The sequence below is a fragment of the Aethalodelphis obliquidens genome, unplaced genomic scaffold (assembly GCF_003676395.1).
Source record: "Aethalodelphis obliquidens isolate GAN/ISIS:26980383/991018 unplaced genomic scaffold, ASM367639v1 scaffold9, whole genome shotgun sequence".
Classification (NCBI taxonomy): Eukaryota; Metazoa; Chordata; class Mammalia; order Artiodactyla; family Delphinidae; genus Aethalodelphis; species Aethalodelphis obliquidens.
Window position 1 is genome coordinate 26704229 of NW_020837953.1, and position 117475 is coordinate 26821703.

The 117475-nt window shown below is 47.8% G+C and overlaps 2 protein-coding genes and 1 pseudogene across 13 annotated transcripts in view; 2 read left to right on the top strand and 1 right to left on the bottom strand.

The window, feature by feature from the left end:
• Nucleotides 1-28213: 28213 nt before the first annotated feature.
• Nucleotides 28214-32784, top strand: LOC113621442 (protein FAM136A pseudogene; annotated as a pseudogene).
• Nucleotides 32785-50019: 17235 nt separating this feature from the next.
• Nucleotides 50020-81658, top strand: TRIM62 (tripartite motif containing 62). Of its 2 annotated transcripts, none has more exons than XM_027109213.1 (6): nt 50020-50080; nt 50518-51042; nt 64919-65014; nt 69638-69894; nt 70727-70842; nt 79776-81658. In XM_027109213.1, the coding sequence occupies exons 2-6, from the start codon at nt 50635-50637 to the stop codon at nt 80324-80326; spliced, it is 1428 nt and encodes a 475-aa protein (XP_026965014.1). In that variant the 5' UTR covers nt 50020-50080; nt 50518-50634; the 3' UTR covers nt 80327-81658. The 2 variants fall into 2 exon arrangements, with proteins under 2 accessions (XP_026965014.1, XP_026965013.1); XM_027109212.1 differs by having other exon boundaries at nt 50045-50171.
• Nucleotides 81659-101808: 20150 nt separating this feature from the next.
• The window catches only part of AZIN2 (antizyme inhibitor 2), a 34693-nt gene continuing 19026 nt past the window's right edge, over nt 101809-117475 (bottom strand). For 9 of the 11 annotated variants that reach the window (XM_027109221.1, XM_027109224.1, XM_027109219.1 and 6 more), the window contains 2 exons: nt 105417-105631; nt 101809-102296 (listed from right to left, as the gene is read on the bottom strand). In XM_027109221.1, the coding sequence (XP_026965022.1) occupies nt 102158-102296; nt 105417-105631 (354 nt within the window). In that variant the 3' untranslated portion in view covers nt 101809-102157. Of the gene's footprint in view, nt 102297-104091; nt 104338-105416; nt 105632-117475 lie in introns of those variants that run through there. The other 2 variants (XM_027109216.1, XM_027109222.1) reach the window with 2 other exon arrangements.

Consider the following 117475-nt stretch of genomic DNA (forward strand, 5'->3'; position numbering starts at 1 on the left):
AGTCGGCATCTATAGCATCCCAGGGGAGCGTTAGAGAGCCAGTAAGAGAAGGGGCAAGTTGCCCTGGGGAGAAGTAGGGGGCACTAAGCGGGCAAAATCATGGTCATTCAATAAAAACAAAAATCCCTGCACATGGCCTGTAGAAGACTGAAAGGGGAGGAATGTCATTAAACCAAAGCAGTGGTATAAATCCCCAGGAATGCAGAAATACTAGAGGCGGGGCGGGGTGGGGAGACCTTACAGGCTTGATTTCAGACCCCAGCCTGCTGAGCTGGGTACCCAGTCCTATCTGGACACTTGACCCACCAGGGGAGAAGCAGCTTCCAGGCTTCTCAATGGCCTGGATGAAATACCTGTGCGTGGACATCACTTCATGCTTCCTGCTAGGCCTTTACCTTCTACAGGCGACAACAGCTTCCTTCTTTGGGGGAATTGCTGTGCCTCTTATTCCAACCAGGTGGTTCCAGTGGGGACGGGAGGGTCACACAACCCGAACCAGGCCAATCAGAAGCCTTCTCCCGGGCTATCCTTGGGCACCTAAAGCCGTGGCCCCAGAAGAAGCCATCTGAGAGAATAGAAATCCCATGCTGAGAGGGGCAGAGTGCAGAGAAGAAGGTGCTGGCAGCGCCCTCCTGCCTCCACCAAGCCATCCCAAAGTGTGGCCTAACTGCAAGCCCCTCCCTTGGTTTGGCTACAATGAGCCAAATTCCCCTTGGGCAGGTGTATTCGTTTTGCAGAGCTGTTGTAAAAAATGATCACCAACTTGGTGGCTTAAACAGGAATTCATCCTCTCACTGTTCTGGAGGTCAGAAGTCTCAAATCAAGATGTGGGCAGGGCCACACCCCCTCCTCAGGTTCTAGGGAAGAACTCTTCCTGGCCTCTTCCACCTTCCGATGGCTCCAGGCATCCCTTGGCTTGTGGCTACAGGTGTCCAGTCTTTGTCTTTGTCTTCACATGACCTTCTTTCCCTTTTGTCTCTCATAGGGACACTCGTCATTGGATTTAGGGCCCTTCCAGGTACTCCAGAATGATCTTATCTCAAATTCTTAAATTTATTACATCTGCAATGACCCTTTTTCCAAATGATGGCATTCACAGGTCCTGGGGATTCAGACAGGGACCTTTCTTTTGGGCATGCTACCATTTCACCCATTACAGCAGGCCTATGTCCTTGTAACCAAAAGAACCCTCACTCATACGTGCCTCAGGTGAGCCATGGATCAGTCCGCCTCCCTTTGCTCTGGTCCTGGACTCTGAACAACACTTTAAAAACTGATTCCAAGACCTTTGAGGAGTGTGATCCCTCTCAGAGCCTCAGTGTTTGTTTTCTGCTTGTAAACCTGGGGCCATCTGTCTGTCCACAGGGAGGCTGAGCGGATTGAAGTGACACAGGCAAGACCCGGCCCCACAGTTAACACTCCACATGAGCTTGTCTCCTCAGGCCTGTTGGTGGACAGGGTATGCAGGTCACCACAAAGGAGGAGGCACTTGACACCTGGTTATTTTATTTATTTATATATTTATTTGGGGCTGTGTTGGGTCTTCGTTGCTGCGTGCGGGCTTTCTCTAGTTGCGGTGAGCAGGGGCTACTCTTCGTTGCAGTGCACGGGCTTCTCATTGCAGTGGCTTCTCTTGTTGCAGAGCACGGGCTCTAGGTGTGCGGGCTCAGTAGTTGTGGCACGTGGGCTCAGTAGTTGTGGCGCAGGGGTTTAGCTGCTCTGCGGCATGTGGGATCTTCCCGGACGAGGGCTCAAACCTGTATCCCCTGCACTGGCAGGTGGATTCTTAACCGCTGCGCCACCAGGGAAGCCCAACACCTGGTTTATCCATCGGGGTCCCAAGAGTATGACCCCCAGGACCTGACAAAATCCAATCTCTGCTCCTGCAGAGCTGAGGGCTAGAGCCTCTTGCCAAGCCCGTCGGCCTTGTAGAAGGACAGGAATCCGAAGGCCGATTAAATGAGGTTTGCAGCCACAGGGGGAAATCCCAGAGATAAGGAAAACACAACATTGGTAGCTGTTCCCTACTGAGTGCCTCCTCCGAGCCAGGCTCCACACTCAGGCCATTGACCCACCCCCCACCCCTTTTAATCCTCACCATAATCCCATGAGGCAGCTTTGGTGATCCCCATTTTACGAACAAAGTTGCTGAGGCTCGGAGAGATGAAGTCAGTGGCCAAGGCCACACAGCAAGTGAATGGTGGGGCCTGGTCTGACTCCATTAGCTCTGCCTATCTCTTCCCACCACACACAGTGGCATGGGGTGCTTAGAAGCAGGGTGGGATAGCATTCTTTTTCTTTTTTTTTTAATTTATTTATTTTTATTTTTGGCTGCCTTAGGTCTTTGTTGCTGCACGTGGGCTTTCTCTAGTTGTGGCGAGCGGGGGCTACTCTTCGTTGCAGTTCGCAGGCTTCTCATTGGGTGGCTTCTCTTGTTGCAGAGCACGGGCTTTAGGCACGTGGGCTTCAGTAGTTGTGGCACACGGGCTCAGTAGTTGTGGCTCGCAGGCTCTAGAGCTCAGGCTCCGTAGCAGTGGCTCACGGGCTTAGTTGCTCCGCGGCGTGTGGGATCTTCCCGGACCAGGGCTCGAACCCGTGTCCCCTGCACTGGCAGGCAGATTCTTAACCACTGCACCACCACGGAGGTTCTGGGATAGCATTATGAAGCATTAACTGAAGGTTTTTCCCCCACCAAAATGCCCTTGTGCCCTCTGTCCTTCCTCCATCAGATTTTGATCCACAGTTGTATGCCTGGTGCCTAAAACAGTGCCTGACACATAGCTGGCACTAGATAAATATTTGTCGCGCTTAATAATTCAGTTAGCTAGGGCACTCCTGTGGTTAGTGCCTCCGGGAGGGGATGACATGATAACAGGGATAACAAGGACTTAAGTTCTGGACTTTTGTGTCAAAACCCTAGGTCCAGACCTAAGACCAAAGATTTAAGAGAACGTGTGATAATCCCTGCTGCACCCACCACCCCGGGAAGGAGGGGAGGGAGAGGAGACAGAGAGGGGCAGCAAAAACAAAGCTTAGAAAGCTAAGGGCCCCGGAGAAGGGAACCCCAGAGAGCTCTTGGGATCTGAGAACTGAGGCACGTGTGCAACCCCAGTGTTCCTGGTGCCCTGCGTGGTGCAGGTGGGGACGAAATAGAGCCTCAGGGCTACCACTGCACAACCCGGGAATAGAGCAGGGCTGGGAGGGTCTGGGAGGATGGGGAGGTTGGGAAGGTGCTGGGATGCAGGCCTTACTGAGGCTTAGAGCATCCACGGAGTGCAGAGGAGCTATGGAGCCACACTCTCTGAGCCCAAATCCTTGTTCTGTGTGACATTGGGCGAGTTCCCTAACCTCTCTGTGCCACGTTTTCCTCATCCATAATGTGAAGATGACTTAATAATATGTCCCACTTCATAGGACTTGTGTGAGGATGAGCTGAGTACCAGGCACTTCTGCCACTTTAGTGGTTATCGTTATCAATACATGAGCTGGGCCAGACCCACTGCAGCACCCACTGCAGACCCCAAGGGAGGTCTCCCATGTGCGGCAGTGATGGAGTTGACCCGGGGCACAGCCAGCCAGCACAGCCTACAAAATGAGATAATGTTTGTAAAAACACTTTGCAAAACAGAAAGTGCTCTAGAAATGTCAGCGATTATTCATAGGAACTACACTTCTGCTTCCCCCATCCTATCCCTTGACTAACAATTCTTTCACCAATCTCCAAATTCATAGACACTTTTAAACTTCCTTCTCCTTTTAAAAATTTATGCTTATTTCATTCCATTATAAAAGCAATGCATGCTTATGATAGAAACATTTGAATCTACATAAAAGTCGAAGGAAGAGGGGAAAAATCTCCTTTGATAACTAATATTTTGATGTATATTCCTCCAATCTTTTTTTGCCCAGGCATTTTCACAAAGGCGTTTTACCAAACTTACGTATAAGTATTTTTAATATCTCTCTTTTCTTATTATAATACATGACTAAAATTAGCACATAAAGAAAAAGAGAAAGAAAAAAAGTATTAACCAGAATCCCCCAATTCAAGATACAATGCACTCCCAGGTCCCTCCCTCCACTTCCTACTTGGTCATTTTCTAGGACTTGCAGTTTTTGTATGAATTTGTTTTAAAGGACTGATTTGGAGGAGGGGAGAAGCACTCCGGCTCCCCCAAAAGCAGCATTCATGCCTTAGAAACACAGCTGCCCCTTTTTTCTTGTTGTGACATACCTTAAGTGTCTGACCCAGGGACAGAGAGGGAAGGATTTTTTTTTTTTTTTTTGCAGTACGAGGGCCTCTCACTGTGTGGTCTCTCCCGTTGCAGAGCACAGACTCTGGACGCTCAGGCTCAGCGGCCATGGCTCACGGGCCCAGCCGCTCCGGGGCATGTGGGATCTTCCCGGACCAGGGCACGAACCGGTGTCCCCTGCATCGGCAGGTGGACTCTCAACCACTGCGCCACCAGGGAAGCCCAAGGGAAGGATATTTACAGTTTACCTTTTCCTATCAAATATCACTTGTGGCTTGCAAATCCCACTTCTTAATCCATCTCCGTCACTTTCTTTTCTTTTTTTTTATTATTTTTATTTATTTATTTTTTGAACTTATTTATTTTATGTATGTATTTTTTTGGCTGCACTGGGTCTTCATTGCTGTGCACGGGCTTTCTCTAGTTGCGGCTAGCGGGGGCCACTCTTGGTCGCAGTGCGCGGGCCTCTCACTGCGGCGGCCCCTCCTGCTGCGGAGCATGGGCTGTAGGCACGTGGGCTTCAGTAGTTGTGGCTCACGCGCTCCAGAATGCAGGCTCCGTAGTTGTGGCACATGGGCTCAGTTGCTCCACGGCATGTGGGATCCTCCCAGACCAGGGCTCGAATCCGCATCCCCTGCATCGGCAGGCGGACTCCCAACCACTGCGCCACCAGGGAAGCCCACTTTCTTTTTTTTTTAAATAAATTTATTTATTTTATTTACTTATTGTTGGCTGCGTTGGGTCTTTGTTGCTGCGTGTGGACTTTCTCTAGTTGCAGCAAGCCGTGGCTACTCTTCGTTGCAGTGTGCGGGCTTCTCATTGCGGTGGCTTTTCTTATTGCGGAGCATGGGCTCTAGGCGTGCAGGCTTCAGTAGTTGTGGCTCGCGGGCTCTAGAGCACAGACTCAGTAGTTGTGGCCCACAGGCTTAGTTGCTGTGCAGCACGTGGGATCTTCCCAGACCAGGGATTGAAACCCTGTCCGCTGCATTGGCAGGCAGATTCTTAACCACTGCTCCACCAGGGAAGTCCACCTCCATCACTTTCTAATAAGTAGGAAATCTTGATTCCAATCATGGCTTGATTTCCAATCCTGGTTTTTGATGTCTTAATGAATTTTTGTCCTTTCCTGAGTTTTCATAGGTATGCTCGTGAGTGTATCGGTAACTGCTTGTTGGAATCCGCTGTAAAAGTCTGTCCTTATCCTGTTTGACTTTTCATGACATTTGTCCCCAGTGACCACTTTCTCCTGCTTGACATTCTCACCTCCCTTGACTTCTGTGACACCTCTGCCATTTAACTCTCCCTTTACCTCTCTGATTACTCCTTTCCTATTTATTTTGCTGACCTCTCTTCCTCTGCCAGCTCTTAAATCTTGGTCTCCTTAGGGTTCGTCCCCAGTTCTCTCTTCTCCGTGTAATTTTTTCCATCTTCCCAGGACTTGCACAAGGTTACTTCTTCCACCCTGATAGGTCCCTCCAGCACCAGGACCACATATCCAGCAGCTTGCTCTATCCTTCCCTGATTATCCTTCAGGAGTCTGAGCTTCCACCGGTCCACAGCCTCCTTATCACCTTCCCCCAATTCTTCTTGCTGAATTGATATATTCCACCCCCTGTCTTTCTCTCTCTCTCTCTTTTTCTATTCACCCGTAATAGGTGGCTCAGTGTCATTGGCTTTTCTTTACGCCACGTACCACTGAGTCCAGCTCAACCTGTTTAGGTTTTATTGGTTTGGTGTGGGGGGTAAATTTTAATTTTGAAATAATTTCAAATTTATAAAAAAATTACAACAATAGTACAAGAAACTCCCAAATATCCTTTAGCCACGTTCGCCAGTTGTTTACACTTTGCCTCATTCACTCTGTTTTTCTATCTCTTTCTATATCGATCTCTCTGTACATATATCTACACACACACACACACACATCACTCATAAAGTGACATCCTGCCCCCTTTCCACTAAATATTTCAGAGTATATTTCCGAAGAACAAAAACAGTCTCTTAAAGAACAATAATACAATCATCAAAACCAGGAAATTGAGTACTGATACAACGCTGTTGTCTAGCCCACGGTCCAGGAAATTGAGTACTGATACAACGCTGTTGTCTACCCCACGGTCCAGGAAATTGAGTACTGATACAACGCTGTTGTCTACCCCACGGTCCAGGAAATTGAGTACTGATACAACGCTGTTGTCTAGTCCACGGGCCAGGAAATTGAGTACTGATACAACGCTGTTGTCTAGTCCACGGTCCAGGAAATTGAGTACTGATACAACGCTGTTGTCTAGTCCACGATCCAGGAAATTGAGTACTGATACAACGCTGTTGTCTAGCCCACGGTCTAGGAAATTGAGTACTGACACAACGCTGTTGTCTAGTCCACAGTCCAGGAAATTGAGTACTGACACAACGCTGTTGTCTAGCCCACGGTCCAGGAAATTGAGTACTGATACAATGCTGTTGTCTAGTCCACGGTCCATGTTCAAATTTTGTCAACTATTCCATTAATGTCCTTTATAACTCTTCTTTCCTAGTCCAAGATCCAGTCCACAGTGGCACATTGCATTTAACTGTCATATCTCTTAAGTCTCTTTCACTCTGAAATAATTCCTGAGCCTTTCTTTGTTTTTCTTGAGCCTGACATTTTTATAGATTCCATGGACCAGTTATTTTGTAAAATGGCTTCAGTTTCTGTTTGTCTGATGTTTCCTCATGATGAGAATCAGATTATACATTTTGGGCAGGAATACTACTGAAGGTTGTATCCTTCTCAGTGTCCTACTTAGGGCATCCAAGACACAGAACAGACTCTCCTCCTGTATATGATACCATTCTTTTCAGAAATACTCATGAAATGGTATGAATGATAATAATGGCCCAGAAAAGAAACATAGAAATGCCAGTGAAAATACGAGGAAATAAAAATATTCTAGGACAAAAGAAAAAATTAATGGATTAATGATTTTTAATTACACTGGTATAGTTTTTAGAAGAAAGGAGTAAAACATATACCTACATATTGGTCTGTCACTGAAATGCATAATAACTTTATGTTTTTGTGTCTCAACTGCTGTAAATTTCTCATGTCTTCATCAGAATTGATCTTATTCATATTTTCATGCTTAATGGAAAGCATAACTAGATTTATAAATCTGTCCTTATAGTTGATCCAAGAATCGTTTTTATTAACTTTAATTTAGAAAAGTTTCTTTCATAGGAATCAACAAATAAACAGAAAAACGGGGGTGCGAGGCGGGGGGTGGGGGTGGGACTTCCCTGGCGGTCCAGTGGTAGAGGATCCGCCTTCCAGTGCAAGGGACTCAGGCTTGATCCCTGGTGGGGGAACTAAGATCCCACATGCCGCGGGGCAACTAAGCCCGCACACCACAACTATTGAGCTCGCGTGCCTCAACAAGAGAGCCCGCGTGCCGCAAACTACAGAGCCCAGCACCCAGGAGCCCGCGCGCCACAACTAGATAGAAGCCGGAGCGCTACAACAAAGAGACCGTACGCCTCAAGGAAGGTCCTATGTGCTGCAACTAAGACCCGACGCAGCCAAAAAATAAGGTAAATAAACAAACAAATAAATAAATAGAAAAACGGCGAAGTTTTGAAGACACTCATAAAAATTCCCTTTCACAATAAATCCAAGAAATGTCACTGCTGCTCATGGCTTTGTTTCTTTCAGATTGATACTGATTCTAAAAGTTCCACAGTCAAAAAAATTTCCACTAAAATACATTCACCAGAAAATTCATCAAATATTTCTATTATACTTGATTAAAAAAAAAAAACTTCCAAAGTTTTTCTTCTTTCGCAAAAACAAAGCGGCTGAAAATTGACATTATATGATCCATTGTTTTTCAAAACTATGCAATTCTTGGTGAAAACAATTGCGGCATTCAAACATTTCCCTTTTATAACTTCTGGTAGGGTAAGAAGATCTTCTGTTGTTCCTCCCGCTCTCTTTTTAGAAATCTGATGATAATTTCTATGTAAATGTTCACTTCCTTACATTTGTTGTTACGTAGTTAATGAGTTTCTCCACAATTTCTGTCCACCAACCTTCAAGACGCAATTTTAAAGCTTGATGTTTTACTATACAGGGATGAAAGCTGATTCCAGCTGATTAAAGTATTTTTGTTTCTGATGGACCTCATCGAAAACTTCACATTGATCAAAGATAACTCAGGGGAAAATTGTCACACATAGCAGAGAGCAAAATCTGAACTGGTTCTCCTTTGGATCGCGCAGTTCTTCAAAGGTTGAGGTTAACTTTTCCATCGTTGTTTCTACTGCATGCATAGCTTCATGTGGAGCAATCGTTTTTGTTTGGGAAAACCTTTCCACTGTTCCTCATTCTGCAGCGTTTTCCATCAGTGAAGTGAGCTTGAAAAGGATGACTACATTTTTTTCTAAAGTTCAAAAAAAAGTCACACATTTTTCTTTGCCATCACTCTGTTATTGCTTATTCTGAGTCTACTATTTAAAAACAGGGAAATATAGAGGTTGGAGGCACAAACTGCTCCAAAGTTAGCTTGAATGGTTAAGAACTGATATTGACTTACGCTAAAAAAAGAAAAGTGGAAAAAACCCCACATTTTTCAGAGGCCACATATGCCGGGGTCAACTGTATAACCGGAAATTCTCCAAATACGCTTCTGCTTTGAACCCAACATTTATTAAAAGATTAGTAATTAAAATATGCTCACATGAAACCCGTGTGTGTGTGTGTGTGTGTGTGTGTGTGTGTGTGTGTGCTAAATATATAATTAAAACTCAAAAGTAATGGCAGCAATAGCTTAGGTATTTTCAGGTGTTTCGGCACCAAATTGCTGGCATGTGGTCATCACAAAGAGCGAATCAATTTTAATCAGTTTTCCTATTTTTAAATTCTTTAGAAATACAGTTCATTCCTTTATTGCCTGCACCCAGGGCAGTTGACTCTCCACCACACAGCCCCACCCTTGGTACACCACTGATCCAGGGCATCATATCAGAAAACATACTATGTCATCTTATCCCAATATTGGTGAAGTTTACCTCAATCACTAGGTGAAGACAGAGGCCACTGTAAAGTTACCATGTTTCCTTTTGTAACTAATAAATAACATGGGGAAAATACTCCGAGACCCCATTCGTTTAGTTTCCTGTTCCTCATCAGGCTTTCACCCGCTAGTTCTACCATCCCTTGATGATTTTCTAACTCTCATTCTTTCTATATTTAGTAGTTGACATTCTGGACAAGAAAAAATTTTTCCTTCCCATTCATTCATTCATCCATTCATTCATTTATATCAATAGAGACTCATAGATTGCTATTTTATTCAATGATGTATAATCCATTACTATCATTTATTATTTTGATTTTCAGATTGTCCCTGATTTGGCCAGTGGGAACCTCTTCAAGTTAGCTCCTGTGTCCTTTTTGATATGTCTCCTCATTCTTTGTAGCACTTTCTTACTTTCTGTGTAACAATATGTATAATGCATGTCAATATGTGTATGTATACCATTAGGTGTCTATGTACCAATATGTGTATGAGTGTTAGGAAAATGACCTAAGGGGCTCCAGAGAGAATGTTGGGGACCCCCACTTGGGTCCTGCCAAGGATATTGGAGCAGGAGAGAACAAATCTGAGATCTCCTTTCGATTTTTTGCAAGTCCCCACCAGCGTGAGTTTGCTGCCATTGTTCTGTCCAGTGGTATAATTATCCACCATTTATAATACTCTATTGTTAATAGTATTTGATAATAATGCAACAGATACAGACTGGGGGATGGCGTGGGTGTTACTTGGCTCACAATGGTTCTCCCAGTGCTAATTCACCATGTTTGTGTTCCCAAGCCCCCAACCAACACACACCATTTGGAAAACCACTCCTTCTGTATTTGTCTACTCAGACTACCACAGCAAAACAACAAAAAAGACTGGGTGGCTTACACAGCAGAAATTTATTTTCTCCTGCTTCAGGAGGCTAGATAGAAGTCCAAGATCAAGGTGCCAGAAGGGTTGCCTTCTGGTGAGACCTCTCTCCTCAGTTTGCAGATAGCACCTTCTCACTGTGACTTCATATGCAAAGAGAGAGTGAGTTCTATTATCTCTTCCTCTTGTAAGGATCAGTTCTATGGAATTAGGGCCCCACCCATATGTCCTTACTTAACCTTAGTTACCTCTTTAAAGGCCCTATCTCCAAAAGCAGTCACACAGGGGGTTAGAATTTCAACATGTGAATTTTAGGGGGACACATTTCAGTCCATAACACCTCCTTGTGCTCTGGCTATATAACTTTTGATACAACCCTGCCTTCCTGGCTGCATCAATTGGCTGAGGGGCAAGCACCTGATCCAAGCTCGGCCAATCACAGTGCCTTGTTCTCCTCAGCTATGATGATTGGTCCATCCATAGGCACATGACTCAAACTGGCTCTCCACGGGAATTTATTTTACGATTTGAATCTGGGATCCGGATTTTTAAATAAAAGACTAGATAGTAAATATTTTCAGCTTTGGGGGAAAGGGAGATATGGTCGCTTTCAGAACTATTAAATCTGTGCTAAACCCTGTCCTTGCAGCTGAAAGCAGCCAAAGACAATACGTAGAGGAACAGTCCTGGCTGGATTTGGCCCATGGTCCTCTGGAGTTTGCTGACTTCTGACCTACGGCATAGAATGATGGATAAAATGTGGGCTCGTGATGTGGTTTCTCCGTTCAAATCCTGACTTCCTCATCTGCTATCTTTGCAAAAATATGTATATTATTTATGATCTTGGTGTATCAGTTTCCTCATCTGTAAAATATGGAACAAAAAACCACAATTTTGCATTAATCAGACTGGGCAATGCCAGCTGCTGTAATAAACAACCCCAGTATCTCAGTGGTTTAGCACAACAAAGGAGTTATTTCTTAAGCTGTTCGTAGTCCACTGCTGATGGTCAGAGACGGGTGGCACAGTGAGTATCAGCTCTGCTCTGTGAAGTCATTCGGAGACCCACACTCATTCTACCATGTGGTCCCACCGTCTTTAACGTGGCGTCCACGCTGCCCTGTCTTCAGTCAGCTGGCCGATTAAAGGAAGAGAGAGCACAGAAGAGTGTTCACTCTTAACTGCCTTGGACCACAGGTCACTTCTACTAATATTCCATTGGCAAGAACTAGTCATGTGGCCCCACCTAGATGCAGGGGTTCTGGGAAATGTAGTTCACTTGTGGGTCAAGGAAGAGAAACTGGATCTGATGAGCATCCAGCCAATCTCTGCTCTGGACTCCAGGTTATGATAAGGATTGAGTTAGAGAAAACCTTAAAGACTTAGAACAGTGTCTGACTCTCAAAAGCACTCAATAAATGTCAGCTATGATTACTTGTAGTAAAGCCACACTGATGTCATCTTACAGCAGCTGCAGCCACGGCTCCTACCGAATGGGAAAGCCAGAGTGAGGAAGAGATGCCGACACACGGGAAGAGGAGCCGAGGTGAGAGACAGAGGCCAGAGAGAGAACCCTGATTGTACTAACGTGCGGCTGCAGTCAAACCTGTCCTTCTCCAGTCTTGCTCGTCTGCAATGAATAACAACAATAATAGGAAGCTAACATTTATTGAGGCCTTATTATGTGCCAGATGTTTTGCTAAGTTCTTAATAGATGTTAATAATTTTCAAACTCAAACCACAACCCATGGCAAGGGGAGGAGTCATGAAATCATTTTAAGGAGTTGGTACCAATGTTTTTTCAATAAACAAAATAGACTAGACTAAACTAGAGCTGGAACTAGACTAAACTACAACAGAAAATATTGTTTTACAGACTTGTTTCATAGTATGTGTGTACCGGGTCATGATATAAAGCATCTTTCTTACTGTGGGTTGCAGTCTAACTACTCCTCTAACTCATTGACCGTTCACAACAGCCCATTGAAGGAGGTATTATTATAAGCTCCATCCTATAGATGGGGAAACTGGAGCGCCAAGAAGTGACCTCACTTGCTGTAGGCTGCATTGTTAGGAAGTGGCAGAGTCAATATTTGTACCCACTTAGTTTGGCTCCGGGTCTCACTCTAAAATGTACCTTCATATCCTTCTTTCTTTTTAAATTTTTATTTTATTATTTGGCCGCACCACACGGCATGCGGGATCCTAGTTCCCCAACCAGGGATGGAGCCCATGCCCCCTGCAGTAGAAGCGTGGGGCCCTAACTACTGGATGGCCAGGGAATTCCCCTAATATCCTTCTGATAAGCTGATGACTTCCCTTTTGGCTTAAGCTTCTGCAAGTTGGATTTCGGTGCTATGCAAAGCCAAGAGCCCTGACCAATGGAAGCAGATAGGAGAAAGCATGGACACAGCACTGGAGGTGGAGAAAGGAGGTGGGGTCCTAGACTGGGCTCAGCCTGGAGCTGCCCAGAGACCTTCAGCAGGGCATTTCACCTTCCTGAGTCTCTGTTGCGTCCTACTGGAAAACAAAGATGGCAATAATGTCTCCCTCAGAGGCTTTTGCCAGGAAGAAATGAGGTGACCCAGGAAAGCACCAATCCTGTGTTTAGCTGTGAGTACCTGGGGAGGGAGGTATGGGGTGGTGCGGGACAGGGACAGCATCTGTAAAGGTACAGAGGTGACACTGAGCAGAGTAAGGTGAAATCAACCAGCCGGAACCAGACGACGGGAGGCCAGGCACGGCAGGTGTCACGGGCCTCAAAGGCCAGATGAGGGGTGTGGATGGGATCCATTACCCATGCAGAGTCTTGGGAGGTTCTGAAAGGGTGAAGTGGGAAGTTGTCCTAAGGAACAGACAGACGTTTCCTGTGAATTATACTTGAAGAGTACACAGCATGATGCCTCCATCACAGGCGGCTAACAGAGGAAAATGGAGTCAAGCATCTCAAACCCATGACTCAAGACTGGAGGGGGGAGGGGGGGGAGGAAACCCAATGTTCGGGCAGAGGCCTCCGCAGTTCCCAGGGCTGCGCTGCAGGCTCCGTGCAGAGCAGGAAGCCAGGAGCTGCTCCAGAGGGCAGGCAGCTGGGAGACCTCCTCTGGAGAGCCACCCTTTGATCTCCCTGGCAGCCGAGGGGTCCCACTTCCTGCGTCCCAGAATGCCTGATCTGGAAGGGACCTCAGAGGTCACGGAGCCCAACCCCATTGGACAGATGGGTCCAGTGGAGCCCTGAGAGGTGCAGGCCCTGGTCAAGGTCACACAGTGCTCACCCAGGGCGGCCTCAGCCCGTCAAAGCTCCTCCTGCTTCCTCTAGCTCAGCGGGAAGCAGGCAGGGAGGGCCTGCTCTTTCCAGTCTCTTTGCTGTGGGCGTCCATTTCCCGTCAAAGCTGAGTAAGTTCAAAGGCTCCTGGAGTGGTGCTGGGGGGGCCTGGACAGCACAGGGTGGGGAGTGGGTCTTTAAGTCACAAAGACTACTGTATCCTCTGAGATTTTGAGTGGCCCGGAGCCAACTTCCTAACATCCTTTCTTCTGATGTGGCCCTTGGCAAAAGTTATGACATGGGGTGGAGGCAAGGAAACTTCAGGTATTTGAGCCACCACTATATTCTGGGCTCTGTGCCAGGCAAATCTTTCATAGACATAACAGCCTTTCAAGGTAAGGATTGGTTTCCTCATTTTACAGATGAGGACATGGAGCCCAGAGAGGTGAAGTAACTTGCTTGAGGTCACACAGCTAGGATTGGAGCCCAAGTGCATCTGATGTAAGAGACTTAGCAGTGTTTAATTTCAGGCCACATCAGTGCCCAAAGGGTTGTGTTCTGGGTATCCTGAGTTTCACCTCTGTATTAGGGTTCTCTAGAGGAACAGAACTGGTAGATAGATAGATAGATAGATAGATAGATAGATAGTAGACAGACGATATTTATTATAAGGAGTTGGCTCATTATGGGATTATGGAGGCTGAGAAGTTCCCCAGTAGGCTGAAGACCCAGGAAAGCTGATAGTGCATTTCCAGTCCAAGCCCAAAGGCCCAAGATCCAGGAGGGCCAATCACATCAGTCCTAGCCTGAGTGCAGGAGAAGACCGCAGTTCCAGCTCAAGCATTCAGGCTGAGAGCAAATTTGCTTCTTCCTCTGCCTTTTTTGTTTTTTTTTTTTCAGGTCCTCCTCAGATTGGGTGATGCCCACCAACACTGGGGAGGGTAATCTGCTTTACTCAGTCTACTGATTCAAATGCTAATCTCTTCTGGAAACACCCTCACAGGCACACTCAGAAATATTGTCTAAATATATACCTGGGCATCCCTAGTCAAGCTGACACAAAACACCATCACAACTGCTCCATTCGTTCATCTAACAAATACTTGCTGAACGTCTGATAGGTGCCAAGTGCTTTGAGTACAGAGGTAATGAAAATAGACAAGATTTATTGGGAACTTGCTATGTGCCAGGCACTGTTCTAAGTATTTTACGTGAATGAACTCATTTAATCCTCACAATTGTGCAAGGTAGAATCTATTAAATATCCCCATCTTATGGGGAATGAAATTAAAGCACAGAGAGTTGAAGGGATGTACCGGAGTCCCATAACTAGGAAGTGATGGAGCTGGCAGTCAAACTCGGGTGCCAAAGTCAGTGCTCATGACAATTGCACAGCACTGCCCTGTTAATCCTCTAGAAGCTCACAGTCTCATGGGAAGACAAACATGACTCCAGGCAATTCTATAAAGTGTGAAGAGAGGGCAGAGAAAGGGCAGGCCAAAGCCAGTTCAGGTGGTCAAGAGGGGCTTCTGACAGCAAAACTAATGCCCAGAGAGTAAAGAATCATGCAGAAAGGAAATAGATTATCCTGGGCAGATGGAGCAAAATGGGCAAAGGGCACAGCAGGGAAACTAAAGGATGTCCGGCTTGCTAGAGTTTGGAGGGAGGTGGGGAGTGCGGAATAGTGAGACTTGAAGCTGAAGAGGGTGGAGGGACCAAGGATCCTGATGGGCACTGAATGCCAGGGTAAGAAGTTTGTGTTTTATCCCATGGGCAGTAGGGAGCCTGGCTGTGTGGTCCTGGACAAGTCATTTTACCAGACAGCAGTTCAGTTTCCTTATCAGTAAGTTAGAAGTAAAAGAATCTACTTTGCAATGGAATAAATGAGACAATGCATTTGTCGTAGGAACCTCAAAAATGTTAGTTTCCACCCCTAAATGAGGACTCAATGTGCAGACATGCAGCTGAACAACTAGGCAAATGCCACAGGATCCAGAGGCTCCCTGAGTGCCAATCAGGAGGCTTTGAACAGCAAGGAACAGAATCTCCAACTAAATATGATTTAAGCCATAGGAGTTCATTTTCTTACATAACAAGGGAGAGACATTCTAGAGTTTGGAAATTCAGTGGCTCAGTGATGCCTTCAAAGGTGCATCAGCCTCCTTCCCCTGTTGGCAATGGCTTGCCTCATGGTTGCAAAATGGATGCAGCAGTGCCTGTCATCATCTGCAGACATGACAGTGTAAGATGAACAAGATGTTTCCTCCTATGCATTTTTAAAAGAAGAAAACCTTTATTTGAAGCCCCCCATTAGACTTCCCCTCAGTTCCCATTGGCCAGGGTTAGATCACATAATTTTCATTAAGCCAATACTGGCAAAGGGAATATAATCACCATGACTGGCTTAGGCCAATCATGATTCATGCCCCAGGGCTGAGGAGGGGCCTGTCTCCTGAGTGCTTGGCCTCAAGAGAGTGGCACCCAAACAAAACAGGCCTTTCCAGCAAGAAAGAAGTAGGGATGGTTTTGGCTAGGCCATGAGCGTTAACATGACTCCAAGGACCTGGGTCCAAGCTCTGGGCCAAAAAGTAATTCCAGGCCACACTTGCTGGTGGGCTTAGATGCCGAGATCATTTTATGACTCCTGAAGTCAGGACAGGCTGAGCCCAATGCCCTGAGTCTTAGAAACAGCCTCAGTGGGTCTGTGCCTCCTGCATCCAGCTCAGTGCCTCTTCCAGAATCCATCACTCATTCATTCAATACACCAATATTAATTGGGCACCTGCTTTGTGGTGGGACAAATAATGAGCAAAACTCAATACAGACCCTGCCCTTGCAGAGGGTCTAGATGGGGAGACAATCAAATAACCGCACAGGTGTGTGTAAAATGACAACCATGATCCAGTTGTGAGCTGTTTCAGGCACATGATGCTAGAGAGGAAAGAGCAGGAGGACCTGACCCAGGCAGGGAGGGCAAGGGCTTTGGATTCAGCTGGTGTCATTTTGAGCCCAGGCTCAGCCACTTACTGGCAGTGTGACTTTCAAAGGCAATTTGCTTAACATCCCTAGGCCTTGGTCCTCATTGGGAAACAGCAGAAATAATGGTAACCATCCCCTGGGATGGGTAGGAAAACTAAATGGGATGCTGTGGCCTCTTTCGACCATCAAGCAATAATGCAGAAACCTCATGCTCTCAACTACCCGGCAGTACAGCAGTGGTTGAGTCTTCCAGCTCAGTTCAGACCGCACGTGTTTGAACACGGCTCTGCCTCCTTCTTCTAGTCGTGTGACATTGAACAACTGCCACATCTCTCTGTGCCTCAGTTTCCCCATCTGGAAAATAGCAATAACAAATAGAGTTGTTGTAAAGATTAAATAGATCATGTGTATAAAGCTCTTAGCACAGGGCCTGGCACATAGCAAGCTCAAGAAATATTGATGAAGGTTATTATTATCATTATTATTATTGTGCTGTTGTTTTGAAATTACTCATAAAAACGAACGTGAAAACATGGACGGATTAGAGATTTTCAGTCTAGCAATGCAAAGTCATTTTTCTTACTGATATTTTAATGATAAAGGTGTTTGTCCTAGCAGTATGTGTACGGCTGTGAATGTTAAACATCCCTGAGCATCTGTGGGTTTGATTCCATCTCGGTATTCCTCCTGAGTACTGGCCTTCCTATTTCTATCACCTCCAGCACCATCAGTAACACACCTTGAGAAGCAACCATTGTTAGAATAAACAAAGCAAGACCCAGCCAGCAGCCAGACGCAGCTGCAGCTTCCGGGCTGCTTCCAGCTTGCAGTGGTGTGTAACCAATCGCAAGCCGCGGGATGCAAATTGTGTTCCCTAATTGATCCACCAAGCTACGTGCAGCTCAGGTTATGAAAACCAGCGCTGTGGAGGAATGCTTGCTCGTGCAAACACTTAGCACTGGGCCCAATGGATGTTAACTGTTCAGGGAACGCCAGCTATTGTTTTTGATATTACATACCCTCCAGATGGTGGGAGCATCAGACTTTCCTGTAAGCTGGAGAGAGCCCTCACCATCTTTGTTTTCCCTTCCCTTTGTGAAGCCACTGAAGCCTCTTTAGTTAATTGTGTTATGTTATAACCACACCTACTTCATAGGGTGAGAGTAAGGATTATATGAGTTTGTGCCTGCAGCATGTTTGGAAAGGTGCCTAGTCCAGCATAAGCGCTCAGAAACAACAACAATAATAAGAGCTAATGCTTACTGAGCACTTACCAGTTTCACTTTCCAGCTTTAATCCTCACAACCCACCAAGAAGGTAGGGATTAATATCATTCCCATTTTACAGGTGAGGAAACTGAGACATAGAAAGGTGAAATAACATGCTTAAAGTTACACAATAAATTTAAATTAGCTGCCATGATGATAGGTTTTTTCAAAGTAGAGCATTAATCTGAAGAATCAGCAGAAGCACAGCTATATGTCCAAAATGTAATCGCTTGTGCCCGCCAAAAAAGACTGGCAGGAAAACACTTCAAAATGTAAATGGTGCTTATCTCTAAATGGTAGGGATATGGGTGGGGTTTTTGCCCTCTTTTTTCATTGATCTGTGTCTTCTAAGTTTTCCATTGGCAACATGTATTATTTTTATACTGGGGGGAAATAATCAAAATTAATGTTTTAAGCGGCTGCGGCAAGAGCCTAAATGGATGGGGAGCAGAGGGAAGGACACTGGTTAGTAGACAGTTACAATAGTTGACGGGGGAGAACCAGGGCATTGACTCAGGGGTGTGAAGGAAACGGTGGGTCCAGGGGGATAGAAACGACTTTGTGGCTGACTGGACATGGGTGAGGGAGCTGGTGGGATCATTCCTTCATCCCACAGATGACTATTAAGGCGCCTACTAGTGATCTACGTGCTGTTCTAGGAACCAGCTTGCACCGGACAGATAAAACCCTAAGCTCACGGAGCTTCCGTTCAACTGTGAGAAGGAAGATAATAAACAAGCAGGGCCTGAGAAGTCAGGTGTTAAGTGTTACCGAGAAAAGCAAAGCCAGGCGAGGGGGACAGAGAGTGCCAAGGTGGGGTGTGGGGCAGCTAGGAAAGGATTCTCTTTTAGAAACAGTTGAGCAGAAATGAAAGAAAAATGAGAGAAGAAGCCTTACACGTATCTTGAGGAAACCCATTCTTGCACAGGGAGCAGCAGTCACAAAGACTTGGTGACAAGAGCGTCTTGGGTGTCATGGAAAAGCAAGGAGGCCAGGGTGGCTGGAAAGAGGGAGGAAAACAGTAGTAGGTGATGGGAGGGAGAGCTAAGGGGCCCAAATGATGTCAGTGACCCTCAGGACTTGGACTCTTATTCTGAGTGAGACGGGAAGCCTGTGGAGGTTTCCAGGAGAGGAGTGACAGGCTTGGCCTTCATCAGGAGGATCAGGAGGCGGCTATGTGGGAAATGGATGTCGGCAAAGTTGGAAGCAGGGGACCTGGTTAGGACGCCTTTGCAATAATCCAGAGGAGAGATGACATTGGCTTCTAGGGTGGTAGAGCCACATTGAGCAGCGTTGGATTCCGAATATACTTTGATTAGAGCCAACAGCATTTCCTGACTTACTGGATGTGCGGTGCAGAAGAGGAGTCAAGGTTAAGTCCAAATTTGTGGCCCATGCAATTGAGAGAATAGAGTTGACATTGCCAGAGAACCCGATTTGTGGAAGGCAAACCAGGAGCAGCTGTTGGACACATTAAGTTTGTGATACCTTTCAGACATCCATGTGGAGATGTCAGGGAGACAGGTGAACATGCTGGAAAGAAGTTCAGAGGAGAGGTCAGGGCTGGAGGCAGAAATTTAGGAGTTGTCAATGTGCAGGTGACGTTTAAAGCCCAAGTACTGGATGAGAAGGTCCAAGAGTGAGTATAGAGAAGATGATTACTGGGTTTCAGGCTTGGGTTGCTGGATGGATGGTTTTCCTTTTTCAGAGATGGAGAACACGGGAGGAGGAACAGATTTTGAAGGGAAGACGATGTGTTCTCTATGGACACAGAGTCTGAGTGGCTCTAGGACATCACGAGGAGCAGGGAGTGGCCTGGCAGCTAGTCGGGTCTTGAGGTCATGAGCTCAGGAGAGAGTCTGGGCCAGAGACAGAGCGGAACTGAAGCCCAGCAAATTTACATTAAAATAATGCAAATCTATACAAACCTGAGCCCTTTCCCCAATTCCCAGAGCCAGGGCAAACAGGTGTCAATGCAGGTGTTCCGGGGATCAAAACAGGAATTTGAACCCACAGGTGAAGCCGTCAACCATACATAATGTGAGGGAAACGCTCTCAGGAAAGAACGGGGTGCGGGGAAGAGAAGGACCCTTGCCCTCCCCAGTTCTGAGCACCATCTGCTTCTCCAGGACACCTGAATGAGGGACTCTTGAGGGACCTAGAAGGAATCAGATGGGACAGAGATGGGGCTTGTAGAGTTGGGAGGAGGAAGGTGTCTCTCTGGTTTTCTATTGCTGCATAATAAACCACCCCAACTCTGTAGGATAAAACCACATGTTTATTACGCTAATGGATTCCGGGGGCAGGAATTTGGACAGAGCAAGTGGGAAGGGTTTGTCCCTGCTCCAGGATGTCTGAGGCCTCAACTGGGGAGACTCAGTGGCTGGGGACTGGAATCATTTGGAGGCTCCTCCACTCACATGTCTGGCTCCTGGCCTTGGATGGCTGAAGGCTGGGCTTAACTGGGAATGCCACCTGGAGGGCTTATATGTGACTTGGCTTCTCACAGCATGACAGGTGGGTTCTGAGAGGGAACATCTCAAGAACCAGTGTCTCGAGAGAGCCAGGTGGAAACTGCTACATGGTGGAGCCTCAGAAGTCACGTGTTGTCATTTCCCTCGTGCTCTATCGGTCAAAGCAGTCACAAGGGTAGGTGACATAGACCCCACCTTTCCATAGGAAGATTTTTCAAACAATCTGCAGCCAATTTCTTCAGTAATAGTTTGAGATAAAATTCACGTCATACAATTCACTCATTTAAAGTATAAAATTCATTGGCTTTGAGTATATGTTCAACCCATCACCACAACCAATTTTAGAACATTTTCATCACTGCAAAAATAAGCCCTATATCCTTCAGTTTTCACTTTACCCAATATTCCCACCCCTCTACCCAGCCCCTGGCAACCACTAATCTACTTCCTGTCTCAGTGGATTTGCTTTTTCTGGACATTTCACATAAGTGGAATCACATATGTTCTGTTTTGTGGCTTACATCTTTTACTTAGCATAATGTTTTCAAGGTTCATCTGTGTTGCAGTATGTATCAGAACTTCATTTCTTTTTATGACCAAATGATATTTCATTATATGTATATACCATATTTTGTTTATCCATTTATCAGCTGATGGACATTTAGTTCGTTTCTACCTTTGACTCTTATGCATAATACTGCCATGAACATTCACTTATGAGTTTTGTGGCCAATTTTTTAAACCATCACAGACCCACAGACAGGACATCCATGGGTGGACCCCAAACAGGATCTTGACATGTCTTAGCTTTATGACCTTCAGCAAGTCACCCAACATCTGTGACCTTCACCTGAAAAATACAACGATAAAATACCCCTGGACCGATGAGGATGAGTGAGCACAAGGATGTAAAGTGACTATTAAAATGACAATCTGAGGGATGCTATGTAAGGAATCCTATGGGTTGCCCATCCAACTGCACTCCCTTCCTTGGTGACAGAACCTTGATTTTCATCAGGTATCAAAGCAGCCATCTGCCTCATGAGTCTGGACCCCTCCTACCATAGCAGACAAATCACGATCAGTCTAAGCCAATCACAATAATTCATTGTCCTTCCCTGTAAATGGTTTTGGAATGGCCTAGTGATGCAGTCCTGGTCAATGAAACAGGAAAGAGCCCTGCTGGGAGTCCTGCAGAAGATGAGTTTCTTAGCCCTTAAAAAGAGATGGAGAAGAAGAAACTATCCCTCTTTAGCAAGATATTTTCATGTCTTCTTGTGAAACTGTAGCAACCAGCCTGCTGAGTGTGATCAAATGTGAAAATGGAAAGCAAATTGATGTCAGTCTTGAACTGACACAGGAGAAGGCTGGCCTCTGGATGACTTCTTGTGTAAGATAATAAATATCCTTTTTCTTTAAGGTCACTTTAGCTAGGTTTCCTGTAACATGCAACTGAAAAAATCCATACTTAAACACCTATCAGTTTCAATCCATCTGTCTATCTATCTCTCCCATCTACTTCCAGAGAGGATTAGTCTTATCTTATAATAAAAGACACATGGAAAAATCAGAACAAGGGTAAACAAGCAATGAAGGGAGACTTCTGTTTCTGACATCATGGCATACTAAATATCCTTAATGACCCTCCTGATTTTAAAAAAACTGGAGCTATTTTAAATATATTTTTAAACCAATCAGTTACATTTGTCAGCTTATATTTAAGTCAAGGGAGACAAAAAATCATAAATAAAGCATATAATCTATCAGAAGATAATAATATATAGAGAAAATAGTTCAGGGAAGAAAGATCAGGAATAAGTGGATTACAGTTTTAAATAGGGTGTTCAAGGTAGGCCTCATTGAAATGGTGATATTTGAGAAAAGACTTGAAAGTGATAAGGGCAATAGCCATATGAATATCTAATGGAAGAATGACTCAAGTAGAGGAAACAGCCAATGGAAAGAATCTGTGGTGTGAACATGTCTGGAATATACAAGGAATAACAAAGAAGCCAGTATGACTGGAACTAAATAAGTACAGGGGAGAGTAGAAGATGAGGTCATAGTAGTAATGGATATAGAATTCTAGATTGGCAGCTTTTTCCTTCAGCAATTTGAGATTCTCATTCATTTCATTGTCTTCCAGCTTCCATAGTTTCTGTGTAGAAGTCTGCTATAAGTCTTATTGCATATTCTTTGAAGATAAGATATTTTTTTCCTCTGGTTGTTTTTAACATTCTCTCTTTGTCTTTAGTTTTCAGAAGTTTTGCTATTATGTGTCTGAATTCAGTTTTCTTTGTATTAATTCTGTCTAGAGTTCATAGTGCTTCATGCATCCTATGACTTGATGTCTTTCTTTGGTTTTGGGAATTCTCAACCATCATTTCTTTGAATATTGCATCTGACCTATTTTCTCTTTCCTTTCATGAGATTTTAATTACACATAACTTAGACATTTTCACTGTGTTTCATATGTCTCTTACATTCTTTTCTGTATTTTTTCATCCTTTAGCCTCTCCTTACTTTAGTCTGGATGTTTTCTTTTTGCCTATTTCTAGCCCACTAATTCTCACTTCAGTTGCATCTAATCTGCTGTCAAACCCATCTGTTGAGTTCTCAATTTCAATTTTTATATTTTTAAGTTATAGAATTTATTTTTAATAATTTTCCATTTCTCTGCTGAATATATCTTTTCATTTAATTTGTTGATCATATTAATCACTGTTATTGAAAAGTCTGATAATGCTAATAACTGGGTCTCCTGTGGGTCTCTTTCTAATATACATTTTTTTCTCTTGATTTTGTTGGTCAATTCATATCTCTTTGTATGTTTGGAAACTTTTTATTAAAATTGGCATCATGTATAAAATATGTAAAGATAATTTGAAGCTCTGGCTCATGTTGCCTTTCTCAAGAAAGAATATACTTTCAATTTTGACAAGTAGTAGAGGCAGATCACCTTAATGCAATCAGCGATTGAGCTTACCCAAAGCTGGTCTACAGTGCTTATGATGGCTAGTCTATTTCTGATTCACTCAAAATTACATGAAAAATACCATGAAGGAGGTAAACTGAATGATAGAGAGCAATTTGGGATTGGAGTGAGAAGTAGATGTTTCCTTAGCTAGGGTGCTCAAGGAAGGCCTCTGTGAGAGGTGATACTGAGGCCCAACCTGAATGATGAGAAGGAAACAGCCACGTGAAGATGTAGGTCCTTCCAGATGGAGTGAGAAGCAAATGCAAGTTCCCTGAGACAGAAATGAATTTGGCAGCTTTGTGAAATAGAAAGAAGACAGGATGACATTACAAGGTAGATAAGTGTCAGATATTAGCAGCCCTGGCAAAGAGCGTGGATTTCATTCCAAGTGCAATGGGAGATTATTGAAGAGTTTTACACAAGGGAGTGACATGATCATTCATGTTTTTGAAAGATCACCCTGGCTGCTATTTATGAGGGAACAAGAACTGAAGCAGAGAGACCACTGTTAAGACTATTTGCAGTGATCCAAGTGACAGATGATGGTGGCCTGGACTAGGGTGGCAGTGCAAATAAAGAGAAATAGATGGACTTGAGATATATGTTGGAGGTAGGATTGACAGGGCTTGTTGCTGGGTTAGGTATGGGTGGGAGGACAAGGGCTAGGGTGGAAGGTGGTACCATATACCAAGATGGGGAAGTACAGGAAAGGCATAGGTTTGGGGGATAAAAGTCAAGAGTTCCATTTTGAAACCATTTACATGTTATACAAGTGGTATTAAGTTGATGTCTTTTGGTTGCAAGTATCAAACTGGCTTAAGCAAAAATAGGAAATCGTTGGCTGACCCTCTTGGGAAATATACCCTCATGAACAGCTGGATCCAGACACTCTGTCATCACCACACACACACACTTTCTATCTTTCTATTCCTTCCTCCTCCTCCTTCTCTCCCTTTTCCTCCCCCTCCTTTTGAGGGATGATTTAAGCTTTGAGTGACTGCAGCCATGCCCCTCTCACTGAGGAAACTGTCTACAGCAGGAGAAAATGCAGCCATCACACCGCCTGTGCTCCTATCGCTGTATTCTACTGCCTGATCACTCGCACCGTGTGAGATTACTTACCTATCTGTTCATCCCTCTAGGAACAAACGAGACACCCCTCAAGGGTAAGGACCACCTTCTATTCCCTCTGAACCCCTAGGTTAGTAAAATGAAAAGTGAATCGGCTTTGGAGTCAGACACCTGGACGCCACAAGGCTCTGACATTTAGTAGCTGTATGGCCTTGGACAAGTCACTTAACCTCTCTGAGGCTTATTTTTCCTCATCTAATGATTAAAAACGTATAATTGGATAGGTTAGGAGGATTAAATAAGATCTTGAAGAGAAATGCCTGGTACAGTTCAGGTACTCTGTGGTTTGATAAATGAGGACATAACAAAGGCTGTAGCACCCACCCTGGGTTTGATTTTAGAGAAATGGGTGGGGAGATGTGAAGCTGGAGTGGAGCCTGGCAGCAGGGGAGGGAAGCCAGCTGGGGGCAGCAGGCAGGGATGCCTGATGCTCACTGCACAGCTTGCTTAGTCAGCCCCACCCCAAACCTGGCCTCAGGCCAAGCCTGCCTGGTGGGGACACTCTCCAGGGTCCCCACCCTAAGCCAGGACAAGCCCTGGCTTGTACCCCACTCCTCTGCCTGCGGCTGGGGTTTGCTAAAGCCACATGCATTCCTGAGGCATTGATAGGATTCTGGAAGCCACGCCCACCACCCACTGCCTACCTCAGGCTGGAGAGGAGAGGAGCACAGGCCTTCCCCCTCCACATAGCAGGGGCTGCCGGCCAGGACCCCCCTCCATATGCACACACCCCTGCCCCTTCCTCCCAGAACCACAGACAGTGCAGCTTTAAGGAGCCCCAAAGAGCCCCCAGCACCCTTCTTCAGATGACCCTGGCCCTGCCAACCTTGTGGGGGGCCTCACCACATTCCCCAGGTAGCACCAACCAGCTTCATCCTTTCCTCCGCGCCAAGTCCACATATTTTAAAAACATGCTCAAAATCCTTTGGCTTTAGGGAAACCGTGCCTAGTGTGACCTAATGGTGGACAAACGTACCCATCACCCTCTGGGCATCTTCACCTTGATGATAGCTCCGAGGATTCTCCGTGCCTGGGACCCAGGTGGGAACCCACTGATCTTGATGGGTGCAGGACACAGTCCAGTCATCACTGTGGAGGGTGGTGGGGAAAGAGGAGAGGAGTTCTTTGCCTCCGGGGGCAAACAGAGGGCTGTGCCCTAACTCCCTGACTCTGCACTTGTGACCTGGGGCAAATGGTTTAACCTCTCTGAGCTCCGGTGACCTCATCTGTAAAATGGAGATTGACAATAAGGTAAGCAAGGATTAAATAAAACAACGTCTGTAAAGAGTTTAAGGAGGCTGGGCACATAGTAAGCAATCTATAAATGATGTTATTGCCATCATCATTAATAGAAACAAAGGAATAAGAGTCTGTAATTCCTGTCTCAGCCGTGGGACCAGGCTGGAGATTGAAGAGACCCCCTCTAACCCTGCCGCTGTTGTAGAGTCCCAGGACTTCATTGCCTCTTACCTGCCCACCTCTCCTCCCCCAGAAGCCTGCCGCTTAGGGGCCTGGGTCCAGCCCTCTCCAGCTCACTGCCTTCTCTACCTAATGACTCTGATGATTCATCCCAGCTCCAGGCCACAGTTGTTCCCATCAGAAACCCATTTTTCTGGTTTCCTCTCCTGAGTCGGGGGCCCCTTGGGCCCTGCCTTGTTCCTAGCATAAGGGAGTGGTACGGGACCCTGGGTCAAATAAAGGTCTCCCTCTTGTCCCTCTCCCCACACCTGGGACCTAGAGGGAGCTGGGAGAGCAAGGGGAGGGGAGAGACGGGAAAGGAAGCAAGGGAGGAGATGATTCCCTCCCTTGGCCTGAATTAGATCTAGAACAGGGATGAACCCAGATTTTGCAGGCCTGAGGGGTCGGGAGGTAAGGCAGGGAGGAGGGGAGAGGCTAGAGCCATGATTTCCCACTGCTTGAGGGGGTGGTCCTGGAAGTCTCTCTAGCACCTCAAACTCAGCACAATGCAAGCCGAACTCTTCTCTATGACCAAACCGTACCTCCCCCAGCCGTCGCTGCAGTCCCTCAGGTAGAACACCTGGGAGCCACCACCCCACCCCTCCTCTGGCCAGCGCATCTCACGGGTTGCCAGGCGCTGACCTTTTCTGCCTCTCTCTCACTGGTCCCTCCTGCCCACAAGTCTTTCCCCACTGCCCTGGGATGGGTCCTCATTAGCTCTCCCCCTCCTCACTGGTCTCCTCTCCCGCAGTCTGTCTCCACACAGCCAGCCCACAGGGCATCTTCCTTAGACACAGAACTGATCAAACATGGGGCAGGCTTGGGAAGAAGCAGGAGGCAGTGATTCCCTTTGTTCAGCCAGAGAGTGAATGGGCCCGGCGTGGGGGTGGGGGGAGTGGGGGGAGTGGGCTGGGTGGGCTGGGCTCTAATCTCCCAGCACCTACGCGTGCCAGACTACAACATTCCTCTGTTCACTGTTCCTTCACCACACCCTGGGAAGGTGGGTATCACTGGGCCCATTTTACAGATGAGGAAACCGAGGTAGGGAGGTCGCAAAGTCTGCACCCAACCTACAGCTGGGAGGTGACAGAGATGGATTTGGAACTCCAGTCTTTACAGCCTGATTCTCTTCAGTGTTCACAGCTGTCTCCAGAGACTGAGGGGAAATAATCTGTGTTGGGGGGCCCTTAAGAGTCAGTGGACCAAGAAGCTCTCTGGAAGGGTCTTCGTGGTGTGTGAGAGCGTGTGTGTGTGTGTGTGTGTGTGTGTGTGTGTGTGTGTCCAGACTGGAAGTGAATCTTGCCCACTGCTGCCCTCCGCTGACCAGAGGCAGAATTGCTCCAGTCTCTTGGGAATCTGACTGCAGGGGACCATGTTGCCCAACTCTAGGGACCCTGAAAAACCAGGTGGTCTGAGGTTAAATCCCTAATATACAAAGAGCTCTTAAAAAACAATAAAAGACAAACCCAACAGAAAAATGGATAAAGGACATAAACAGGTCATTTCACAAAAGAAACCATCCAACTAGTTAATAAGCAGATGATCAACTTCACTAATAACCCAAGGCATGAAAATAAAAACAATGAAGTGACATGTTCACCTATTAGATTAGAAATGGATAATGCCTTCTGTTAAAAAAGGTTTTTGACCAAGGCAAGCCTCGTATGTAAGTTCCATTGCTTACGAAAACTGCCACCTACCAAAAAAAGATGGGTGTTGAGAAATGGGCACTCATATTGTTGGGAGAAGAGAGAACTGGTACTAATTTTTGGAGGATAGATGAGCAATATACGTAAAAAACTTTAATGTTCACATTTTGGACCCAACAATTCCACATCTGAATATTTCTCCTAAAAATGCAAAAGGGCATATGTTTAAAGATGTTCATTGTAGTAGCGTTCATGGTCCATTCGTTGACAGAGAAAAATAGGGATTCACAAAAACTAAAGAGGTGACTAGGGTTTGCCCATGTTCCGGCTGATCACATTTATGCATTTGCATAAATATAATGGTATATTTGTATGTGAGTATGTAATCAACATTTTTAAAAACTTTAATAACAATATTTTTTACATAGATTCCAAGACATATTATTAAATGAAAAAAATTAGATTTTTTAGATTAGATTGCAGCATAGTTAAAATATCAATACTATGAGCTCATTTACACATAGTTATGTGTGTGGGTATTTAAAGTGTGTGTGTGTGTGTGTGTGTGTGTGTGTGAACAGAGGGAATTGTCTGGAAGATTGCTGTCAAAATCTTAATGGTGACTACCTTTGTGTAATAGAATTGCACTTGAATTTTACTTTCTCCTTTATACTTCTCTTATGGCTTAAATTTTAAACAATGAACCCATGTCATTGTTATAATGAAAAGAGTAATGCTATTTTCATTTTAGGAAAGGAAGAAATCAGAGGGTCTTCCTTCTCCAAGAGGTAGAACCCAGTGGTGGGATTGGGTATGACCCTACTAGGAGCGCATGCTACTGGGCTGGAACATTAAGGAGAGACAGAACCGGGGCCAGATCTGCTGGCCCATTGTGAAGGTCAAAGGAGGGCCTGCTGGTCTAACACCCTCACTTTGAGGCAGGAGTTGATCGATTAGGTGGTGTTCAGAGAGGGCAAGGGACTTGGCCGAGGTTAGACAGTGAGCCAGTGCTGACTCAGACACCAGAATGCAGGCCTTCAGACTCAAGGCCAGGACTCTGCTGGCTGTGCTCACTTCATAAGGCAGATCTGGAGGTCAGAAGTTAGGTCACTTTTTTTCTGGCCACACCACATGGCTTGTGAGATCTTAGTTCCCTGACAAGGGATTGAACCCAGGCCACAGCAGTGAAAGCGCTGAGTCCTAACCACTGGACCGCCAGGGAATTCCCAGAAGTTAGGTCACTTTTAAACAGCATGTTTCCACAGATACGGTGCTGCCACTGATTTGCTGGGAGAACAATCCTCTTCAACTTAGTCTCATCTGTGAGCCTGGAAGTCACAGCTCCCTGGAGACATCTTTGTACCGAAAGGCCTGTCACTGATGGTGACCAGGAAGCTGAGTTGTAGGGGAATGAGAAATGACCTCTTCCCTCTGTCCCCATGGTCTCCCCTCAACCGTCCTCACCACCCTCCCTGCCTCCAGTACTGCCGCGATAGTTCATTTTCTATACCGCCCCCAAGGGATGCATCAAAAACACCCCTCCAACCAGAGTCACCTCTGATTGGAAAATCTTGCTGTGGTCCCTCACTGCCCTCATTCAAGGCCCTCAGTGAGTGGCCCCAAGCCATGTTTGCAGCCTCCTGCCCATCCCCTCCAGCCCTCCCCCGGGGTCACAGCCTATGTGCTGACTCTAGAATTTTTTTTTTTTTTTTTTTTTTAGTCCCTCTAACATGTCTTTTTACCTCCCTGTGCATTTGCTATGCAACCCCCTCTATGTATTATAATATTTCTGCTCATTCTTTGAAACACCATCTTAAATAAATGTCCCCCTTTCCAGGAAGCCTTCCTGGACTCCCACAAGAATTTTTAAGGAAGTGCATTAAACTATTCCTACCTCCTTTCCTGTGACTTCAGTCACTTCCTGCTTTTTCTTTACTTCATTTTTCTTATTTCACATCTTCTTTTGAATTGATTTTTCAAAAATCCCCTTTCTTTGTTCTCTCTGCTAGCATGGAAGTGAAGTATACATAATGCACACTTAAAATTGAGAGTTGAGTAAAAATCCCTTGCCTTACTTCTACCAACCAATACAAAATCAGATGTTTTCAATCCATTTTATAATTATTATCATTATTGCTCATTTAGATTCACTAACACGTTTGCCAATTTCTTTGTTCATCATTACCTCTTGCTTCCCACACTTTTCTTCTGGGATTCTTTTTAACAGCTTTATCGAAGTATAAGTGGCATGTAATAAACCGCTCATGTTTAAAGTGAGCAATTTGGGGCTTCCTTGGTGACGCAGTGGTTAAGAATCCGCCTGCCAATTCAGGGGACATGGGTTCGAGCCCTGGTCCCGAAGATCCTACGTGCTGCGGAGCAACTAAGCCCGTGCGCCACAACTACTGAGCCTGTGCTCTAGATCCCACGTGCCACAGCTACTGAAGTCCGCGCGTCTAGAGCCTGAGCTCCGCAACAAGAGAAGCCACCACAATGAGAAGCCCACGCACCACAACGAAGAGTAGCTCCCACTAGTCGCAACTAGAGAAAGCCCACGCGCAGCAACGAAGACCCAATACAGCCAAAAATAAATAAATTTATATAAAAAAACATTAAAGTGAGCAACTTTGATAAGTTTTGACATATATATACACCTGTGAAATCATCACCACTGTCCAGATAATGAACATCACCCCAAAAGTTTCCCTGTGCCTCTTTGGAATTTCTCCCTCCTTCCCTCCACTCCCTGCCCCACCCCATCCTCAGGAAAGCACTGACCTGCTTTCTGTCACTATAGATTAGTTTCATTTTCTAGAATTTTATTTGAGTGGAATCATAACAGTAAGTACTCTTTGTCTATCTTCTTTCACTCAGCATAGTTATTCTGAGATTCAGCTGTGTTGCTGCATATATAAATAGCTTCTTCTTTTTATTGCTGAGTAGTATTCCATTGTAGAGATATACTACATTTTGTTTATCCATTTACCTGTTGATTTGGGACCTTTGAGTTATTTCCAATTTGGGATATTATAAATAAAGCAGCAATGAACATGTGTGTACAAATCCTTATGCAACGATGGTTTTATTTCTCTTAAGTACCTTGGAGTGGAATGGCTGAGTTACGTCGTAGGTGTATGTTTAACTTTTTAAGAAACTGCTGAACTGTTTTCCAAAATAGTTGTACATTTGACAATTTCCCCAGCAGCATAAGAAAGGTTACTTGCTCCACATCCTCACCAGCACTCTGAATGGCCTTAGATGTTACAATAGGTGCACTATAGTATCTTACTGTGGTTTTAATTTGCATTTTAATGACGACTAACGATGTCGAACATCTTTTTACATGCTTGCTGGCCAACCACATGTATTCTTTGGTGAAGTGTCTGTGCAAATCTTTTACCCATTTGGTGGGGAGCTATGGGTTTTTTTTATTATTATTGAGTTTTCAGAGTTCTTTATATTCTGGATAAAAGTTCTTTATTAGGGGCTTCCCTGGTGGCACAGTGGTCGAGAGTCCACCTGCCGATGCAGGGGACACGGGTTCGAGCCCCGGTCCGGGAAGATCCCACATGCCGCGGAGCGGCTGGGCCCGTGAGCCATGGCCGCTGAGCCTGCGCGTCCGGAGCCTGTGCTCCGCAACGGGAGAGGCCACAACGGTGAGAGGCCCGCGTACCGCAAAAAAAAAAAAAAAAAAAAAAAGTCCTTTATTAGATATGTGATTTGCAGATATTTTCTCCCAGTCTGTGGCTTGTCTTTTCATTATTGTAACAGTGTATTTCAAAGAACAGATTTTTCTTAATGTTGATGAAATCCAATTTATCAATTTTTTCTTGTGTGTTATATCCAATCTTTAAAAATTTCAGTATTGTATACAGGAAATCATTGCCTAATCCAAGACACACAAAATATTTCTTCTATGTTTTCTTCTAGAAGTTTTATAGTTTTATGTCTTACATTTAAGTCTGTGATTCATTTTGAGTCTTATTTTTGTTCTTTTTTTTTTGCCTATGGACATCCAGTTGTTCTAGTATTATTTCTTGAAAAGATAATCCTTTCTCAACTGAATTGCCTTCATATCTTTTCAAAAACCAATTGTCTAAGTGTGGCTCTATTTCTGGAATCTCTATTCTGTCCCACTGATCTATTTGTCTCTCTTGAAACCAATACCACACTGTCTAGTTTACTGTAACTTTATAGTAAATCCTCCAACATTCCTCTTCTTTTTCAAAGTTGTTTTTGCTAGTTTATGTCCTCTGTATTTTTATATAAACTTCAGAATTAGCTTGTCAATTTCTACACACACACACATACACACACACATACACACACACACACACACACACACACACACACACACACCCTGCTAGGGTTTTCATTAGGATTGTGTTGAGTCTATAGATGAATTTTGGGTGAGTTGACATTTAACAATATTGAGTCCTGTAATCTAAGACCATGACATAACTTCCCATTTATTTAGGTCTTCTTTAATTCCTCTTAGCAATGCATTGCAGCATTCAGTGTATAGGTCTTACTCATCTTTTGTCAGATTCATCTCCAAGTATTTCATATATTTTATTATATTGTAAATAATGTTTTAAGTTTTAATTTCTGATTATTTGTTGCTAATAAACAGAAATAAAATGGATTCTTTCATATTAACCTTGTGTCAAACCTTACTAAACTCAGTTGTTTTTTCCAGTAGCACTGGCAAGAATCTCTAGTATAATGTTCAATAAAAGTGATGCGTGCAAACATCTCTACTTTGATTCTGATCTTAAGGGAAAGAATTCAATCTTTTACCATGAAGTATGATAGAAATTGTAGGTTTTTCATAAATGCCCTTTATCAAGTTGAGGAACTACTATTTCTAGAGCATTGAGAGTTTTAATCAAGAATGGATGTTGGGGGAAGAGGCGGCGAGGGGGCGGGATCGTGCCCGGGAGTCCATGTGGGCGCTGACGAGGCTCGGAGCAGCGCCGTGTCACCAAGGCGGAGCTGCAGCAGCTCCGGGTGCGGGAGGCGGTGGACTCTATGGTGAAGAGTCTGGAGAGAGAGAATATCCGGAAGATGCAGGGTCTCATGTTCGGTGCAGCGCCGGCTGTTGTGAGGACAGCCAGGCGTCCATGCAGCAAGTGCACCAGTGCATTGAGCGCTGCCATGCCCCTCTGGCTCAAGCCCAGGCCCTGGTGACCAGCGAGTTGGAGAAGTTCCAGGACCGCCTGGCCCGGTGCACTATGCATTGCAACGACAAAGCCAAAGATTGAATTGATGCGGGGAGTAAAGAGCTTCAGGTGAAGCGGCAGCTGGAGAGTTGCGTGACCACGTGTGTAGATGACCACAAGAACCTCATCCCAACCATGACAAAAGAAGATGAAGGAGTCTCTTTCATCCATTGGGAAATAGATGTCTGCTATTGGCCATCGGGGCTGAAGGCAGGAGTCTATTTAAAAAGAGAAATGCGGATTTGGGTTTTCTAAGGAAAGTTTATGAATGAGGAAATTAAGGATGGCAGCAAGTTTAAGCCCTATATCACTTGCCTCTGGACACTGGTTCCTTTGTGTTTGAATCCTAGAAAGTGAAAAAAACTGGTGCTAAACTTTGGGTCAGAGATAGCACAGGAGAGTTTTTATGAGCCTGAATTTCACGTGGCAAGTGCTTTTCCTGGCAACAGGGAGCCTCCCTTGTACCAAACCAGAGCCCTCCAAGGTACCAGATTCTCTTAGTACACAGATACCAACAGGCTGGCAGGTTCATCTGACCTGCTTATGAGCTGGTGGAGTGTGAGGAGAGGTGTTTCTGTTTGTTGCCAACCTCCTGTTTACCAGAAGGATCACTACAACGTTTCCCACAAACTGGAAATAAAACAAAATCCATGAGGTCACTAATTTAGAAGGGGAAAGGGGGCCTCTGGGGATTTGTTTTGCGTGGTTTTGTTTTACATACAAGGGCATGAAGTTACTTTTAAGATGTAGAGTTGGGAGAGGTAGTTTGGATAAAAACTTTGAAAGGGTCCTTGCAGATATTCATTTCTGGCCGTCAGGATGTGGAGGTGCATTTCTTAAAATTCTCACACATGACATCTTTCAGCCTGGAGACCCTGCAAATTATAAGAAGCGCTATCACACTGGTAGGGGAAGCAAACCTTCCCTCTGACTGGCAGCCATGATGAGCCCTGAGGCTGTCGGCAGCACAGTCAGCGAGTGACAAGACAATCTTGCAGTGACACTCACCCTTGAAGGGAAAGGGCATTTTGATTGTGCTATATGCCAGTATTCAAGAATGAACAGTGAAAGAGGAATTGTTAGCTGCTTAATTAAGAGACTTATGAAGTACTGGCTTTGGAAAAATCTGGTTTTCATAAAACAAAATAGAATGAAAGCCTAAACCCAGGATTGCTTACTTTGCCCCCTGTGATAACAGAGCTCTGTTGAAACAATCCCTTGGCAACACGAAGGTCAAAGGAGAAAAAGTAAGCAACTCAGGGGCAAGCTGTGACTCCTTTAGAGCAAAAAACAGGACAGCCCTCCGTTACCAAATACTACTTTTGCGACATGCATTGTTCTGCCCCAGTTCTGGCACCTTATCGTTTTATTAAAAACCTTGTGTTTTTACCAACTTATTACTTGAAATGATAATATAGCCTGTCTGTTTGCTGTTTCAAGACTGTGATATATTTTCCTAGTGGTTTGGTTTTAAAAATACATAAGACTTAATTTTTCTTCAAAAAAAAAAAGAATGGATGTTGGCTTTTGTAAAATGTTTTTTTTTCTGCATATTAAGATGATCACACGGCTTTTCTTTCTCAGTCTGTTAATATGATGAATTATGTTGATTACACTGCTGGGATGTATTATTCTTTTGACCATCATGTAGTATCCTGTTTATATATTGTTGAATTCAATTTGCTGGCCTCATAAAATGAATCGGGAAGTATTCCCTCCTCTTCAGTATTATGGAAGATTTTGTGTAGAATCTGTATTATTTCTTCTTTATATGTTTGGAAGAATCCCTCAATGAAGCCATTTGGATCTGGAGTTTTCTTTGTGGAAAGGTTTTTAACTACAAATTCCATTTATTTAAAACTTGTAGAGTTGTTCAGATTATCTATTACTTCTTGAATGGACTTTGGTAGTTTACATCTTTCAAAGAATTTGTCCATTTTATCTAAGTTATCAAACTTAGATTGGCAGAGTTTTCTTTCAGTACCTTACATGTCTTTGAAGATCCGTTGCCTTTTAGCTTGCATTGTTTCCAAATACAAAAGTGGCTGTCATTCTTCTTCTTCCTCTGCATGCAGTGCGTCTTCTTACTCTGGCGGCTATTAAGATTTTCTCTTTATCACTTGTCTTAAGCAGTTTGATATGATGTGTCTTGGTGTATTTTTCTTTACGGTTCTTATGTTTGTGTTTTATTGAGTTTCTTGGATCTGTGAGTTTATAGTTTTCATCAGATTTGGAAACTTTTCAGACATTTCTTCAAATTGTTTTCTGTCCCTCCTCCTCTCTTTTCCCTCCTAATGTACATATCTTAGGCTGCTTTAAAGTTATCCCACAGCTTATTGATGCTCATTTCATTTGTTACAGTCCTTTTTTTTTCTTTCTATGTTTTATTTTGGTTAGTTTCTATAGCTATGTCTTTAAGTTCACAAATCTTTCCTTCTGCAACATCAAAACTGTCATTAATCCCATTCAGTGTATTTTTCAACCCAAACTTCGTAATTTTCATCTCTAGAAACGTTTTTTTCTTCCAGTTTTATCGAGATATAATTGACATATAGTACTCATCTCTTGAAATTCGATTTGGGTCTTTTTTATAACTTCCATGACTCTACTTAACATGCTTAATCTTTCTCCTAGCTTCTTGAACATAGGGGATTCAGTTATAGTAGGTGTTTTAATGTCTTTGTCTCTTATTTCTATCATGTGTCGTTTCTGGGTGGTTTTGTTTTTGTTTTTTTTGGCCTTACCGCATGGCTTGTGGGATCTTAGCTCCCCAACCAGAGATCAAACCTGCAACCCCTGCAGTGAAAGTGTGGAGTCTTAACCACTGGACCACCAGGGAAGTCCTTCTGGGTGGTTTTGGTTGATTTTTCTCTTCCTTATAAGTAGTATTTCCCTGTTTATTTACACGCCTGGTACTTTCTTATTGGATGTCAGACATTGTGAATTTTACCTTGTTGGATGCTGAATAATTTTTGTATTTCTATAAATATTCTTTAGCTTTGTTCTGGATATGGTTAAGTTACTTGGGACTAATTTGACTCTTTCAAAAGTCTTGCTTTTAAATTTGTTTGACAGGACCAGAGTAGCATTTAGTCTAGAGATAATTTTCCCCACTACTGAGGCAAAACCCTTTTGACTACTCTACTCAGTGATATTTTCCACTCTAGCTGGTGGGAATGGCACAATTCCTGGCTATATGTGAACTCTGAGAATTTTTTCATCTAATCCTTCTGGGAGGTTCTCTCCCCAGCCTTGGGTCATTTCCTCATATGCGGTACTGTGCACCTCTTCCCCACCTGGTAATTTGCCCTGCGAACTCTAACTTCTTTGGCCTCCTTGGACTCCCAGCTCTGTCTCCTTATCTCAGGAAGACCTCCAGGGTCTGTCTGAGTTCCCTCTCCCTGCACTGTGACCTGGAAACTTTCTCTAGGCAGTAAGCTAGAGCAATTGTAGGGCTCACTTTGTTTGTTTCCCATCTCTCAGAGATCACTGCCCTTTGTTGTCTGATGTCCAATGCCTTGAGAACCACTGTTTCGTATATTTTGTCCTTTTTCTTTTCTTTTCTTTTCAAGTTGTTCCAGGTAGGAACGTAAGTCTGGTTCTTGTTATTCCACCTTAACTGGTGGAGGAGTCTTTTCCTCTGAGTTTAATTTTCTTCTTGCTGAAGTTCATCCTTCATACATTTTTGGAGCAAAAGTCTGAGATAAGATTCCCTTATCTCTCAATCTGTGTGTATCTGAATATTTCTTTATTTTACACTCATGTCTACATGCTGGTTAGCTGGATGTAGGATTGTTTTTCTGATCACTCTGAGGCTATTATTCCGTTGGCATCTATTGCTGCTGATGAGAAATTGGCTTCAGGCAAATGTCATTCATTTGTGGATAATCTGTTTCCCCTATAGCAGCTTTTCAGATTTATTTCTTTATCTTTATGATTTTTTAATTTCCCTACAACATCTCTAGGGATGACATTTTAAAAACCTACTCAGAACTTAGTGTTTTTCATTTTAGGGGCTAATTTTTCTTCATGTATAGAAAATTCTCCACCATCATTTGTTCAAATGCTGCTTCTTCCTTACTGTCTCCTTCTGGGACTGATTAGATAAGTGTTGGAACTTCTCGTTTTCTCCACCATGACTTTTAATTTATCTTTCATATTTTCCATTCCTCTATAATATTTGGTAATGTTTACTGACTACTTACTATGTGCTATAAGAACTATAACTTGTTGATAGGAACTATAAACTCATTTAATCCTAATGGCAATACCATGAGGTAGGTACTAGTATATCTTTATTTTACCTTTGGAAAAACTGAGACCCAAAGAGGTTTAAAAACACACCTAACGGGCTTCCGTGGTGGTGCAGAGGTTGAGAGTCCACCTGCCGATGCAGGGGACACGGGTTCGTGCCCCGGTCCGGGAGGATCCCACATGCAGCGGAGCAGCTGGGCCCGTGAGCCATGGCCGCTGAGCCTGCGCATCCGGAGCCTGTGCTCCGCAATGGGAGAGGCCACAGCAGTGAGAGGCCCGCGTACCGCAAAAAAACAAAACAAAACAAAAAACAACACACACACACCTAAGGCCTTATAGCTAGTAAGTAATAGAGTTGAAATTTAATCCTGGGTGTGTGGCTTCAGAGCCCATGCTCTCCGCTAATATTCTATACTAGCTGCCATAATTTCATCTTTTTGTGTTGCTTTATGTGCTGCAATCTGGGTGATGTCTTCAGACCAATTTGAGTTTATTAATTCTCACTCCAGCCTATGTCTAGTCTACTTTTCAAAACATCCAATGAGATTTTGATAGTTTATTTCTACTATCTAGTCTACTTCTCAAAACATCAAATGAGTTTCTGATAGTTTATTTCTACTATGTCTATTTGGTTCTGTTTTTCATAAGCCATATGCCTTCTATTCCTCATTCTATCTCTTTAAACATACTTCTATTAAAGTCTTTAAGATTATTCTGTTACCCTAATTTTTGGCTTGTGCACCATTCAGATCTCCCTTCATTAAAAAACTTGCCATCCGGCCACAAGGGGTGCAGTTAGCTGACAACCTAGGGATGTTAGTACCTTCAGGATCTGCCTTGGCTTTTGAGTTGAGGCCATGCTCTTCCTTGACAGTCTCCAAGCAATGACTGGTTACGAACGGGGTACTAGAGTCTCGCCATTTTTGCCCAACGTGGGACTTCTCTAATGGGCAGTATTTGCTCTGTAATTCCCCTTCGGGTTAGCTAAGACTTGGTCAGATCTGCATCACGTCCAAGGCTCTCACTGCCCAATCTTGCTTCCTCCTGTCTTATCCTTCACAAGCATTACCCCTCAATACATCCCTTGCACTCCTAACTCCATCCCTGCATTTATTTTCTGGAGGACCCAACTAATACAACATGTGAATTATCCAAGTTGTTTCATCTTCTGACTTTATCTCCTAGGAGTCTTTCTCTTCTCATTCTTTGTAATATTTTACTAGTGAGAGTTGTTTCTAGAGAAGCCCCGTGGGCCCTAAACTGCAGAGGAGTGCCATGGGTAGTTTCACAAGAAGCTCCATTCGCTTAACCTGTTCCATGACAAATTTTCTTTCAGTTTCTTGGCTAAGGTTTCCCCCAAACACCACCACCACCACCATTGCATTTTTATTACAAACTTAACCCTCATACCCACATTATTACAAACTGTGATTACAATGATGCTCAGGTGACTCTTTTCTACCTATAGCTTTTGATCTCAGCTATATATTTAAAAAGACATTTGTTATATTTTATCCACCATATCTATTTATTTACAGTGGGATACGAAAGGGGCTTCTTCTTCACCATAGTATCCCATACTTACCGAAAGGAAATCCCAAAACACACATTAAGTATATGATGTAGTCTGTTAATTGAATATAACTGGTTTTCCATATAACTGGTTTCTCTGGTCATCCTATCTATCTTTTTAACTTTTAATTTTGAAATAATTATAGATTCTCAGGAAGTTGCAGAGAAGTTACATATGCTCTTCATAGTTGCCCCCAATCAGGAAACTGCATTTTAAACAAGTAATCAGATGGCTCAGATGATGCTGTCAGTTCCACACCTAACCAATGATGCTCAGAGTTGGTATATAAACACCCCAGCTCCCTCAGCTCTCACATGGGTTATTTCTGAAGCATGTGTTTGGTACCATTTCCTAGAGATTCCCTGATGGATGAAGCTTTGATAACCAACTGTGGTAGCTGGGTTTTTTTTGTTTTTTGTTTTTGTTTTTGTTTGTTTTTTGGCTGCATTGCGTCTTTGTTGCTGCGCGTGGGCTTTCTCTAATTGCGGCTAGCGGGGGCTACTCTTCGTTGCAGCGGGCGGGCTTCTCATTGCGGTGGCTTCTCTTCTTGCGGAACACAGGCTCTAGGTGCATGGGCTTCTGTAGCTGCAGCACGTGGGCTCAGTAGTTGTGGCGCACGGGCTTAGTTGCTCCGTGGCATGTGGATCTCCCCGGACCAGGGCTCGAACACATGTCCCCTGCATTGGCAGGCTGATTCTTAACCACTGCGCCACCAGGGAAGTCCCGGTAGCTGGCTTAATAGTACACTCTCCCTGGTTGTCTTCCTTTCCTTCATCACCTTCCACTTCTCTCCCAAAGTAACTGACACTTCTCAAATAAACGAAGTGAATTCAAATCCTTGTCAAATCTGGACAGGTTGTACCAGAAGTGGTGTTAGGAAGCAGGTCCTTACGATGGAATTCTAGAGTTGGGTCACTTGCCAGTCAATGACAGAAAGACCCCGTTGTTGACAGTCCTTGACATGTCATAGAAGCTCTGTTATAAGGACACTTGTGGTGAATGGGGGTTAGGATACAAGTGTAAGGGGATGTGATGGTTTATACAGCCTCTCTAACATCTGAGAGATACAGAGGCAATGGTACTTAAAAGAACTTGTGGTGTTTATTTGTTGTTGTTAAGTACCATTAATGTGGTGAATGAAGAAAATGATACAATGTAACTAACTAGCCAACTACCAATCTAGGTCATGGCATGAAAAGCAAACTTCTATGACAGCATTTAAAAATCTCCTAATCTTCTGCAGCTGGAGGGAAGAAAGGGCTGACAACCAGGTCCAGGACCCAACGATTAGAGTGGCAGAAGTGTCCCACTCACCTTTGTTGGAGGGTAAGAGGCTCCCCCTCCTTGCCTGGAGAACAGGCAGAGGCCTCACCTAAGGCAGATACCTTGTGAGAGGACACTTGCTCTCTTCAAGGCCTGCTACTACGTTCTCTTGTGACTTCTAGACTAATCCCTAAGGTCAAGTCCCAGCATGGCACCCCTGAGGAGGTAATATCTCTGCTTAGAGAAATTGGATTTTTACAAAAGGAACCGCAGGATCTGACTAATAAGTAGCAAGAGAAATCTAGAGAACATACCTGGGAATGGATATTGAGGGTGTTGAGTGAGGAGAGGAATGGAACATGGGGCTGGATTAGAGAAGTTTGTTGAGATGGAGGTACTTTCCTGGGTCTCTCGGTTTATCATTCCGGCAAGGGTACCTGAAGCTGGGATGACTCCTTGAAACTTGGAGGAAAAAAAAGCAAGATCAGGGTTCAGTCAGGAGACAGAATCCACAATACTAATTTAAATAGAATCTAATGTAAAGTATTAAGTAGGTATCAACGATATTAACTAGGTAACTGAAAAGGTAAAAAGAGTGATCGCTAAGTTATCACAAAGGCAGCAATTACAGGAGCAGATGCCATACCCAGGGCTGGTGAAATAAGGTAAGAGGGTGGAATTACCAAAATTGAAAAACTTAGAGGAGGGATTCCAAGAAACTAAAACTCCGATCTCTGAGGAGGGGCACCAAAGTGTTGGAAACTGGTGCTGCAGAGTACTGGGAAAACTGCAAAAGGGATTCAGCTGCCATGAAGGGAAGTCACTGCTGTGCCAGGGTGGAGAAGCTTCACTAGGGTGATTCTCGTGGGAACAGGAAGCCGACAGGAAGCCAATAGGAAGAAGCAAGTCCCTCCTTCGTGCTTTAGCCTTATCAACTCCCTTCTGCACTCCTTATTGGCAGGACATGATGGGGAGCAACTGGAGATGCTGAAATATGATTTTCTGAGTCCTGGCTCCAGCACTAAACAACAGGGTAGAGCGCTTAGGCAATAGCTTAACAACTGACAGAAAGAATAGCTACAAACAATGTTGTAGCAACACATGAACTGCCAGGACTGGAGGAAGCACTCAAAAGGTTCAGAGAAGTCGACTCTCTAGAAGAAAAGTATTACCTAAAACCAGAGGACCCCCCAGCTGAGATGTTCTCAGCAAGCTCCTTTCACTGGAGCAATAAGAAATGAGTGTGTGAAGGCATCATGGACCAGCCCAGTGGTGGCTGTCCTTTCTAAGCTAAGAGGATAGTAGGGGAGGCTGCTCTGCGCATGGACCCCCTCGTGTCTGTTAATGGTGTGACAGTGGGATTCCAGAACTGCAGAGGCCAGGCGGCAGCACTTAACCATCAGAGGCAAGGTGGATGGAAAGTCTACCAAAGGACCTTTACCTACGGATCCGAAGCTTCGCTAATAAACCTTGGAGTTCTGATCTTTGTTCAAAATGAGAAGTGGCCCGAGTAAAGGACACTTCTGGGCAGTGGTGGTGGTTTGGTTGATTAATCAGGAACCTGCAAAGGGCAAGACTGAGAACTTGGAGTTAAGGAAATCTGGAGAAGAAACTTGTGGATTGACCTCTGAGGGTAGGTACAAAGTGTGTGGATCTCGGTCTCATTTCAATGTCTACCAGACAGTGCTCACTGCAGAGGAGGCACTGAACAGCCAGTTAGATAGCATGATTCATCCTGTGGAAATGAGCCATCCTCTCATCTCAGAGCATGCGCAATGGGCCAGTGGACCAAGCAGCCATGGCGGCAAGGATGGAAGCCATGCATGGCCCAACCGCATAGGCTCCCCTCACTAAAGGTGATCTAGGTATTACTACTACTCAGAGTCCAGTCTGTAAGAGCGAAGACTGATGCCAAGCTCTTGATACGGTACCACCCCTGAAGGAGAGCACCGAACCACAGGGTGACAGGTTGATTACAAAGAACCCAACCATTCCAGAGGGGCCATGATTCTTCTATGACTTCATGGGATTGATACAGGTTTGTCTTCTCAATTCATAATGTCTTGGCTAGCACTACTATCTGAAGGCTTTCAGAGTGTCTAATTTCTCATCATGGGATTCCCCCAATAATACAACCATGGAGGAAGTGGGCATGACCATATTATCCACCGGTCCTCCTATATGACATATCAACCAGAAGCTGCCATCCTGAGAAAATCTTGGAATAATCACTTGAAGGTATAACTAAGGCATCAGCTAGAAGGTAAGGTCGAGGTGCTGTCCTTAAGATATACTTATATACCTTCAGCCAATAGCCATTATATATATATACAAGCTGTATTCATGATCAGTAGACTATACAGCTCTGGGAACCATGGAAGTGGCCCTTCTTGCCATTAATCCCAGTGTCCCACTTGGTAAATTTATGCTTCCTCTCCCCAAATCCTTAGGCTCTGTTAGACTAGAGATCCTAGTTCCCAGAGGGTAAGGGGAGAACACTGCTACCAGAGGACACAGTAATGGTTTTACTAAATCTAAAATTATATGTGCCTCCTGGCAACTTTGAGCTTCTCGTGCCAGGAGACCAGCAGGCATAGAAAGGGGTTACAGAACTGGCAAGGGTAAGTGATCCCGGCTGGCCCAGGTGAGGGGCATCTAGAATGGGTGGTAGAGAAGGAAGATGGTGCACATCACTTAGTCTCAGGACCAACTACAGCAGTGGCATTTTGGCTTGTTCCACTAACCCTACTATTGTCTTCCTTTTTAAAATATAGTGACAGGCCACCACCTTGAAGAAGCAGTGGAAGGACATGAAACTCAATGTGGGGTGCAAGTTGATCAGAGCAGGTACAAGGGAGGACTGAAACAGATACTGTCATTGCCCTGCCCTTATCCTTCAAACCCATCAGTGTGCCCCCAAGACTTCCAGCTGCCAGCACCTGCATCATGGCTGAGGGATCTTTTCCCCAGGACTGCAGGAAGCTGACTGCATACATCACAGGTCACAAGTGCCAGGGAGCAGCCTCAACACTCAGAGGTGATGTATAAATGCCCATTCCCTTGTCCTTTGGCTGGGATCCTTCTGAGGCATGTGTTTTATCCCACTTCCTAGGGCTTCCCTATGGGAGAAATCTTCACTTGCCCTCTGTGCTAGCTGGCTTAATAGTGCAGCCTTAGGGGGCTGCCTCCCCCTTCCCTGTATCACTTTCCCACTTCTCTGCCGTGTTGCTTATACCTCCCAAATACGCTATTTTCTCCAGGTCATCTCCTGGAAGGACCTATGCTAAAGACACATGTGGTTCAAAAGGAGCAATGATTTAGAGAGTGAACTCATTTCTATTTTTTTTTTTTTTTTTTTTTTTTGCGGTACATGGGCCTCTCACTGTTGTGGCCTCTCCTGGACGCGCAGGCTCAGCGGCCATGGCTCACGGGCCCAGCTGCTCCATGGCATGTGTGATCCTCCCGGACCGGGGCACGAACCCGTGTCCCCTGCATCGGCAGGCGGACTCTCAACCACTGCGCCATCAGGGAAGCCCTCATTTCTATTTTTAAAAAATCCCTCTCCCTCTCCCTCTGTGTGTTCCTCTCCTTCTCCCCCTCCTCCCCCTCACTTCTCCCCCCTCCCCTTCCCTCCTCCCCTTCCCTTCTCCCCTCCTCCCCCCCTTCCCTCCTCCCCCTCCCTTCTCCCCTCCTCCCCCCCTTCCCTCCTCCCCCTCCCTTCTCCCCTCCTCCCCCCCTTCCCTCCTTCCCCTCCCTTCTTCCCTCCTCCCCTGTGTGTGTGACACGCGCGCACAAGCATGGATAATACGTGAAAAGGGCCTATAAGGATATAAACCAAGTATTAACACTAGTTCTTTCTGGGTGGTGCAATCATGAATATTTCAAAGTTCCTTTTAATTTGTCTCTGTGTTTCGTTTTTCTGCAGCGACCACTATGTATTAGCCGCTATATTTAATTGGCAATTAGGAGATTACTAATGAGTTCAGTGGAGTGAGTGGTGGGGAGCAGGGCCAGGCTGCTGTGGTTGATGAATGGCAGGGGAGGGTTTGTAGACGATTCTTTCAAGAGGCTGGGCTAGAGAAAGACAATGAGGTGGTCGCTGAAGTGGGGGGATGTGGAGGGAGGGCTGTTTTAGGAGAAACTCGAGCCTGTTTATAGGCTGAGGGCAAGTAGCCAATGCCAAGGAAGGAAACAAAAATACAGAGTGGAGAGGAGGAGAACTCGAGAAGTCAGGTGGCAGAGGAGGCCTGAGAGGATTAGACCCAGACCCAGGTGGAGGAATTCGTTTTGAACAGAAGTCAAACCAGAGCAAGGGAGGTGAGGAGGGATGAAGTCATAAATGCGCTGACTTCATCCATTTGTTTACTTTACACTCAGCGTCATTTCACAAAGGATTGACAGGTTGAAGGGGAGTGGCCATTGAGAAGTCCCCTTGGAGGGACTTTCTTCCTGGTGTGGGACACAAGGTCCCCCACTGAGAAAGAAGCAGGGGTGTGTCTGTGGGGCTTGAGGAGACAGGCAAAGGTTTGGCATGATGGGGAAGGGACAGAGGAAGGGGGGCTATGGATGGTTTATAAAGACCATTGGATGGAGCCAAGGGCCCAGATTTGGCCCAGCGCCAAGGTCCACAACTGTGGAATCTTCTCCAGCAGCTGGGGGTGGAGAAGCCCGTGCCTCTTACTTGCTTTGGCTTTAGGCAAGTCACGTCACTCCTCTGAGCTGCGGTTTCCTCATCTGCAAAGGGGGAGAAAAATGACAAGTCTGGAGGGCTGCTGTGTGGATTAAATAAAGCCACGGACACCAAGCACCTAGTGCAGTATCTGGCGCACAGGAGTGGCTCAATCCATGTTCATTCTCTTGCCCCTCCCCCTTGGACGGGACTGAATCAATGTTACCTGGACAGAAGGAGGCATGGGGGTTGGTACCTCATATTGATGGCTGCTGTTAGACACAACTTTAAATACAGGTGACTCTCGACATTCATGTAGTTATGTTTTACTCAGTTGCTGCAGGGACTGAAATAGGGAATATTGAATCATTGCCCCTTGAGGAAATACAGCATTAGGTTCCTGCGAGCCTCTGGTCACATTTTCGTCAACCGATCAATACATAACCTTGTTTTATGTGTGTTTCGGTTTAAAGACGCCTTATTTAATATATGTTGTTGATTCATTAACGTTGAACTCATGGCCAACAGCACGATAACTCACGCCTGAATGAAGCTTATCAAACACACGTACTTTCTCCCCAATGCCCATCACAGCCTTTGTGCACTTGGGAACACTAGACAGCCCTTCAGTGCCGCGCTTGGGACTTTTTTTTTTTTTTTGCGGTACACGGGCCTCTCACTGTTGTGGCCTCTCCCATTGCGGAGCACAGGCTCCGGACGCGCAGGCTCAGCGGCCATGGCCCACGGGCCCAGCCGCTCCATGGCATGTGGGATCCTCCCAGACCGGGGCACGAACCCGTGTCCCCTGCATCGGCAGGCGGACTCTCAACCACTGTGCCACCAGGGAAGCCCTTGGGACTTATTTTAAGACAGAAAAATCAACAAAAAGCCCCAAAGTGAGAAAAACGTGGCATGGAATAGACCACAAAAAGTTGACAATGAGAGCTGAAAGAAGAAGGCAGAACGTCCCCTGGTTCCACCTCTCCTGGGAACATGCGTGTTGGGCAATCTAAATTTTTGCCACCCTGGGCCTGTGTATGTCCACAGGTGACAGTGAAAACACCTCAAGTATTGATTGGGGGTTCCAAGTAAATTTGAGGGGTGGGCAAACTTGCAAATACGGAGTCCATGAATAATGAGAATCAAATGTGTCTTTCTTTTTTCTTTTTTTTTAATTGAAGTATAGTTGATTTACAATGTTATGCCAGTCTCTGCTGTACAGCAAATATTTTTTCTGATTATAAAATTAAATAATAAACAGAACTATAAAGTGTCATAATTAAAGTCCTCCCCCTACCCTAGCCCACAGATAAACACGGTTAGGATTGCTGTAGTGTTCTACAGATTTTTGCTATGCACAATAATGCCTGTGAGCATGGGTAGGACTGCGTGTGTCCATGTCTGTGTATCTGTGTGTATTTGGGTCTCCCTTTTTCTTTTCACTCAACAACATCTCTTGGATAGCTGTGAAAAAAACTTTTTTTAAACTCCTGAGGTTTTTTTTAGAGATGAATAGAAGTGGGTGGCATACACTGCAGTCAGGATCAGGAAGTCTTGGTTCAGACCCCTCAACCACATCAGGTTGGGGACACAGATCCAGAAAGGTCAATGACTTGCCAAACTTAAGTATAACCAGTAGTCTGCGGGAGTGTAGTGTTCAGCATCTTAATGGAGATGGGGTAAGTTTAGAAGAACAACAGCTAGAAGGGTGAAAAGACTAAACGCTGGAAAGTATTGTGAAGGGCCCAAGAGACTGTGACTTTCAGCCAGAGAAAACCGTGCTGTTGGGCTTCCCTGGTGGCGCAGTGGTTGAGAGTCCGCCTGCCGATGCAGGGGACACAGGTTCGTGCCCCGGTCCGGGAAGATCCCACATGCCACGGAGCAGCTGGGCCCGTGAGCCATGGCCGCTGAGCCTGCGCTCCGGAGCCTGTGCTCCGCAATGGGAGAGGCCACAGCAGTGAGAGGCCCGCGTACTGCAAAAACAAAAAAAACAAAACAATGCTCTTTACACTTCAGAAGATATTGGTGCTGGATATTAAGAGCAACTTAGCTACTGAAAGGATTTAGACAATAGCATAAAATAGTACCAAAGCCTCTTCTAAAAACAGCTGTAGAGTAGCATGGGGTAGACTAAGCTGCTGCAACAGAGCCCGAAAATACAATGGCTTCTAGAAAATGGAAGTTTATTTCTCATTCTCTAGTCCACGTTGGTGGGTGGCTCCACTCCATGCAGTCATTCAGGAACCCAGGTTCCTTCCTTATCTTTGTTCTGTCAGCCTCTTTGAAGCATTACTGAAGCTGGGTTCCTTACACATCTGTGTTTCAACTCGAGGCAAGAGGAAATGGAGCACGGAAGAGCAAAAGACTTAGGACTATTTCTATTTACTTTTTATTGGAAAGGATTTAGTCACAAAGCCACACTGAACTGCAAGAGCAGCTGGAAAATGCAGTGTCTGGTGGACTAGCCAGTTCTCCAGGTATTATATTGTTATAGAAGAGGAGGGTGGATTACATGTTGAATTAAATGAAACCCACTGTTTCATCCATCATCAAGCCTTTTTTCATTTCATTTCAAAGGCTGCAATAATTTAGACCCTGCCTTCTTTACAAAAAAAAAATTGGACGTGCATATCAGTGCATCATTTGGGATTCTTATGTTTGCCAAGAGACAGCACACTGCTATTAAACCTGCTTAAGCAATAAGATGGACCATCTCATATATCCAAAAGTCTAGGCTCTGCATCAGTGCACTAGCTCCTCTTTCCCAGGATTCTCCCCACCTCTGTCACGTGTTGGCTGCATCCTCAGACTGGGAGCAATTCCAAGTATCACCACCAAACACATCCACATCCAGCCAAGGGGGCAGACTGTTTTTGAAAGGGAAGAGACCCTTTGCAAAAGCCACCTCCCTGCCACAGGCTTCCCCTCTGGTTTTTCAGGCCAGACTTGCATCACAGGTCTAAACGCAAATCATCACTGGTTCTATTTGTAGTTTTTTAAGGAAACTCCATACTGTTCTCCATAGTGGCTGAACCAATTCACATTCCCACCAGCAGTGCAGGAGTGTTCCCTTTTCTCCACACCCTCTCCAGCATTTATTGTTTCTAGATTTTTTGATGATGGCCATTCTGACTGGTGTGAGATGATATCTCATTGTAGTTTTGATTTCCATTTCTCTAATGATTGATGATGTTGAGCATTCTTTCATGTGTTTGTTGGCAGTCTGTCTATCTTCTTTGGAGAAATGTCTATTTAGGTCTTCTGCCCATTTTTGGATTGGGTTGTTTGTTTTCTTGTTATTGAGCTGCATGAGCTGCTTGTAAATTTACTACCATATGACCCAGCAATCCCACTACTGGGCATATACCCTGAGAAAACCGTAATTCAAAAAAAGTCATGTACCAAAATGTTCATTGCAGCTCTATTTACAATAGCCCGGAGATGGAAACAACCTAAGTGCCCATCATCGGACGAATGGATAAAGAAGATGTGGCACATATATACAATGGAATATTACTCAGCCATAAAAAGAAACGAAATTGAGCTATTTGTAATGAGGTGGATAGACCTAGAGTCTGTCATACAGAGAGAAGTAAGTCAGAAAGAGAAAGACAAATACCGTATGCTAACACATATATATGGAATTTAAGAAAAAAAATGTCATGAAGAACCTAGGGGTAAGACAGGAATAAAGACACAGACCTACTGGAGAACGGACTTGAGGATATGGGGAGGGGGAAGGGTGAGCCGTGACAAAGCAAGAGAGAGACATGGACATATATACACTACCAAACGTAAGGTAGATAGCTAGCGGGAAGCAGCCGCATAGCACACGGAGATCAGCTAGGTGCTCTGTGACCGCCTGGAGGGGTAGGATAGGGAGGGTGGGAGGGAGGGAGACGCAAGAGGGAAGAGATATGGGAACATATGTATATGTATAACTGATTCACTTTGTTATAAAGCAGAAACTAACACACCATTGTAAAGCAATTATACCCCAATAAAGATGTTAAAAAAAAAAGATTTAAAGAAAAATGATTAACTCATGCTAATTAATGGTCTCTTAGGATACAAATCTATTACAATTTACCCAATTTCAAAAAAAAAAAAAATCATCACTGGTAAGAGGAATGCAACCACCATGACAGACTTGGACCAAACGGGATTTACCGCTAGAGCTGGGCTGAGGTCAGCCATTCCTTCGTCACGTGGGGAAGGGGGCCACCTGAACAAAATCAAGGCTCTGACTGCAAGGAAAAGTCAATGAACGGTTGCTGCATGAGCTACCAACTTGTTTCTGGCAATGATGGAGACATGGAACCAGACGATGATGTGATGGAGGACACATAAACAGCAGAGGCGTAAACCTCAAGCTTTTTCTTAAATTGTGCCTTAATAAAGTTTAACTCCAGTGAAGATATTGCTGGAGGAGCCAGAAACCTGGGGGAGCCACCCTCATGCCTCCTTCCTTCTCACCCCGTATTCAATCCATTACAAAATTTCGTAGTGTCTATATTTTCAGTGCCCTGGTTTTCTCTCCTTATGCACTCTCATGGCCCCAGTTCAGGTCTCATCTCCCGCAGGCACTATGACAATGGTAATCTACTGATGCCCAGTCTCTCTTCCTGAAATCCACATCTTTGCTACTGTTATTCGGTGACATACCTTCACTGTTCAAAGAGCGCTGCACATATGCAGACACATCAGAAAGCGTCCCCGCCTTCATCTTGCTGGTGGGATAATGAGCATCTCCTTGCTTCCTGAAACCCACATCAGACCAGTTCATTCCCCTGCTTGAAAGCCCAATGCTTTCAGGAAATCCATCACCATGACCCTCAATGTCCTCCACCTCACCCTAGCCCCTTTCCCACCCCACCCCCAACAGTAGAGAATCACTTGCACTTCCCCAAATGTGCCTTCCCCTTTCACGCCTCCATGCTCTTGCACATGTTGCCCCCTCTGCCTAGAAATCCCTTATCCCCTCTCCATCTGGCATACAAGTCAAGGTCTCCTATTAGTCTTCCTCCCTCTCCCCTTCTCCCTCCTCCCCCTTCCACCTCCACCCCCACGCACACAATATAGCACTCCAGAAATGTCTGCTGAGTGGAGACAACTCCTTGGGTCAGACATTAGTCAGGGCCAGGGCTCTCCAACTTCTCCAGCTAGCACTCCTTAAGAAAGTGAAGAGGAAATGGGACCCCAGGGCTTCGGAGTGTGAGGGACTTGAAATTGCTCTAAGCAAGCAGGGTATTTCTCGAGTTTTATCTTTATATCTTATGCAAAAGTTGTATTCTATGCAGATTAAACAACATATCCGTGTTTGTTTTAATACAAAATATTTTTCCCAAATCTTCACATTGATGATCCAACAAGATATGCCTCCTTTATTCGTTATCCTCTCAAATTAGCTGTTCCCCAGCCCCCATCCGCCGCAGGGACCCCAAGCGAGACCTGGATGTTGTTCCAAGTGCACACCCTGAAGGAACAGCTGGGTTTCGCACCCCCGGGAGCTGGAGAATGGTGGGGGCGGGGAGGGGGTCAGCTGGCTGCAGGCCGGGCCACGCCCCTCCTCTCCCCCGCCCGCTGCGGGGGTGGAGTCGCTGAGGCCCCGCCCTCGGGGGCGGGGAGGGAGCCGCCTCCGCCGGCTACTCAGGCTCGGCTGGTTCCGGGTTGAGAGGCTGCGCTCGGACCGGAGCAGTGGCCGCTGAGCCGGCGGGGGTAAGGGGCCGCGCGGGGCCGGGTCTTGGGGCCTGGATCGGGCAGCTGAGCGTGCTCACAGCCCTCCTCTCCTCTGCCAGGCACAGCCGAGGTGAGGCTCTGCCGGGCTTCCCCTCCCCCTCAATTCCCCATCCCCAGCTTCTCCCCCTCCCCCCACCGCACCCATACCGGTATTGCAGCCCCCCAAGGCCTCCGCCCCCCTCCTAGAGCCCCTTCTCCCAGCACACATCCCTTCTGACTGCCCCTTTCCCGAGAAGCTTCTTGCTAGGTGCACCTTCCCTCAGACACCTACGGCTCCCTCCCTCCAGCACCCATCGCTCCGGGTCACCCTCTGCCTCGAGACCACCTTCCTGGGCTCGCTTCCCGGGTAGTCTCTACCCCACACCTCTTACTCGCGTTACCCCACTCCGAGACAGCACCCATTCCTTCTCCTGTAGCTCCTGCTTCTCCGGGCCTGCTCCCCGCACCCATCCCTAGGTGCTGTCCCCGACAGCGTCGCGCTCTCCAGCCGGCCCCCTGCATCTCGGGGGACCCTCTCCGCCGTCCCCGGCGCCATGGCGTGCAGCCTCAAGGACGAGCTGCTCTGCTCTATCTGTCTGAGCATCTACCAGGACCCGGTGAGCCTGGGCTGCGAGCACTACTTCTGCCGCCGCTGCATCACCGAGCACTGGGTGAGGCAGGAGGCTCAGGGCGCCCGCGACTGCCCCGAGTGCCGGCGCACGTTTGCCGAGCCCGCGCTCGCGCCCAGCCTCAAGCTGGCCAACATCGTGGAGCGCTACAGCGCCTTCCCGCTGGACGCCATCCTCAGTGCACGCCGTGCCGCGCGACCCTGCCAGGCACACGACAAGGTCAAGCTCTTCTGCCTCACGGACCGCGCGCTGCTTTGCTTTTTCTGCGATGAACCCGCGCTGCATGAGCAGCACCAGGTCACGGGCATCGATGACGCCTTCGAGGAGTTGCAGGTGAGCCGCTTGGCGGGCCTGGGGCGGGGGCGGGGCCGGCCCGGGGGCGGGGTCAGGGTTGGACCGCAGGCAGGACCCAGTCAGAATTGCCATGGGGCGGGGCCGCCGGTAGGGTCAGGGCCCTATCAGAATTAGGACGGGGCGGGGCCGCGGCGAGGAGGCGGTGTTGAGGGTGGGGCCTTGGGCAGTGCTCACCAGGCGGGGTCTCAGAGAGACCTGAAGTGGGGGGCGGGTGGGTCCATAGTTGGGGAGAGATCACTAATGGAGTAGAACGGCAGGGACAGATGAAATCAGAGCTGAACCAGGTACCGCCTGGACAAGGTTAGGGACGGAGCCGAATCAGAGCTGGGCAAGGGCAGGGCCACTGTAAGGGGTCATGGGGCTGGACCTGGAGACAGGACCCACGTAAGAAGGGTTCAGGACTGAGTTGGAGACAAAGACACAGATGGGGAATGGGACAAAGTCGGGGCTAGACAGGAGGTGGGGCCGCCATCCGAGGATGAGTCTGGACTATACGGAGTAGCTGAGCTGCAGGCTTTGGGGCATGATGACCCGGGGTTCAATCAGGTATGCATCAGGGCCTGGGGAGCAGTACGTGGGCTAGATCGCTCTGGGCAGGTCAGGGTTAAATCTAAGAGAGGGTCTAAATGAGTGTCAGCAAACTGCTGAGATAGCAGGTTTGGTGCCAGGGGCTAGGCCAAGGTGTATGAGGGGCTACGGCTGGGATCAAGTTCAGATACTGTAAAGACCATTCTGGGTTTAAATCACAGTAGAGGCCAAGTTGAGAGTGAGGACAGGACTTAAAGACTCAAGATTTGGAGAATAAGGCCCCGAGGTGAGGTGATTCAAGAAAAGCGAGGGAGGTGGACCTCTAGAAGTCTCCAGGGACTTTTGGTGACCTCCTTAGCTCTGTCACCAGCATCAGGACCTTGAGGACTAAATGAAACAGTACATGCAGGGTAACCTGAACATAGTCAGCCTAGGACTGTAATTGGTCTCCCTTAAGCCTTCCTGTCCTCACGGACTAACTCCTACTCAACTCTCAAAGCCCTGCTCAAATGCCCTCTCTGTGTAAGCCTTCTCTAAGCTCCACTGGCCAAAACAATAGCATTAGAGCTACATCTTCCCAATCTTTGTTAATAAGTATAATGTTTTTTAAAAAAAACAGTGTTCCAAGATTAGCTACATTTGGGATATATAGTATATTCTCTATACCCTCCTTGGAGGATTCTCAATGTACATTTGCATATTAAAGGCTTGGAGAAATCTTGTAGCAAAGAAACCCATTTTGCTGTGTTTAATAAAATGATTCCCAAGGTTATTTGAGCCTGGAATCTTTTTCTCAAGCTAAACCATTTAAATCTAGTAGCCCCGTGTGTTTGGCCTTGGGATACCAGGCTAGCACACAGTCCCCAAGAGAAGTCTCTTAGTCATCATATCTATGGCCCCAAAGCCTGCCACAAGGCCTGGCCCACAGTGAACATCAGTAAAGGCTGAATGAATGACTAGTCCTGACCTGAGCTGGCCCAGGCTGTGAAGCCTTCAGAAGAAGAAGGTTTTTGACTCCTATAGCAGGAGCGAAATAACTATTTTCCCTGTTGTAGGGGGTCACCCCCCCCCAACTTATACATGAGTCTCTGTGAGCCAGCCTGCACCAGCAGATGCCCTGGCCCTATTAGGAGAAATGACTCCATGTTCACCTTACCCGCTCCTTGTCCCTTTAATCCCCAACCACCACTGACTCTCTTCAAGTTTGGCTGTTTGAGGATGGAGAGCAAGAGTTGGTGGCTCTGGGAGCTTGCACAAGATTGGCATTGACCGTCCACCCCCAGAGCCCCTTGTAAACCAGGGTCAGGCACTGGTATCCCCATCTCCCCGTCTATGAAATCACATAAACAGGGAAGAGGAGAGAAGCTTGGACAGGACTAGGTGCAGGTCGTGAGTTTGAAGGGACTCGTCTGAAACCATCTGCCCAACCTCTTCATTATGTAGATGTGCAGACTGAGGTCCAGAGAGGTGATGTGACTTACCCAAAGCCAGACTGCCAGACAGTGAGAGCACCGGCCGGGAAAGCTCAGCCTGACCCTGGCTGGATCCCACCCCTCCTGCTCACCCCCTCCTCTCCCTGTCTGACTTGCTAGCTGGAGAGAACTCTGTGTTCCAAGGCTTGGTTCCCCTGTCCGCAAACCAGGAAATCCAAATTATTGTGTTGTGGTTTTTTTCAGTCCATTCCATGATCTGGGGCAGGCAGGAGAAAATGAACATACATTTTCCCCAAACGTTATTGAAACACTGTCATTCTTGGGTGAAAAGAAAAAAAGGACTGCCACTCACTTACCCTCTGGTGTACTGTCCTGGGGTCAGTCACACCTGGGTTCCAAACCTTCCTTTAGCACTGTCTGTGTAATCAGCACATGGAAGCCTTGATTCTCTCGCCTGTAAACCGGGGTCAGGGTGATTCTTTCCTACCAGGATTTTCATGAGGCTGACCTGAGATGAACCTGTGTTGAGATGCCTGGCACTTGGTAGGGGCTGGATCGGCAAGTGCTCCCATTCTTTCTCCTTCTACCTCTGAGAACTCATGTGCCCAGCTGGGCAAATGCCCAGAGCTGCCTCTCACTTGAGCAGGAGGCCTTGCTTTGGTGCCTCCTTTGGGCTTGGCAAGAAAGTAGCAGAGAAACATGCCTCCCCCTGGAGAAGTAAGCTCCTGGGTGAGGTTCAAGCCACTCCCCACCCTCCCCACCCCACCCCCTCTCTTCATGGGGAAGTGGGGCTCATTAGCTAGTTATGCACTGGAAATGAGGCTGAGCCTGCCCATCACACTCCTTCCTCTCCCAGCAGCTGGTGGTTTGTCCCCAGGGCTCCTGGAGCCTTGGACCCCTCTCCTGGAGAATAACAGACTCAGAGCCGGCAGGGCCTTGGAGATCGCCTGATGCAAACTTCATTTGACAGATGGGGAAATGCCCCGGGGTAGGGGGGACCTTTCCCAAGGCCTTGAGGCCAGAGGAGGCTACTCCTCCTCACACCCGGCTGCTTAGCAGTTGGCCTGGAGCTTTTTTCATTTATTATAAATCCTGGAGGCAGCAGAGCAGAAAGGTGAAAGGCTCTGGCTTTGTATTCAGGCAGCTCGAATCTTGCACTCCTATTTTCTGGCTGTGTGACCTCTGGGAAGTTCCTTATCATCTCTGAGCCGCAGGTCCCTCGTTCACAGCATGGGAATAATGGGGTTGAAATAAGTAAGACAACATTTGCAAGAACTTGGTACAGAACTTGACACATAGTAAGCACTGGATAAATGACAGCTCTAGTATGTTACATCATATTTGGCACTATTGACATTTGGGGCCAGATAAGTCTTTGTGATGCAAGGCAGTCCTATGCACCGTAGGATGTTTCGCAGCATCCCTGGCCTCCACCCACTGGATTCCAGTAGCACCACCCACCCCAAGCTCTGACAACCGAGAACGTCTCCAGGCTTCATCAAATGTCCTCCAGCGTCAACATCACCCCTGGCTGAGAACCCAGGCCTACAGAAATCCTACTCAGCTTTCCAGGCTCAGCGCAGATATCACCTCCTTCATGAAGCTTCCCCTGACCTGCCAGGCAGAATCGCTTTGTACCCCAGATTCCAATACTGGGGTCAGATCCTGGCATCGTCACTGGTAATCTGTGTGCCCTTGGTCAGATCACTTCACTTCTCTAAGCCTCCACCGGCTCATCTAGAACGTGGGGATAACATGACCTTCCTGGGAAGGATGCTGTAGGGGTGAGGGAGGCTGTATCAAAAGTGCCTGATGCTGTGCCTGGCACACAGCACACGACAATTTTTAAATATTTTTATTTTTTCTGATTATAAAATTAACATAATAAACAGAGCTATATAATGTAAAAGTTTAAATCCCCCATAATTCTACCCCTTGGAAAAACATGGTCTTTTTCTCAAAGATTTGCTTTATAGTTCTACAGAATTTTTGTTGTGTAAACGGCATGTGAGCATGTTTTTTTTGTGTGTGTGAGTGTGTGTGTGTGTGTGTGCATGTGTGCATGTACCTTCCCTTTTTTTTTCACTGCTGAGCACTGGACCATAGAGCAAAGAGGATGGAAGGAACCCCATCTCAGAAGGGTTTGGGGGCTTCTCGGCCAATACTTACTGAGCCCTAGCCCACTGCCTGGGACTATACTAAGCGCTTTTCTGATATTGCCTCATTTAATCTTCATAACACCCTGTCGAGTGGGTACTGTAATTTATTCTTTTTACAGATAAGAAAACAGAGGCTCAGAGGAATTCAGTGACTTGTTTGGTCACCCAGATGGTAAATGGCAGGGACAGGATCTGAAGCTTAGCTAACTGGCCACACATGGCCTCGGAGCTGCCTCTGAGGGCTGGGTAGTTGTCTCCCCCGCACCCTGTCTGTCTTTGTATTTCAAGTGTACTCAGCACAGGGTCAGGCTAAGGACACAGTCTGCCCGTGCCAGCTGATGCACCGAGGGCAGGTGCTGGCTGTCATCTTGCTCAGGCATGGCATCCGGCTCTCTGGCCTTCTCAGCTTCCTAACCTCCAGAGGAGGGATTGGATGCAGTCCCAGCCACCCTCTCCAGGTCTCATGTGACCACTGGAGCCCTCCCCAAGGCCTCCTTCGTGCCAAGGGAGACAGCAGTGGATCAGCCTGGGATGGGAGCCCTGAGGAGTTAGGCATAGGGATTCAGAGACGCTGAGGCAGCCACACGGGGAAAGAACAGAGCTGGGGGACTGGATTCAAATCCTGGTGCTGGCTTCTTCCAGCTGAGTGGAAGATGCTGCCTTCTCTGCACCGTTTCCCAGCTTGGGAAGTGGAAATAAGAACAAAACTGTCCACTTAATGTATAAAGAGGGAGAGGGAGTTGCTGCCTATCCAGAGACAACTGATGTGAAGGTGCTTTATTTTGTGCTGTGGACAGGGAGGCAGCCAGGTTGTCTGTGTCCTGGGGAAGTGGCCTCTGATGTTACTTTTCCCAAGAGAGGGCAGGATTTGTGTGCAAAGAGCAGCCTCCATGGGGGCGAGGCTGGCAATGGGTCAGACCCTGGGCTGCTGTTAGCATCTCTACTTCCCTCTTCACAGGTGTCTGTCAGTCAGCAGCCAGGAAAGCCTGTTCATCCAGGACACCTTGGCTAAGCACAGGCCACGGTGTCAAAACTCCGAATTGAAGTTGGGGCCCCAGGATGTTTATTTTCTAGAGGGAAAAGGATCTGGTAGGAAGTGACAACAGAAACAGTAACAACCCTAAAAAAAACTCTAGTCAGAGGGTATTGGACCCTTGTTATGTGCCAGGTGCTGTTACGGGCATTGAATCCTCACAGCAGCCGTTTTCCCTTTCCCTACTCCCCCAGTGGGGCTAGGATCAGCCCCATTTCACAGAAGAAAACGTTGAGGCTGGGAGGCTCAGTAACTTGCCGAAGGCCACACTGCGAGCAGGAGGCAGAGCTGGGATTCAGACTCGGGTCTGTCTGGCTCAGAACTCAACCTCCTCACCAAAACCCTAACTGCCTCAGGGAGCATCCAAATGGGGAGGTACCTCAGAAACCATCCACTTCCATCCTCTCCCCACTTTACAGATGGGGAAACTGACTTGCCCGAGGTTGGTCCAGAGCCCAGCTCCCTGGAATCTCAGTCCAGTGCTATTTTCACAGCATCATTTACCTTGCGGACCTTGAATTCTGCTTGAACACTGGGGCAGGTGTGGAGGATTTGGAGATGGTTCTATCTTGGATTCAGGGATTCATTCAATAATTTCTTCAGTCAACACTTCTGCTGTAGCTAACTGAGGGCGAGGTCCTGGGCCCAGAAGAGAGCAGGACAAGCTTGACCCTGCAGTGGTTCTTGGGGGATAGGCCCAGAAGCCTCAAGGTCATGTCCTAGGCTCCTCTGGCCATACGTCAGGGTTGCCCAGGTCCCCCTGGAGCTGACAACTGAGCTGAATCCTGAGAGCAGAGAAAGGAGACGTTACAGACAGAGGGAGTAACAACATCCACAGCCCCACTGCCTGGGTGCAGAGAGTGCCGGGGGCAGGCACCCTTTCTCGTTTAATCCTCACAGCAGCCCTAGGAGGTGGGTCTCATTGCCCCTTATTATTTTATTTTTTTTTACGGTACGCGGGCCTCTCACTGTTGTGGCCCCTCGCGTTGCAGAGCACAGGCTCCGGACGCACAGGCTCAGCGGCCATGGCTCACGGGCCCAGCCGCTCCGCGGCATGTGGGATCTTCCCAGACCGGGGCACAAACCCGCGTCCCCTGCATCGGCAGGCGGACTCTCAACCACTGCGCCACCAGGGAAGCCCCTCATTGCCCCTTTTTATACATAAGGAAACTGAGGCTCAGAAACTGTGCCTAAGACCACATACCCAATAAGTGTCGCTGAAGCTAGAACTCAGACTCAGATGATCTGAGTCAGCCAGGGGCAGGCATGGAGGGAAGCCAGTGATTCATTGTAGCTGCAGGGGAAGGGGTGGGAAAGTGAGGCTTGACCAGCTCATGAAGGGCCTCGAAGGTGCCACCCCTACCCAAGGAGCTTGGACTTGATCCTGGAGATTCGGGGGAGCCAGGAACATGTTGGAGCAGGCGAGGCTGGCCTGGTCGGTGTGCACTGAGGGGCAGCGTGCAGGTGGGACAGGTGGGGGGCAGCCTGGAGGAAGGGGAGCAGCCATGAGGTGCTGCCTGCCAGAGACCGCGAGGCTCAGAGTGGACAGGGTTGGGGCTCGGAGGCAGAGAAGATGTATGAGAGTTCAGGTCTGTCGGGAGGACCAGGACCTCAGAGGGCTGCGAGTAGAAGAGAGATTGGGGGAAAGGAGAAAAGGGGCAAGTTCAGTTTGCCATGTGAAGATTTGGCATCCCCTTGGGGCAGAGAGGGGAAGAGAAGGCAGTAACTGGGCACGGAGAAGGGGAGGGGGCCTTGAGCACCTACTGTGGGCCCTTCAAGGGTGTCATGCTGGGCCCTTCAAGGGTGTCATCTCATTTAATCCTCATCGCACCCCCGCGAGTGACTCCGGTCCTCATTTTATAGATAAGGCTCTGAGAGGTGGACACTGAGAGGGGAGGAAATGATCTACCCAAGGGCACGCAGGCAGGATTCAAACCCAGGTTTTTCTGACACCCAAGTTTATGCTATTTCCACTGGGCAGCACTGCTTAGTGACCGGGGGTCGGGGGGAGAGGGTGTCGGTCCCTGAAGCCAGGGGAGATGGCTTCCAGCAACAGCTTTTTCCTCTGGGCCGGGAGAGGGATGGCCTTGTAGGAGGGGAGGTCTGGCCTTTGGGACATGTGAGCCCTGGCTCTCTGTTCTCCCCCTCAGTGGCTGCCCGAGCCCCAGAGCCTCTCAGCTGACGTATTTGCATAATTGTGTGCTTAGGTCTGCACCAGCCCTGAGTCTGACCTCTCTCCAGAGGGAGGGGTACAGAGCTATGGTTCTGCCCTCAGAAGGGCCCTCCTCCCATCCCTGATTCCTGCCCTGCCCCAGAGTTGATGGGGCCTGCTGTGTCCAGCTTCCCCAGGCTGACCTCCAAGGCATCCTCCACCCCACCCACACTGCCCTCACCCCTGCTAGCCCCACTGGCCTTTCCAGCTTGTAACTCCACCCACACACCTGGCCCCCCCCACCCCCCACTGCGCCCCCCCCCCCCCCCGCTTCCTGTTCTCTCCACCTGGAATGCTCTGGCCCTGCCCTGGAGACTTGAAGTGACCCTGCCCATCCATCCATCCATCCATCCATCCATCCATCTTCCCTGATCCTCCCATCAGAAATAAACTCTCACCAAGAAACTCCCACAGTTCTGAGTCTCTATTGCACATACAATTTTTTTTTAAATTTTTTGTTTTTGTCTGCGTTGTGTCTTCGTTGCTGCCCGCGAGGTTTCTCTAGTTGTGGCGAGCAGGGGCTACTCTTCGTTGAGGTGCAGGGGCTTCTCACTGCGGTGGCTTCCCTTGTTGCGGAGCTTGTTGCGCGCCTAAGGCTCTAGGCGCGCGGGCTTCAGTAGTTGTGGCACGCGGGCCTCAGTAGTTGTGGCTCGCAGGCTGTAGAGCTCAGGCTCAGCAGTTGTGGCACACGGGCTTAGTGGCTCTGCGGCATGTGGGATCTTCCCGGACCAGGGCTCGAACCCGCGTCCCCTGCATTGGCAGGCGGATCCTTAACCACTGCGCCACCAGGGAAGCCCTCACATACAATTATAATTATCGTGATGATAATGACAATAACTACGAGTGACTGAGCATTTCCTGTGCCTCACTTCAGGTCAGGTATTAAGTCACCTAATCCTCACAGCAACCACAGAGCTGGCACTGTCATTAGCTGCACTTCACAGGTTTGGAAGCTGAGGTGGGAGGGAGGGTGTCACACACACAGCCGGCTTCCTGGTGTTCCCTCTGCGTTGTCCTGCTCTCCCTTACAGTCTACCTATCTGCATTTCTGCCTCCCCTAGAACCTGCAGACTCGGAGCGGCTGGCACTCCGCCTGACCGTGGGTGCCCGGACGTGATGGCTGTATTGAACTGAGTGGGAGGCAGAGAGGCCGAGCGGTTTCCAGCATGGATTTTGGAGTCACTCAAATTCCCACTTCTGACTCTTATGGGCTGTGTGACCTTAGGCAACCTGCCTGACCTCTCTGAGCCTCCATTTCCCTCTCTGTGAGACTGAGGTGATAAAGGCACTAACCTCATGAGGCTGTTGTGAGAATTAAGTGACATGATGCCTGTGAAGTTCAAACCCAAACCATACCACCTCCAGACATGGTTCTGAGCCTCCGGCATGGCCAGTGTCCTTCCTCACAGTTAGCTCTATTGCTTAGGAGTTTATCAACAGCTTCCTGTTTCCTGTCTGATCTTTGCTGGGAGGAAATTTTCCAGTTGGTTCTCTGTAAAGCTGTGTGGCCATGGGCCACTCAGTCACTTTTCTTGGACCTCAGTTTCTTGTTCTAGAAATCCAGATTGTTGGACCAGATGGTCCCTGGGGCTCCTTCCTGCTCTGGCCATCTGAGGAGGAAAGAAGGGGCCAGGACATAGTGAACGATGGGGACGTGGAGAAGTGACCCGGGAGCCTCATGTGGGACACGGTGACCTCTCTGTCTCCCGAGCAGCCAGTGTGGCCAGGCTCTCCACTGTGGTTAAACACTTCTTACTGTTATCTCATTTCACCCTCCCAACCCTGGGAGGTATTATTATCCCCATTTCACAGACGAGGGACTGGGGCACAGAGAGGTTAGGGTACCTGCCCAACGTCACACAGCTAGTGGGTGGCAAAGCCAGTCTCCTAACCCAGGGAATCAGGTCTGGTCCCAGGCCTGGAAGGAGGGAAGGCAGAGGGGGTGACAAAGTGCAGGCTGCCTCCTAGTCTTGCTCTGTGGGTTCTAGGTTTTGTTTTTCCTAAGTTAGCTGTTCCCTCAGGCTCAGTAGCCCACCTGAGGAGAGCTGTCTCCCTGGGATCTCCTCCTACCCTTTTGGAGGTGAGCTCTGACCCAGCCCAGACTCTTCTGTGGGCAGATTCATTCTGTAAACTCTGTGCCTGGCCCTGTCCTAGGTACTGATAGTGTGAAAATCTATCTGACACAGTCCCTGGCCTAAGAGCCCATATCTCATGGAGAAAACTGACAGGTCACTTTGCTGTTAAAATACAGTGTGTGCCAGATAGTATGAGGGAAGGCTCTGTACACAGAGGATTGTCTGGGGACAGAATGGAGTTTGGGGTATGGCTTCTCAGTAGAGGTGATGTCTGATCTAGATCTTACGAGATGAGCATGAGCCTGACAAGTGGAGAAAACCATGTGGGTGAGCATTCCAGACAGAGGGAACAGCATGAGCAAAGGCCTGGCGGAGAGCACTGCAAGTTGTTTAGTGCGTCTAGAGCTGCGCTGTCCAGTAGAACTTTCTGGGATAATGGAAGTGTTCTGCATCTGTGCTGATACCATAGCCACTGGTCACCTGGAGCTATTGAGCACTTGAAATGTGCAACCTGGTGCAACTGGTATAACCGAGGAACTGAATTTCAATTGTATTTCATTTAAATTCATTTGAATTTCAATAGCCGCATGTGGCTAGTGGCTACTGTATTGAACAGTACAGGTCTGGATGAAAAGAAAAGGCTGGAGAAGAAATTTGGGGCCAGTAGTGAAGGGGCTTGAATGCCACACTCAGGCTTCGTGCCCTTCTTCCTTCCCATACAATGTAGAAATCCTGCAGTGGCCTGGGGAGGAGAGGCAGGGACACATCTGTCCTGTCAAACGATTACCCCAGCTGCTCTGTGGGGCAGGGAGGAGCCTGGGGCCACAGTCCAGAAAAGAAGTGATGAAAACTGAACCAGGGTGGTGGGTATAGAGAGGAGAGAACAAATTCCAGGGCAAGCTTGATGACTGATTGGATTGGGGGCGTGGGCCATGTCAAGGGTGACCCCCAGATTTCTGGCTTGGATGGCAGCGGGGGTGGGGGGTGCCCTCCACTGTGATGGGGAACGTGGAGGAGGGGCAGTTTTGGGGTCCTGTACCACTGTTCCAGCATCCACTGTGATTGAGTGTCTATGTCCCTGTCTCCCCCCAGCCCATCTGCACACTTCCTGAGGCATCATGGGTTGAGACTCATACCCATCCCTCTCCCTGTCGCTGACACAGCAGCACGTGGGGCCCAAGGAGACCTCATTCAGCACATGTTTGCGGAATGGACGAATGAGTGTTCCATTACTCCTGGGATCCCGTTGTTCCCTGGCCTTGAAAGCAGGGAGGAATTTGACCGTGTCCCTGGGGTGCCCTGAGTGATATGAGGAACGTGGCCTCCAGGGCAGTTTTCTCAGAGACTCTGAAGAGCTGCCTGGGTGGCTGGGTCTATGAGGACCACCAAGGGGAAGGGTTGTAGCATTTGATTCATCTCCTCAAAATCTGTGTCTCTAGCAGACTATGTCCCAAGCTGGACAGACCCCAGGCAGTCAGAGAGGAGTAGTCTTAGGTGAAAGCGATCCGTCTGTTCCAGTGGCTCTGATGCACATGAATCTATTAGGAATGACTTCCAGCTGTTAGTAATAGAGAGCTGCCCAGAGTAGCTGAAATTAGATAGGGGTGTATTTCTCTCCCACGTAAAACAGGTCTATAGGACAGGACCCCAGGCAGTGGTGTGCCAGAGCCAGCTTGTCCCAGTTCCTGAGAACTAGTTGTGCAAATCTCTTCCCAGCTCTGCATCCGGTGACCTCACATGGAGAGCTTCAAATTGGCTTTGTGGGGAGCCTTTACACCAAGGAAATTGGCCAACACTATAAATTGGGGCTGTTTTTCTTTTTTCCAGAGGGCAAGCTTCCTAGCATATCACTGAGTGCAGTGATGGTGTGGCTACCCCATCAGGGACCCCGGCTGCATCTTCCTTCTATTTCTCTGGTTTCAGCCTGCCACATCCATCTTTCTAGCTGCCTTAGAGCCTGAGATGGCTACCAGAGTTCCAGTCATTATGTCTGTGTAAGCTCTCTACTCCCGCAAAACCAGCTATTCCAATTTTTCTATCTCACTCGTATTTTCAAGGCTGCCTCCTCTTCATCCTTCAGCTGTCATCTCAAGTGTGACCTCCACAGAGAAGCCTTCCCTGACACGCTACCTAAATTCACCACCCATCCCGTTCAGCTTTATTTTCTCTAGAGCATAGACCATAATGGGTAGCTCTCTGATTCTTTTATTATTTTCCTTGTTATTATCTGTCTTCCCCACTAGACTGGAAGATCCCTATTAGTAGGGACTGCATCTGTCTGGTTCTCTGCTGTGTCCCGAGTGCCTCAACAGTGCCTGGTACATCATAATTGCTCAGTAAATACTTGTTGAGTGAATAAGGGATAGTAAGCACAGATCATTTTGTTTTCTACATGCTTCCCTTAGTGTGTCATCATGACCATTTTCTCATGTTGCTATTTAGTCTGTAGAATTAGTTGGACTAGATGTTTTCTGACGGCCCTCCCTGCTCTGACGGGATGAGTGGGCAGGAGGTGAGTGTGAACAGGGAAGTCAGCTCCCTGGCATCACTCACAGCCCAGGCTGACTAGGGAGCCCGGGCCCTGCTCAGAGGCTCTTTCCTTGGAAATTCACTCCCAAAGCAAACTTCCTTGAGCCCCATCTCAGTGCCAGGCCATTGATGGGTACGGGGGATATAGAGAGAAAACAGTAGGGAGGACCTGTCCTGCATGGGGATGGATAATGGACAGCCAGAAGAACAACGAGCTGTGATACAATGGGCTAAAAGTCCAGAAGTACTGGGGGCCACCAGCCTCCATACCCCATTCATTCATTTGGCAAATACTTATTGAGACCCTACTGTGTGCTGGACACTATTCTAAGCATTGGGGATGGAACAGTGGACAAGCCAGACAAGATTCTTGCCCTCATAAAACTCACATGCCAATGGAGGAGATGAACAGTAAACACAATGTCAAATAAATATGCAAGATCATGGACAGCAGGAGGTGCTATGGAGACCACTAAACAGGAGGGTGGAAGGGATGCTGCTGTGCATGGGCTGGTCAGGCAAGACCTCTCCGAGGAGGCAGCATCTGAGTTGATACGTTAATGCTACAAAGGAATCACAGGGAGAAAATCTGAGAGTGAAGTGCGCCAGGCAGAGGAAGCAGCAAGTGCAAAGTCATAAGGCTGAAACAAGCCCAGCGTGAGGCACAGGAAGAAGACGGCTTTGGCCGGTTGGGAGTGATGGCGGAAGGATGGTGAAGACAGAGGTGGGACTAGGGACAGGGGACTGAGGCACTTGCTTCAGGTGCAAAATTGAAGCAGGCGCCCCAAAACTCAGTAATCAAGATAATATCTAATGCAATTTTTAAAAATCAAAATTAATGCCAAAACCCCCATGATGAACAAAATATCATTTTTTTTTTTTTTGCGGTTCGCGGGCCTCTCACTGCTGTGGCCTCTCCCGTTGCGGAGCACAGGCTCCGGGCGCGCAGGCCTAGCAGCCATGGCTCATGGGCCCAGCCACTCCGCGGCATGTGGGATCTTCCCGGACTGGGGCACGAACCTGTGTCCCCTGCATCGGCAGGCGGACTCTCAACCACTCCGCCACCAGGGAAGCCCAAAATATCATATTTTTAAATAAAGACAAGATGACTAGCAGTGTCATGCTGAGCCATATAGGAACCAGATGCAAAGGAAAAATGAGTAATACCGATCCTGTCCTTATTTAAAAATTTGACCTGTTGTCTATCATAGATTTTTGTTGTTGTTCATCATGGGTGTCATCACTATAGAAAACATGTCACCTGGTGTCACGATCATGGTTTCCAGAACCAGACTTCCTGAGTTCCATTTCTGGCACTACCCCTGCATGCTTAGCTGTATGCCTCGGGGCCAGTTTCTCGACCTCTCTGTACCAGTGTCTCCATCGGAAAAGGGGGCTGATAATAGTGCCTACCTCAGGGTTATTGAGAGGATTAAATGACAAGCCAAGGTCTAAGAACAGTGCCTAGCCCACCGGAAGTGCTCAGGGGATGTTGGCAGTCAGTCATAGCCCTGGACGGCAGTACAGGCTTGGTTCCTGCCAGAGGATTCTAAGCAAGGAGTCTTGGCCAGCAAATCAGGGTGGGTCAGAAAGTATGTGGAGGTAGATTGGAAACAGGGAGACCAGAGCCCTTAGGATGGCCAGAGAGGAGGCTGTTGCAAAACTCCAGATGGAAGATGGGAACAGACTCGAGATAGTTAGGAGACAGACTCTGCGGAACGTGGAGGTTGTTAAACTGTGAAGGGAGGCGGGTGCTGGGGCAGGAGACAGACGGGGCCAGGATAGCTTCCAGTGCCCGCAGTGGACAGGCCTGGGCTCTGCATCACCACGGAATACCCGGGCCGGATCTGACCCGCGCCCCCATCCCGATCTTGTCTGTGTTCCAGAGGGAGCTGAAGGAGCAGCTTCAGGCCCTTCAGGACAGTGAGCGAGAGCACACGGAGGCGCTGCAGCTGCTCAAGAGACAGCTGGCGGAGACCAAGGTGAGCCTGGCCTGGACGTGGGGGCGGGGCTTCGTGGGGGCAGGGCCAGTTGGGAAGTTGAGGGGCGGGGCTTTGGGCCTGCTGTGGGGGAGGGGCTTCGAGGGTCCAAACTCCAGGTGTTAGGCCGGGGCATGGGGGTGGGGCGGAGGCTGGGGCTTCCCTGAAGGTAAATGGGGCGGGGACCCACTCCAAGATGACTGAGGGCAAGTGGGATCCTTCCTCCCTTCCTGCTTTGGGTGAAAGTTGAGGTGGGACCAGAGACTCTTTGGAAAACCCTGGCGTCCTGCGGGGCTGGAAGAATGTACCTAGTCTCTTTTTTTTTTTCTCCCGTTGCTAAACACACCCATTGCCCAAGGAACCAATCCTGAGAATGTTCCTTCGAAGCCCTCCTGGTGATTTGTGGCTCAGCCCTGGTATCAGCTCCCCTCTTCAACTCTGACTGGAGATATAGACTCTGAAAAGTAGCGTCAAATCCTGCAGGCTCTGGCCACAGTGGTTTGAAAAGAAAAGCCTTTTTTCTTGACCTGAGAGGAAGGCCCTGGGCTCTGATCCAGCCACTACCGTGCTGTGTGACTTTGGGTAAACTGCATACTTATCTGGGCCCCTAGTCTTCCCATCCGTGCTGTAGGGACTCTGCCAGGCTCCTTCCAGCTGTGATCTTCTGGATCCTAGCACACTTCCAAGGGGCTCCCTCCAAGTCCCCCACAGATACCCCTAACTGGGCAAGGCTTGCTCTGATTTCTGCTGTCCTTCTGGAACCAAGCACTGGGGACCCAGGCCTGACTGCTAAGCTCTTGGGTGATTTCAGCGTGGCTCCACTCCATTTGCAGGGGTGCCACTGCCAGGAGCAGCTGAAGCAGAGCCTTTGGAATGCTCTGGGCCTCCAGAGGTCCCCCTGAGGCCTGGAGAGGCCATTGGAGGTCCAGACCTGTGCCCCACCTTGGCCACCAACCCACTGTGGGGTCTTAGGGAGGTCATGACGAACATTTCTTCAGAGAACACTCTGGAGTGCCTCCAGGCAGGACCCTCAGTGGGCATCAGCTGGGAAGCAGTCACAGGACTCTGGCCTCTTTGCTTCTCACAGCCTCATTTTCCCCACCTGCCTGGTGATCCCACACCTCTCAGGTGAAGAGAAGCAAATGGAAGCCTCTGTCTGGATGAGAGGGGAATATTATGGTCTGTTTCTTCTCCCCAGCATTCTGTTCTTCTCTCCACTCCCCACCCGCATTGTTTTTCTCCACTGACCTTTTCCTCCCCTGCCTTCCTGTCCATCTGTCTACCTCTGGGGTGTCCTCTGGGGCCACCTTCCCCTCCAGTTCCCCCAGCCCTGCTTCCTGTCTGGACTGGGATGTTTATACAAGAAATGCCTATGGATGCTTTGGGGGTCATATTTCACCTGGTGCCTGACTCGGCTTTCCTGTGGTGCCTGCCCCTCCAGTGGCCCAGCCTGAGGGCCTGTCTGAGCTCCCTCCCCCAGCCCAGTGTTTTCCTTGGTCGGCCCTGACGCATTCTTGGCAGCGTGTCGTTCTGAAATGGCCCCAGCTCTTCCAGGCCCCAGTGTGTTCCCAGGGATGTGGTGGGTCAGGGTGGGAGCTGCTCTCCCAGTTGTGACTGAAGGGATTGGGAGTGGGGCGGGGCTGGCTCTGCCCTAGAAAAAACTAGAGTAAATGGGACACACCGGTTTAGCTGAACCTTTCTCTGTGCTGGGAACTGTGTTCCCCATTCATTGTCTCGCCGAACCGCACAGAATGTCCCCTCCATGACTGCAGGATTCCCCAGAACCTACACGGTGTCTAGCACACAGTAAATAGTTGTGGAACAAATGAGTGGGGGGAAAAGATACACCTTTTGAGGTAGGAATAGTTGTTGTCTCCATTTTATTGCCAAGGAAACTGAGGCCCAGAGAGGTTGAGGGACAGGCCTAAGGCCCCACAGCTAATAAGGAGCTAATTGAGACCTTACTGTCCAGTTCTGTCTGAGCCTAGTGCATATTCCAGCCTCATGCTGGAATGTCCTCAGCGAGATCTCTGGCTTTGTGGGCTGCAAGCCGGGTAGGCCTGGAGAACCCATCAGGGACATATTTCGGGCTCCTGGGGTGGCTGATATTCCACTTCTGAGCTGCCCTCTCCCAGCCTCTTTCTCTCCTCTTGTCCTGGGGACACTGGACCCCTACCTGAGAGAGAAGATGGAGTCTGCACCCACCTCTACAGAGCAATCTTGGGCAAGACCCCTCCCTCCTTTACCTCTCAAGCAGGTCCTGACCATCAGCCTTGTGCCAGGCTCTGGGACGCAGGGCTAAGGAAGATGTCATTCCTACCGGGAGGGGTTCATCCACTAACTGGGAAGCCACATAAAATGTGGGGCAGTATATTCAGAATATTTACAAAATGCTCTGGGGACATTTAGCTGCCTGGAAAAGTTAAGGAAGGTATCACAGAGAAGGTGGCTTTTGATCTGAGTCTTGCAGGATGAGTAGGAGTTTGTCAGTTGAATAAAGCATTTGCTGGGGGAGGGGTCCACTCTAGGCAGGTGGAATTATGATGCAGCAGCACTAGAGAGGTAAGCAGGGATCAGATTAAGGACTCTGAATTCCAGGCTAAGAAATTTAGCACTGTACTAGTCATCAAGGAGCCAAGAAGGTTTCCTAAAGACGAGGTAGGCTGTGACCCAGTTTGCACGTTAGAAGGATCACTCTGGCAGCAAGTTTGTTGACAAAGATGTGGAGTTGACACATGGAACCAGTGAGTTGGTGGGACCCAGGGGCATGCGTGGAGGAGGCAGGTGGAGAGATGAATGTGGCGCTCAAGAGACGTGTAAGACCTTCGAAATGGACTTGGAAGCCATCCTCGAAGCAGTGCGAGTTGTGGGGTGTGAACAAAGGAGCCAGCCTGGACGAGTCCTCAGGAACAGGGGTGGCAGGGAGGGAGCAGCCACAGAGGTGGGAGGCAAACCAGAAGTTTCTATTAGTAGAGGGTGGCCCTTGGGCCAAACGCTGCTGCAGATTGGCCGAAGAGCAGCCGGAAGGGGTGGCCATGAGATCTGGGGCTCTTTGGAGAGCAGTGGCGGACGGTGCAGGGAGGGCAGGCCCCAGCTTCCCCACCGTGACCTGCCGCTGCCGGAGCCTTGGCCCTCCCTGGGTGAGGGGGCTCCCGGAGGCCACAGGCAGCCTGGCCCTTTATCCCCAGCCTCTCGGCCACCCCCTTTGTCTGCCCTGCATACTGGGTGGGCATGCGCAGGGAGGCTGGCCCACTGCCAGCAGCTCTTCCTGCCGCAGGCAGCCCGCGACGACTGGGAGGGAACAGGCCCTAATTGAGCCTTTGTGGAGCCTCCCACAGAGCCCTGGGCACTGAACACAGCAGGGTCTCTGACTCCGTGAACTCCCAGCCAGGATCCCACAAAGTCAAATTGCAGAGGCAGGCCCCACACGCTGCTGCTGCAGCCGAGCTGCACTTGTGTACCCAGTGTCATCCTGCCTCGTGCTGTCCCCACGGCCCGCTGCCCGCACCACCCAACTGACATCCTGCCCGTCGTTCAGGCCCCAGCTCAGAAGTCATCTCTCCACGAAGACTTCTAGGATGTGCCTGTTCCAGTGTTTTAATAACCAGGCTCTGTGTCTGCACCTCAAACAATACCATGCACTTTGTGAATGTTCCCTCACTTACCATAGATAGCCCTGCAATGTCTTTGTGTACCCTTTTCCCAGATAAGAAAACTAAGGTTCAGAGATATCAGGCAACTAAGGTTGCCACAGCTGGAGACCCAGAGCCATTGGGCACCAAAGCTGTGCCCTTTACCACTCAACCCTTCCTGGGCCTGGCAGTGCCCTTGGGGGCAGAGAGAAACACGAAAGTCCATGCTTGTCTCCTGTGACGATGGCTTTAACCCCCCAGCTCTTGTTCCCAGAGGGTCTCGGGGTGGCGGGACAGGGCGAGTGACCACCAAGCTTTGCCCAGCACATTGCCATTTATAAAGCTCTTTAACATCTGTGATCTTGTCATCTTTGCTTGGGCCCCATGAGTGATTTTTTTAAAAATAAAAATTTAAGAGAATTGCCTGGCAGTCCGGTGGTTAGGACTCTGTGCTTTCACTGCCGTGGGCCCAAGTTCGATCCCTGGTTGGGGAACTAAGATCCCACAAGCCATGTGGTGCAGCCACATAAATAAATAAATAAATTTTCACCGTCTTCCAGACTGAACTCAGCATCCTCTCCCTGCCCCCCACGTCTCCTGCCAGCTTCCCCATCCCTCCCACGCCAAGCCAGAAATCTGGACATCATCCTTACACCTGTCTCTCCTGTACCCCTACAGCCAGCCAGTTGGTCACCAGGGTCAAAGAGGCTCTCCTACAAATGTCTTTCAAGCCGTGTCCATCTGCTGCTCCCCTAGTTCAAGCCTCATTGTCTCACCTGGACCATTTCATTAGTTTCCTAACGGAGAACAATCATCTGCTGTCCCTGCTATGCCAGTTCTCTCCTGCCACCATGCTTTTGCATGTGCCATCCCCTCACCGACATGCCTTTCCCGCCCTTCCCTCTGTGCGTGCCAAGACGCTCGGTTTCCTCCTCTCACCCAGGGATCACCCCATCCACTCTCCCTGACTGACCCCTGGTGGCTGTCTCCACAGTCTTCCACCAAAAGCCTGCGGACCACCATTGGGGAGGTCTTTGAGCGGCTGCACCGGCTGCTGCGGGAACGGCAGAAGGCCATGCTGGAGGAGCTAGAGGCAGACACGGCCCGCACACTGACTGACATTGAGCAGAAAGTCCAGCGCTACAGCCAGCAGCTGCGCAAGGTGCAGGAGGGGGCCCAGATCCTGCAGGAGCGGCTGGCTGAAACTGACCGGCACACCTTCCTGGCCGGGGTGGCCTCGCTGTCTGAGCGGTAAGTACCCGCCTGCTGTGGGTCTTCTCCAGGGGGTATCCCCTCCCTGGCCCTTGTGGGATGCTGGGATTGGAGGCAGATGGGGTGGTTAGCAGAGAATTCATTCATTCAAATCTCCATCAAATACGCAGGACATCTGCTATGTGCCAGAGCCTAGGGCAAAAGCTTTATGTGTTCATATTATTTTATATATAATACTTATAATCATATAGGATATTGTTTTCTGTGCTTTATATTATATTACAAATATGTGTTTTACATTATCTATTATTTATAATAACATTGATACTATATATAATAAATAATAATATGTAAATTATTATAATCCTAATAGCCCCTTGGGGGTAGTTACCACTGCCATCTCCATTTCACACATGTAGAAACTGAGACACAAAGAAGCTACAGCAATTGGCCAAGACCCTTCGTCTGGTATGTGGGGGAGCCAGGATTCAAGCCCAGGTCTCTCTAGTTCCATAGCTGCCCTTAGTAATAATAACACTTAATTATTGGTTCATTAATGACCAATACTGATAGCTAACATCATGTATTCAGTGTTGACCTTGAGCCAAGTACCGTGCTAAGCATTTTACATACATTATGCCATGTAATCCTCACAAGCCTAGGAAGCAGGTGTTATCATAGTACCCATTTTAAAGATGAGGAAACTGAGGGCAATAGCTAGAGAATTAGGAAGTGGCACAAGCAGGCACTTGAGTTGGCGCTTGGGTCCAGCAGACTTCCCACACATGACCTCGCCCTATGCCAGCTTCCCTGAGGTGCTGGGACAGGAATCCAGCCCCCAATGTGGCCTGCTCTCTTGCTCTCCTTCCAGGCTCAAAGGGAAAATCCATGAGACCAATCTGACCTATGAAGACTTCCCAACCTCCAAGTACACAGGCCCCCTGCAGTACACCATCTGGAAGTCCCTGTTCCAGGACATCCACCCAGGTAAGACCCTTCCTGCCACTCTCCAGTAGGGCTCAGGAAGAGGCAAGGATTATCATGGGTTGGAGCTAGATGGGGCCCGGCCCAGCCCACCCCTTGCTCTACACATGACATGGGGGCAGGGCAGAGGGATGAGAAGAGTGCCTTGCTGAGCACCTACTGTGTTCCAGGGCCTGTGCTGGGCACCAGCACAAGAGGAGGTAGGTTCTACTAGTGTACCCATTCTCTAGATGAAGAGACTGAGGCCCTGGGTGGTTCACTCATTCACTCTATGGATACAGGATATATCAAGCACCTACCTCACACCAGGCACTATTCTAGGTACTGGAGATATAGCAGTGAGCAAAACAGGCAAAAATCCCTACCCTCGTGCATCTTACTTACATCCTAGGGTGTGAGAGAGAAAGAAAACAAAATTAAATAAGTAAAATACATAGTTTTTTAGAAAATGATAAAAGATAAGGAAAGGGGCTAAGGGATGTTGAGGTAGGATTGAACGTTTAGTAGGGGATCCAGTTAGAAGACCTCCCTGAGAAGGAAGCAGTAGAGTAAAGACCTGAGGGAGGAAAGAGAAGAATGAGCCATGTAGGTATCTGAGGAAAGAGTGTTCCTGGCAGTGGGAATAGGAAGTGCAAAGGCCCTGAGGCAGGAGCAAGCCTGGCATGTTCAAGGGACGGTAAGGAGACTCGCGTGGCTGGAGTGGAATGAGTGAGAGGGAGGGTGGAGGTGAGGAGGTCAGGTCAGTAGCAGTAGCCAGACCATGAGAGCCTAGAGGCCCATATGAAAACTTTAAATTTTATGCTGAGTGAGATGGGAGCCATTGGAAGGTTTGGGGCAGTGAAGTGACATAAGCCGGCTTAAGTTTTTAAAGTATCCCTCTGGGTGCTGGCTTGAGAATAGACTGCAGGGGGTAAAGGGTAGAGGTTAGGAGACCACTGCAACAATGCAAGTGAGAGATGATGGTGGCCTGGAGCAGGGTGGTGGCAGTGGAGGTGGTGAGAAGTGATCGGATTTAGGATCTATTTTGAACAGAGAGCCAACAGGATTTGCTAACGGATTGGATCTCGGGTGTGAGGAAAAAAATGACAAGGAAGACTACAACGATTTTGGCTGAGGTGACTGGGAAGATGAAGTTGTAATCCTGTGAGGTTCGCGATGCCAGTTAGAAGTCTCAGTGCAGACATGGAGAAGGTAGTGGGAATGACACGTCTGCAGTACGGGAGGAGGGTCAGGGCTGGCATTGTCTACCTGTGGACGGTATTGAATGAGCCGGGATGAGGTCACCTGGGAAGTGGGGGTAGAGAGAAAAGAGAGAGGGCCACTCTAACACATGGAGCCCTGGGCCGCTCCTAGAAGTCAAGGACAGGAGGGGGACCCAGCCAAGGAGACCGAGAAGGAACAGCCAGGGAATAGGAGGAAGACCTGCGTCTGTCCTGGAAGCCAAGTGGAGAAAGTGTTTCGAGGAGGAGAGAGTGGATAATGGTGGCAAAGCTGTGACCCCAAGTGTGGGAGGATCAGAACTGACTGTTCTCCGGGTCTTGGTGACCTTGACAAGAGCTGCTTTGGTGGAGCAATAGAGGCAAAAGCCTGACTGGAGACCGTCCAAGAGAAAATGAGAGAGGAAGTGGAGACAGTGCTTTCAATGAGTTTTATTTAAGGGAAGGAGAGAGAATGTGACCGTGGCTATTTGTTTAAGGTAGAAGAAATGGCAGCATATATGGGAGGGGTGGGGGGCATGGAAAAGATCCAGTAGCAGAAGGCAGAATTGAGGGTGAAGGAGGGAGAGGTGCCGGGGTGACCGCCACGAGTGGGACCTGCCTCTGCCTTTGCTGGGAGCCAGGAGAAGGTAGAATGAATGGGCCCCGAAGCAGAGCGGGCAGTGGTGGGGGCTCCTGGGAATTCTCTGCACCTCTCCCAGTAAGGCAGGAAGCAAGGTCATCCGCTGAGATGAGGATGGGCTAGAGGAGGTCATGGGAAATCTTCCGAGAGAGGAGAAAGTCTGAAATGGGTTTCTAGTAGAGTTAGTAGACCCTGGGACTGGGAGGTCAACACCTTCCCGAAATCACACAACCCACAAGGGCATCAGAGTGGAACCTATTGGCAGCAGGGAACCTTCTGTGTTCCTGAGTCAGGCGCAATGTCCTTTAGAGGTGAGACAAGGATATAGAGGAGACTTCTCCCTAAGAGGTAGACACTGTTATTATCATTTTTTTGATGAGGAAACTGAGGCACAGAGCTGTTAGGAACTTGTCGTGGTCACAACCTGTAAATGGTATAGCCAGGATTTAAACCCAGACACGTCGGATGCCAGAGCCTGTGCCCTTACCTACTAAACTAACCAGGCATTCTCTGGCCTCATACTACCAACCCAGGAAGACTGCTGGGGAGACTGAGGCTCAGAGAGGCTCACTGATTTCCCAAGGTCACACAGCAATCAGTGCTCTTTCCACCTATCTGGATTCATTCTTTTGATCTACAAACACTGAAAGTCCTTCGAGGCACTTTCAGAATCAGGGGTGACAGATGGGACAACAGACCCTGATAGTCCGGTGGGACCAGGACCATGATGAGGGACTTACATGGGGTCAGGGAGCCCAGAGGGACAACAGGAGGCTCTGGATGGGGCGAGGGAGGAGCCAGGGGAACACTGAGTAGATGATATTTGAACTGAGCGCTGAAAACTGAGGGCTTTCCCACTCAGGAAAGGATGGGGCCTGGAGGTGCCTCGGACAATCCCCGGCATTGGGAACTGTGTAGGCAAAGGCGGTGGGGAGGGCAGGGGCATGAATGATCCCGGGATGTTCACGATTGGCCTTCAGGTACAGATGGAGAAGGACTGAGGACAATCACTGAGGGTGTGAATGCTGAACAGGGATGGGGCTCCCCTCCCGGTGACTGAAGACCTCATTGGATGGATGCATCATGACCAATTGCACAAAAGTGAAGGGACATCTCCTAGAGCCCTTAAATCTGGATCTGTGCCCTCATTGACAAAGGGGGCAGTAGTTGGGCGAAGGGCCCACTTTCCAGCCGACTGGGTGGGGCTCTTGGCTCTCCTCCTGGGGTTGTGGGTCTCTGTGTGCTCCCAGCCTTGGAGAGACCTGCACACTGGGACCCAGCAGGGTGAGGGCCACACATGGGTGAAGCAGCATAACTGAAGGAGGCAAGAAGCCCCTCCAAGGGTCCTGTCCCCTCCCCTGACCCAGGGAGGCCCCTCAGGCAGATGGTCTCAGGAGCTCTATTTATCTCAGCTGCCACAGCTCAGAGGCAACCCAGGCACCTCAGCCTGACAGTCAAGGCCCTGTGAGATCTGGGCCCAGCCATTCTCTCATTCTCCCCTCTGTATCACAGTCAGCCACACTGAACCATCTTCAGGTTTTACATGAGCCATATTCCCTCTCCTCCACACTTTTGCACATGCTCTTCCCTTTGCCAAGAACACTCGACACAAACCTTAATCTTTGATGACTAACTGCTACTCTCCTTCACATCTTAGTTTATAAACACCTCCTCTGGGAAGCCTTCCTGGATTTCTCCAGGTAGCCCTGGGCTTTCCTGGTCTCACTGTTTTGTTAATGTCTGCATGGCTGTCTCTCTTACTAGACCGTGAGCTCTGAGGGGTCAGGGGCTGAGTCTGATTCATCACTATGCATCCCCAGCAGCCAGCACAGTAAATGTTTGTGGATGAATGAATAAAGAAATGAATGAGTCCTGCTCTCAGTTCTGTTACTATTGGGTTGGCCAAAAAGTTCGTTCAGGTTTGTCCTTTACATATGGAAAAATCTGAATGAACTTTTTGGCCAACCCAATAGAATAGGGCCTGGCATTAAGTATGTGCTCAGTAATTATTTGTTGAATGAAGGAACTTGCTGCACATCCTTGGACAAGTCACTTCCTCCCTCTGAACCTCAGTTTCCTCCTCTGTATTATAAGGGTGCTAGTGTTCCCTCCTTGACTCCCTCACAAGTGGACAAATGGATGTGGGAATTTGCTGATTGCCCCAGGGCAGGGTTTCTCAGCCTCAGCACTATTGACATTTGGGGCTGGATAATTCCTTGTCTTGGGGGCTGTCCCATGCATGGTAGGACGCTTAACAGCATCGCTGGTCTCCACCCAACTAGATGCCGCACACACCCCCTCCAGCTGTGACAACCAAATTCGTCTCCAGACATTGCCCAATTTCCCCTATGGGGCAAATCAGCCCCAGTTAAGAACCGCTGCCCCAGGGAAAGCTGCCTGTAGGAGGGGGGCTGAGGGAGCAGTAGGGTATGCCCTGAACATCCTGCCAAGGACAGTGGCCCCTGGGGGTTCAGAGAACAGTGACCTGGTTAGCTGGGCCCCTTCCTTTGTCTGTAGGACCTGTGAAGTCACTCTGGTTCCTCTACCAAAACCAAGGTTCTTTTTGTCCAGTTGGGAGGGGCAGGTGCCCCCAGGGACCTAGCCCTGGATTCTAGCAGCTTCCTGCCTGCCCCTCTTCCAGTTCAGCCTTCCTATTGGGTCACCTGAGAACTCCATAGAGCACCTGTCACTCCCGTGATCTGGAACCTCCACTCTCCACCACTACCCACACCCCTGCCCCACCTCTCAGCTGACACTGGAAACTCTCCTCCAACTGCCTGGCCTGATTGCCCCAGCTCCCAGGCACAAACTTCCTCCCCACCCAGGCCAGGTGGCCATTGTCCAGAGGACACCAGACACTACTTCCTTTGCTCCGGCCACCTCCCTCTCCTGGGCTGCTCTCTCCTCCTCCTGCTTATCTGAATCCAATCATTTTGGGTTCCAGCATGTTCACTGCCTAGCTGTGTGACGCAGGGCAGACGTCTGCCTTCTCTGAGCCTGTTTCCTCATCTGTAAAACAGGGATGCGGAAGGTGTGATTTGTCTCCCAGGGTAGGTAGGAGAATTAAATAAGATTATTTATTTGTGATAATAATCCTGGAACTTAGTAAATGCTTGATACCTGTTTCTTATGATTATCATGAATCATCAGATGGTTCCTCAGTCTTGCTGAACAGGCTTTCTAGGGCCACATAAAGGAAAGGACATGGTGTGAAAGATATTAGCTCAAGTTCCAGCTCTGCTTCTACCCAAAGTGGCAACTTGAGCAAACCACTTAACTCAGAGAAATCTCCCTGGAGCCTCAGTTTCCTCTTCTGAAAAATGGGTATAGTAATTTGTGCTCCTGGAGCTGCTGTACTGGTCCCATGAGCTAGAAGGTGTGAAAATGTTTTTCGAATGCCCGTACTGTGCAGCTGAGGGCCTGAGAAGGCAGGAGGACTGAGGGGCCAGACTTCTTAAAGGCCTGGCCAGAGGAAAGAGCTGATTGTCCTCGAGAACAAAGAGGCACAAGCCACTCGCTGCCAGGTGATGGTGCTGGACTTTGGGGTTCCTCTGCCGCTTGGGCCACTGCGGTATGTGGCTGATGGTGGCCAGGAGACAGTTCCTGGGCCCCCCGCAGTCCACGCTCCTTGCCTTTTGACCTGGAGGTCTCAGAGAGGCTTAAATGGATGGAGAACACACCTGGAGACCAGATGGACTGCCTCAGTGCCTGCTTTCTGTTTTTATAAAAGTGTCCCAGGACCTAGAAAAGAGCTCTGACCTGTAAAATTGTGAACCCCAGGGGACGGGATTTGTTTTGCGTCTGTCTGACGAGTCTGTCACCTCTCCTGAGAATAAAGGATGGGTGGAGGGATTGCCAGTCCCCGCACAGGGACTGACTTCTCAGAGGGGGAAAAGGTATTGCCATGTCCCCAGCTGGGTACCTCTCTGGCCTAAAGGCTGTTAACGCCTGTCAGCCCTAGCCCCTGGGAGGACTTGAGAGAGGCCCGAAGACAGGACCTGTTTATGAGGAGGTGGACCTCAGCCCACCCTTTGGGGTGTAAAAGCCTCCTAAGCATCAGGCCACACCCTTTGCCTCAGAAGAATGCCAGGCCCTGCCCCTAGCCTCACCCTATGGGCTGTTGGGCCCTGCCCCCTGTGGATCAGGTCCCGCCCCCCCAGCCCTGCCTCTATTGCCAGAACTGACCAATGAACGGCAGACCCCGCCCCTAAGCACACCCAATGAGTGGCAGGTCCTATCTCCGGTAAGTCCCTTGTGCTTCAAGCCTGTGGGTCCACGCCAAGGAGTTAGCCCTCAGTGCAGTGAGGATTTCCTCCGTCCTACAGGCCCAATCTCAGAACCACTGAAAACCCACTTGCCTGCCTCCTAGGGTGTCCTCCCCACTCATCAGTGGCACTGAAAGGGCCCACGTTGCCCTAGTTAGGCTTAAGAGTATGGGGCTGAGCCCTCCTGCCTGCGTGCTAGTCTCCCCACTGGTCCTTCTAACCTCGGTTTCTACCTGTCGCTGGTCTCCTCAAATCATCCTGGGCACCTGAGACATAAGGCCCAGTTTCCCGTGAGGCACTCAACCACAGCTGCCCACACCTTGGCAATGTGCCCGCTCTGTCCCTCTTGCCCCTCTGCCATAGACACCTGAGTATGACCCACATTCCACAGCCAGTAGGAGTGGCCCCATGTGTGTCTGATTAGATGATTCTTCTCTCCCGAGCTCCCCCTCACACATACTTCCTACATCCCTTCCACCTCCTACCTCTGGATCCCACTGTGGGAACACCCACATTCCACATGGCAGGAGCCTTCTGGTCCGACAGGCTGCGCTGTGACCAGATGACAGGGCGAAACGTTCATACGCTGACTCAGTGTATGAACTCCTTCTCATGGCTCCCCTCTTCTACGTCCCTGGATAGAAAATTGTGTTTGCATTGACCCCTCTAGTCACAGGGCTAATTGTTTCCATACAGCCCTCTGACTTCTAAGAACAGGAAAGAAGAGTGTAAAACTCAAGACTAAATGTATTCCTGACAGAGCTCATGGAATGAGCTTGCTGCAAGTCAATGGCCAGTTTTGTCAGTGGACTGTGAACAGGAGCACAGTTCAGGGACGGGCTGTCACCCCCTGTTAGAGATGATTGCCATCATCAAGGCATTTTACTTCTCTGTGTATATGCAGCCAGCAGAGGTGGCTCCAGTAGGAGGTGATGATGCTCCTGCCACGTATAGTCATGCCTCCGCTCCGCCAGATAAGGAAAGCACCAGACAGCCAGCTGGAGGAGTCCTTTCTTTGCTCCAAGGAACTAGTGACAGGATTCCTTCTCCTTTTCTCCCCTCTGCCTTACTCTGCCCTGGAAATGCTCATCCAGGCTAATGAGAGCCAATTCTAAGTTCCTCCTTCAGCTCCCTCAGGGAGGCAAGAGTAAACAGAGTCCTTGACAAGAGTTCATGAGACTTTGAGAGCCAGACCTGCTAAGCCAGTGTGGCCGGCCCAGAACCGGGTGCCCCAGCCTGTGCTGCCTGCCCAAAGACAAACACAAGCGGGGTCAGTTTAATTTGGTGAACCTTTCTGGAAACATTCCGCATGCCAGGCTGTGTGCTGGGCACTGGGCCCACCAGGGAGGGCCTGGTAGGAGAGTACACAGTCCTTGCCCTCCTGGTGTACATGAGGGTAAGAAATGGGCACAGAAGACTACCCCACGTATCAGGAGAGGGGCACAAACAAAGTTAAGGAATTTCAGAGTAAGGAGTGAGCATACCTGCTGGGCAACCAGGAAGGCTTCCCTGAGGATGGGCCCTGGAACTGAGCCTCATGGGATGTGATTACAACAAGCAGAGATGAGGCAGTGGAGGGAACAGTCTGGGCGAAGGCTTTGGGCCTGAGTGGGGTGGCGGGTGTTGAGTGAGAGGTAGGCAGGAAGAGAGGGCTGGGGCTGGATTGCCCATGGTCTTGATTAGACCTGGCTCTGCCAGTGTTTGCCTGGTGACCTGAGACTAGTCACATCTCCTCTCTGGGTCTCAGTTTCCTCATCTGTCAAATGGGAGAGTTGGCCTAGAATCAGTGGTTTTCAACTTTTTCAGACCCATCATCTACTTTTCATAACAAATAATTTGTAATGTCTCAAAGATAGTATGACCTTTTCACAATTTCAAGTATATATACACATATACATATATATGTATATGTGTGTATATACTCTATGATATAAAGGAAAAATAGAAGGAAATTATGTATAATAAAACATTGTGTATGTCAATATGTAGATGCTCACTCACAACCACCCTGGAAAACACAGTGAACGAGTCAGGTGCTCACACCATAGCTAAAATACCATTCTGCCTCAAATGCAGTCTTAAATAGGTAGGTTTTATTGGTCAACAGTGTTCTTCTTAGAGATGTATTTTCCAAAAAAGTGAACAATTCTCAGTGACGTTCCAGACAAAACAAATTCAGTCTTCCCCCAGTTTATATGGTAATTGCATTTCAAAACATTCAGTGTGTATTAAAACTGTACAAAAATTATTTCATGTTTATATGTAAAATGGAGTTAAGCTGTAGCTTCAGGTCATTGTGAAGAGTTTTCATCCACATGAATATCTGGTGGAGCATCTGAAACTCATCGGTGGGGGCATGGGACCGCCCTGTGCATTTCATACAGGGCATTTAGCATCCCTGGATCCCACCTACGGAGACAACCCAAACACCCCAACAAATTTCCAAAGCACCCCATAGGGTGATTATCCAACCCCCGAATAATCTTTAAGCTCCCTCCCAGCTCTGAAATTACCCATTCTGGACCGCATTCAGATTTATTCAACAAATTTGGTGGAGTGCCCCCTGTGTGCCTTGCCCCAGGACACCATCAGTGAGCAAGCAGCCATAGCTCCTGTCCCCTGCAGCCAGGTTAAAATCTGAAAGGACCTTAGCTGTCACCCTTCCATGTTACAGAGGAGGAAGCTGAGGCCCGGGGAGGGCAGGCTTGTATTCAGATTCAGCATCACACAGCCTCCTGGGGGCCAACCAGAACCTGTCCTCAGGGAGGAGCCATAGAGTGGGTCCACCGCCTTCTCTCCACTCATCTTCTCTTCCTCCTCCATCCCTGGCAGTGCCAGCCGCCCTGACCCTGGACCCGGGCACCGCCCACCAGCGCCTCATCCTGTCCGACGACTGCACCATCGTGGCCTACGGCAACCTGCACCCACAGCCGCTGCAGGACTCACCGAAGCGCTTCGATGTGGAGGTGTCGGTGCTGGGCTCTGAGGCCTTCAGTGGCGGCGTCCACTACTGGGAGGTGGTGGTGGCGGAGAAGACCCAGTGGGTGATCGGGCTGGCGCACGAAGCAGCGAGCCGTAAGGGCAGCATCCAGATCCAGCCTAGCCGCGGCTTCTACTGCATCGTCATGCACGACGGCAACCAGTACAGCGCCTGCACCGAGCCCTGGACGCGGCTCAATGTCCGCGACAAGCTCGACAAGGTGGGCGTCTTCCTGGACTACGACCAAGGCCTGCTCATCTTCTATAACGCCGATGACATGTCCTGGCTGTACACCTTCCGCGAGAAGTTCCCCGGCAAGCTCTGCTCCTACTTCAGCCCCGGGCAGAGCCACGCCAATGGCAAGAACGTGCAGCCGCTGCGGATCAACACGGTCCGCATCTAGTGCCGCGGAGGGAGACCGCAGGCCTGAGCATGGCCACCAGCGAGAGCCCTGCCCCGGAGAGCGGAGGCCGGGACTCCAGCCCAGCCGGGCCAACCTGATATCTCAGGCCTGTTGTTTACCCTCATTTCCCTGTAAAATGGAGGTTGTGCTCCACGATTCCGAAGCTCTTCCAGCATTGATGTTCTGTAGCTCTGACCTTACTGGGGATGCAGCTTTGGTCCAAGGGTGTGACGTGGCTTCTCCTCAGGGCAGCCCCTGCCCAACCCTCATGCCCCTCCTCTCAGGGGCAGGGGACTGCGTCCCTATGTCTCCCTTCTGCCCACATGCCCTAAGCTCAGGATGTGTCAGTGGTTGCCAGCAGTTGTCTGCCTGAAAGAGACACAGAACCCTCGTATGCTTCCAGGCCTAAGACTTGCCCCTGATCAAGCTAATGATGGGCCGTTTTAACCTCAGTCCCAGCCCACAGTGGACACAGGCGGTAACTAGTCCCAGGGTTGCCTGAGAACCACCTTCTCCTTCCATCCCTGTACCAAGAGCTTCATGATTTTCCCACTTATCTGCGGGTAGAAATGATGTTGTGGCCTGTGGAAGCCACAGGCACAGGCCGTGTGAGCCCAAGGCACTCACGTCAGAACTTACCAGCCAGGGAAGACTGTCAGTAGTTAAGCCCACGTATTACGGTCACTGTGCCACCACCTTCCTGCCCACAGGTCTTAAGGCCAGATGATGGCACACCCGGACGTAGGACAAGCATCACTGGATGGTGGAGGTCCCCAGCAGCTCCAAACAAGGGTCCAGCTAGGCCTCTGTGACCAGGCTAGGGTGTAGCGAGGCTGTGGGGAACAGTATTTTAGTCAGGCCCTGAGCACTGGGGTGGGTGTCAGCTGGGCCCCCCTCATCAATCTTGGCATCTGTCTCAGTTGGGATCCTGTTGCAGAAAACAAGAGCTGCTTTAGCTTTAGACAAGGATTTATTACCAGGTCCCTAGTGGCTTTGTAAAATCATTGGAAGGGCTGGAGGAGCAGACTCTGCTGAATTTCCAGGAACAGCTCCCAGCCGCCAAATTCATCACGTCTGTTGAGACCAGGAACACTGCTCCCATCTGCAGGAAGCACCTGCATCAAGAAGCCGCTGGCTGCAGAACTGCGCTGACCCTGCTACTGTCCGCGCCAGTCAGTGGATGTCCTGAGGGCTGCCTCCCCCCATTCAATTCAATTTCCAGATCCAAATGTCTACGAGGGGGGGCTTCCCTGGTGGCACAGTGGTTGGGAGTCCGCCTGCCGATGCAGGGGATGCGGGTTCGTGCCCCAGTCCGGGAAGATCCCACATGTCGCGGAGCGGCTGGGCCCGTGAGCCATGGCCGCTGAGCCTGCGCGTCCGGAGCCTGTGCTCCGCAACAGGAGAGGCCACAACAGTGAGAGGCCCGCGTACTGCAAAAAAACAAAAAACAAATGTCTACGAGGGATTCTGTGTGGGGAAACTTAAGTCAGATCCAGAACCTGGGCTGCAAGGGAGTCTGGGAAATGTACTTTTCTTCTTTCCAGCCTCATCCGTACAAAAAGGCACAATAGGAGAAAGTTAGAATGGTTGCTGAACAAGCCCACCTTCAGTTTTTGCCATCGGAATCCACCTCTAGGCCTTGGCTTTGAAACAGCAGAGCCTCTAGTTGTCCTGCTCCGTGGCTTTGTCCTTGTCCAGGACAGGAGCCCCAGGAGCGGGCCTGCAGGACCAAGCTGAAATGTCTCCCAGGCCTTAGTTTTTCTTTCTAGTCCTGGGGCCTAGATTCTGAACTTGGCGTCTCTGACCACCCCCATCTCAAAGGAGCCAGACTAGCTGAACTTGGGGGTGCTCCCACCTCACAACTGCTGCCCACTGGGGCCTCCCTTGGGCGGGAGGAATCCTCAGTCTCACCCCAACCATTCAGCTACCAGAATCTGGGCCACCCCCAGCAGTATTTTTATTTTAAATGTTGCCCATTTTGTGAGTTATGATGAATTTATATTAAATTAAAGTTACAGGCTGTGAGCGGTCAGGTCCATTCATTTTGACACACACAGAGGCCCATCTATCCTGGCGCAGGCAGCATACATACATCAGCATGGCTAAACCACAAAGCAACACTACCGGGTAGATAGTATTATGCCCATTTTACAGAGGGGGAAAAATGAGGTTCATAGAGAGGACATGACTTGCCTACAGTCCCATGTCCCACACCTGGTAAGTGAGTTTAGAACTGAGTGAGCCCAAGGCACTCACGTCAGAACTTACCGGCCAGGGAAGACTGTCAGTCTTTGCCTGGAGGAGGGCGTGGTGGTAGCCTTGGGAGCAGACAGAGGGGAGATTATGAGACAGTGGCAAGAGCCTAGTCACTGGAACCCCACAGACCTAGGCTTAAATCCAGGCTCCGTCACTGGATGCCGTTAGAGAAATGACTTAACCTCTCTGGACCTCAGTTTTCTCACATGGAAAATGGGGATAATCACACCAATCTCACATAATTTTTGCTCAGTGGCTCTGTCCTCTGGAGGAGAAGCTGCAAAGCGCAGTGCTTAGGGAGGACCTGCCTCTCACACCAGCTGCCACCCAGAATCAGTGCCTGGAACTGTGTGGGTTTTCTGAACCTCTGGGCTGGCTCTGCCCCTAAGCAGTCTATCTTTTTCCTTGTGCCTTGTGAGGGGTGTGGGACCACCTAGGCCAGGAAGTTCCCCAGGTCTGCTGTGTTGAAGGAGGTCCATCCCACCTCTGACTCATGGGGAAGCAGCCTGGCCAGGAGACAGGACCCTGCATGTGGACACAAAGGCTGTTCACACTGTAAGTATAAAGGCCACTGGGACCCCCTGCAGTTGTGCACTGCAGCAGCCTTGGAAACAGGACTCCTGGGCCTAGTCTTTGTTCTGTGCTGACTCATTTTGTACCGTGAGGGTCCTTTCCACAGTCTCCTCACCTGCAGAATGAGGGAGGTTATACTGGATGCTCTCTGAGGTGGACCTTCACCTATACAAGGAGGCGGGGAAGGGAAGAGAGGGAACAACCCCAGTCATGATTTGTTTGCAGTTCTAAGAAGAGGGACATGAACAAGGAGGAGGAGGGGCCATTGGCAAGGGCAGAGGGAGAGGTCTCTGATTGGCTGATGGAGAACACCCCAGTTTACAGCGAAGTTGTAGGAGTGGATACTGGAACTACAGTATCTCCACCCCCCAGCTCCATGCTCTCAGATCCCTGTGACTCCCCCAAAGCCACACCCCTCTATTTTTGCTCAGTGCATCTGTCCTCTGGAGGAGAAGCACCCCATCCATGCTCCTTCCTTCGCCTTCCCCCACTCAGTCTCAGCACCAGGTCCAAGAAAGGCTGGTCGCTGCCCAGTCTTCACTCCCAGTTTCCAAGTGTCTGGGAGTAACTGTAGGGACCTAATCTGAACACACAACTGGGAACTCTGGGAAATCAGGGTACCTCTAAGAGGTATGAAGTGTCCAGAGAAATCCTGAATGAAAGAATCTGGGATTATCAGGCTAATACCAGGAACCCCACATGGAACAGGTAAGCAAAGAGGGGAGGTAAAGGCAGCACAGCATTGGAGAGGAAGGAGGGATCAGGAAAGATCTTCCCCAGGGCAAGAAAGAATTGATAGAATGACAGAAACCCCCATTTGCATCCCTGTTTGTGGTCAGCAAGCAAAGCGCTGGTACTTTTTGCACCTTCTCTAACATCAAGACAAGCCCATGAGGTTGGTTTCATTATCTCAGTGTTTGAGCTGGGAAACACTACTTGCCGGGGAACCCTCAGCCAGTACTCAGCAGAGCTGGAACTCAGACCCAGGCCTGTCCAAAGCTGAAGCCCAGTTCTTCACTTACCTCCCTGGAAATGCCTTTCAACTTCGAGGACCGCTTCAGTGACAGGCAGCAGCCACCAGAACTGTGATCCCCGTGGGATTCAAGATGGGAGCTTAACCCAGGCTGCACACCATTGAATTGTGCAATTGTACCAGGCTCTGCTACCTTAACAAGCCCATATGGGAGCAGAGCTAGTGTTTATTATTTCGATTAAGATTACTTCATCTATTTAATGTAAAGAACTTTTGAAAGATTGGCCTTACTTCCGTTGTCCTTTTTTCATAATAGAAGCCTGTCAAGAATGGTAGACTAGACCATGGTAGGTGCTAGACTTCCAATATTCAGCAAAGATTTAGTAAAAGGCAGAGCTTTAAATGGGCCTCCTATTTTTTGAAGATCTTGCTCATCATTTTAATTATGAATAATGGAGGCAGAGCCTAAGACTAATATAGCTTTAAAGATTGTTCATGGGGGCTTCCCTGGTGGCGCAGTGGTTGAGAGTCCGCCTACCGATGCAGGGGACGTGGGTTCGTGCCCCGGTCCGGGAAGATCCCACATGCCGCGGAGCGGCTGGGCCCGTGAGCCATGGCCGCTGAGCCTGCGCATCCGGAGCCTGCGCTCCACAACAGGATAAGCCACAACAGTGAGAGGCCCACGTACCACAAAAAAAAAAAAAAAAAAAAAAAAAAGAATTACACAATTGTGAGTCAAGTCTCATCTGCAGGCTCCGCCTCACGTACTTCCCAGGTCAGAGGTGGACTCATGAAGGCACTATGTGACCCTGAGCGGGTCCCTCTCCCTTCCTCGACCTCTGTTTCTCCATCTCTATTAGAGAGGGGCTAGGGATCTAGTTAACTGATTGCCAAGCTACTAGCTCTAATGATCCAGGATTCTCTAAGTCTAATGTTGGCCCCAGGGCTTGGCCTGCTCAGCACCTAACAAGGCCATTAGCTCTGGGTCTTTCTCTCTGGGGTGGCAGCAGGCAGCAGGAACAAAAAACAGAGATAAGGTCTCTTTTTTGTGTGTTTTTTTCTTTTTTTTTAAAGTGCAAAGAAAGGATGAATAGTTGGACCTCGAGTCTCTCCTTTGTTCACCTCAGCTACTGGTGTGCAGGAGTTAAACTACAACAGGCTCCTATAGAAACAGTGAAGTTAAACAGTCTCCCGTTAGCTCAGCTTTGAAAGGGAGAGGGGGAGAGGGCCCAACGTGGGGTGGGGGAAAAGAGAGAGAGAGAGAAGGAGAAGAAGATGGAGAGAGGAAATAAGGTCTCTTGACAGCACAGTTTCAGCTCAGGGGCTCTAGGGATGGGCCTTCCCTCCTGCCAGAGAGGACATCCTGGGAGGCTGACTGTTCACACCTGGGCAGAATTCCTGGCTTCTTCCCCTCCTGCCTGAGTCTTGCCCTGTTCACTATCCTCAAATGCTCCACCAGAATGTCCATCACAAAGGACCATGTCACAGGCTTAAATGCAGGTGGCCAGGAGTGGTGAGGTCGGGGGAGGGGTGGTGTGCTGGCCAAGGTGCTGAATTGTCATTGGCCACCAGGGCATGATGATTTCTCCTTACTCTGGGACACCTACAATTCTAGCCAGTGTCTCTGGGGAACAAGGGGTGATGGGAAGCAGAGCAGAAATCGGAAGTAGAGGGAGTGAGAGGGGGGAGGGGGAGGGAAGGAGAGAGAAGTAGAGATGCATTCAGCAAGCACAGCCTCCAAAAACTAGCAGGGGGGGGATACTTTTATTCCAAAATATGCTCATTTTCCTTTGTTTTTCTTTTCTATCTGGATTAAATTATGTGGATTTTTGTTTACCCTAGATAGAGAAAAGAACAGTCTTCCATCTTCTTCCAAAATTTTGACAGTTCTATCATATTTCTATTACAAAATACCCCCCATTCACCCTAGGAATTCAGTGAACTAGGGGAAGAGCGGACACTTTGGACCAGAGGACCAGGGGCTTCCTACTCTGATGTCATGACAAGGGAGGGCCTTTCAAGAGGCTGGGGCCAGGGGCACAAAGCCCAGGCCCTGGTGAGCTCCCCAAAACTGTGGGCCATGATGTGATCGAGTCTGAATGCTGGAGGATTTGGGGCTCCTCCAGCCCAATCCGGAGGCCCAGAGAGAGTTGGTTTCTAGCTCAAGGTCATAGAGCACATGGTAGAGCCAAGGCCAGAACCCAGGTGTCCTGGCTCCCAGTCCCTGAGGAGGGAGAATGGCCAGCTGAGAGGGCCTCCCACCCAGGAAAGAGAAAGGAGCACAGACGGCCAGCTGGGAGGGGGCAGGGGCAGGGCTGAGGTGGGTGGTGCTCGGAGGAGAAGGGTCCCCATAACTAAAAGGTCAGCGGGGGGTACGGGTGCCCTCAGAGTGGTGGCTCTAGCTCCTCGGCGAGGAAGAGGAGCAAAGCAGAGTCAGGAAGTCCTCTCTGGGGTGGAGTTAGCCCAGCTGAGTGTGCTAGCCAGCATCACAGATTCCACAATGGCCGTCATTTCACAGGTAAGAAAACTGAGGCCCAAAAGGAAAGTCACCAGCCCGTGAGGAAGAGCCAGGCCCAGACCCAGGTCTGCAGACTCACAGCCATTGGCTCTTTCCACATAACCTTTAATCTCCCCGCTGTGGATGCTGATGCCTCCTCCCACCCCCTGGGAACCTGGCATCAGAGCAGAAGGAGAAGGGGAGTGGCTTGTGTCCCTGCAGCTCCAGGCACCAACAGTGGGTACCTTTCTCCATCTTCCTCCCCGAAGAGAATGGAGAATTGACCTGGGCCTCCATAGCCCCTCCTCCAGGGCAGAGTCAGTCGGTGCCTACCCACACCTGGTACCTCCCTTTCTGGCAGCAGAGCCAGAGCCAGAACCAGCCACAGCAGGGACAAAGCCACCTGGGCAGCTACTGGAGCCACGGGGAGTCACAGGTAAGTGAGGACACTGACCCGAGGGCATCCCCTGATTCCATGGCACTAGTGTCAGCCCCGCTACCCCAGGTGGTTGGGGATTTGGAAATTTTTTTCCCCGGAGAAGGGGCTTTCCCTCACTCCCTGTAGGCTGAGCCCCTGGGCCTGCTTCCTCTGCCCACTGCACACCCCAGGCAAAGCCCCTCCATGACTAAGCTACCAGATCTACAAGCCAGGAATGGGGCCCTGGGGCCCAGCAGCTCTCCTCTGCCACTGGGAGAAGGGAAAAGCAGATAAGGGCCCCAGGAGGTCCCAGAAAAAGCAGAGACCAGCTGGAGGTGTGTGCGTCCCACAGATGCAGACTGAGGGCTGAGATCTGGGCAAACCTGCTAAATTGGGAGGGGGTCCTGACTTGGTGACTGACTCACCAGTGACCCTGGACAGCTCCTGGCACCGCCACCTTATGGATGCCCACTCCTTGTTGGTTCAACAAGAGAGATGGGTGGCCCTGGGCTATGGGGCAGCCCCCGGTTCTAAGGTTCTAGCTTGAGGCAGCCTCATGGAGTTTGTCCAGCAGTGCCCACCCCCTTCACCACCACCCCTTCTTCTTTAAGGGCCTCCCTCTGTCACACTTCTGGAATGCATTCCTCCATCCCTTTCGTTCCTCCAACAAAACTTACCCTCCTGTGTTCCTCGGGGTAACTGACTTATGGTTTGCAATGCCTCCCTCCCTGACCCATGCACTATAAGAGAAACCTTTTTTTTAAATATAAATAAATAAATAAATTTATTTATTTATTTATGGCTGCATTGGGTCTGTTGCTGTGTGCGGGCTTTCTCTAGTTGCAGTGAACGGGGGCTGCTCTTCATTGCAGCACGCGGGCTTCTCATTGTGGTATCTTCTCTTGTTGTGGAGCATGGGCTCTAGGCGCGGGCTTCAGTAGTTGTGGCACACAGGCTCAGTAGTTGTGGCTCGCGGGCTCTAGAGCGCAGGCTCAGTAGTTGTGGCTCACGGGCTTAGTTGCTCTGCGGCATGTGGGATCTTCCTGGACCAGGGCTCCAACCCGTGTCCCCTGCATTGGCAGGTGGATTCTAACCACTGCGCCTCCAGGGAAGTCCCAGAAACCTCTCTTAAAGAGTAGATAGTGATGAGATTTCAGGCACCACACCAAGCAGGTGGGAGAAAGATAATAGTAGGGATAGGAAGGCAGAGGAGAACTCTTACGACTCCACATGGGCAGCACCACAGCAGCTGTTACTGTGTGGACAGAGACCCAGCCAGAAATGACCGTGGCTCCCATGCACCGAACCGATCCAAGTCCTACTCTTGGCCAAGCTTTCAGCCCTCATTCCCCCTCACCAATACCCAGCAGGCTAATGGTGACACAACAACTGCCTTTCTGTTTTGGGGGTCTCACGGTGGAGGAGAAAAAAATGGTGCATATAATGTTAGAATCAGAGCACTCAGAATGTTAGGATCCCAAATGGAAAATGTTAAGCAGATTCTGGTCCTTAACACCTCCACTTTTGTAATACCCATCCACCTCCTAGAATGCCCTTGCCCTCCTTTCCCTTCCTGTTGAAATCTTACTCATCCTTCAGGTCCCATTCAAGGTGAAGCTGCCCTGGTCGTTCAGATCCGGCAGAACTCAATGCTCTGGACCCTTGCAGCACTTTGGGTCTTCCACTACCACTAGACCGTGAGCATCCCGAAGCAGGGATCATGTTCCCCGGGGACATGGGTGCAGAGAGTGTCTCAGAAAATATTTGCTGGCTGGAACTTGTTAGTGCCCAAGCTGGAATCACGAAAAGCACTCCATCTCCAAGTTGGGAGAGAGCTTAGAGACCAGGGATGGCTCCTCCCTAAAGACGCCGAGGGTGAGCACACTGACCACCCCCAGCCAGATTGTGCACAGAAAGAACCAGGAAGAGCCGGCAATGACTAGGGACATTGTTTGATTGTTTGTCTTTTTTTTTTCAATTATAAAATAACTTCTGCTTATTGCAAAAAATTCAAATAGACGTAAGACCATAAAACAGAAAGTCCCCTCATCCCACTCCCAGGAGTCAACAGCTGTTTACAGTTTGGTGCAGGTCCTTCCAGGCATTCTTCCTTATGCATAAACAAAAATAGAATTTTCTTTTACAAAAATATGTTCACTCTTTATTTCCTATGAGTTCTGTAAATTCCTACAAATAGAATTTGTTGGTCAAAAGACTTGCTCATTTGAAACGTGTTGCTTTCCTAAGTAAATTTTTTTCTTATAACATGTTCATTGTAGAAAATTTGGAAAATACAGTCAAGACACACAGAGTAAATATTACCCATCAACCACTGTTCAGAGATAACCACTCTGAACAGCTAGCGTTTGGGTGATAAGGTCTGCAGTTTTTATTTTCCATGTGAGTATTATTTACCAAAATCGAACACACTCTCCTATTGTTCCATAGCCTATTTTTTTCTCCACTTATTTTTTTTCCATGCTGTTAAATAGTCTTCTACAGCATCAGTTTAAAACAGTCAGGTTGTTTGACCTTGAGGGCCCGCCTAGAAGCCTGCTCTTTCTAAGCCCTATTCTGAGTAGGGAGCCTGCTACAACAGTGGGCCAGAACCTGTCGCTCCAGGGTGTAACCTTGGCCTGCCCCTACTTTCAGGAAGGGAAGGCCCAGGAAGGCCTTGAGCACCTGCTGCCTCCACCCCTCCTGAGCGAAGGCCCCAACACCTCACTGATGGGCTCAGAGCCCCCCTGTAACTTCTCCACTGCTGCCCACCGGTGCAGTAAGTAGATACCTGTCTTGCCCTTTCCTCGGCTGCTTTCCTGGACCCTTGGATCCTCCAATCCTGGGGGGTAGGGGACTTGGGTGATCCTGACCTTGAGGTGGAGAAGGGCCTCTGGAATCAAGTGGGGGGTGAGGGGAGGAGTGCCACTTGCCGTTGCACTTCAGCCAGCTCTTCAGCCAGCTTTCCTGCATACTGACCAGATTGGGGGAGGAACAGGGGCAGATGGAGGTGGGGGGGAGGATGGGGGAAGGAGCTGAGCCACTTGAAAGTTTTCCAAAGCAAATACCCAATTTCCCAGCCCAAGCCCATGCTCTGCCCCAGGAATTTACCAGCCAAATAGTGTGGAATTAAGTGTGATCTTGGACAAGACTCCTCCACTCTGGGGGAAGTTTAGGGGTGGGTCTCAGTCTCCTCACTGACATACCACAAGGTTCCTAAGGCACATTCCCAGCTCTGAAATTCTGTAACCCAGTTCGAACCCATGTTTCCAAATGCTCTCTTTTCTCTCCAAGCCCCTGAACAGCCCCTGAAGCCTCCAGCACCTTTATGATTTGTTAAATCTAATTGCACGCCAGACCTTGAGGGATCATTAACAGAATGCATGTTATTAGGGGTCATCTCGTTTAATCCTTACAACAAGCCTGAGAGGAGGTACCATTTTATTCCCATTTTACAGATGAGAACACTAAGTCCAGAGAGTTAAGATGATTTTCCAATTAAGTGGTAAAGCTCAGATTTGAACCCAGGGCTGTGTGACTCCCAAACCCATACTTGTTATTATCCTCCCATACCCATACCACTGTGATGTGTGAAGGGATCATTCTTCCCTAGCTACAGTTGAGGAAACTGAGGCCAGAGAGGGGAGGTGAATTCCTCAAGGTCACACAGCATGTTCATGGCAGAGCTAGGTGAATCCAGGCTTTGTGCCTCCCAGCCCACCCTCACCTCCTACATAGCATTGACCAGTTTTCACAGAGGGAAGCTAGTGAACGAGAAACAGCCCTTGGACTGGAGTCAAATGCCCAGAACTGATTGGGGGTGGGGCAGTCAGGTGGGGAAGGCCATGTTTGTTCAGCCCAGCCTGGGTCCACCCTCCCCCAGCTCCATCCAGGAAGTGTTGACTTTGGGCAGGTCCCCAAGGAGAAAAGGTAGCATTACCTGTGGGTGGGGGAGGGCTGGGCAAGAGGAGCCCCATCCCCGCTCTCCTCCTAGAGAGTCCCACTGTCCTCTCCACTCCCTCACTCTCCCATTCAATCACTTACCTAACAAATCCCTACTGAGTGCCTACGATGTGCTAGCACTGAGATGAGCAAGGACAGGTGCATCTCAGGTCTCCAGCAAAGAGCCATCAGTGACCAGGCAGTCACAACACACGTGCGGAGGGCTGGGCTGGAACAATAGGGGAGGTGCAGGAACTCAGAGAAGAGGGGCCTGCTGCAGGAGGTACCACAGAAGCTGAAACCTACAGCATGAGTAACAGCTGGGGAAAGTGTTCCAGGAAGAGGGAACAGCATGTGCTAGGGATAGGAGTCCGGAAATGAGGTCATGTGGTTAAGGGTTGAATATGAGGCAAAGGGGCAGCCCCTGCATCTCACCTTCTCCATCTGGTAAATGGGAATAGCATCTTGCCAACCTGTATAAGTCAAGGTACATGAAGCACCTGGTGTTATTAGCATCCCTTCTCTCCCTTTTAGTCCACAAACACGTACCAAGCAACAAGTGCCAAACACTGGGGAAAAGTACTTTTGGCTACTTGTCTCTGGTCACTCAATCTTTGCCTCCAAGCCTGTTCTTGCTCTGTACCATGCCTCCTCCAGACCTGGGAGCCCAGTATTGTGTGGGTCACAGCTACTGAGGGCAGGGGCACAGCCTACCCCTGGGGAGCAGTCTACTACCACTGCCCTGACGCCTCCATCCCTTCGGCCAGACGTGGGTGGCTTGCAGGCTGCAGCGATCATCATCCCAACCCTGGTCTCCTCGTCTGCTCTGCTGGTCATAAGCTGCATCTTATGGAAGACCTGCCGTCGGTGGTCTCGGGTCACCCACCCCAGCCTGCCATCCACATGAGGGTCCCAGGTAACTCACTCAAGGACCATAAGGACAATGAGGTTCTATTTCAGCTTTATTCTTTGTCTTCCTTAAGAGGAGAAACTCTCCTTACTCTTTTGAGGCAACAAGGGATGATGTGCTGAGCTGGAAGAAGCCTCACAGAGGCCACAACCACGTGTGGGGCCTCATAGTCTCCTGTACCCTTGTCCAGGTTCTGCTGGAAATTACTCATCAAACTCTCAGGTCAAGGAACTGTGGCCTTCGTTAACTATGAGACCAAGGCTACCCTTGGCCACATGCTGCCCCCCTAGTTCCCTGCGATGCCCGCTGCCTCGTGGGGCCTCCACAGGGAACCAGACCAAGGAGCAGGAAGTCCTCCTCCAGGGACTGGATGAGAGCACTCCCGTTTTCACCCAGTTGGGGTGTGGCTTATCATATTATCCAAGGCTTGCAGTCCTTAGAACTTTCCACTTCTCATATTTTTAAACACTCCCATCACCAGTGCTTTCCTGAGGTCATGGTGTTTCAGCTTATTACATGGTTCTTAGGGGGAACACAGCCCTAAGGCCCCTGACAGGCAAGGCTTGGATGGCATGGAAATTGCCTGATCCCTGGACCCCTGCCCGGCCTGGAGCCTCCTCTCTCCCTGTCTACCGCCTGAGCCCTGGGATTCAGAGGAGCAACAAAGTGAGGAAATGGGTTTCATGCAGCTAACACAAAAGCCCAGAATTCTCACCACTGCCCTAAGATCTCAGGATATCTGCTCTGTCTGCCAGCCACAGGTTCACGGCTTCTTCCATTCATCCAGTGACACTCAGGTGTGTACCATGTGCCGGGCATGCCAGGTGCTGGGTTTATAACAACAAATGAGACCCAGACTAATAATCTAGTGGCCGTAACAGAACAATGACAACAGAGTATGAGAAGCGCTTGGATGGGGTACAGAAGTCTGGGGGAGCATAAAGAAGAGACCACTAACTAGCCAGGGGAGGAGGGTTAAGGAAAGTTTCCAAGAAGTGGCATCTAAACTGACAACTGAAGGATGACTAGGTGCTTGCTGGAAGGAAGGTGGGAAAGGACAGTACCGGCAGAGGGAACAGAAAGTACAAGGTAAGGTGCTGGCAAACTATGGACCACTGTCTAGCTTTATAAATAAAGTTTTATTGAGATATAATCATGTCTATTCACTTACATATTGTCTCTGACTGCTTTCGCTCTACACAGCAGAGTGGAATAGTTGTCAAAGAGACGCTATGGCTCACAAAGCATAAAGCATTTACTATGTGGCCCTTGACAGAAAAAGCTTGCTGACTCCTAGAGGTTAGAGCGCTTATACTGCCTTTTAGGAACATAGTAGCTGGAGGGTTGAGGGTGGGAACTGTGCAGTAGTCAGCTCACAATGAGTCCTTCTTTCCTCAGCCACAGTGGATTGATCCAGGAGTAGACACACCTGATTTAAACTGATCTAATCAGATTCTCTCTTCCTAGGAATTTGAAATGTGGATTGTGAGACCCAGAAAAGGAGCTGAGCTACATCAAGGTCTGTGAACCTCTGCTGCTGAGGCCCTTAGAGCTGCCCTGCTCCTTTCCAGACCCATTCATCAATAATCCCTTTGATTCTGAAGCCCCTTGCAATCAATTCCCCAAACTTTTAATTTTCATTTCTTTCAGTTTCTGTTCATTTTAATGAAAAAACTTTAACTAAAATTAACATAGTGCAGAGAGATGAAACCGGTGGGGTATACAGTCAGCATGGTCCACTATATGTATAATATGAGCCACACATGTACTTTTACATTTTCTAGTAGCTACATTTTAAAAAGTAAAAAAGAAATTGGTGAAATTAATTTTAATAATATTTTATTTCACCCAATATAGGCAAATATTATCATTTCAGTATATAGTCAATATTTTAAAATTGCTAATGAGATGTTTACATTCTTCTCTTTGAACTATGTCTTTGAAATCTGGGGTGTATTTTACATTTATGGCACATCTCAAATCAGACTAGCCACATTCTGAGTACTCCATAGCCACGTGAGGCTGGGGGCTAACATAATGGACAGCACAGATTAGAACCTTCAAGGCAGCAAAGGACCTGCTAAGAAGTCCTGGCTTCATTCTGAAAGCAGTGGGCATCCCCTGAAGAGATTCAAGCCAGGAAGTAACATGATAAGATATAGATAGATAGATAGATAGATAGATAGATAGATAGATAGATAGATATAGATAGATAGATAGATAATTTTAGGAAGATCACTCTAACTTCCACTTAAAGAATGGACTGGACAGGAATTGAGGCTAGAGTTAGGGAGATCGGCTAGGAGGAGTTGAAGAGAGAGGAGAGGTAAAGATTATGATGATAGACTGGCAGCAGCAGCAGGAATATTAAGATACAGTTGAACTCAAGAGAGGCTTAGGAGGCAGGAGCAACATGTCTCATCATCATTGCTGCCCCTACACACTAAATCTACTTCCCACCTGCACATCTTTGTGTATCTCTTCCCCATCACTCCATCCCACATATCTTCCCCCTTTCCTCTCTGGCGACCAAAGAGGCAAATCCTCCCCAATCTTTAAGGCATAGTCCAGGGTAGTTATGCATACACAGTGGTCCACAGTAGGAGATCAATTCACAAATGTTTCTTTCCTCCCTCAATAAAGTCTTCTCTGAATGCTCCTGCCCACACCTCACCTCCAATCCTGAAGTATGAAAGACAGGAATATTGGCCCAATCTAGGGTAAGCTGGAGGTCCTGTCCTGGGAAGTTTCTGGCAACTCTAAGAGGAGCTTTCAGCTTCATGGGTGAAGGTGGAAAGTTATATTTAACCAGAGTTGTGGTTTTGCTAAGAGAGTACACATACAACAAATGAAAAAGAGGCAAGGAAGTAGAGGGTGAATGCAAGGGAGTGATGATAAAGATTAACCATGGAATTTCAGCTGGCATGGGAAACTCTAAGTGCTCTTCACAAATATTCAAGTTCTCCAACCCCACCGCTTGCTTCTGGACTTTGGGTAGGAATGCACTTTCCGGTCCACTTGAGGCTAGGTATGGCCATGTGACTGGTTCTGGCCAATCAGATTACAGATTCTAGATGGAGCAGTTAATTGCCAACGTGACCCTCCAGAGTTCTCTTTTCCTTCTCCCATAGTGACCAACATTATTTGAGATGGTGGCTTTTCCATCACCCTGGGTTTCTGACTATGAAAAGCAGAGCCTTCTGTTGACCCACGATGTTCAAGTTGTGCAAGAAAGAAATAAATCTTTCTTCGTTGTATTAAAGCTTAAAATGTAAGCCTTAAATATAAGCCTGAAATATTGGGAGTATTTGTTACTGCAGCAGTACCTAGCCTATCCTGACTGATATAACTGGAGGAGAGGACATTAACAGGGAGAGAGAGAATGCAAAATGTAGGATTAATAGATTTCACTTTCTGTCATGGAAGGATTGATGGGGTCAGAACACGAGGGAGAATAGTTGGAAAGACATGGGGTATTATTTAGATAAGGTCTAGGGTATGACCATGAAGTGAGTGCCTGAGGTACAGAGAGGACAAGATCTCTGAAGCAAGGAACTGAGAGAACAACGTTGGATCATCTCTGTGTATACTGAAATCGTCAAAGATTAAGACAGAAGCAATGTTGGAGAGAGCAAGAACCAGAAGCCAAAAATCTTGTTTCTCTTTCTGCAATGAAGATAGGAATGCCATGAAGGCAGAGACTTTCGTGCTCACTTTTACATCCCCAGTGCCTGGGATAGTGCCTGGTTCAGAGAAGGCACTTAATACATATTTGCTGAATGAATGACCGGATGAAGGGGAGAGTAGTATACCATACACTTTGACAAGAAAACCTAATTCAGGGAAGAGAGTTCCTTCCAGTTCTTACTCCCTTGATTCTATTTTTCTGCAGTACTTTTTCCCCGGACCACAGTGACTCTTCTCTTTGTCCAACCTAGAGTCTGCTTGTTGATCTATCTTGTTGTTGCCAGAAATCCCAAGGAGCTACTTTTTAAACTCATCCCCAGTGGTCTGCATGCTGGCAACTCTAGCTAACACCACCCCCCCATGTTAGCAAACACTGGTGTTGCTCTCTCCTCTGCCTCCTCCATCATTCCCACATCCAGCTCCATTGCCAAATGTCTTTCCTTTGTTTCCAGACCTATCTCAAATCCGTTCCCTGCTCTTTACCCCCACAGCTGCTGCCCCAGTCCAGATTCTCATCATCTCTTCCCTGACCTAGAACAAGTGTCCCCTCCTAATCCCCCCCTGATTTCTCTTTGCTTCTAATCCCTCTCTATTAGGTAGTTAACTATTGCTGCATTAAAATTACCTTAAATTTTTGTTAAAAATTAAAACCACAAATATTTATTACCTCAAAGTTTCTGTGGGTCAGGAATCTGGGCATGGCTTAGGGGTGCCTCTGGCTCAGGGTCTCTCACATGGCTGCCACCAAGTGTTGGCCAGGGATACAGTCATGCCAACGCTCACCTGGAGGAGGATCTACCTCCAAGCTCACTTAGGTGGCTATTAGAAGTCCTCAAGTCCTTGCTAGCGGACAGAAACATCAGTTCCTGGACACCTAAACCTCTCCATAGGGAAGCTTGCAACATGGCAGATGTCTTCCCTAAGAGCACGTGAGCAAGAAAGAGAAGGTGCCAAAGACAGAAGTTACGGTCTTTCTGTAATCTAATCTCAGAAATGGTAACCCATCACTTCTAACATTCTATTCATTAGAATGGAATCAATAAGCCCAGTCCATACTCAAGGAGAGAGAATCATATCAGTATGTGAACACTATGGTTTGGGATCACTGGGGACGTCTTAGAGCCTGCCTACCACAACCTCATCACTGCCTCCTAGTGAGACACCTAAAGTGCAAAACTGATCTCTTCTCTCCCTTTCTCAGAAACTTCTGTTAACTTGCTGATACTAGGACATAACCCTTTCATAATATTCCTCAATCACTATTTCATTCTCATCTTCAATCCTGTACTCCAGTTCCTAAGAAATAGCTCTGAATTATTGCACTTCTATCCCTTTACACACCACTTCCCTGGTGTGGAATGCTTCCCTCCACCTCCCCAGACTTTTCTACCTGGCCAACTCCTACTCACCCATCAAGGTTTCTGCTTCCATCCATTGCTTCTGCGAAGTCCATCCTAACTTCTAGCAGGCAGTTACGTCTATTCCTAATCAGACTTCCCTTGGCACCCTATGCTTTCCACTAACACACCACTTAGCACACCAAATTATAATTATCTCCACTGGATCTCAAAGTCGACATGTTCAGCAGTTCGTTTCTGCTGATTTTTATATCAATGAAATTTAGCAGGAGATGGATCTTGCAGCCTCACCATCTTCAATGGAGATGTATAGAACTAGTTATAGAATCTCACCATCTTAACTGGCATTATTAAATGCCCAGATAGCAGTCATTTGGTAATAGTGTCCTACTAAATAAATACATGTGCTGCTCTAAAGGCAATTCTGGTCCCCACAGGCTTCCATAGGAAGAGGGCTGGGTGAGTATGACTGAGAGATTCTTCCAGAGTAGGCAGAGATGCTTCCCAACCTGCCTCCACTAGTTACTATCTATTCTAGACAAGTTACATCATATCTAAGCCTCAGTTTCCTAATTTATAAATGGAAATAACCTAAGTGGTTCCTATGGTGACCACAGATCAGCTGCTATTCTGAGCACTTTAAATATGCTAATTTATTTAATCCTTAGAATTAGGATATGCGGTAGGTGTATTACTCCATTTTACAGATGCAGAAACTGTGGCACAAAAAACACAGGTAATAACTGGCAGAGCCAGGATTCCAACACAGGCACTGAGGAGTCGGAGTCTGTGTCATAATATCCACTTCACAGGTTAGTGCGGATCAAACGAAAAAGTGCGAATCAAGGTCAAGGGCAGGGCATGGCACACAGTGAGTACTCTTTATTATTTTAAAACGTGAAACACCTTGGCCTGCAAGAATTCTTTCAAAGCCCATGATTTTCTGCGTGAATTCATCGGGTGTCTCCTGTAGGGAATGAAATGGATGAGTGGGGAGGACACCGGGGACAAGCCTTCCAATACCGATACAGCTCTCTGTCTCCGTTACTCAGGGATGCTCCTACTTTGTAAGGGGAAGCGGAAGTAGCTGGTGGGCAAAAGCCCAGTTCCGGTGTTACTGCGGGCCTTTCTAGCCGGGCAGGGGCCCGGTAGCCCCCTTGCCTGCCTCCTGCGTGCCAACAGGACCCCTTGCTCGTGGGGGCCCGCCCTCGGCGAAGGTTTGATTTTCCACTGGTGGAGGCTGCGGGCGGCGTCTGTCCGTCCTTCAGCCAACGGACTCGGCTGTCTCTTCTCGCTGTTTGGTAAAGTCCTCCTCCGCTCCAGCAGAGGGCGCCAGAAGACGGGCCTCGAAGCCTGGGAGGCTCTCTGACACGGAAGTGACGTCACGCCGCCGGAAATCCGCGTCCGCCGGGACTCCGGGGTGTGATGGGTAGTTGAAGCGGCTGAAAGCCGAGCGTGTAAGGTTATGTTAGGAGGTGTTTAAGGGCATCGTTTCCACGCCGGTTAGGCTCAGAGGCTCAGGTGAGAAAAGTGAGGTCCTGGAGACAGGGGTTTGTTCATATTCACCCAGCGAGAACCTCTCCCGAGACCAGCGCGCTTCGCATACGACTCCTTTTAGCGGAGGAACGGCCTTGGGGTGGTTTGCTCCTCCTGAGGAGTCCCTGAGGCAAGTGTCACAGGAATACCCGCATTGCACAGATGGGGTAAACGAACCCAGAGAGAGACAGGGACTTGCAGGGTAGGGTTGACGGATTTAGCAGCTAAAATGCAGGACGCCCAGTTAAAGTTGAAGTTCAGGGGAACAACAGTGTTTTAGTATAAGGATACCCCTAATAGTCATGGGTCATACGTTTACTGAAAAAGTAGCCGTCGTTTTCTGAATTCAGATTTAACTGGGCGTCCCATATTTTGTATGGCAATCCTACCTCACGGTCACCCAGCTGAGTGGAAGAGCAGAAAGAGCTTTTGAGACATCCTGTATGCCTCCCCACCTAAGGCTCACAAGTGTGTGGACCCGCACCCCTCCTGGGTGTAACCCTGGAAGCCTTTAGCGACCCCCAACTCGTTCCACTTAGTGGCCTGCCCTTCGCAGGATCTAGGCTGCTGTTCAGGAGCTGAGGAGAACGGGTCAGATACCCCTGCCTCGAGGTTCAGGGGTAACTCCCCCCCCGCCACCATCCTCCAAGACTAGTTTATTCGAAGACACTAAGCACTTACTCTGTGCTAAGCACAAACCCAGGCTCCAGATGACATTGGCAAGTAGGAGAAATATTCCCTCTCTTTGTGGACTTAGATTTGCGGGGAGACGAGTAGACATTACATTGCGATCAACAGTTCTTTAATACGGGTAAGTGCAGCACGCTGTGAAAGCACAGAGGTGCAATATCCAGGCGGAGAGTAAGAGAAAAGGGAGATACGCAAGCTGAGGCTTGCAAGGGTCATTCAGCTTATTTGTTGAATATTTGTTGGTGGGCAGTGCTTTAGGCACTAGGAACACGGCAGTAAACAAACATCTCTCTGCCCTGAAGAGCCTAAGTCTAAGTAAAATGCATGTCAGATGATGAGCTGTGGGGTGCAGGAGTAAAAGGTGAGGCTGCGGAGGGGATCATGGGACACTGGGGTGCGAGTATCACAGTTTTAAAGAGCGTGGTGAGGAGGGCCTCACTGAGAAGGTAACGTGAGCAGAGATCTGAAGGTGTGAGGGGGAAAGATCATGGAGCTATTTGGGGTTATAAGGAAATGTGCCTGGTGTGTTAGAGGAACACAAAGAGAGGCATGATGTACTGCCTTCAGTATGATAGCTTTCTCGGGGATTTTCAGTGACAACTTTGACTGTGTTTCTTGCCTTAAATACTGCCTTTAGAATCTAATTTCTGTAAAATGTGACTCCACATAATTAGCTGGGGGGCCACTTTAAATAGGGTGTACAGAAAAGGCCTTTCTGAGAAGGTGACATTTAACGTGAGCCCTTTAAGATAAGGATGAGTCAGCCCTGGAGAAGCTGGAAGAAGAGCTATTTAGGCAGAGGGAACAGCAAGGGCAAAGGTCTGGAAGCAGGAAAGAACTCAGTAGACGTGAGGAACTGAAAAGAGGCCAGTAGGCCGGTGCATGGTGAGAAGAGTGGCAGGAGATGAGGTTGGAAAGTGGACGGAGATCTCAGGCAATTGAACTTTCATTGGCATCACAGTAGGAATCCACCGGAGGATTTTCAGCAGAGGATTGACAAGATCGGATTCGTGTTTCAAAAAGATCCCTCTGACTGTTAGGAGCCTATATCAGATAATTTTGTAGGTTAAGTTTACACGGGCTTAGCTACTCATCCCCTAGGTGCCAGGAAGAGGGTTTAAAATGGAGCAAAGGGTTGACTGGGAACTCACATCCTGTTGCCTTCCGTATGGTCCCTTTACAGCTGGAATGAGTGGCCAGGGGTGGGGGCGGGGGACACCCAGAGAGCCACCATCCCCCTCCTGAGCAGGGGTGGACAGAGATGACAACTTGGACCCCCATCAGGCTCCCTGGCTGGACCTGCCTTAAACAGGCTGGGGGGTGAAGGAGGGTGAAGTGCATGCTACCACCAGCCCACTAGGTCTTCCTCGGCCCCTTTTGAATACACTTTCAATTATCCTCTCAAAGGCCCTGTCATGCTTCTGTTCCAGAAGCATATAGGGCTGCCTGCTGCCTGCAGAATTAAGTTCAGACTCCTTGCTCTGTTGTTCGATTTGTAGGACTGAGCCCTTAACCTGTGGGATCTGATTCTATCTCTTAGGTAGGTAGTGTCAGAATTGAGTGGAGTTGTAGGACGCCCGGCTGGTGTCTGAGAATTGCTTGGTGGTGTGGGAAAAAAAAACACACATTGTACTAGGCTTACCCAGTGAGAAGCTCAAGTGAAGATATAAAAACAATCGCAATGAAATGTCTAGACCAGGCAAGTCCACAGAGATGGAAAATAGATTCGTGGGTGCCAGGGCTGGGGGAGGGGAGAATGGGGAGTGACTGCTAGTGGATATGGGGTTTCTTACTGAGGTAATTAACATGTTCTAGAATTAGGTAGTGGTGATGCTTGCAGAAACTCTGTGAATATACTAAAAACCACCAGATTCTACACTTTGAAAGGGTGAATTTTAAGGCATGTGAATTATATCTCAATTTTTTTTTAATTGCAGAAGAAAAATCTTTAGGGTCACCAGTAGCAGCTGGGGGAACTCTAAAATCTGAACTCCTTTGCTAAGCGGCTCACACACCCCAGTTGCATAGCTTGAGACCCTAGCAATGTGAAGTCCTGAAGAGAACTGCCAGTGTCTGAGGAGACGTGAGCATCAGAGCCGTTGGCACTGGATGTGGCAGTAGTCTGTGGCCAACCATGTTCTAACAATTACTGCCTGAATAAGCAAAACCAACCAGCACGTATTTGCATTACTCTGATTGCCTTGCTGACCTGCAAGGAGAGGAAGGGTACAGGGTCTCCTCAGAACCTCCCAGGGACCCACCTCTTTGCTCTTTATCTTTGGTATGAATTTCCAAAAGCGGTGTCAAATATTCAGTTTTCCCCACTTTGGGCCGGGACTTAAGCTGGCTGTTGGGTTCACACAGAAGCCCCTCACCAGCCATGAGCTGCAGCCCCGGTGCCGCACAGAGACAACCGTGACCCCGACCCCAGACCCTGACAGCTCCCCCTTCCTCACAAAGCCAGGCATGGAAGCTTGTGAAGACGAGAGAGATGAGTTAGAGAAGCTGGGTGCCAGTGGGAGGTGCCCACACTGCAGCGGGTCAGGACCGAAGCAGAGGGCATGGGGTTATCATAGTAGGGTGGGGAAGTCTCGGCCCTGGCCTCACCCAGGCTGCTTCGTTGACTGAACTGCCGGGTTCCACTGGCGTATTAAACAACCTAAATATTTATTCGCTTCATATTTACAAAGGTAGGAAGCAGACCAAGGGAGACCCCAAGAACACCCCCATACCTGGCTGACCAGGCCCCTGGCGCTGCAGAGGAGGCAGACACAACTGGGAGGCACAGGATTTATGTTGCGTACTTGAACTACAGGGAGCGCAAGACTGGTCCTATTTACAGGGCAGAAACACTGCAGGGGGAGCGTGGGGCCGGCAAAGTGAGCGCCGGAGTCCTGGCCAGAGGGTGCTCCTAATCGCCACCTTCCCCTCCGCTCCCAGAGGCGTCTCTGCGGCCCCGCTGGGGTTCTCCGGGGGCGGGGGGACAGGTCCCGCTCACATGATGCTCGCCGGGGTGAAGACAGGGCCCATGCACAAGGTGTCTGTGATCTCCCAGCCACAGGACAGAGGCCTGCACGTGCCCTCGGCGTCCTCATCCTGTTCTGCAGGCAGCAGCTGCCCTCGCAGGGCTTCCCTGCAAGTGAGAGGGGGTCCCTGGAGGCAGCCAGCACGGGGCCCGCAGGCCAGGCACTGCTGGCCGATGCACTGGAAGACCTGGCGCCACTGGGGCCGCAGAACCCAGGGGCAGGGGCAGGGGAAGGCCTGCTGCCCCTTCTTCCTCTGCTGCTCCCTTCTCCCCCATAGTCTACCCCCACAAGGGAGAGGAACCCACGTTCATTGATGTGCCCACTATTGGGCCAGGCACTTTGCTTACAGTATCTAGTATCCTCCCAAAACCCTGTAAGGGTGACGTTATCGACCCCATTTTACTCTGAGGAAATTGAGACTCAGAAGTTACCTGCCCAAGGTCACATCTTCTACCCTAGAAGGTGGTAGAACTAGGACTCAACCCAATGCTCACTTCAGTGCCCACGTTCTTCATATCCCAAGCTTAGTACTTTAAAAGAATCATCTGCCTCCCCTCAAAAACTCTACAAGCTGTTTCTCCTACATCCCCACGTTAATAAACGGCTCGTGCTCTTGCCACACGTTGTCTTCTTCCCACACCCAGTAGATCCCTGCTGAGCCTAGTTCCTGAGCATCCTCAAAGGTACCTGTTTCTCTCCATTCCCGCTGAGACCACCATCTCTAGCCGGGAAAGTGCAGTCTCCCTGATCTGCTCTTGCCCCCTCTGGACAATTCTGACCCAGATTCATCTTCCCAAAACGCAAACCCCTGCTCTTGAGTCGCCAGCAGTTTGCTTCCACTCTCAGGCCCCACAAGATCTGGGCCCTGCCAGCCTCTCCCATCACACACAACAGTGCTGCCTGGTTGCCAGCCACAGCAGCCATCTTTTGGGCTCACATCTCATCCTAGGCCTGTGCACATCCGGCCTCTGCCTGCATCATCAACCGTTCGCTGAGTCCCACAGCCCAGTGTACTCCTTCATAGCAACAAGGGTTCAATGCCTGCTTCCCTGACATTCCTCCAACTATAGCAGGGCAGGGGATATGTCTGAGTTACTCACTGCCTAGTGGCCCCAACAGCAGGCTGGTACATGGTAAACACTTGGTGAGGAGGGGTGGACGCTGGGTAGGAGGACAGGGAAAGAGTACTGGGTTCAGTGTCAAGAGGCCTGGGGGTAGGGGCAGCAGGACAGCCTGTCCTTTACTTCTGCCAAGTTCTGCTTCCCCACAAAACCCTCCCTCTTCCACCTACATCTTCCCTTCCCTCCCTTCATACTTCCAGGTTATTCTAGTCCCCCACCTGCAGGAAGGCCTCCCTCTTTGCCGATATGTGCAATTCAGCAGCAAATCAGTAGTCAGTATCTTTGCGGAGTCCAGTCAGGCCGTTCCCTTCCAGGTGGGAGGTCCTCTGGGCCAAGCACCCTCTGTCTGAGCCTCTGTCGCCTTATCTTTCAAAATGGGTTTTGAAAGATAAGTTTCTTAGAACCCCTCACTGGCTCCCTACTGCCTTCAAGATCAAGTCCAACCTGGGCCTCCAAGCTTCTTCTTGATCTATTCTTCCCCACAGTCCACTCCAGCCAGCCAGAGCTACTAAAAACTCCTTGGATGGACTAGACTCTGAAGCCCCTACCCCTCCTGGCCCAGACGACCCTCCTGTCAGCTTGCCTGGCCCTCCTTACCCATCAGGCCTCCTGAGAAGCAGCCCTGACCACCTCCCCAGCCTGCTGGCCCTCCCTCCCTAGTGACCTTGGCACTCTCTATGCCAGGGTCTGTGTATGCAGGTCTGTGCCTTGGCTCGCCACGTTCTCAGATGCTCTTTTACCCGCCAGGACCCAGCACAGAGCCAGACTCTAAAGTAGGACATTTTGATGAGGCCCCTTTAATATGGGGAATTTTCTGACATGGCCATTTCAATACATCAAAATTTTGTGTTCCTAAGTAATGAGTGCATCTGACTCCCTGCAGCCTCATCCAACTGTGTTTGCTGGTGACGGTGCCAGGATGGGATAAGGAAGTCTGTGTGATTATTGTTTTTTTACTTCTGTTTTTTAGGCCTTGTCAAAACAGACCCCTGATGTCAAAACGGTGGCATCAGCCTATCCTGTGCCCCTGCAGGGAGTAGAAACAACAGGTCTGTTGACTGGATAAATGACATGCAACTTTGATACTGAGCCCCGTCAGGCCTGGCATTTGGTAGCACTGTTCCGGTGGGGGTGGGCGGGGGTGGGGGGTGCAGGGAAGAGGCTCAGGAACCCAGCATGTCCCTGGGGACACAGGCTACACTCATGCCTGAGGGCCTATTATAAAAGCCCCTCCCAACTGCCCCAGCCCCCAAAGAGGGGGCTTCTTCATCACTGACCAGCTGTGTGACCTCTGTTTGTGTGGGTAAAAGGAAATCGTCAAAAGGTGCCTAATGTAGGGCCTGACAGAAAGTTTCAACGGTTTAGGGTTAGGGTTAGGGTTAGGGTTAGAGTTAGTTTTCTTTCCATCTGGCCTCACTGGATCCCACTGCTGGCCTGCCGTGGGCGAGCTCAGTGAGCAGGCGAGTCTTTGTCTTTCCCGAGTCACAAAGCAGCCACCCAAGTGATCAGCTCTATCTACATCTGCCCTCGTCTTCTCTTAATCCACCCAGTAGTCAGAGCGGTCTTTCAGGCTTCGAACCAGCCCCTGCATGCTGCTGCTCAAAGCTCTCAACTTCCTTCAAGTCCCTTCCCAGATCCAACCCTGCTCCTTCTCCAGCCCCGACCAACCTCGTGTAGTTTCCTGAAGTTATGCTCGCTCCCTGTTCCTTCTGCCTGGAACCCGCTTCCCACCCCTCCTGCCACCCAACTCCCACTCGTCCACCAGGCTTTGGCTTCATCCTTCCTTCCTCAGGGAGGGAGATCTGGGCCTTGGGTTGGGAGCTGGGCTCTAAGCCTCCAGAGCCTGCCCCCCTCCCTCCAGCACTGCATTATCAGGAGTGTCTGTCTGCTCCTGTGTCTCTCACGGGACTCTGAGCTCCTCAAGGGAAGCTCAGTCTCATTCATGGCCACAGCCAAGCACAGGCCTCACTTGGAATCAGCAGCCAACAGCTACTTGTCACATTGGGCTACCCAGGAACAGGGACCCAGACCTGGGGTTCCCCTTATTGCTTCTGCCCAGGCTGCTCCCTTCTCCCCCCACTCCATTTCCCAGCAGGGCCCCCTTACCAGGCCACCCGGGACATGGCATAGGTGATGCGGCAGGTCTGGGTGCCCCCGAGGAGGGAACCCATGCCCACAGTGTAGGCGCCCATGTTCTCAAAGACCAGCCAGTCCCCTACATGTAGTTGCGGCAGCCACAGGCCCTCAGCTATGCAGTCACAGCCATCGATCACTGGGCCCCATAGGCTGCTGCTGTACAGGGGCTGCTCCGTGGATGGTTTCTGCAGGAGAGAAGGATGACAACGGTCAGCTTTCCTGGGCATACGTGCACAGCCTGAGCACCCCCTCCCTCCGAAGCCTGCATGGCTCCCAGAGCCAATAGAATAAAGACTTGATGGGCCTCTAAGCCTGCAGTTAAGGCCCTCCCACTTCTCTGCATTCATTGCTTCCTACACTCAGAAGGCATAGTGCCTGGTCTTACATCCAGACTCCAATACTTGCTAGTTGGGTGACCTTGGGCAAGATACTTTATCCCTCTGTGCCTCAGTTTGCTCACTTGTAAAATGGGAATAATAACAGTACCTACCTCACAGGGCTACTGAAAGGATAAATGAGTATAGGTAGAGCATGTAGAACAGTGTCTGGCACATGGCAAGGGCCCAGTAAGTTAGCACTATCTCTATTATTGTTGGTGTTGCTGTCAGCTCCCGGCTTGGGCCTTCACTGGTGTGTCTGCCACTTTCCAGACCCTGGGTGAGTCCCCCCCTCTGCAGCCCTACCCCCTCCCTCAAATCAGAGATTGTCCTCTGGACGCAGCCCTGGGGCTCCTTCTTCTATGCAGGCCTCCACAATCCCCTCCTTCCATGCTAGGCCTGGTAACAGGAGCTAGAAGCACACCAGTGAGTTAGACCCTCCCTCCCTCCCTCCCTCGGGCTCTCAGTCTGGTGAGGAAGACGGGCCTCCCACAGACAGTCACAGGGTAACCTGCCAGAGGTCACAGAGGACCTCACAGGGTAGATAGAATTACTCCCATTTCAGGGAAACTAAGGTTCTGAGAGGTTAAGTGACTTACCCAAAGACACAACTAACAATGACATAAAATTTTTATTTTTTTTTAAGTGACTTCCAAATCCAAGGAAGAAATCTGTAACATAGGCCATTTGCGGACAACCAAGATATCACTGCAGTTTGTCACAGTGTAGGGATCCTGCCAGGCAGGTCCTAGAGGAGGAGTCATGACTGAAAGAGGGACAGAAGCGAATCCTGGCTGAATCATGCCCTTGAAAGCCCCTCGTTCCAGTTAGTCCAGCTGCTCTAGGCTCCCCAGGTAAACCCTGCTTCCCTTCCCCCAGCCCCAGCCATCCCCATGCTACTCCCTGAGGCTCCAAACCTACCAATTCCTAATTTTCCTTTAGATCTCAGCTTCCTCATGGAAGCTTTCCTAAGGCTCCCCAAGCTTTGTCATCATAGCACGTACTATGATTTATGATTAGATATTTATGAAATGTATCACCCAGGCCTGTCTTCCCTGTCAGACTATAAATTCCATGAGTCCAGAGATCACGACAGTTGTCTACCCCCATCTCCTCCAAGCCTAGCAGTCTGGCATACAGTAGGTGCTTTTGTCAATAATATTTCTTAAGTGAATGAATGAATAAATGAATAGGGAATACATGAGTGATGAGAAAGAGGAAGAGCCAAAAAGAAAGAAAAAGAAGGTACGAATGGAAGCCATCAAAGAGCCTAGAAGGAGGCAGCGGAGGAAACCAATGCAGGATGAAGGAAAGGTGTTTCAGTACCTCAGCCAGGAGCAGGAATGAGTCAGACTGAGAAGAGTCATGGGTGCCATAAGCAGAAATAATACTCATAGTTGACAAAAGGGTAATGCATAAGCCACTGTCTCATTAATAAAGAAAAACATGCACGTTATTAAAATCAAACATGAGAACTATCCTATACTCATTAATTCATTCAATAGGGACTTATTAAGCACCTACTATATGCCAGGCTCTGATCTAGGAGCTGCAGACGCATCAGTGAACACACACACAAAAAAACAAAGTTCCTGTGCTCATGAAGCTCACATTCTAGGAAAGCGAGATAAACCAATATATCCTTGTTCATATAACTTAACAAGCTTGTTCACAAGCTTCTTGTTAATGAGTAAAATTCATCTTAGTTGCTCTGAATTATTTCCCTTAGCTCCAGTTCTTAAAAAACAATAAGCTAGGGACTTCCCTAGTGGTGCAGTGGTTAAGAATCCACCTGCCAATGCAGGGGACACAGGTTGGAGCCCTGGTCCGGGAAGATCCCACATGCCGCAGAGCAACTAAGCCCGCGAGCCACAACTACTGAGCCCGCATGCCACAACTACTGAAGCCCACGCGCCTAGAGCCTGTGCTCCGCAACAAGAGAAGCCACCGCAATGAGAAGCCCACGCACCACAACAAAGAGTAGCCCCTGCTCGCCCACGCGCAGCAACGAAGACCAAACGCAGCCAAATAAATAAATAATTTTTAAAAAACTTAAAACAAAAAACCAAATAAAACAATAAGCTAACCTTTAAAGAATTGTGAGAGGAAATGCTATATAATTGTATCCATGAGGATCCTTAAGAAAATAGGTTCCAAAGATTCTTCCACAATAAGATAAAAAGGAACCCTTGAGTTATAATCAGAGTTCTCTCACTTCTTAGTAGTGGTATAAATTAAAAATGGGTGGAAAAGAAAGATTTTAAAACTTCACAGGAAATAATGCAATTATCATTTAAAACCTTTAAAAAGAAAAGGAAACAAAAAAGGAATATGCAAAATAAATGTTCCAAAAGCATGTGGGGACAGGCTTGTAAGTCTCAGCTCTGTTTATGAGTCGGAAAACTGAATGGAAATGGACAGGCACCTGTAAAAATATAAGATACCCAGTCTGCTACTAGGGCCCCCTCTGAGAGAGAGGGCAGAGGGTTCCTACTTTACAAAGCATGCCCACCACTACTTCACACCTCATCTGGGAGGCAGTTGCAATTCCCATGTTACGGATGAGAAAACTCAGAAGAAATGACCTGCTTCAGGTTCTGGAGGGGGTTAGCAGCAGAACTTCAGGTGGTCCCAGACAAGGTGCCTCCTAGCTGCACCTGAATGGCTGCTTTCCTCAAAGAGACCCAGTAGGTGAGCAGATCCACAGATGAAACAAGGTGAAACATTTAGAATGGCACATGGCTTTGATGGAATCCCTAAATAGTTCCCCAACTTTTAAACAATAAATCAATTAACTCCTATACTGCATAAAGTATACAGAAATATTTTCAAAGGGAAAAAAATGGCATGAGCAAGGGCTGCACACAAAAAGGAAAAAGAGGAAACAGAATAAAAGCCTATGATCAAAATCTCACTCGTGAACATATAGGCAAAAATCCAAAATGAATCCCTAGCTAATCAAATCCACACTCATATTCAAAGAATCACTTTCAATGATCACATAATTTGTCTCTAAATGGAAGGCAGGGATGATATGAGCAAGGCAATCACTGGCTTCATCATAATATGGAAAATATAGATCTACAATTCAAATTAAATTTTCCCAATACACGTCAACATGGCATTCAATAGCCTATAGCATCTCTCCTTGATTAAAACTACAGACAAAACTAAACCCCACAACGAAGAGAAACTATTTAAAATAAGGAGCCAACTCTAACTTAATGGAGATACACTAGAATGGCTTCATTTCAGAACTAGAAGCAACCTTAGTAATTAAAGTTAAGCCCCCTCATTTTCCAGATGAAGAAACGAGAGAAACAGGGCCCAGAGAGGTTAAGTAATTTGCCTAATGTTACTCAGCTACTATATGGCAGAGCCAGGACTCAGACCCACATCTTCTGACTCCAAGTCTGAAGCTTTCTGTCATGAGAAATGCTGGCAATAGCTAGTAGGGAAAAAATAAACAGTATAGAGAAAGTGAAGAAATAAAATATCACATTGCAGATAACACTTGCCCACGTGGCAAACAAAGGGGAGAGAGGTAGTTACTAGAAGAGCTCAGTGAGTTTCAGCATGCAAGCCAGTGTCTCCGCTCAAACACACAGGGGACCGTCTTCACTCACGACAGTAATGAAAGCATTACTAAACTCAGGGATGTACTTGGGCCACAATAATACTTATTCAAAGAAAATAATAAAACCTTAAAAGGAGAGATAAAATACAAGAGCTCTATCCTCTCCTAGCTAGAAAAGCTGAGTAAAGCAAAAAAGAATTCTCTCCAGTTTAATTGATTAAATATGCTACGACTAATTAAAACTCCCAGGATATCTTTTTAAACATTAGAAACAATATGACAAAAAATAAACATGAGCCTATCACAGAATATTAGTAAGTAGCAGTGACAGACTCAATTTTTTGTTAAATGTTTAATTCATACAAAAGGACATTTGTTTCATGTGTAAAATAAAAAGAATAATGATAAAATGAATATCTGTGTACCCACTGCCCAGCTAAAGAAATAGAACATTTCCTCTATCTTTGAAATCCCCATCCCAATGACATGTCCCTTCCCAAACTCCTCCAGAGGTAACCATTATCCAGAATTTTGTTTTCATTATTCTTTTGCTTTACTTTTTTCCATGAGTATACCTAACCCTAAACAATTTAGAATTTGATTTTGCACTTTTTAAAATGTATATGATTGGAAATATAGGGTATGTAATCTCTGCAACTTGCTTTTTTGTTTATTTGAAACTTACATTCCCAAGATTCATCCAACTGATGCATGTAGATATAATTCACAATAAGCTGCATAGAATTCATTGTATGGAATACACTGTAATTTATTTGATAACCCAGCATCAAGACAACATTAAGGTTGTTTCCAATGTTTTGTATTATAGAAATTGCTCCTGTGAACATTCTGACATCTCTTCAAATACACATGCCCAGAGTTTCTATGCAATATATACCTAGGAACTTGCTGGGAGAGTGTACACATGTCTAACTTTACCTAAATAATGCCAACTTGTTTCCCAAAGTAGAAATACCAACTCCACCTAGCAGTATCTAAGAGATCCAACTCTCTATATGCCACCAACACTTGATATTGTCATGCTTTACATTTTTTTCTAATCTAGTTGGTAGAAGATGTATCTTGTTTTCCTTTTACTTTGCATTTTCTTGATTACCAATGAGGTTGAGCACCTTTGCATTTTCTATTTGGCTTTCCTCTTCTGTGAACTGCCTGTTAAAGTCTTTTGCCCCTATTTCTATTGCTTTCTGCTTCACTTTTTTCCCCTTATTTTCATAAGATTCTTATTTGTCTCTGTTTCCTTTTTAAGAATCCTTCATATATTCTCTCTACTAATCCCTTATCAATTATATGTGTTTCAGTATTTTTCTCCCACTTTATGGTTGCCTCCTTCCTTTCACTAACAGATGAGCAGAAGCTCTTCATTTTAATGTAGACAAATATCTGTCTTCCTTTTTGGTTTTAAAGATATTCTTCACTGTTTTTTCCTATTTCAAGGCCAAACAGATACTCTCCTATATTGGTCTCTGGAATTTATATATATGTATGGTGTAAGATAGGGATCCAGTTTCATTTTTTGCATATGGACAATCAGGTGGTCTAGCATCATATATTAAACGATTCCTAACGATATGCTTTGCAAGTGCTGTCAAATCAAGTTTCCAGATATATGTGGATCTTTTTTGTGCTCTCAACTATGTTTTGCTGGTCTATGTTTTTATGCCACTCTCCAAACCAAACTATTTTAATAAACTTCTATTATTTTAGTGGTTACTCTAGACATTTACATTTTAACATGCATACCTAACATAAAGTCTAAAATTAATCGATATCTTTACCTTCTGCTCAAACAATTCAAAATCTTAGAAGACCAGCTTGGTCACTCTACCTCCCAACTTACATTCTATTGCTATCCAGTGTTTTAGTCTATCTTGTTTGTGACAGAGACTGCTAGTTGCCTACCCCCAGCAATTCCAATCTTCAATGTTTGCTGGGCACATGTCCACCTAGAATAAAGACTATATTTCTCAACTTCCCTTGCAGGTAGTTATGGCCATAAGATAAAAGCATAAGTACTTTCAGGAAATTTCCTTGAAAGACAACTGGCAGAGGGACTTCTCTTATTTCCTATAATGGCTGGAGCTTCAAAATGCACCTACCAAGATGGGGGCAACACCTAGAAACAGGTACAACTGAAAGCCATATGGTTCCATGTGAATATGAAACCACTATACCAGCTCTGAATTGCCTGCATCCAGACAGTTGCATAAGAGTAAAATAAACTTCAGGGTCTTGTTCTAGTCACATAATTGTTGGTGGTGGTGATGCTGGTGCCAGTCAGTGATCCTTTAAATATACCTGCATATTTACCTACCTTTGCTCATCATTCCTTCCTGCAACTCAGACCATCCATCTGGATAATTTTCCTTATGTCTGAAATATATCCTTTAGAATTTCCTTTAATGAAGATCTCTCTCAGTATTTGCTTGTCGGAAAATGCCTTTATTTCATACTCATTCTTGAAAAACAATTTTGCTGGATATAAAATTCTAGGTTGATAGATTGAAGCTGCTATTCCACTATCTTCTGCCTTCCATTGTTACAAGAGAAAAATAAGCTGTAAGTCTAATTAACATTCTTCTACAGGTATTCTTCTATCTGTCTCATTTCTCTCACTAGTTTTATGATCTTCTCCTTGTCTTTGGTATTCAGTTTCACTAATATGTTGTCTAGGTATGGATTTATTTTTAGGTAACATACTTGGAATTTGTTGGATTTCCCAAATCTAAGAATAAGTGTTCCTCTCTTTCATTTTATTAACTCTCTGCCAGCTATTAATTTTTTAAATTTTAATTTATTTATTTTGCCTCTCAGCTCCAAATCCACCCTTCTTTGCCCTGGTTTGTGATGCTGGAGTAAGACATTTCTTCTTTACTATCCATCTCTATGTTAGGCTTTGTCAATAGAAGTTGCTGGAAAGACACTGCAAGAACAGATCAGGAAGAAAGGACTTTCCTCCTTTTAGCATGATGTTTTCTGTGTGGCCACCTCTGGTTCAGGGTATGAGGGTCTGGTTGCATTCACTTCAGTGGCCCCCACAGTTCAACTTTGGCCTGCACAGTCCAACAAGCTTCCCTCCACTCCGCAGCAGGCTGCTTCTGTGATGCAGTTGTGTTGGGAACCCTCTGAAAGTTTCTTTGCCACTGATAGGCTGCACATCCTTGTAATAGCCACAGTCTCTCTTTAAAGGTTTCAATCTCAGCCTTGGAGGGAGAAGCCCTCCTCTAAGTTTCTTCCTTTTTCACTCTCCCTTACCAGGGGTAGTAACTGCTTTTATCCTTTTTAGTAATTAACCATCTTTAAAGTTAGCAATTCTTTATATTAAAATTCCCCTGTTCAAATTACTTGTCTCGTTTCTGTATTCTGATACAACCTCTTCCTGAAACTATGATTAGACATTATGCCTTCTCATTCTATCTACCACTTCCTTTGCCTTTCTTATTTTCTTTCCTATCTCTGTCTCTTTGTGCTACATTTGCATAGTTTCTTCAGCTCTATCTTCCCATTCCCTAATTCTCTCTTCAACTGTCTCTAATATCTTTCTTACCCTGTGCATAAGTTCAATTTTCATATATTTCATTTCTAAAAGTTCTATTTAGTCCTTTTAAAAATCTGTTAGTTCATGTTTTTATATTTGCTTACTTTTGGGTCATATTTTCAATTTTTATTTCTTTAAATATTGTAAATATTTTTATTTTTAGCATCTGATAATTCCAGTACATGTAGTAATTGCAGGTTTGAATCTGCTGTCTATTGCTTCTGCTGGTTCCCCCTCATGGTGACTTGTTTCTTTGTGTTTTGTGATTTTTTATTGTGATCTCATGTACCTTGGAAATTTATCTGTGAGAATTTTTAAAAGCCTAGGTTGAGAAGTCCTCCTCCAGAGAGAATTTGTGTTTGCTTCTGCAAGATAAAATGAATTCTAGGCTTGAGGTTTTTCAGACCACACAGTTAATATGAATTTGGGCAACAAACCCAAGAAAAGGCCGGCTTGTGGTTTCAAATTCTCATTTTTTTGCTCTCTTCCAACTACTAATAAGATCAAAACAGACAAGTTTTCTTGCTGTCCTCCTCTGTGGGAGTTTTTCCTAATATTCTCTTACACTAATGATTATGTACTTTTTCAGGGTTCCCAGCTTTATGTGAGGGATCCTATCATATTCTCTATCTTGACTAGTCCCTAGGAACACACACAACTATGAAAACTGAAGATCAGTGCTAAAAGGATTCAGTATACACCTCCCAGAGAGAAAGCCAGTTTCAGAGTTAGGTTTTCTCTCTGGATTAATTAATTCACTTAACGCATATTTGAACAGTCACTGTTGTATGTGCTTGGGACACACTAGTGAACAAAATAGACAAAGATCCTTGTCCTCATGGAATTTATAGTCTAGCAGGAGGGAGGAAAACAAAATAAAGAAGTTATATACTGTGTTACAAAGTAATTAAAAAACAAAAGACCAGGTGGGGGGTACAGGTGTAATATTAAATAAGGTGTAAGATGTCAGGGTAGGCCTCCTTTAGGGCAAGGACCTAAAGGAGGTGAGGAGTGAACCAGTGTGGTACCTAGAAAAGTGATCCAGGCAGAGGGGAAAGCTGGTGCAAAGATGCTGAGGCAGGAACATGCTGGGTGAGTTCAAGGAACTGCAAGGAGGCCGATATGATTAGAGTGGGGTGAGCAAGGCGAAGAGCGTAGGGGAGGTGGTCAGAGAGGAAACAGAGTCAGATCACAAAGGGCTGCGGGAGCTACTGTAAGGGCTCTGGCTTTAATATGGAGTGAGACAGGAGCCAAAGAAGGGTTTTAGGTAGAAAAGAGACATGATTTGACTTACATTTAAAAAGGATCCCTCAGGCTGGTGAGTTGACTGGCATTTACTCTAAGTGAAATGGAGATTCCTACTTTCACTTATTTTTTGACCTCTGAAGATTCCCTGCTATCTCTTAAGTCAGGACACAGTTTTCTTTGTTGTCAGTGGGGAGGCTGTTTGGGGTATCTAGTCTACCACATTGCTGGAAATAGAAGGCACCCTACCAGTTTTCTAAACATAGCACAAAGCTGTTGTCAAAAGAATGGGATAAAAACTAGAGATCATTGAAAAAAAATGAAATTAATGTACAGTATGGCAAAGCAGAAATAAAAAAAGGGTTAGAAATCATTACTTAAGAATTGTTAAGGCAAGAACTAACCAGATTCAGACCTGACAAGTACTACTGCAATATATTCCATACGGATTCACACTTTTTAAACCATAAATAATTAGAATAAAATACAATGACAAGTAAGAAAGCCCAATCTTTTCAAGGGGGGGGGGTGTCTCTGTACAGAGTGGGGCAACTAGAGCTTGTACCCTGAATTTTGCTTCCCAAGATTCTCGTAAAACTCCCATGGTACTTGCCCACTCTGGGTACCTCCCCACACCTAACTATACCTTGCATTTATGAAGTGCTAATTCCCATTTATTGAATTGCATCTTTATATCCTAAATATATGTCATTTTAGACCACTCAGTGAACATTTAAAATGTTTATAAATAAAGAGTCCATCTAACATATCAGTAAAGAAAACCATATCTCATAGTATATAATTTTTTTAAGTTAAAAACAATGTGCACTATGACACTTAAAAAAACAGGAATGAAAGTAAATTTTAACAATAGTTGTCTCTGAATGGTGGGATTAGTGGGTTATTTTATTTTACTGTTTGTGCTAAATTTTTCTCCAATAAATGTTCTATTTGTTATATATATACACCATATATATGGTAATCTATAAACCGCAGAGCAGTTAGAGACAAATTTCCTTACTATTAATTGCAGCACACTTAGTTAAGATATATGATAGTGTGTTGAAACTTCTATGAAAGAATAACAAAAAATCACAAAACTAAAATAATAAACCATCGGATTAAGAAAAAATATATGTATCAAATATTATATTAAATACATACACACATGCATATGCAGGCTCATCTTCATTTGCAAGAAAAAAAAAACTTTAAGACCTCCCAAATTAGGCGAACAGAGGATATAAAAATATATTGACGGGACTTCCCTGGCGGTGCAGTGGTTAAGAATCCGCCTGCCAATGCAGGGGACACGGGTTCAATCCCTGGTCTGGGAAGCTCCCACATGCCGCGGAGCAACTAAGTCCGTGTGCCACAACTACTGAGCCTGCGCTCTAGAGCCTGCAAGCCACAACTACTGAGCCTGTGTGCCACAACTACTGAAGCCTGCGCGCCTAGAGCCCACGCTCTGCAACAAGAGAAGCCACCACAATGAGAAGCTCACACGCCGCAACCAAGAGTACTCCCCGCTCGCCGCAACTAGAGAAAGCCCACGCAGCAAGGAAGACCCAACACAGCCAAAAGTAAATAGATAAACGTATTTATTTTTTTAAAAAAAGGATCACTTAAAAAAAAAGACATTAACATCAAAGGAAATAAAATAAACCAAAAAAAAAAGGTTTTATCCTTGTCAAAGAAACAAGAATGAAAGAAATATTGAGGTATACCATTTCAGATAAATTAGCCAACAAGAAAAAGGTCATGGACTTCCCTGGCGGTGCAGTGCTTAAGAATCCGCCTGCCAATGCAGGGGACTCGGGTTCGATCCCTGGTCCGGGAAGATCTCACATGCCATGAAGCAACCAAGTCCGTGCACAACAACTACTGAGCCTGCGCTCTAGAGCCTACAAGCCACAGCTACCGAGCCCACACGCCACAGCTACTGAAGCCCGCGTGCCCTAGAGCCCACGCGCTGCAACTACTGAGCCCAAGTGCTGCAACTACTGAAGCCTGCGCGCCTAGAGCCCGTGCTTCGCAACAAGAGAAGCCACTGCAATGAGAAGCCCGGGCACCGCAACGAAGAGCAGCCCCCGCTCGCCGCAACTAGAGAAAGCCCACACAGCAACAAAGACCCAACACAGCCAAAAACTTTTTAAATTTTTTAAATAAAAAGAAAAAATAGAAAAAAGAAAATGTTCACAGCACATAATGCTGGTGAGCTTATTGTGAAATGATACAAATGGTAACAATAAATATTGGTCCAAGCTTTGAGGAAAACAATCTGACAATATGTATCAAGAGGCATAAAAATGCTCAAATCATTTTACCCGATAGTCCTATTCCAGAGACGGGGTGGGGGAGGGGGAAGCTGGGGCAAAGTGAGAGAAGCATGGACATATATACACTACCAAGTCTTAAATGGATGGCTAGTGGGAAGCAGCCGCATAGCACAGGAAGATCAGCTCAGTGCTTTGCAACGACCTAGAGGGGTGGGATACGGAGAGTGGGAGGGAAGCTCAAGGGGGAGGGGATATGGGGATATATGTATGCATATGGCTGATTCACTTTATTGTACAACAGAAACTAACACAGCATTGTGAAGCAATTATACTCCAATAAAGATGTATAAAAAAAGAAAAGAAAATAGTTTTTAAAAGGGAATATACTTTAAGCATGTGCATTGAGCCAGCATACAAAGAGACTAACAAAGAGCATTCTAGGCAGAGGGAGTACTCATAGAAACATGAATAAGAATAAACAAAAATTAGCAATGCCCAAATGCCCAACAGTGGCGAGATTTTACAAGGAGGCGGTGATTTTATAGAGAGGCCATCATTTTATAGGAAAGTATCAATAGTCAAGAGCTTGTTCTTTGGCAGCAGACAGGTAATCAAAGATGAATAAGACAGGAACTCTGCCCCCAACGGTCTACAGTTTATTCCTTTATCAACTGTGTGAGTTTTGAGTCAGTTGCTTCACCACCCTATGCCTCAGTTTTCTCACCTGTAAAATCAACTATATAAACCATTTATGAGGGGAGATCTGAACACTAACTAGACGACAGGGGATACTATGGAACTGCTCATTTGTTAGTTTGGTGATGTTACTGTGTTCTTTTTTTAAGTCCTTATCTTTTAGTGACAACTACTAAAATATTTTTGAAAAAAGTTCAATAACATTTGTTCTGTAGTTTTTGTACTTTTCTCATGACACTGTTGTAGTTTGTGTACTACTCTCTCTCTCCCTCTCTCTCTCTCCCTCTCTCTCTCTC

Excerpts from the sequence above, each read along its gene's own strand:
- TRIM62 (XM_027109213.1), top strand. The coding sequence starts at position 50,635 with ATGGCGTGCAGCCTCAAGGACGAGCTGCTCTGCTCTATCTGTCTGAGC. Across the intron at positions 51,043-64,918 it reads ACGCCTTCGAGGAGTTGCAG|AGGGAGCTGAAGGAGCAGCT; the intron begins GTGAGCCGCTTG and ends TCTGTGTTCCAG. Across the intron at positions 69,895-70,726 it reads GTGGCCTCGCTGTCTGAGCG|GCTCAAAGGGAAAATCCATG; the intron begins GTAAGTACCCGC and ends CTCTCCTTCCAG.